Source organism: Lemur catta, chromosome 9, assembly GCF_020740605.2.
Source record: "Lemur catta isolate mLemCat1 chromosome 9, mLemCat1.pri, whole genome shotgun sequence".
In the NCBI taxonomy this organism is placed as follows: domain Eukaryota; kingdom Metazoa; phylum Chordata; class Mammalia; order Primates; family Lemuridae; genus Lemur; species Lemur catta.
In genome coordinates this window covers 1518010-1657068 of record NC_059136.1, presented here as the reverse complement: position 1 = coordinate 1657068, position 139059 = coordinate 1518010, and the positions used below count along the sequence as shown (strand labels likewise).

Sequence of the window (139059 nt, the reverse complement as noted above, 5' to 3'; positions counted from 1 at the left end):
TTAAAAAAGTGACTGCACTAACTCAAACACATATTACGGGGAAAACACTTGAGGACTCAAAGTATTTTCACGGAGAGTCAAGGTCAGTTGTTCTCAGACTCTAAGAATTCTGAGTACAGTAAATAAAAAAAAAAAAAATGTCGGAGTGACCAAAATAAGGTTCATGGTCAATTTTGCAATATAAGAATAGTTTTAAAAGTTACAACGACCTTCATTATTTCCATGACATGCCCTTTTAACAACAAAGGAAGGATACAGTCTCAGAATTTAAAAGGTCCATGAAAGTACCATTAGTAACTCACGTTTCATGTCCTCTTTTCCCCTTTTGCTCAGATTGGGGAAATCTCTGTTGCAGGCAGGCTCTGGTCCTCGGCCAGCGTCCTGGAACCACTGATCTAGGTGACAATTAAGGCCAACGCCCTGTTCCCCAGGACATTATGTAATATCTAAAGGCTTCCAAATTGTGCCAGAAGCTGAAACTTCTAAGCACGGCTGTAACTTTCAGCACCTCATTGTTGCAGCTCACAAATCCCACTTCACCCCGTGTGCCGTGGAGGCCTGAAGGCTTCGTGTCTGCAGAAGAATCCACGCGTTTCCCCAGGTCGGGGCGCGCTGCCAATGCAGTAACAGTAAGGCCCGTTTACAGCGACAGAAGTCACGCCTGGTTGAATCCAACCCCCCACCACACACACACACACACACACACACACACACACACACGACCCCACTGCCACGCCCAGGGACAGAGAACTTCCCTCCCAGGGGACAAGTCACCAAGCATAACCCCAGTCATTTCTGTGGTCAGTTTCAAGCTCCGGGCTGAGCGGACTGTCCCGGAGCCAAGTATGACATCGTCCCTCTCGGGCGGGGGAGGGGAGACTCGAGGTTGCGGCTCACAGGCGAGATTAGAGCGTGGAGGGCAGGGAGAGGCCGCGTGATTCAAAGTGTGCAGAGCCCAGATTTCTGTCCCAACATGTTCTGTCCCAAAAAACACTGCCACAGGCCCGTTCCTCTGGGCCCCGCCGGAGTTGAGGGTTTCAGTGACAGCTGCTGAAAAGCGTACTGTTCCGTGAGCACTGGGTCACTGAGTCCTCCTCCAGCACTGGGCGCAGGGCCACACCTGTGTCGCTGGCGCCTGGCCCAGCCTAGGCTTCTGGGAGCTGCGGCTGACACGGCTCAGGTGTGCCCAGACTGGCAGCGGACGGGGACTCGGGCGTATTCAGGTGGACCCGTGTGACGGGAAAGAGGGCACTAGGCTGAGAACGGGCTTTCCCGGGGGAGGTGACTAAAGGCAGGGCTGTTTGGGGAAGGCTGGTGAGCCTGCCCTCAGCTGCTGCGAGCTCATCTCCAGGGACGGGGACACGGGCACCTAGGATAGGAAATATCTGGGGATGGTTTGGGGAGAGGGCAGGGAGGTCCAGAGACTTCGCCTCTCACAATCGCCCTTTTGTCCTGTGACCTGTGATTCCTCCTTGTGCTCGGAGACAGGACCCCAGACTGTGTCTCTGAGCCCCGTGCCAACTTTGTGCCTGTGTGTAAAGCTGGAGCATGAAAGTCATTATTCTTTTCACTTGGTCCTCACAGGATTCCTTTCAGAGCTGGAAACCACAGTCCGAGAGAAGCCGGGGTCACTGGCGACCACTGCACCGGGCCCACACTGCAGCTGCCCCACTGGTGGCAAAGCCAGCTTCCAGCTGTGCCCGGCGTCCCCAGCCCATGCAGTGTGCTTACAGCTCGTGCCACAGCTGGCACCACCAGCAAGGGGACACTGGCAGTTCATCCCAGTGTCTGTGGAAACCAGCAGTGGTCACGCGTTGCGGGGACTCTTCCTGTCTGCTCACTACTCCACGGAAACGGGAATTTCAGCGCTGGTGGCAGTTGTTCAGAACGAGGGCAGTTGTGGAAAGAAGTTGCTAAATAATTAAGTAGATGTAATACCTGTGTTTTAAATAATCTCTTTAATTTTGATAAGATAATCATAATCTTTTATTTTCAGATAGCATCAACAATCAAATGCCAAAAAAAATGTAAGGAAACTATTCACAGGGTAGGTGCAATTGGAAATTCAACTCAAGGGCCGAATGCCAGTTTGCTGTTGACCCCTGAGTTCCCCTGCTGGCCCTGGCATAGCTCCCCCTCTTCCTCCCTGAGGCTCCAGCTTCTCCCCTTCACGCTAGGCACCCGGGCAGCAAAGCAGGGCACGGAGCTGCAGAGGGCACGGCCCCCAAAGCCCTGCCCAGGCACCTGTTACAACCGAAACCTGGTTATGGAGAGTCGGAGTCCCTTTTGTATTGTGACAATTATGGGACTAGATCCAGGACTCCCTCCCGCAGTCAACCCTCACGCTGGCTTCCAGGACTCCCCAGGGAATACGGTTCTAAGTCTGTTTGTGGGAAAACACTCCCTTCTCAGGGCCACACATCATTTCCAGACTCCTCCTGGACTCAGTTCCACCCTGAGGCGAGGGACAAGAATCGTCACCAGGGTGGCACCCAGTTCTACAGCTCACGGGCCAGAGCCCACACTTGGCCATGGCCCTGAAGAACCTAGACCAGCTGAGGGAGAGTCTGGTCCATCTGCGGCCTTGGAGTCCACCAAATCCTGGGAGGGTCTCCAAAGGACCAGGCGCGTCCAGGCAGCCCTGTTCTGCAGCACAGACCGAGGCTGCTAGTCTTCGGGCTCCAGGAGGAATCTAGGCTCAAGGGGTCACCGCGTGTTTAGAGGGATGGGAAAGACACTTCACGTACAGAGGCCAGCGGACGCAAAAGCAGAGACAAGAGCAACAGCACGTGGGCAGGGCTGCGCTCCGTGACGCTGGGACAGAGGCTGGGGCCGGGGTGATGGGAGATGACTCCCAGCCTGATAGGGACCAGTCCAGTGGCCTGCTGTCTGTACTCGATAAACGTGCTGGAACTTTCCGTGAAGTTTCAGTCTGGGGTCTAGATTTGCTACACGAAAGGCACGACCAATGGGAAGAGGTGACGAAAGCATCATGCCTAAATTGGCCCGGAGACCCAGGCTGCTGCTAGGGATGCACTAGGCCCTCCAGCTGAGGGCCAGGGAGGCCTAGGCTAGGATGATGGCAGCACAGCGTGGGGGACAAACAGACGCCAAAGCCACGAGAAAGGAGCATTTGAAAGAACTTGGTAACTAACCACAGGGAACCTAGACAAAGGGAAAAGTTAATGAAATATTAACTGGTGGGGCTCTTCATTTCGAGAAGCTTGACATGACTCACATATGCTACATTTGTTCACGCAGAAATGTTTATTCAGGGCCTACTGTGTGTCAGGCAACTGTACCAGTGACCGAAGATGAGACAGTGACGCTGCCACCAGCTGATGATCATAGTTGGGAAAAGGGACAAACAAACAGAGAATGACAACAACTTGGTAAGTGAGCACTAACATGGAAACGCACAGGCGCTACAGGGACCCGGGCCGAGGAGTGGGCAGTGTGAAGAGGAGGAGAGGTGGGAGCACTCGTGCGGGGGGAGCACCCATGCGGGGGGAGCATTCATGCATGGGGAGCACCCACGCTGGGGGAGTACCCATGCTGGGGGAGCACCCATGCAGGGGGGAGCACCCACGGGGGGGTAGTACCCGAGCAGGGGAGAGACAGCCTGTGCAACAGCTCAGCGGTGGAAAGAGAGGTCGGCACTGGCAGGATTCCGAAAGTGCCGCTTGGGTGGAGGGTCCTTTGCAAGGAAGCCCTGGGAGACCAGACCTGCCAGAAAGGCCTCAACAAGGGGTCTGGCTTTTATCCCGAAGTTCACGAGAGAACATGGATGTGTTGCAAGTGGGTGGATAACAAAGACATTCGAGCTTTAGAAACCCAAGTGGACGTTGCTTGACAAAGCAGAGGTGGATCCTCCTCAAGCGCCCTTTAGGCTCCCAGGACCACGCAGCGGGGGAAAGCCACCTGTCCGCGGCATCAGTGCCACCTGCATAGTTACGAGGGGGCTGTGGGCGTCCAGGGCCCGCTGCAAATGGCGAGGGGGGCTCAGACCAAAGGTTTACACGAGGCTCAGGAGGAAACCCACAGGAATCACCACCGGTGAGTTGAAACTAGCAGAGCTGGGGGGCATTTCACCGCAGTGAGCAGAGGGGCTCCGTCCTGAAGATTCCTGCGCGGTAGCCAAGGGGCCAAGAATGCCGGGCCCTGTCAGACCTTGCGGCTCATCCGCATCTCCCCACCGCCAGCCCCGGGGCCCTGGGCCAGTGCCCTCCCTTCAGCATCCCCCTCTGCACCAGGACAACTTCTCACACCGCACAGGGCTGCTTTAAGGAATGAGACACACAACGTAAAGGCCCCAGCTGACATAGGTGAGAGCCCAAAAAATGCCAGCTATTATTTTTCTTTCCTTAAACAAACACTTACTGAGCAGCCCAGTCACCTGCCAGGGTGACAGAGATGAAGGCACCGCTGACGCCGTGGCGGCTCCCGGCGGTCAGCCAGCCAGACGCGCTCGCGGCCAGAGGCTTCCGCAGCGCCTCGCCTCCGTCCTGGGTCGTCCCCGGCGAGGGCCGGCGGCCAGGCCCCGGACCCCCGGCGAGCACGTGGTCCCACCACCTCACCCCGCGCTGCTGATGCCAGGCCAGGCCAGGGGCCCGAACGAAGGGGCAAAAGCTGTTCTGCTGCTTACAGAGCAGCCCCGCCCGGGAACAGCCTTAGCCTCTGCATCGACACCCCCTCAGAATTAAAGAGCAGAAAAGAAAAGGATCCCTGGGCCTTGGAATAAAGCCCACTCTCTAAGGCACCTGCAAGCGCTAACTAAAATCTACCCTCCAGCTGCACAGAAAATAAATTCAATGAAATTCCCAATTAATATAAGTGGTCACTTGGCACTGGGCGTAGGAAAGAAGGGTTCCCACGTCGACACCCTGCTCCCCCGTCACCGGGATAGACCGACCTGACCTGATCAAATCTAGGGACCACGAAGGCCTCAAATAGCCAAAGACCTAGACTAGAGGATCCTTGGGAACATAACTGTGGAGCTTACCCTGGTCTCTTAGATTCCCTTTGCCCTCCCATCACGTGAGCTATGTGCCAAGTTCATCTCCACACGCCCAGCACCGAGGGGTGGGTTCAGCACCCTCATCTGCACGGTCCGTCTTAAGAAATGTCTGTTGGACACTGTGGAAAAATCCAGGGTGAGGCTCCTGGTGTCCTGACATCCCCAGGAGACTCCAACTAACGTCCTGTTCTCTGTGTGGCGTTTGTGAACATTCTCTTCCCAGCCACAAAAAAAAAAAAAAAAAAGTAATGTAGGAAGAACAATTTAGGTTAGGCAATTATTATGAAGTCCTTCAAACAATCTCAGCGAACTCCCAACAGACACCACAGAATTCACTTCTGAAGCTATTTTTAAGATGGTAGAAAAATCTAAAGTCTCTCAGCCCTGAAGCTTGACAACCCATGGAAGTGCTCGTGGACACATTCTCGTGCAAAAAGATCAAATAGGCTCATTTTTTTTTTAATATTTAAAACTTTTTCCTTGTAGCATTTAAAGTGAATAACTTTCTTATGTCCAAGAAGGGATCGACACCCATGATGCCGAAACCATTTGTCAGACCCAGAGAAGATGCTCAGGGGTGTCACGGCAATGCCTCCTTGCTTCTCCTCAGTCTTCCAAACCATGAGCGCTTGGTGTGCTCATGTACTCCCAAGTTTGTGTTTTCTCCGGAGTTACATAAATGCATCACAAAAAAATGGTGTACCTGGAAAATGTCTCCATGGGAAGACAAAGAGCATCTCAAATTGACTTTTTTTCTCCTTTTCTTTTCTTGAGACAGGATCTTATTCTGTTGCCCGGGCTAGAGTGCACTGGCATCATCACAGCTCACCGCAGCCTCAAACTCCCAGGCTTAAAGCAATCCTCCTCCCTCAGCCTCTTGTGTAGCTGGGACTGCAGGTGCATGCCACCACACCTGGCTAATTTTTCTGTTTTTTTTGAAGAGATGGGGTCTTGCTATGTTGCTCAGGCTCGTCTCTAACTCCTGGCCTCAGGCAATCCTCCCACCTCAGCCTCCCAAAGTGCTAGGATTACAGGCTGAGCCACCACACCTGACTTTGAAATTGATTTTATTGAGGAAGACAAAGGACAGGGTTTCTATGATTGTCTCTAGCAGCAATTCTGTGACTTTGAGTCACTCCTCTTAAATAAAGTAACACAGAGAACGTGCCTGTTACGTCCCAGACACCTAGTAAATGTTTGCTAAATCAAAACTTTTACTATCAGCCTTGCTAGACCTGGCACTGTTCTAGTCCCAACTAATGACATAGTGTCATTATCAGCAACTTGACCCTAGGTGACAATGGGCTAATGCGCTCATCTGTTATTAACGTGGATCTGTCAGGTGTTCTGTGGCTGCCAGGAAGAAGCAAAAGGTCCTAGTGAAGTCAGGAATTGCCAGCGTTCCTGGAACCTTGGTGAGCAAGACGCTTCGCTCGAGCTCCAGGAGAGAGGGATGAGGGGACTGGAACACCTGAGCCACGTGTAAGGAGGCCTCTTTAAAATCACTTCCCAACTCTTCTGCTGATGGTTGCACCTTAGTTATGTGGATAATCTAGGTGGAAAAATTCCCATTTTGTCTTGAATTATGAGAGTCATTATCGCTGAGCCAAATTAAATATAACAAACCATCTTGGCCAGGCGAGGTGGCTCAGGCCTGTAATCCTAGCAGTTTGGGAGGCCGAGGCAGAGGATCACCTGAGGCTGGGAGTTCGAGACCAGCCTGGGCAACATAGGGAGACCTCCATCTCTCTAAAAAATATATATACATTAGCCAGGCATGGTGGCATGCACCTGTAGTCCTAGCTACACGGGAGGCTGAGGCGGGAGGATCGCTTGAGCCCAGGGGTTCCAGGTTCCAGCGAGCTGTGATGGCACCACTGCACTCCAGCCTCAGTGACAAAGTGAGACCCTGTCTCTTAAAACAAACAAACAAAAAAGTCAGTACATGAAGTCATTTTTAAATTATGCTAACAAATCTTAATTGGCATTCAAATCTTACCCAAAGTTTGACATGTCTGAGTGATGTGGTTTTAAAATTTTAAGACATCCACTGTGTTAGAGTATCTGGATAGGTTTGAAACCACACAGAACACTTCTTAGAGGAAGACTGAGAAGACAGGGCTGTGCTCGTGATTTGGGACGTCCTCGAGGATGCCACAACGCACTTGCTGTGTCAGATTACTGGATGGGTAAAGGCAACATTATTAGGAGAGAATGACTTTAATATAAAGATTTTTCAGATCATACTTTTGATGACTTTATGAAGTAGATAGGACTAGTCTCATAAAGCTCAACACAAGGCCTTGCACCTCATGGGAATTCATTCTAAATATTTGATTTAATTTTTACAACAGGAAAACAGAGGCACAAATATTTAGAAGACAGGCACAGTGAGTAATACCTGCCTACTTCATGAGATTGCTCCAAGGACACAGTTACATAATACACCGAAAAGCACGTTATAAACTAAAAAGATCTGAATAAACTTAATAAATGCCTAGGTTCCCACAGTAAAGACTAAAGCTATGATTCAGTCATGGCCACCACATTCATCTCCTAAGAGTACTTCTCAGAGGCTGCTGTGACAGATACCACCTGGCCCGCTCAAAGAGCAGGTTCTCCTCGGGTAGGTCTGGGCCTGGGCCAGGGCACAGGCTCTGTGTCCACCAAGCCCTGGTGACAGCAAGGCTGGGGCCACCCTGGGGGGGGCTCTGTGTCCACCAAGTCCTGGTGACAGCAAGGCTGGGGCCACCCTGGGGGGGGCTCTGTGTCCACCAAGCCCTGGTGACAGCAAGGCTGGGGCCACCCTGGGGGGGGCTCTGTGTCCACCAAGTCCTGGTGACAGCAAGGCTGGGGCCACCCTGGGGTGGGGCTCTGTGTCCACCAAGTCCTGGTGACGGCAAGGCTGGGACCACCCTCGGGGGGATTAAATGCTAAAAGATCATCCCAATTGTTGGTGCACGGCCAATCTCACGGGGTATATTTCCTGAGTGTATCACAGGCTTTGGTTAACCTTAGTGAGTTTCGGAATAAGTCTGTATACATTTGGTTGTGAATACTACTTTACAAACTCAATAGCAAAGTGCTCTTTCTTGGCAGCCAAAGAGCTAAAGCGCTGAGTGTTAATTAGCTTCTCTGCTATTTCCAGTTTTCAGGACAAGAGTCAACAACGCGTAAAAACAGAGGAAGCTATTTTGTGCAGAGCATCCCCACACGGTGGTGGGAGGTGGGAAAGCACTCTGTGCTTGCAAACACACCCAGACACACACACACTCCTCCAAAAGAAAAGCCCGGATTCTCAGAGATTCCAAATTCACAGGAGACCAACTTGTCTTCTGTAATCTGAAGAAAAAGTCTCACAACATCCGGAAGAAAACACCTGAGCTAACGAGCAACTTGCAGAAGTGCCGCCGCCTCCTGGCGCAGGAGCACCCCGGACACAGACCTGGGAGGGAACAGAAAAACCGGCAGACCCCGCGGGGCAGTGTTTTCCAATGTCATCAGAATCACTTGACAAAACACAGACTGTCACTCCCCCAGGAGTTCCTGACAGAACCGGCCTAAGGTGGCCCCAGACGGTGGTGCACGCGCCGGGCTTCGGGCAGCAGAGCTTGGACAGCCACCTGTTGAGGAGGGGTCCTGCCTCGCTCCTCGCGGCTGCACCCCAGCATCTAGCGCACTGTCTGGTACACACAGGTGGCCCCCAATAACCATTTGCCAAATGAATGACCATTATAACCTTCGTTTCCAAGAACAATTTTACTACTTGATTATGCACATGTCCTGCCAAGTATCCCATACACACATTCATTTCAAAAAACAAACAATTGCACACATGCCAGGCACTGGAGCCCCTTAATCTTAAGGGACTTGCAGTTAAATTAAGTTGACCCCAATCGCAGACACTAGTATCACACTTTTTCCTTATTGCTATCTGGACAGGTAGATCTCAAAGGCTTCTGCCACTGAAGTGGAAGACAACTCACCTATCCAAGGGACCCCAGAGAAAAGTCCTGCTTACTCAAAATGGATCAATTCATTTCACACATATTCCAAAAACAACACACAAAAAAATGAAATCAAGATGAGAATTTCCCTGGAGAGAACACAAATATCTGTGTTTACATCAAAACCCGGAGATCTCTGGTGTGCTCTCCTTAAAGGCTCTTGCAGTTGCTGGAAAGCAGGGGGAAGCCCAGGGAGCAGCCCCAGGTGAAAATGCTACTAAATCTTCAAGGATTTCTTCTCCAAATCCTTCCACGCTCACTGAGCAAGGCTCGGAAAGGGCTTTGGCAGCCGTTTTTCAAATCCTCTGCCTGATCTGCATGTTACCATAGTCACATTCATTCGGAAAAACAGGTGTTTCAGTTAAAATTAGCTGTTTCAAACTGCCAAATATTTTAGATCCCTATTCCAGCTTTTAAAAAAAAAAAGTGTTTGTAAAATAACCAATTGGATAGATTTAACTGATGCTTCCAGAATTATAAAGATGAGGATGGGGGTGGGGGAGAACAAAAAGAAAATACACACACACATACACACACACACACACACACGTAATTTTTGCATTTCCTAACATTTCTTAACATCAACCAGAATGAATATTAAAGGCTAAAGATAGAGCTGTGCTTTTTTTCTGGTTAAGTCAAGTCTTATGTTTGAAAGCCTTGTTTTTGTCCCATTTTCTGGGTTGGCTGTCATAAATAATGTCTTTTGTTCAGAGAACTTGGCCATAATTATTTCCTCTTCTCATGACCATTCAAAGGAAGAAGGTTTTCAGCATGTCCCGGTCAGGATGGTGTGTAGTACGCTGTGTAAGGAACTTGCCCCCAGAAGCCAGCAGAACCCAAGTACTGATGTCTTGAATTCACTCTGTTGCCATTTAATTTAAATTTTTTTTTTAAAAAAATCAGGCCACTCTGATTTTATTCCTGGAACCAGTATCTCTACTGACCTTATTAAACCCTATTATGAAATAGGTCTGAGATGCTGCTTTTTTAAAATCATGGTCTATTTAAAAAACAAGTTTAGCAACCTGGAACACTGGAATAAAGTTAAAATGTCAGAGGCCTGTGCTCACATCCCTTCCTAGCCCAGAGATGCAGACACACTAACACTGTGCCCCTCACTCTGGCTTTCTGAACCCTCCTGGGGAAAAAGTACAAGCAGAATTCATTTCCAGACACCTGCTGGGAAAAAACCCTGAACCTTTATCTCATAAACAGAGCGGGGAAGAAGAGGTTAAAATACCATTTTTCTTAAAGTTTGAAACTTTTATCAACTTCAGAGGATAGAGATTTTGCTTATTACATGACAAAACCTTTAATACACAGAAACATTGAGAGCAACTATCATTTGGCTAACAAGTTTCAAAATTAATCTGGTGACTAGTTTACTTCATCTAAATAGATAGGGAAAGTGATTTTTTTTTTGGCTTGAATTATCCCTTAAATTGCTTGTGCAAGAAATGAGTCCAGGGAAAAATTGGCAATTCTTTTTTTCTTAATCAAATACCAAATTTACAGATTTCTCTCCCTTATTTTGCTTTGTGTTTGTTCCTTTTTGTTTGCTCTTCCTGATTTGCATCGGCTAAATGAACCACGTATGTGAACTGTCAGTGCTTGTGTAAATCCAGTAAAAATAAAAATTTCTACATGCATGCAGAGTTGTCGCTGACACACGAGTTAGGACCCCACCCCCAGTTCTTCCTGAACCTACCCAGACTTTACAAAAGGGCAGGGGGAGAGGAATAAACATTCTCAAGGTCATTTTCCTCTTCTAAAGACTTAAAAAACTTAAACTTACCAGGACCTAAGACAGAAAAAAACTGTTCCCTTGACTGTTTCCTAAAAAATATATGTACCTACCACTTTAAGACCTTTTCAAACTTCAAATTCAGGGCAGTCAAACAGTCCTCATCTCACCCCATACGGGCTTTAAGACATTTTACACATTGAATTTCATGTTCCTGTAATAAATACAGCCATTCAAGCAAGTAAAACAGTCAGTATGACTTTCTTCTCTCTCTAATGTGTTGCAGTGAAAAATTCTTTCTTTTCAGATTTGTGGGAACTACAGAGGTTTAAGCATAACAAATCCCAAGAAAAATGTAAACTGAACAAATTTAAAGCATGTATGCGCTTTTACCCATGTGGCCCTCCCAGGCTTCAAGCACTGTAAATAAATCTGTTGTGCTTTTAGTGGGAAAAGGTTCAAAATTTAACCAGGTTCAGCAAAACTATACATCCCACCACCACCACTAGACAAAAAAAAATTCCTTAAAATGTCTGCAGAAATGACAAACTACCTTACTGTAACTCCAAATATCAATCAACACAGCATTCTGCTAACATACCATCAACCACAGCACATCTGAGATCAAGGTCACAAAACTAGGCGCTTTGCCTGCAATTATGCTGTGGCTCTAGAAAGTTCTTAACACTTTCCAGGACACCTCTTTCTCTATTAAACAGTCTAGGACACTCTGTGTTTCCTAAAACCATGAGGATCTCGTCTGAATAGCCCTGCCTACATAGAGGATGCTAAGTACTCTTGATACGCAGTACTCTTACAGCTCCGAACCTAGACAGTTCAGCTAGGGAGGCTGGCACACCACACGGTGTTCGGAAGTGCTTTAGCCTGAAAATGACAGGCAGTATACAAACCTGACTTCACTCGGCCTGAACTCCTCCTGTTCACTACGAAGGAAAGATGAGCCACGACTAAGGAAGCTAAATTACTGTCCAGGAGAAATCAGAGGTGAGACAAACCACCCCCCCTACAGCTCGTCCCAAGCCCTGTGCATAATCCAATGACATCTGTGTCACCTGCCTTTAAAAACAGAATGTTACACACAGTCCTCTTTTCTTGCAATACTAGGCTGCTCAAAGGAGTAATTCTTGAGGGAAAAGCAGGAAGGGCTGGGAATTGGGGACCCACTTCCCTCCTACTGAAGGGTCTTTCCATAGACTCCTTCCATACATGCAGCATGCAAAATCACAATTATTGACAAAACAATTGCAAAAGCCATCTGAGAAACATAACATTTTAATAGATGAAATAAATACTCCAGTACATGCAAGGTAAAAACTTGACGTTGGGGGAAAAAAAAATCACTCTATAGTGTAAATTAAAAAATAAAACACACGCTCACAGTAGCTTTCCCCCCATTTGCAAATCACATGGCAAATTCATACTCTTTCCACACCAAGTATACTCCTAATTCAACACAGTTGCTTAAAAAAAAATAACGACATACAAAAAAGGTAGCTACATCCACGTCTAAGGAGTGAAAACTGAGGTAACCTTTCTTTTAATTAAAAGAAGACAGAAACAAAACCAAGAAAGAAATGAACCCATGACCTCCTTCCTGCCTCATGGATAATAAAATTTAGTTGAGAAATTCGGGAAGATGGGCTTGGGTGGGGGCGGGAGCAACACCACAGCCAGCAGATCATACACCTTCCCCCTCCCAGTCCCCGCTGCGGGGCTCGGGCCTTCGGGCTTGTCACCTGTGTGCACAGCCCTGCCTGGGGCTGGCGGCCACTCGGGCCTTCGGGCGTGTCACCTGTGCGCACAGCCCTGCCTGGGGCTGGCGGCCACCCGGGCCTTCGGGCGTGTCACCTGTGCGCACAGCCCTGCCTGGGGCTGGCGGCCACCCGGGCCTTCGGGCGTGTCACCTGTGCGCACAGCCCCGCCCCCCGGGCTTCCTCTCGAGCGCTGAGCGGGGCGCAGGCGTGGGCTTCACCTGTGAGCTCTTTGGTATAAACGCAGAGGGGCAGCAGAACCTTCCCTTGGCCTGGGGGGAAGAGGGGGACGGGGCGCTAATTCACAGAATTGGAATTCACTGGCGGTAAAGTCCGGGGCGAAGACCTCTCCCGTAAAGCCTGAGATAACAGGGTGCAGCCCTCGGACACGGCGCAGGCCGAGCTCCGCAGCCGCTCCCTGTGGTCCGACGTCCTGGCGCCCCCGTCGGGGTGCTGCGCCAGGTCCCTGAGGCACTGGGTCAGGAGCACGCAGGCCGACACCACGCTCATGGCGCCGCCCAGGATGGCCGTCTGCGCCGCCTTGCCCTCGGCGCTCACGGCCGCCGCGCGGCCCAGGAACTGCGGCTCGGTGGCGAAGCCGACCAGCGCGCCCACCGCCTGCACCAGCGGCCCGCTGAAGAGCGCGCAGCGGCTGCGGGCCAGCTCGCTGGGCGCCGCCTTCACCTCGCGCACGCAGGCCAGCAGCGCCGACGCGCTCGTGCTCATGCACTTGACGCCCAGCTTGAACTGCTCGCGCGAGAAGCGGTCGCGCGACCGGTCGCTGGCCAGGGCGCACGCGTCCGTCAGGAACTTGAGGTTGCGCGACAGGCCCTGCGACACCTCCAGCAGCAGCTGTGGCGTCAGGTCGGCCAGCGGCGTGGCGCGCAGCACGGCGCAGCCCTGTTCCACCTCGTGCCGGCAGCGTGTCACGCGGGTAGCGGTCCACGAGGCCCGGCTGCGCGGGCTGCGCCCCCGGCGTGGCCACGGCCGCCAGGTAGGCCGCGTGGGCCGAGCACTCGGTCAGCGACACCACCAGGTCGCCCAGTTCCGCCAGGCTGTCCCCCGCCTCCCCGAAGCGGCCCATGTTGAGCTGGCTCTGCACGTCGTGGGTGAGGATGGAGAGCCCCTTGGTGCGCGCGATGATGGTGTCCCGGCACTGCTCGAAGGACTCGGCGCCCGCGCCGGCGGCGGCGGCGCCCTCGAAGAGCACGGGCCGCGCCTCGCTCGACAGCAGCAGCAGGTCGGCCACCAGCTGCATCTTGGCCTTGCAGTGGTCGCACACGGACACCAGCCTCTTCCGCGGCTGCGAGCCGGCCCCGCCGACGGCGCTTGCGGGAGCCGGAGAAGCCGCCTCGCCAGTGGGCTTCCCCGCGCTGCCGCTAGCCATCGCGCCCGGGGGGCACTGGCATGCCGCTGGGGAGCCCGCTACCACCACCGCCGTCCCGGCGGCCGTCGCGACAGTGCTGGCCCGGGCCGCGGTGCCTTCCCCGCACCATCATGCCATCCACCGCCGCGGGCAGAGGGCGCTGGGCTGCGGCGCGGCGTCGGCCCGCGAGCCACGGGGCGCGGGAGGCTCCTCGGGACGCGGGGAGCGGCTTCGGCGTCGGGCCTGCCGGAAGCATGAACCGGGGCAGGGCGAACTCACGGTCCTCGCTCCTCGTCGCCGCGCTGCCAGGAAAGTCCCTTGCGCTGGGCCGCCGCCGCCTTTCTGGGCATGACCCGGCGCGGCCGCCGGAGCGGAGGGCGGGGCGGGCGGCTGGGAGTTGTCCTTCCTTCCTTCCTTCCTTTCTTTGAAACCGAAATCCCTTCCTCGGGAGCCGCGCGGCGGCCGCCCCGGCCGGCTGTCCTGCAGGAGCCGCTCGAGGCCACCTCCGTCCCGTGCGCACGTGGGCTTCAGGCGGCGCGACCCCGCGACGGCGGCCCGGGCTGGCTCTGCGGGACGCGCGGCCGCCCCGCGCGCATCTCCCGCCTGCCGCTCTCGGGACGCGGCGCCGGCGGCAGGGCCGAGGGTGTGGCCGGCGCTGTCGCGGCCGCGCAGTCGGAGTCGGGCGGGAGGCTGCTCTGATTGCGCACAGCGGCCGCCCCGCTAGCGCTGTCGCCCGCCCACCGCGCCCGGGCGTGCCCGGCACCGCGCGGCCCGTTCCCGCCTCTCGGGCTCACGGCGCGCAGCACGGGCCCGCGGCCGCATGCCCTCCCGGAACGCGCGCCCGGCGGCCGGCCGCTGGCTGTCGGCGCGAGTCCGTCCCCGTCGCCTCTGCGTCGCGGGCTCGCAGCGGCTGAGCTCCCCCGGGGCCCCGGGCCCCGCGCATCGGACCCGCACGCCTCCGGCGCACTCAGAAGGTCCCCGCGACGCCGCGGCGGCCGGCTCTGGCCGCGGCCCCTGCCATTTGCAGCAGCACCAACTTCCGAGCGCGCGGGAGGACCGAGGGGAGGGCGGGGGCGGCAGGCCCGGGAAAGCGCCGCTTCCTCCGCGCGGCGCCGCTCGGCTTCCCTCTTCCCGTCCGCGCCGCGCCCGGCTCGCCGCCGCCGCCCGGAGCCTATAGAAGCCTTTTGTGTGGCGTCACCGCCTCTCGTTTAAATCCCGCTTCCTCCTCTCGCCCTTCCCCCGCCCCCTGCGCCGCTCCCGGATGCTTGCGCGGTGCGCTGCTCCTCCCCCGGGAAGCCGGGGCTGCGCGGGCGCCGCCTCCCCGCCGCCGCGGGCCGAGCCGGGGCACTGGGCCGGGCACCCGCCCGGGCCGGGGGCTCCGCGCGCACCGAGAGGACCCGGGCGCAGCCCGCGCTGGCCTTACGTAAGCTCCCGGCCGGCCCGGGGGACTCTCCGCCTCCTCCCCGCGAGAGAGCAAATCCGAAGGGTGACCCGCCCTCCGGGCCAAAGGGAGAAGGACACTCGGTGCCATCCCCCGGTAACTTGCTGGGGGCCTGTTCTCGGGTCGCAGGACTTGGACCGGTCTTCCAAGCGCTTCCCCTGCCCTTTGTTGTGCCTGGTCCTCTCCACCGCGGGTTGCTGAGGGCGGCCGGCGACACGGAGACAGGAAAGGAGTCCTGGACGCGGGTCCGGGGGGCCAGGTGCGCGCCGCTCCCTCCCTTAAAGCGTGCCTTATGCGGTTAGCGCGGGCCTGACCAGGTCCCGGGTCACAATTCCCCCGCTAGTGGGGAGCTGTGACTTGCAAGTTCTCTCCCGAGTACCCCGCTTTCCCCTCTCGAAATCCGGCGCTGTGCGCTGGCTGCGTGACTCGTAAAGGGTCGCTGTTAGAATTGCTATGGGCTTTGACCAGCACCGTTTGCCCCCAGTCACTTCTACTTCTTCGTTTTCATACGGAGTAACAGCGACCACGGTTGAGTAAGAGAGACGGCGGCCTTTGGAGCAAGCATCACCATTCCACCGGGAAACTGCCGGGCGGGAAGACAGCAGGTGGCTGGGCGAGGACCACCCCCTCCGCCACCACCAGCTTGTCCTTCAGGAAGTGGTCGGTTGGACACCCGGGCTTCCTCCCAGCATCTGCCAGGCCTCCCAGTCTTCAAACAGGCCTCCAGGTAGGTGCCCAGCCCCACCAAGCTGGTGGCTCAGCCACGTGTTCGTCCCCCTGTCCATTCCTAGGACCCCAGGTCACCTTTTCCCAGCCAGTTATAATTGTTACTTATAACTGAGATGAATTGCAATTTATTGTCCAAACTCAGACAGTTCTGAGAGTGAACTGTGACACATGCTGTTAATACATTAACCAGGAACGTCACCCTACTTACAGCAGAAAGTGTTCTTAGATATCTTCTGGAATCTAGATGAACCCACTTATAATATTTTGCAGACAGAGGTCAATAAAACTGACAACTTTGGAAACAGGCAGTGATTCTGTAGGGCTAATCCCCTTTATCCTACAAGGGAAAATAGTCGGGTAATCAGGCTCCTTCCATGGTAACCTAGGAATTGCATCCTGGTCTTTCTGAGCTCCAAAAACTTACTACGAGGGAGAAGTCAAACCTTTCCTCTACGCCCAGTTTATTCAGGAAACAGCTCTGGGATCGGGATTTCTATCCAAAGCCATGTGGTGCCCCTGGAGTCGTATTTTCCTTTCTTGTGTATATGCGGTTTGTTTTGTTACTGTTGCTGGAACCCACCCCGACAGTGAGCTGTGCCACACACAGACTGTCGCACTCTCTGCAGTGAGGTTTCGTTTGGCTTTAAAGATTGGTAGGATTTGCTACTACTGCTGTGGACTCAAAAAAAAAAAAAAGAAAGAAGAAAAATTGGTAGGATTGTTTTCTTGGCCTTCTCTGCTTCGTTTTTCGGAGAGGGCAGCTCCTCCTAAACTGACCCTTCCAGATACTACCTCCGACTTCCTTTAGATTCATCTTGACTTTCTGCTGTTGTTCATTCACTCCACAAACGCTGTGCACCTGGGTGTGCTGGATGCCAAAGTTCCATAGTACCCTGAGGCCTCCACTCTAGAACATCACAGTCCAGGGAGGGCAACAGATTCATAAACAAGGAATCCCAGTTTCAGCTTTGGTATGGTGAAGAAATCACAGTGGAGACAGTGCAGCCTACCAAACATGTTAGCTGCAGGTGGGCAGGGTCCCGTGATTTGTCCTCTGCTGTGAAATGTGTGTCACTGCCAGGCCAGCTGTGAAAAGCCAATCTGTAGTTCTCTTACCCTGCTGTAACTACGGCAGGAGACTGCAGTTTGGGGAGCCCGTAAGCCGAGGTGACTGTGGAGTGATTCTCTTGACCTGTGTTGGGTATGTAACAAGCACAAAATAAACTTCTGTTGTGTCAGACCATTGGGATTTGAGCGTTATTTGCTGCTGTAGCATATTTTAGTCTAATTTGATTAATAGAGGAGGGCATGTTTGTGTCTCACCCTAGAGTCACTGGAGTAAGGGTTTTTTATTTTTTATTTATTTTTATTTTTTTTAGAAAACTGCACCTATTACCTGTTCGGACCCTCTTTTAAAATTAAAATAAATGTGAACCAAAGTCTTGCACAAGGTATTTGCTGTGGTCTAACCCCCCAAATTCATATGCTGAAACTTAGTTGCCAGCGTGGCGGTATTAAGAGGCGGGGCCTTTAAGAGGTGGTTAAATCGTGACAGTGGAGCTTTCATGGATGGGATTAGTGACCTTATGAAAGAGGTGTGAGGGGATGGTTCACCTCTTCCTTTGGTCCTTGGGTCATGTGAGGATGCAGCAACAGGGTGTCACCTACAAGAAATGGACCGTCGGCAGACACAGATCTTGGACACCTTGATCTTGGACTTCCCAGCCTCCAGAACTGTAAGCAATAGATTTCTATTAGTTTATAAATTACCCTGTTTACAGTATTTTGTTATAGCGCATGAACGGACTGAGACAATATTTTTTATTAAAATGGATGTTGCGTGAGAGAAGAATGCTGAAAACGTGTGGACTGAGGACGGGCTGGGGGAAGGTAAACGGAGCGGACGGGAGGGAGCTGGGGCTGTGCAGACTGTGGCCTGGCCCCCCGCAGAGGGCATCCTCGGTGCTGGCCCAAGCCCGTGCAGAGCAGGCATTTGATAAGTGAGTGGGCAAGATGCAGAGAGAACTGAGTGAGGATTTGGGCAGGCAAAGGTGGAACCGACGGAGCTGGGGCAGGTAGGATTGGGGAAACATCCTCTCCCTTTTCTGCCTGTTTTAGAAGGTGCAGAGAAAAGTATGGGCACTCTGCTTTGTTTTTGTTTTTTCAATTGTAAAATATGAAATGTACCATCTTAACCACTTTTAAGTATACAGCTCAGTGGTATTAAGTATATTGCTGTGCAACCATCACCACTGTCTAGCTTTAGAAATTTGTCATCTTCCCAACCGAAACTCTGTCCCTGTTAACAACAGCTCCCCATCCAACCCCTCCCCCAGCCCTGGCAACCACCCTTCTCCTCTCTCTGTGGGTCTGACTGCTGCAGGGACCTCGTGCAAATGGAATCATACGGTATTTGTCCTTTTGTATCTGGTTTATTTCACTGAGCATAATGTCTTTTTGTATCTGGTTTGTTTCACTGAGCATAATGTCTTTACGGTTGTAGTGTGTCAGAATTTCCTTTTTTTTTTTTAAAAATAGACGGGGTCTCATTCTGCCACCCAGGCTGGAGTGCAATAGAGTTTCCTTACTTTTTAAGGCTGAATGATATTCCATTGTAAGCACTCTGATTTTTTATTTTTTTGAGATGGGGGTCTCGCTCTTGCTCAGGCTGGTCTTGAACTCGTGACCTCAAGTGATCCTCCCACCTTGGCCTCCCAGAGTGCTGGGATTACAGGCATGAGCCACCGCGCCCGGCCCTTCTCTGGGTTTTGATGCCAACTTTTATGCTGCACCCCTGACTGGGCCAACACCAAGCTGTGTTTTGTGTGCAGTGCCCCCTGGTGGTCGATAGGGGCGTTCTTTGGCCTAATGTACCTTCCCTGTGGAGCAATGTCCCGCTGTTTTGTTTTTCTGTGCACACAAATTCGGTGAGCATTAGTGTGTTTGTGCATCTCTCCCATTTAAAACACAACTGATATATATGTCGAGAAAAACAGAAAATATAGAGACAAGGTTAAAATAATTTGAAATCTCACTGCTTAGGGATAGCCATTATATACATATTTACAGCTATTTTCCTATATATAAATATACATATCTATATAACTTTAATATCATTTTTATCCCTTAATAATATAAAGCGAACATCTTTAGTAGCAACAAATACACATCTATGATATCATATGTAATGACTGCATCGTTTTCCATTGTGTGAGTGGACTGTATCTTGCAGTCTGTAGATGTAGGTTTTACAGTCTGCTGTTTTTTTAATACGTTATTTTATTACTTTTCCTTCCAAAACCAATATACAACAGGATACAGTCTGCTATTTTTGAAACACTTGTGTGGTTCCTGTCTTCCCTCTTACGGAGAGTGTTAGGTAGGATTGTCACGGGGGTAAATGAAGAAACACATGCAAAGTGTTTGGAAGAGTCCCTGCCGCATCCCCCGTGCTCAGTGTTACTGTCACTTCTGTTGCTTTCATTGTCTATTTCCTCAGAGTCAGCAGGTGGAAGCGGAATTGCTAATCAGATTGTGCACAGTTTGGGAGGTTTTGATATATTTCACCTAATTTTCATGCAGAAAAACTCTACCTCCCGGAAGTGAATGAGAAGGCCTATTTCTTCAGCCTTGCCAAGGATGTACTCCCTTTATTTTTATCCAAGACCAACTGATAGGTAAACAATGAACCTTGTTTGAATGTGCATTTTTTTGATACCTAGCGAGATTCTGGCCTTTTTTTGTGTGTCATAGATGAATTGGCCATTAATATTTATTCTATTTATGTTTATTCATTTATATTCATTCTATATTTGTACTTGTTTATAGCCAGTCCCATTTTTCACTGAGGTGTTCATCTTTTTCTTTCTGATTTGTAAGCTATTTTTGTATATACCATGTTGCAGTTTTTCTCCCAATTTATTGCCTTTTAGCTTTTTTTCACGGTGTTTGGGAAACACAAGTTTTGATTGTTATGTTTAACTCTATGAGTCCTGCTCTCCTGTTCACAGATGAGGGTGGTGATGATCAGGACCGGACACCTGCCCAGGCTGGGCCAATCACATTCTCTACTGAAAATGTGAAACTGTAATCAAAAGGCAACCAGCCAGTTAGTTGCAACAAAACGTTAACAACTAAAGCAAGTGATTCATGTCTTTCTATGTAATTAAAAATTTTAGAGACTGTAAATTTAGGGGCACATAAAACCTAGAAAGTATGCAGTGCCTGTTCTTGCATTAGACTAAAAAGCAGCAAAAGTCAAAATTGGTAAATAGTCAGTGCCTCCCCCATTCCTACCTCAGCTCCACTCCCAGACCCCCCCTCCCCTACCTTCCCACGGTTTAGTCATTAAAGGGTTCAGGTTTGGCGTAACAGGGACTCCCCTTCAGGTCACAGGCCTCAGTTCTGATTAATTGGTAATTGTGCTATTCCAGCTTTTCAACATCTTGAGTATCACCCCTGCCTGATTCCGAACAGTGCCAGAAAGTCTTGCTTTACTGTCCTCTGTTGTGGAATGATGCATGCCAGCAGCCTGGGTTAGGACACTAATTAGATCTGAGATTCAATGTTACCATACACAGTCGCTGAACCACTTAGAGGTGGGGTTGGTAGTAACCTCAGGGCAGAGAGAGGCTAGTGGCTTCATTTAGGCCGTGAGCACACAGTCTCTTTCACTTCTTTCTTCTCTTCCCCAGCCCTACACTGCACTGCCTCAGCCCGGTTCAGACTCTTTTCCCATCTCACTGCTCCTGGCTCCAGACTCTTTTCAATCCATTTTCCACGTGGCTCCCAGTCTCACTATCCCGAGTGCCTCACTGATGAGCCCAGATGGTGCCAGGACGGAAGAAAGGCACCAGGGGAGACTGGACCTTGTCATCCAGTACACCTGGGCTCACATTCGTGCCTGGCTGCCGCACTAGCCATGTGGCCTCAGACCAGTTATGTAATTCCAAAACGAGGGTTTCCTCTTACTTAAAATAGGGATATTATCGTCCCTTCAGGCCCTGGTCTCCCATAATCTGCTTGAAGTTTACTGTGTACTTATCTCCTCTGCTAGTCCAAAAGCAGGAATTCTGGTATATTAATCTTTCTGTCAGTGCCTCACCTCCTTCTTGATTAACAGTAGGTCCTTGGTAAATAAATTCCTCCAGAGTGAAGTCCCAAATACCAAAATAAGTGTCAAATATCAAAATGTTGAAACTGCAATCGATCCAGATGTTTTCACATCAGCGGAGCATATGCTAAACTGATTTCCTGCTTAGATGAAAGTCAGTAGCCCTGGGACTTTTTACACAATCCCAGCAATTTCTGTAAAACTCTCAATGACTTTTATAATCTATAACTAGTTACTGTGGCCAAGAATCCCAGCACTTTTGCCCCTTAACTTGGAAGCTGGCAAATGAGTTACCAGGGTGACCCCTCCCAACAGAGCACATGATCAGCCACAGCTGTGCATGTTTTTTAGTATGACTGCACCAGGCTAGGGCTCCAAGCCACTGGGTGGAGCAGTGTGCTCCGGGGAGAAAGCTTATGACATTTCCCTTGTGATTTCAGGGGTGGGGGGGAAACCTTTATGAGCTGTTTCTGTTCAAGGTCAATAGGAAATGGCATAGCATAGGGTGTTTACATAGAGATGCATGAATGTGTGGACTATCAACTACCACGGGGGGGAGACAATTTAAACTGCATTCCTCCTAAGAGCGAGGAAGGCAGACATTGCTGGCTAGTTGCTTACTCAACCTCCACTTTTTTTTTTCCCCTTGATAACAGAATCCCAGTTTTACTTGAGGTGACGATGTACACAGCTAGGAGACAAGTTCTCAGCCTCCCCTGGAGGGCTAGGCTTCAGCCAATGACATGTAAATAGAAGCGTTGTGTGCAACGTTCACGTAGGCTGCTTGAAAGACGTTGACTCCATTTGGAAGGTGTGCTCTGTTTGGCCGGCCGCCTTCCTCCTTCCTCTGGTGGAATGTCATCTCAATGGCTGGAGCCCCAGCAGCCATCCTGGAACGTCCGGTGACCCTGGAAGCCACAGGCCAGTACAGGGAGCAGGACAAGAAAGGGGCTGGGTACCAGGTGGCCGAGGAGCCGCCGTGTCTGCTCCTGTAATCAACGGCGGGAAGGAATCGCCGCCCAGCCATTCGCAACCCGTGGGATCTTGAACAAAACCAGCGCGATTCGTCCTCGTGAAGGATCATCGGAGCCTCCAGTGTTGGCTGGAGTCAAACACTGAAGCTATTTTTAAAAAATGAACGACAGTGACTTAAAAATTTCGGAGTTTTGGCGACGACGGCGATACTGAAGGTTGGCTGAAGCGAATCCGAGCCCGACCCGTCCCGGACTTGCGGAAACGCCGCCGTCCGCAGAGGCGGGCGCGGGCGCGGGCGCGGGGCCAGTGGGCGTCGCCGGGGCCGGGGCCGCGCCGCCCCCCGCTTCGGGGCAGTTCGCAGGCGAGAAGCAGGTCTCGCGGGAGCGGCTGGCGGTCCCCGCAGGGCCCGGGGGAGCTCGGGACCCGGCCTGTGCGTTCCGGAGACGGAAACTGGGACGGACCCAGCCCGGGCGGACCGCGGGGCGGGGCCAAGGTAGCGGGGCGGGGCTCTCAGAGTTGGGGGGGGGCTAGGGAAATGAGACGGGGCGGGGCCACGAAGTCAGCGTCCGCGGGGCGGGGCCGGCGTGGCGGGGACCCGGCGAAGATGGCGGCCTCCGTGTGGGCGCGCGCGGCCCTGCTGCTGCTCTGCGCCTCCGACCTGCTGCCGCCGCCGCCGCCGCGCGGGGCCTGCGCGGCCGAGGGCCCGGCCGGGACGCCTGGCGAGGCTGTCCCCCCGCCCCGGAAGAAGAAGAAGGACATTCGCGACTACAATGACGCGGACATGGCGCGGCTTCTGGAACAGTGGGAGGTCGGTGCGCGCCCCGGCTCTGCTCTGTCCCCGACCCTGCTCCCGCTGACCTGCCCGTCCCGTCTCGGCCCTCTGACCCCTAACCTCGCTGCTCCGCCAAGTCCCTACTGACCCTCTCACGCCCCGCCGGCCCTCCGAGTCCCCCTGACCCCTCACGCCCCGCCGACCCTCCGTGTCCCCCCGACCCCTCACGCCCCGCCGACCCTCCGTGTCCCCCCGACCCCTCACGCCCCGCCGACCCTCTCCCCAGCCCTCTCGTCCCAGTGTCCTCTTCCACCTGCCACCGCCCCGCGGGCCACTCCTGTCACGGGCAGCACCTCCGCCCCGCTGTCCCCCAGGGCCCGGGTCGCCGAGCCCTGCGGGCGGGGAGACCTCCCCTGCTCCCCCGAGGAGCGTTTCCTCCTCCCCCCTTTGTCTGGGGTGGTGGCCGGGTGAGCGGGTTGCAGGACGGGTCTTTCCTGAGGTTAGCTCAGCTGTGACGGTTCTCTTGGCTTCGAAGTCAGTGGGATTTCAGACTCCCATTTTGGTGTATGTCCCTGCTGGGAATTTTGTAGTTTTGTGGATGGATTTATTTTATGGGGGGGGGGGGATAAGTGGCTAAGATGGAACTTACACTTTTCTGGTTTGTGACTTGGATGCTGTAGAGTGTGCAATTTCAGGGAGTGTGTAATCAGCTTTTAAGGGAAAGTTCAGTGGACCAAAACCACGTTGCTGCCCTTTTCCCTCCCCAAGGTGGTTATACTGTCCTGGCTGATTTGAACAGTGGTGTAACCTTGGGCAGGTCATGTCTCCTTTCTGGGCTTGTTTCCTTATCTGCAAAAGGAGGAGGTTTCACTGGATGAGACCTAAGATTCCTTACAACACTGATGTTTTGTTATTTTGTAATTATCTCTCTGTGTGTTGTGGGGAGGGGCTAAAGACCTCAAAGCATGAGTTTAAAATACCCCCTGATGCATTTGACTAGAAGAAAGCAGGCTTGTGTTTTCATGTGTTTTATCAGCAGCTGGTGGAAAGATTGGGGAAGATTTGCGTGTGAAGAGGGAACTTGCCTATCCGTTTTCCATCTCCCTTGCAATCTCGCTGTCTGTTTTTGGTCTGCCAGAGTGAGAACATCATCTTATGAGAAATCCTACCCTGTAAATACTTAGACCCTGAGCTGGGTGAAGAGGGTGTTGCAGAGATGAACAAGAACTCCATTAGGAACAGCAGATAATTAAAATAACCCTAATACGTAGCTGGGCATGGTGGCACGCACGCACCTGTAGTCCCAGCTCCGGAGGCTGAGGCAGGGGGATCACTTGAGCCCAGGAGTTTGAGGTTGCAGTGAGCTGTGATGACACCACTGCACTCTACCAGGACAGTGGATTGAGCCTTTGTCTCAAAAACCATAATACAAAGTAGAAATTGCTGGGTGCTGTGAAAATCTCAAGGGCTTCAGGAGGGAAGTGGCACTTCAGATGGGCCAAGGAAAATGCGGGAGAAAGGCACCTCACACGTGAGCTGAGGATGAGGCGTGGGAACTGGGCGGGAGAGCGGGAAGAGCGCGGAGGTTAACAGCCCAGGTGCCGGAGTTACAGTGCCTGGGTTCAAACCACTGAAACTTGTGGATTTGGACTAGCAAAGAACTCTGTGCCTTAGTTTCTTCATCTGCGAAACAGAAGTGTTAGTACCCACCTCAGAGTAGTTACAAGGATGAACTGAGAACATGGAAAGAACCCAGACTAGTACAGCTCAGTAGTCATTAGCTATGCTGAATAATTTGGGTTAGCTGGAACAGACTGTCTGAAGCAAAGTAGTGAGAAGTGAGGGTGGAAAGGTTGGTGGGAGCCAGGCCTTAAATGCTGCGGGGTCCGTACTTCATTTAGGACATATGTCGGCCTGATGAGTATGAAAGTTTTGTTGCCCGAATATTCCGTACTGGAATGTTTATAACCTTGTCTCACAACATGCCCACTTGTTTGAGTGCCATGCCACGGGAAGACCTGATTTTTATGGCTGAAATCGTAGCACAGATGGGATTTTTTGCTCTTCCTGTTTTCATTCCGCAGCTGTTAAGCATCCCTGGGTTACTGCATTACCTTCATGGCAGAGAATCTGAAGGCCTGGAAAACACATTATCTCATTTAATCCATTTACCCCATCGAAGAGGGAGGTACTTATCCCTGTTTTCTAAATGACATTAAGGCACAGAGAGGTTAAATAACTTGCTCCAGGCCACACAGCAAGCCAGCTGAGTTTCAAAATTCTGTCACTTGACTTTAGAGCCTGGTCTTTGAATTGTTTTATTGCAGTGCCCTGCACATGGTGAACAGAAGCACAAATGAAAGATGAGGAAGACCTGGTTTAAGCTAGAAGCTGCAGGATTGGAATGGAAGGGAGAAATGTGAGAGATTTTATGCTCTTAACAGGACTTGGTAGTTGTTTGATTGTGTGAACAGGAGGGTTACAGCATATGTAGTAAAAGGACAGAGCTTGAACCCAGCCAGTTGTTTGGCACTCCGTTCACATCCCAGTTTGCGGGGTGCCACGCAGACTAAATGAGCTGATGCTGGGGACAGTGCACAGATGTGAGCACCCCTCCCCCGTGGCAGTGATTCCTTGTGGGACAGCATCTCCATCTCTGTGGGTGCTTTTCTGTAGCGAGCAGTTCTTCCTCCCCCAGGGGCAATCCCTAAATCCATACGCCCATCCTTCCAGATCCTTCCCGGGTAGCGTGAGGATCGGAGCTTCAATGGCAGGCTGTACCTCACATGTGTGGAAAGAAGGTAGGAACTTTCTCATTGTGTTAGAACTAATGCTGAGTCCCAGTTGGTGCAGAAAAACAACCAAAGGTGGTTATTTCATTTTACGTTATGCTAACCAGGTGTGATGGAAGGGGCAGATGGGGGAATTTGGAGCCAGAAATGTGGGTTTGCACTTCATTGCTATCTTTTCTAGCATGTGAGTAAATTGAGTAAATTATCGTATTTACCCTCTCTGGGTCTCATCTTCCTCGTATTATTAATTGAAGATCGGATAGGATTGTTCTGAAGGATGAAGATAATGTCTAAAAAGTGTCTTTGAGGTAGTGGCCACTCAGTAGGTGGTAGTTAGCATCAAGGACAACGGGAGGAAGAAAAGGATTTGCAGAAAGGGGGGCTCAGCTTTGCAGCTGTTGACCTTGACAGACAGCTCTGCGGAAGTTAAGCCAGTTGAAAATGGAAGACTGGCCCAGAGGTCAGGCTGGGCCGGGTCAGGGCAGGGCCTGGCTTGGAGGCCCAGGTCCCGGCCCTGCCTGGGGGTAAGAATTGCATTGTTTTCAGCACAGAGAAAATGATAAGAACAGATTAGATTACTCAGCAATGCAGTGGGACCAAGAGTAGAACCGAATAGTTACCTACATCTAGGGCACTATTTTTTTCATATTTTAATTAACACATAATAATTGTATGTATTTATGGGGTACAGAGTGGTATTTTGATACATAAGTATACACAAGGTGTAATGATGAATTTAGAATAATTAGCATATTTGTCACCTCAAACATTTATCATTTCTTTGTGTTGAGGACATTCAAAATTCTGTTGTAGCTGTTTGAAAATATATGATAAATTATTGTTAGCTATAGTCACCCTACAGAGCGCTAGGACTTATTCCTCCTACCTAGCTGTAATTTTGTATCTGTTAACCATTCTCTCCTGTCCCTCTCTCCTCCCCAGCCCCCAGTAACCACAGCTGTATTCTCTACTTCTGTGAGCACGACTTTTTTGGGTCCCACATATGGGTGAGAACATGTGGCATTTGTCGTTCTGTGCCTGGCTTATTTCACTTAACATCCTACAGGCTCATTAGGGTGCTGTTTTTCAGTTGTGTTTTCTATAACTGAAACACACACAAAGACCTATAAGATGGAAATTAAAGTTTCTTGGAACAGTTTTTACCCATACTGTATGCACTAGACTTATGATTATTTAATTATATTTTCATTAAAAAAGAAATGCTGCTTGTGACTTGCTGAGTTAATTTCATGATCATTAGTGAAATCAGTTTGAAAAACAAAGGATATTGAACCAATGAGAAGTCTTGGAGTGTTTTAACGAGACTGTAACAGATGTTACGGAGAAGCAGGACAGAATGAAAACAGAAACTGCCTGTGAATTTGGCAACTAGGAGCTCCTTGGTGACTCTGAGAGTGTAATTTCCGTGGGGTGACTGAGGCCAGACTGCAGGGGCCTAATGAGCGAGCAGTGTGACAGCAGCGTGTACAGCACTGAGCCCTGCTGGCCTTTAAGTCACTAAGTCCCCAGACAAATCTCAGGAGAGGGGTACCATTAGCTTACCTTCCCATTGTAGGCAAGGAAAGCTATTTTCCGAGGTGCTGCGTGACTTACCCAGGGCCACACAGTGGCGGAGCCGGGAGCTGAACCCCAATCCCTCTGACAGCACAGCCCGCCTTCCTGTCTGCAGGTCCCTGCCAGCGGCTCTTCCAAAGCAAAATGAGGAAGAAACAGGTCAGTTGGGAGGGTGGCAGAGTTGAGAAAGTTGGTGTGTGATGTGTGGTCACACTCCAGGAGCCTCCGAGATCTTCGCTCTGCCTCTTGCTCTGTGGATGAGCAGACAGGCTCGAGGAGTGTCACAGCTGGTGCGTGACCCGGCGCCGGTCCCAGGGCTTACATCGGTGTGGCTCCTCTTCCAGCGCTGCTGTGGAATTCTTCTGTTCTCACTTCTTACTAAAAATATTTTTGTGCAGTACATTGTTACTGGTGTCCTGAGCTTTGGCCCGTCAGAGGTTTGTCAAGAGGACGAAGGAAGTGTGACGTGGCGGCTTTTTGTTTCATTTGAAGTTGGGTTTTTGTTAACAGCTTTGTTGAGATACAATTTGCGTGCCATGTGCGGTTCACACGTTCAGAGTATAATCTCAGTGGTTTCTCGCGTGTTCAGTGAGTTGTGCAGCCACCATCTCAATCAATTTTAGCATGTTTTTATCACACCAAAACGAAACCCTCCATCGGCCCTCCTGCTTTTTCTCCCAACCCCCCGGCAGCCCGAATGACTAACACGTACTTTCTGTCTCAACAGATGTGTTTATTCTGGACATTTCCTAAACAGAGAATTGTAGAACGTGTGTCTTTCGTGTCTGGCGTCAAGCATGTGTTCAGGGCTCCTCCGTGTTGTAGCATCAGTGCTTCATGTCTCTCTGTTGCTCAAGTTAGGCTTTTCTCCAAGGAACCTGGTTCCGTGATTCTTTTAAATATTTTTTATCTGTCTGTCCGTCTGTATTCTCTTTACTGGTTGGTATTCTGCTGTTAGTAATTTATTCATTTGTTTATATTAGTATGGATTCCATGGCTCTTATTTTATTTGGGGGATTATAAGTCATTACTACTATTTATTTTGATGTTCAGATTATTCCAGATTCAGCCCAAGAGAGCTGCTTGAAGTTGGCTTCTCTGTCATTTTGACATATTACATGATTCCTTTTTTCTTTTTCTTTTCAAAGACAGGATCTCGCTCTGTCACCCAGGCTGAGTGCAGTGGTGTCAACATAGCTCGTTGTAGCCTTGAACCCTGGGCTTAAGCCATCCTCCTGCCTCAGCCTCCAGAGTAGCTGGGACTTATGGCACACGCCACCACACCCAGCTAATTTTATTTTTTAAATTTTTTTGAGAAAACTGAGTCTCTCTATGTTACCCAGGCTGGTCTTGAACTCCCGGCCTCAAGTGATCCTCCTGCCTCCCAAAGTGCTGGGTTTACAAGGGTGAGCCACCATACCCAGCCTGTCCACGATTCTTTGAGCACTTTCTCACTTTGTGATGCAAGAAGATATTCTGGGCTCATCGTCTATAGTCCTTGCTCTAATTAGCCTTTTTTCCCAGAAACCCAGTTTCTTTTAAATATTTTCTCTCTCTACCTGTCTATTAATCTATTAAAAACCATAAGTTTTGTCCTGATGCCTACAATTTCGGCCTAATACCACAGGGTACATTCTTCCCCCTTTCATATTTGTAACTTTCTTCTCAAAAGTGAGGAACCTGGCTCTCATCCTCAAAATATTGACTCCTTGGCTCAAGCCTCGCCGTCACAGAAGATAGCGTCAGGATCGCTAGCTCATACCGCTGCAGAAAGCAGACCTGCTAACTGGAGTGGGATGTGTTTGTACAGTGCCTGTTATTTAGGTGGATGGATACGTATCAAATGCACTTTTTTTTGGTCCTCCTAGTGAATCACTGAAGCAGACTTTAAGTGTACAGTGCAGTGACTTTTGACAAATGGATACATCTGTGTAATCCACGTCCCTGTCAAAATGCACACTATTTCCAGCACCCCAGAAAAGTTCTCGTGTCCTTTCTCAGCCAGTCCCTCCTCCTAACCCCCCATAGGCAGCCACTGTTCCAGCTTCTGTCTCCCTAGACTAGTTATGCCTATTCTTAGCTTTAAATAAATGAGATTGTATATCTGATTTCGTGGCTGACTTCTGTCACTCAATATTTTTGAGACTTGTTGCGTGTATCAGTGTTTGTTCTTCTGCGTTGCTGTGAAGCGTTCCATCGTGTGACCTTACCACAGTGTGGCCAATTTTACAATCCCCATAGTGAGCAGATTCTTGGAGAGTGAAAAAGCTCTAGAAACCCATCCCGCGGTGGCGCCTGTGTTTGGTGACCTGGAGTGAGGGGTGGTAGCACTGCCTGCAACTTAGGCTTTGCTTGAAAGTCAAGTAGAGGAGGAAAACCCTGAGTTTTCCTTTCTCCGTTACAACTTAGGTCGTGTACCTGCACCTGACACCGTACGCAGACGTTTTCACCTGTGGCGGTTGAGAAGCAAGTTTCTGATGACAAGTTTGATGCTTTCCCCCCACCCTGACAGAAAGACGACGACATAGAAGAAGGAGACCTTCCAGAGCACAAGAGACCCCCTGCACCAGTCGACTTCTCAAAGATAGACCCGGGCAAGCCTGAAAGCATACTGAAAATGACCAAAAAGGGGAAGACGCTCATGATGTTTGTCACTGTGTCAGGAAGCCCCACCGAGAAGGAGACAGAGGAGGTCACGAGCCTCTGGCAGGGCAGTCTGTTCAACGCGAACTACGACGTCCAGAGGTAACGCTGCCCCTCGGCTCTGGCCGCGGCAGGCCTCCTCCCTGGCAGTGCCTGCCTGGGCCTGGGCCTGGGCCTTCCCAGCCGTAGCTGCTTTTAATTGGTTTATTTAACTTTTTCCCTTTAGAGAAGAGCATTCATTATTGGTCAAAGCCAGTAAGTTTGTTTGTTTTTATTATCTGATTTGCTCCTGAAGTTTTATTTATCTTTATATCTTTAGCTTTTATTTCATGAATAAAAGGTTGTCTAGCATAGCCTTTTGGAGGGACAAATTAGTGACAGTTTGCTTCCTTTAGAAGTTTCTGCTCAGTGGAGAATGCTTGTGTATATAGCTGTGTTCACACGTAAAGTCTGGACCATACTCTCAACAGATAACTTGTTTAATGCCATCTGTCAGGAGCCCGGTTTTCACGGCTCAGTATGGTTCTGAGACACAATGTTAAGGCTAGCAGATTGCTTTCATTAGCTTAACACATTAACTGCCATGTGAGTTGTATTTAACTCACACCAGTTTTGAATCTGGGGCCTCGTGAAGCAAAATATGGGCAAAACCCTGCAGTTGGCTCATGAAAATGTCATTTGTTAATGTTCTGATTGTTACAATTAATATTGATAATTTAATTCTAAAAATGTGGATTAAATGAATAGTTGTTTTCCAAGTTTTTATTCTATTTTGTAATAAAACACTGTGGCCCCAAGGAAAAATTTTTCCTTGTAGTGTGGCAATCACTGTGTTAAATAGGCACTTAAAGAGGACAAATAAAGGTCTTGGTGGTTTGGAAGTACCACTCAGTGGAATGGTGGGAATGTTATAAATGGGAGGGTGACAATGTGGTGTAGTCCCTCAGGAACAGAGGAGTCGGGCCCACTGGCCACCTAGCGGTCCACCCCGACCCCAGTCTCTTCCTCTTTGCTCCTTGGCATCTGTCGAGTGTGGGCGAGCTGGGCTGCTTGCTGTTAACCTCTGGGGTTAGGATTTTTCTGTGCAGTAGCCAAGTGTCTTCTTAAGCTCTTCAAGGGCCTCTTATCATGACCCACTCTAAGGCAGTGGTTTTCAGCCTTTATCAGCATGAGTCTTGCTGCATAAAACTTTAACTGGACACTTTAGAATATAAAACGGATACGAATGGAAGCCGCCTTCTCGCCTCCCCGGCAGCGGCCCTTGTGCTATCTCTGCAGTTTCCTGAAGAGCTTTTCTCAATGTTCTCTTTTAACATGAGCGTCCATTTATACCACAGAGGAGCAGCCAGCATCTGTGTATGTTGATCTGAGCTGGGTGTTTAATAGTTCGGTGAGTTACTGTTTTCACACATTTGATATCAGTAGCTACTAGGCCTTGGAGAATGCAGCGTTTTGTTCTGTATTCATGTAGAATGTGAGATGAACTGTTTTTCTCGGTGAGCCACAGAATGGCTCTGACCCGTGAGCCCCTCCTAGCGTGTGCTAACTGTGACCGCATCTCTGTCCAGGTTCATCGTGGGATCAGACCGCGCCATCTTCATGCTGCGTGACGGGAGCTACGCCTGGGAGATCAAGGACTTTTTGGTCAGTCAAGACAGGTGTGCAGATGTCACTCTGGAGGGACAGGTGTACCCTGGCAAAGGAGGAGGAAGCAAAGAGAAAAATAAAACAAAGCAAGACAAGGGCAAAAAGAAGAAGGAAGGAGATCCGAGACCCCGGGCTTCCAAGGAAGACAATCGAGCCGGGAGCAGGAGGGAGGAGCTGTGAGGGGCAGCGAGGTGCTCTGCAGAGGGACACACGGAGCCTCTTGCCGGGCTCGGGCGGGGGTGGGCACAGGAAACCACACACCGGATGACATTCTGATTTCTTCTAGAAATGGTCTGTCTCGTTGTCAGTACGAGAATTACTATTTAAAAGCCTTCAAATAAGAAGACAGATTTTCTGATTAGTAGTGTCGGGCACTGACATGTTTACTATGGAAACGCCTTACAGGGGCTTCTCCCATTGAAACTTGGCGAGTCGTTGACTACTGAGGGTCCACGCCCCTCCTCCACGCTCTGAGCGGGGGCCTGCTGTGTGTGTGCTTTTTGCTGTCTGTTAACTAAGAGGATAGCAGATTCTAATCAGACAAGTTTTTAAAACTGTTCATTGAATGAGACTCTTCTGCCACAAACATCATTTTCATTGCTGTGGAGGTAGGACGTGCTATGGTGGCGCTGCAGTGAGCTCTGACACCACATATATATATATCTCTCTCTCCAGGAAGCCAGGGTGTGTGAACCCAGAGTCTCTGCAGGCAGGGCAGAGCAGAAGATAGTATCGCTTGCAAATCCTGAGTAGTTAACTTCGAACTTCTTTGACCTGAATCGCACTTACCAGTTGAAGAGAACTTTTCGTGTGCCTGTCAGGTTTTATGTGGTCAGTAAAACCTGTTTTGTTTCCTTATTTGGGAAAGAGCAATGCTGGTGTCGAGGGTTCGTGGGTTCCACTTAATGTGACAGTTTTAGCATGCATGGAGAATCAGCTGTGTCCCTGCAGGGTGTGGCAGAAGACTTGATAACCTCATTTATTTCTAAGCATTTTTCTTTGATAAAGTGCCTAAATTTGTGGTGTTTTGTATGGTACTAACATGATGTGCTACTATTAATGTCTGATTTTGCTGTTCATGTGTTGGAGCCGAATGAGGGAACATTTATATACAGGTATCATTTTTAAGAACTAAAATTCTTTGGAAAAAACTCAATTGTGATTTTAAGAAATTAAAAACAGCACATGCACAGGGCTAGAAAATGTCAGTGTTAAAGAACGGTGCAAAGGGAAGAGTACAGCCCTCCCCTGCTGCCAGTACCTCGTCCCAGTGGAAGCTGCGTTAATAGTTTGATCTCCTCCCCCCCCCCCCCCAAAAAAAAGTACATTTGCTGGTTTACAGTGATGTGTGTTTTGGCTTCGTAGCATCTGTTCCCCGCACTACAGTAGCCACTCACATTTCCTCCAACAAACCGCACCCCCTGCACTCTCAGCGCTGTGGGTGGGACATGTGCCCTGCAGTCCCCAGCCTCCGGGCCACACCCACGTCAGGGACCAAGCCTGTGTGACTAGGCCTCAGCAGACCTAGTCCTAGCGTGAGTTTGCTGGAGCCGGAAGGTGTGTCTCGTTCCCGTGCGCGGGGTGATGTGGAGAGGAGGAGAGCTGGGACGAGAGCTGCTGTTTGAGAGGAGCCAGCACAGCCGCGAGCGCACCTGGTGGAGCCCTGGCTCAGGCTGGTCTCAAACTCCTGACCTCGAGTGATCCTCCTGCCCTGCTGGGTTGGTGGAATCGTATCTCCTTGGGGTGACCAGAGGCCTTCCCTGAGGACTGGGCGAGGGAAATAGAGGCCAGGAAACAGTCCTTGCCTGCGCCCTGTGGCTGGACGTGCAGAGGGAGGGGCTGCGGGGGGTGGGGAGGCTGGAGAAGTGAGGGCGTCGTGGGGCCTTGCGGAGCTCTGGAATACCCTGGTGGACGTCAAGCTGCAGTGGGGTGGGTGTGACGACAGTCCCGTTTGCACGGGCTGCACAGGAGACGTGACCGGAAGGGGCACCAGTGGGTGTGGCACGTGAGCCGGGAGAGTTCCAGTAGCCGAGGCCGTAACGGATGGTGGCGTGGTCGATTAGCAGGGTAGCCATGAGGTTTGAACCGCTGTTGACCAGCATAGCCTCTGCGGATGGACACATGGGTTCATAGCTTTTTTGCTAGTATATTCAATGCTGCGGTGAACATTTTTGTACTAAATATTTTGGTCAGCTTTTGTGTATATCTGAAAGGTAAATTCCTAGCAGTGGAATTGTTAGAACAAACAATTTAACATTGGTGTATGTTGCCAGGTTGCTTTCCCATGTGGTTTTGCCATCTTACTCTTGTCAGCAGTAGATCTGTCCTTCCCAGCACTGGGCCTCACACCTGCCGATTTGATAGATTTAAAAACCCATATCTTCCCCAGCGTGTGGCTCATTCCTGTAATCATAGCACTTTGAGAGGCTGAGGCAGGAGGATTGCTTGAGTTCAGGTGTTTGAGACCCTGGGCAATATAGCAAGACCCTGTCTCTACAAAAAATTAAAAAATTAGCTGGGCGTGGTGCTGTGTACCTGTAGTATCAGCTACTCAGGAGGCTGAGGCAGGAGGATCGCTTGAGCCCAGGAGTTTGAGGTTGCTGTGAGCTGTGATGATGCCACTGCACTCTAGCCCAGGCAACACAGCAGGACCCTGTCTCAAAAAATAATAAAAAAATAAAAACTATGTCTTGGTCGGCTCCCCTGAAGCCACACCCTGGAGAGGCCACGCCCAGAGTCCACATAGATGGATGCAGAGATGCCCAGGGAGCCCCGCCTGTCCCAGCCTGTCCCAGCCCCGCTGCGGAGTCTCCCAGCCCGGGCACGGATGCGGGCAAGTGAGGGGTTTGAACGTTTCCAGCCTCAGCCTTGCAGCCATCACAGCTGACACCGAGGGGAGCCGGGTTCAGCTGTCCCCAAAGCCTTGCCCTGTCTGCAGACTCATAAGCAGAAGAAACGTGTTTTTAATGAATTTGTCTTCATCTTTTTCATGTCTGTTTTAATGTCTGGTGATCTAATAAATTTGGGTGATGTCTTTTGACTATCAGCTGTGAAACTTGAAAACTGCATTAGAGACACAATCCTTCCGCCTTCCTTCATGCTCAGGCTGTCTGGGTTTTGGTGGTTAGGCTGTAGTTTTTGTACTTCTGGTGGTTTCCTTTAATGATGTTAAACCTCTTTCTTTTTTAATTAAACCAACTGAGTGTGCGTTAACCACTGGACAAGGCAGAGGAATTCACGGACTTTGTCCTGTGTCCCTGATCTTGTTTAACGGTGTGATCTGTACACGGACGAGATGTACAACGTCTGCTCCTGTGACCATGACGGCACCCTCATGCTTGGATGGCAGCCTGCAGGGCGCGACCTTTCCGGGCCTTGCTTCTTCCCTCCGCACCTGTGTTGTGTGTGTGAATTTGTGTTTATTGGGGTGTGGGACATGGAGTGAGAAATGTCGCTGGGACGTGGCACGCCTGCTCGCGGCGTGGCCACTCGCCTTGCTGAGTGCTCCCTGTCCCCTGCCCCATTGCAGGGGGCGCAGGGCGCCCCATTGTCCCCTCGGAAGTGACTGCTCCTCCTGTCAAATTGCATAGGGACTCCTCCTCATTCTTAAGTTTCAATAAGTTTGTTAGGAAACGTCCTAGTGTTGATTTTTTTTCTGAATCTTTTTTTTTAACCTCCCGAGAACACAGTGTATCATTTCTAATGTCAGATTCAGCTCCCCCCGGGCCATTATTTTGGAAAACTTTATCTTCTATTTTTAACTTATTTTAGTTTTGTGTTGGTGTTTGGGGCACCAGTGTTTTTCTTAGCTCTGAAATGACTTTAATTTTTAAATTTAATTTATTTTTTGAGACAGTCTCTGTCACCCGGGCTGGAGTGCAGTGGCATCATCATAGCTCACAGCAACCTCAAACTCCTGGGCTCGAGTGATCCTCCTGCCTCAGCCTGCTGAGTAGCTGAGACTACAGGTGCACAGCACCACGCCCAGCTAATTTTTAAATTTTTTGTAGAGATCAGGTTCTCATCCTTTCCTCTGACCAGTCTTGAACTCATGGCCTCAAGCGATCCTCCCACCTCAGCCTCCCAAAGTGCTGGGATTATAGGTGTGAGAGTCACTGCCCAGCCTTATCTTTTATTACAAAATGTCATTCAGTTTTTTTATCTCATCTTTGAGCTGTTTTTATTAAAATCCAAGTTTTTATTAAGTTCTATAACTCAAGAAGTCCAAATGGAGACTCTCCGCCTTGGATTAGATGTTTTTACCCAGGACTGAATGTTTGTATTCCTATGCTATAGTCTTTCGTTGTTGCTGCTCTCTAACTTCAAAATGTTTGGATAGATGCCACATCTTTGTTCTTTTCTCTCTTCCTCGTGCTCAGTAGACGCAGCTTTTCCAGACCCTGGTCGGCACGGTTATTTTAGGTGAATTCTCCCTGACCCCTTTCCTGCCTTATCCCAGCGATGTTTGCTTCCCCGGGAGCTGCAATTCCAGGGCTGAGTGTTCCCGGAAGGGAAGAGGGGCTCAGGCTAGGGCCTCGCTGGGCAGGGAGGCTCTCCCTCCTCTCCCTCCTGTGGTTTTGCTGAGCGTCCTAGACCAGTTCTCCCGCCGGTGGGGCAGGGAGCAGTAAGTGCTTTTCCCCGGAAGTGACTGTCAGGGAGTCCCTGTATTAGCCAGGGGCCTTGGGTCCTTGGCTCCGCTCCGGGAGGGAATGGCTGGGATGTGCTTTGCTCCACTTGCCCTCCAGTAACCATTTTTTCTCAAAACTGCTGCGGAAGAAGGCAAGGCTGTGCGAACTGTGGCTTTGGGCCCGGGTGCAGGTGGGAGGCACTTGTCACAGGCACACAATTTAAGGAGCTCTCAAAAACTCAGTAGGCAAAATAGGTAATATTTTAATGCAACATTTTAAAAATTAAAGAATAAAGAAGCCCTGTGATGAATATTCTACATAAAGACAGGCCCTGCTGGTGAAGGGTCTAAGAAAGACTGGCTCTGAGTCTCTGACGACCTGGGTGTTGATTATTCAGGTTGTCAGTGGATTCTAAGAGCTCTGGATCCTTATAATAAACCTTTCACTAGGGCTGGTTTGAAGAGGTGTCTACAGTCGGTCTGCATAAAACTGCCGTCGGTCTGACCTGCGCATAGGACGGCGGCTCCCGCCTCTCACTGCCTGGAAACCGTGGCCGACTGGGGAAGGTGCTTTGGCCAGAACCTCCTCCAAAGGATACCCTAGGGGAGTGGTCCCAGCCTTTCGGCACCAGGGACTGGTTTCATGGAAGGCAATTTTCCCATGGATTGGGGGGGGGGGTGGGTTCAGAATGATTCAGCCACATTACACACGTTCTGCAGTCAAACCTCTCTGCTAATGACAATCTGTACTTAAAGCCGCTCCCCAGCGCTAGCATCACCACCTCAGCTCCACCGCAGATCATCAGGCATTGGATTCTCACAAGGAGCCACAACCTAGACCCCTCCATGTGCAGTTCACAGCAGGGTTCATGCTCCTGGGAGACTCTAGTGCTGCTGCTGACGTGACAGGAGGCGGAGCTCAGGCTGTGATGCAAGCGATAGGGAGTGGCTGTGAACACACATGAAGCTCCGCTGCTCACCCGCCACTCACCTGCTCTGCGGCCAGTTCCGAACAGGCCACAGACCGGTACTGGCCCAAGCATTGAGAACTGCAGCCCTAAAGGGCTTATACTTGGCTGGGCGCCTGTAGGCCCAGCACTCTGGGAGGCCAAGGTGGGAGGATTGCTTGAAAGCAGGAGTTCAAGCCCAGCCTGAGCAAGAGCGAGACTCCATCTCTGTTTATTTTAAAATATGAAAAATAAAATAAAAGAGATTATTGTCTTCTCCTAAAGGAGTTGATTTAAAAGTGAAGGGTGCATCCACTAGGGGGCAGCAGAGACCGCGGTGCCTCACCCGACCTCAGGTGAGACTCCAGCTATTACTTTACTTACCAGATTGCTGAACCTGTGCTTGCAATCCTGTGAAAATCTGCATGCACCTCTCCCAATTTCTCTTTGAAACCTAAAGGATTATGTCACTGTGTGCACTGTTCTAACAAATATCCTTTTCCTCATCCTCACAGCAACCCTACATGATAGATACGATGTTATCATCCCCAGTTTACACAAGGAAACTGAGCCACAGGGAAGTTCAGTATGTTTCCCAGGGTCACAAGGAAGAGACAAAGCCAGGCTTTGGCCTCCGGTGGTCGGGCTCCAGCCTCTGCACTTGGCTCCGTGATCTGCTGGGAGGAGGCCGGCTGCGGCTCCCCCACCTTCTCTGCTGGTGGGAGCACTGGGAGCACTCCCCAGCCTTGTTCTGACCCAGCAAGCTCGGGAATCGTGCCGGCCATGGGACACGGGTGAACAGGGCGGGCAAGGGCCCGGCCCTCTAGGTATGGAGAGAGCCAGTACTCAAAGGTACACAATATATTTTACCATTTATTGTGCCAGCCGTGTGCAGGTCTTTACATGCTCACCTACCTGTGCACATGTCACCTGCCCTGTGCAGGTCTTTACATGCTCACCTACCTGTGCACATGTCCCCTGCCCTGTGCAGGTCTTTACATGCTCACCTACCTGTGCACATGTCCCCTGCCCTGTGCAGGTCTTTACATGCTCACCTACCTGTGCACATGTCACCTGCCGTGTGCAGGTCTTTACATGCTCACCTACCTGTGCACATGTCCCCTGCCGTGTGCAGGTCTTTACATGCTCACCTACCTGTGCACATGTCCCCTGCCGTGTGCAGGTCTTTACATGCTCACCTACCTGTGCACATGTCCCCTGCCCTGTGCAGGTCTTTACATGCTCACCTACCTGTGCACATGTCCCCTGCCCTGTGCAGGTCTTTACATGCTCACCTACCTGTGCACATGTCCCCTGCCCTGTGCAGGTCTTTACATGCTCACCTACCTGTGCACATGTCCCCTGCCCTGTGCAGGTCTTTACATGCTCACCTACCTGTGCACATGTCCCCTGCCCTGTGCAGGTCTTTACATGCTCACCTACCTGTGCACATGTCCCCTGCCGTGTGCAGGTCTTTACATGCTCACCTACCTGTGCACATGTCCCCTGCCGTGTGCAGGTCTTTACATGCTCACCTACCTGTGCACATGTCCCCTGCCCTGTGCAGGTCTTTACATGCTCACCTACCTGTGCACATGTCCCCTGCCGTGTGCAGGTCTTTACATGCTCACCTACCTGTGCACATGTCCCCTGCCCTGTGCAGGTCTTTACATGCTCACCTACCTGTGCACATGTCCCCTGCCCTGTGCAGGTCTTTACATGCTCACCTACCTGTGCACACGTCCCCTGCCCTGTGCAGGTCTTTACATGCTCACCTACCTGTGCACACGTCACCTGCCCTGTGCAGGTCTTTACATGCTCACCTACCTGTGCACATGTCACCTGCCCTGTGCAGGTCTTTACATGCTTTATTTCATTTACTGTCTGTAACTCCACTAGTTTGGTATTAGTTGGTATTTACCGTGAGGCTCGTTCTAGCACATTCCGGGATTTGGCCTGCCCAGCTCTGCATGTTAGTAGCTGTATCATTTGGGCAAATGGCTTAAGGACCTGTCCTAAGCCTACAGGTGCTAATAAAAGAGGTGTAAGGATTAGATGAGCCTGACCATGAAAACCACTTAACACAGCATTCAGTGCGTGTTGACTGTTACCATTTGTGTGTGTGTTGTGCTTCAGATGAGTAAACAGAGGCTGACGGGGTTGGCTCCCTGCCCTGGGTCACAGCGAGGAGGACACAGAATGGCATCCCGGCCCGGGCTGACTTCCTCTGGGGCAAGTGCTCCTTCAGCTGCGGCACCCCCCGGTGAGTGCCAGAGTGCAGCAGGCTGGCTTCCCTCCAGCAGGACCGTGTGCGATTCCCGGCACCTTGTGCTCTACTCGCAGATGCCCGCGTGGCTGAGGGCCCCACTCGTAGGCGAGACGGCTCGCCCTGAAAGGGGCAGACCAGGGGCGGGCTGCCAGAGTCCAGGATGGGATTGCAGGCTGGCTGTGCAGTTTGCCGGGACAAGGGGGTTTCTGGTGGGCAGATTTCAGGAGGTCCCACCCAAGTGTCACAAGCCAGAAAGAGTCCTTTCCACTTGGTCCAGCATGTTGGAAAATCTGAGCTTGCAGCTGGGGCCACTTGGTAACTTCTCCATAGTTCTTATTGAATCCACTCAAACCTGGATTTTCTGTCACACTCTGGATCTGGGAAGCCCAACTTGCAGGAGTTTTAAATATTAGAGCACAGTTCCCTGGCAAACCTAGAGCAATATTTTTTTTTTCTCCAGAGAAGTCTGCTGAAGTTTCCGCAGTGAAGTTTCAGAGCCAGTGAATTGGGGGCCTGGAGTTGGGCAGCTCTCAAGCAAGGAGGGCTGCATTGGTGGAATGTCAGGCATGCCTGGGGACATCTGGTGTGCTTTGCATCTCTGGCCCAGGCCAGCCTGCATTCTTCCTGGGAGCTAGGGCTTCAGCCAGGGCCTGGAAACACTGGGGCCTCTTTGATCCATGCCTCCGCCTCAGCCCCCAGCTGCCTGACTTCCAGTGCCGTACTTAATGCCTCTGGGCCTCACCTCTTCTGTAAACAGGGGTGACAAGTCCTGCCAGGCCTGGCATTTACATGCCAGGGTCTGGAAGGAACAGGACAAGAGGGACCCTTATTCCAACACAAAGGAGGTCCCTGTCTCCTCTAGGAAAGAAACTTCCTTACAAATTCCCTGGGATCTTTGCCTCTCTGTTAGAACTCCTTGGGGGTTCCTACTTCTAATTTTAAATCAATGTATGTCCTGACTGTATTTCCTCTATGGGCCTGGCGTGGAACAGGCCGGCATGTCCCAAAGGAGTTTAACCATGGAGTCTGCCACTTGAAGCCGGTTTCTTTGGGCTTTTGAGACGTAGAACCAGGAGGGAGGGGCACGGGCTCTGGGGCAAAGAGAAGAGGGAGCGAGTCAAATAGAAACGGGACCCAACGCATAATGGCCACAGCGTGCAGAGCTAAGAAGCCTGTGACAGGGATGTTCCCAGGGAGGCCAAGGAAGCTGCCTGGAGCAAGTGGCCACTGAGCCGGGATTGGAACAGCACGGACGGGCGCAGAGGGAGGCTGGCCTGGAGGCTGCGGCAGCGGGCAGCAAGAGGGGTGGGAGCTTGGCGTGTGCATGCGTGCATGTGTGTGCGTGTGTGTGTGTGTGTGTGTGTGTGCACGTGTGTCAATGCACCTAACATGGGGAATGCTGGGCCAGTGGAGCTCCCAGGTCTTTTCATCTGTGACATTCTGTGACTTCAGAAACCCACAGAGCCTCTGTAACTGACTCTGCAAATGAGTAGTTTATTATTACAAACCCTTTATAAATATTATTTTGATGAGGTATAACAGTTTGTCACATGGGACCATAATTTATTTAGTCATTCCCGTGTGGGTGACGTTTGGGGTTTTTGAGCCTGTCGAATGATTGTAAATAATGCCACAACAAGCATCTTTATACCTAAGCTTGATGTCATTAGGCTAAATTTCCAGATATGTAATTAGTAGGTCAAAGAAAATGACTATTTTTAAGGCTCTTGATTTGTAATGCTAAATATTTTCTAAAATGGCTATTTCTAATTTTCCAAAACATTTCGTCATGGAAATATTCTAAGTGTACACAGAAAAAATACAGTGAGTGGTATAAAGGACTCCCATTCCTTATCACTCAGCCTTAATAATCATCAACATTTCAGTAATCATTTTTCATCTTTACTTTGGGAAGGGGGACATACCTCAATTTATTTAACCAATTTCTGATTGTTGCCTGTGTTGTTAAAACACAGTTTTCATTATCATAAAGTGCCACAGTGAATATCCTTGTGCAGTTCTTTACCTCTTTCTTTAGGATAAATTCTTAAACAGAATTTAGGAGCCAAAGTCTGAATACATTTTGCAATCATTTTTTATGTAATACTAAATGCTTTATAGAAACTTTGTACCAGATTATTCTTCTAGCATCATTGTCTGAGAGTGTCCATTTCTTCTTGTCCTTCATCGTCCTTATGAAATGGCATTTAAGGAGCATTAGTGTTGGGACCATTTGCAAATTGTGTGCATAGAGTTTAGGGACCCAACGAGGAGTAGTGCTATGGTACCGGGCTTGCAAAAGTGGGGAGCAGTTACCACCCACAGGCCCGGCAACACCAGGGAGAGAGTTACAGGGAGGCCCTTGGCTGGGCACGGTGGCTCACGCCTGTAATCGCAGCACTTTGGGAGGCCAAGGTGGGAGGATTGCTCGAGTCCAGATGTTCAAGACCAGCCTGGGCAACATAGTGAGACCCCATCTCTACAAAAAAACATTAAAAAAAGAAATTAACTGGGTGTGGTGGCACGTACCTGTAGTCCCAGCTACTTGGGAGGCTGAGGCAGGAGGATCCCTTGAGCCCAGAATTTGGAGGTTTGGAGGCTGCAGTGACCTATGATTCTGCCACTGCACTCTAGCCTGGGTGACAGAGCAAGACCCTGTCTAAAAGAAAATTAAAAAAGCAGAAGAGTTTGACCAAATCTCTGTCTTCCTTGGAGAGACAGAGCCAACCCAGGGTGACAGCACGATGGGAGGTGGTGGCATTAACTCCCCAGCCCAGCACTCTCCTTCCTCCTCCATCTCTCGAAGGTGCCCCAGGGGGCCAAGCCCAACAGGGAGCAGAGGGCCAGGGACCTGCTACTGGACTCACGTCATCCCTGGGGGCACCGAGCGGGGGGGGAGGGTGTAGGACCAATCTAGGGGCAAACAGAAGATGACCAGACATGCAAAACACCGAATTTTTAAATCTGGGATATATATTTTAAACTCATTTCCTCAGTTTATTTGCTTTCAATATTATTTAGAATTTTAATACTTTTATGTAGTCATAACAACCAATTTTGATGATTTTTATTTTTGGTGGTTTGTTTAGGAAAGCATTGTCCATCCCAACATTGTGTCGTTATTCAAACAAGTATTGAATGTTTTCCCTCTACAATGTGATAATCCATTTAAAAGACACAAATACGCAGAATTGCATTTTAGCAGCTTGATCCTTCCCAAGGGAGTGTGTGTCCTTGCCCTCCTCCCCCTGCTCTGCGTGGTTGGTCGGGTGGGTTGGGTGCCCACATGTGGGGCACAAACTGGGGGGACTTGTGTTTCCCCAGCGCTGCCTGCAGCCCTTGCTGCCCCCCGCCTTGTGCCTTGTGCCCCGCGCGCTGGCTGGGACCAGCCCATGAAAACCGACTGTCAGGTAGACAGAAGTTTGCGGCCGCTGTCAAACCACTGCGGCTGCACACCGGCCGTGGGGTGCAGTTTGTAGCGTGGGCAGGAAGGGGCGTACACATCGGGCTCCCCGCCCTCCTTCCCACCAGCCGACCAGCACACCGCGGCTCGTGCCCCTTCTCCGTGAGCATGTGCAGGAGAGAGCAGGCCTGGCTGTTCTCGTCCCTGCTCCTCCCTGGCCTCCCCGCCCCACGGCTGCGGTCGCCCGGCTCCTGCGTGCGGCTCCACAGGGCACGGAGGGAAGGATTGCAGGAAAAGGGATTAAAAGGTCGTCAGTAATTTGTGTCATTATAAACAGAGGGTCTGTGCACACCCTCTGTTACGGCAGGTGCCCAGATGCTGGCTCTCTGGCATGGGATATGTTTTGGGATTATTCAAGACTCCACCTCACCTGCTTTGATCTGGGCAGCACGGTTTGAGCCGAATACTGGTGAGGCCCTTCCTCCTTCGACCCGGCCTTTGCGGTGCCCTCTAGCCTCCTGCCGCAATCCCTGGGCGGGCAGTTGTTTGCGCCGGGCCCCTTCAGACCAGCTCACGCTGGGGCTGTGCCAACCTCTGCAACGTGGGCTTGGCCCGCGGGAAGCCTGGCACGTCCTTGCCCAGCCGGAAGCAGGAAGCGCGTCTACCCGGAGGCCGCCCCATCCTCCCGGCACCGCGGCAGCTCCGGCCGGCACCTTCGGGCACCCCCGGACTGCAGGCACCTCTGCCTCTACCTCCCCACCTGGCCGGCGTGGAAGACAGGCTCTCAGAGACCCTCAGCCCCAGCGCCAGCCGCAGCCGGACGGCGCAGCGAGCGTCACCAGAGAAGCAAGTGTCAGGCTCTTCTTTCTGCAGGTACCCCGGCCTCCCCGGGGGGTCCTCGCAAAGCCCCTCACCTGGCTTGGGGGGAGGCTGCCCTTGGGAGGGGGAAGCCCACCGCGCAGCCTCCCGTTCTGAATCTCCGCCAGGGCGTCTCCCCGTCAGTGCGCCCGTGGTCTGAGGTGGGTGATGGGCCCAGCATAAGGACAGTCACCTCTGACCAAGCCCTTCCGTCCAGCAGCTCCTCCCCAGGATGGGGGGGGTCACTGTCATCCACTGTCCTTGACAAATCCTGTTCCTTATACTGACACACTGAGGTCCTTGGAAAGCACAGTCCTGCTTAGGACGGAAGGAGAGACTGCAGTCACAAGACCCCCGTGGGTGCTTCCTTCTGCCAAGGCAGCCACCTGGGGAGGAGAGCTCTTTGCCTAGCAGAGCACCCGGTGAGTTTGTGGATAGGAAAAGAAATGCCCGGGGCCGTTCCTGTTGTTAATTAGCGGGAGAGAGCAGCGATGCTACGCACGCACGGTTAAGGGGCGTAAGGCGATGAGGGGAGGAGAGCTCTGGGTTCCAGGACCCTAGGAACGCACTTAAGGGGTGTGTGTCGGGTACCGGAGGGCAGAGGAAATTTCGGGCAATGATGACTAATAGAATGATGACTAATGTTCTATTTTATGTTGTTGTTATGTAATGTTCCCAAAGCTTCAGCAAAATTCTGCTACAGATCACTTCCCTGTGTTTGTGTAATTTGGGGAAATCAAGAAGGAAAGAGGCCATCTACAACAGTCACTTTTATGTGTCAGCCGGAGTCGGCCACCAGGTGCCCAGACATTGGGTCAAACGTCATTCCTTCCGGGTGCGACCGCGAGGGAGTTTCTGCTGAGATCAACTTGGGGTCGGCAGGCTGAGCGGGCAGATCGCCCTCCGCAGTGCGGTGGGCCTCGTCCCGTCCGCCGAAGGCTCCAACAGAACCAAAGGGCGAAATAAGAGAGAACTCCTTCTGCCTCGCGACCGTTGAGCCGCGACATTGGGCTTTTTGGGGTTTTGGCTTTTCCCTCCCGTCTTTAGACCAAAACATCGGCTCTTCCTGGGTCTCCAGCTGGACAACTGCAGATCCTGGGACGTGTCGGTCCCCATGACTGCGTGAGCCCATCCTCTTAATACGTCGTGTGTGTGAGCACACGTGTGTGTGTCCTGTGGGTTCCGTTGCCCTGGAGAACAACGACTAGTCACGGTTCTCATGGGGTCACTGTGGGTGGAGAAAAAGAGAACAGCTCTCTCAGTGGATGAAGGGGGTCAGCACTGGCAGCAGGCAGCGCGTGGGAGAAACACAAGGCGTGGGCTTGTGCGTGTGTGCGTGTACGTGCACGTGTACATGTGTGCACACGTGTGTGTTGGCAGTGGGTGGGGCTTGCTGGGTGTCCCCTAATGGATCGTAAGCAGGTTCGGTGAAACCTCGAGAGAGGAAGGTGGCCCCCCAAAGCCAGCAGCACTCGAGCCAGTGTTTGCGGTGGTGCGCCCGGGTGGTGTGCCCGGGCTGCAAAGGATTTAATTTTTTTTTTTTTTTTTGAGACAGGGTCTCGCTCTGCCACCCAGGCTGGAGAGCAGTGGCGTCATCGTAGCTCACAGCAACCTCACACTCCTGGGCTCAAGCGATCCTCCTGCCTCAGCCTCCCCAGTAGCTGGGACTACAGTGTGCGCCAAGATGCCCGGCTAATTTTTCTATTTTTTGTGGAGACGGAGTCTCTTTCTTGCTCAGGCTGGTCTTGAACTGCTGAGCTCAAGTGATCCTCCTGCCTCCGCCTCCCGGAGTGGGAGGATTACAGGTGTGAGCCACCTCACCTGGACCTAATTGTGTTTTCTTAATTGAATCTGAGAGTCTTTGATTTCTGACAAGGAAACCTATGTTGGTTACATGCTGTTACTACGGTAACGTCTCGACTCCCCTCTAGCCACGTGCCCCGCGGTCGTTTTCATGTTTTCTCGTCCTAGGTAACCTTCGTGGACGGTGCTTTGTTTTCATCTCCTGCAGTGGTTTGGAAAGGAGACGTCTCAGTTGAAATGCTATTAACTATCACGTTAGTTTTTGTTTTCATTCTTAAACCTGTAATTATAGGTCTGCCAACGTCTAGAGCAACACGAGACATTTTGCTCCCACAGGAAGGTGAGGCCTCTGACACGGCCTCCATCGGCCCGTGCGCCCTCGTGCCCTTGTGCCCGCACTCTCGTGCCTGCGTGCCCGTGCGCCCTCGTGCCCGCACCCTCGTGCCCGCGCCCTCGTGCCTGAGCTCACGTGCGGCACATCCCGGGCTGCAGACCCTGCTTTCCTTCGTGGGTAGCATCAGCTGTTTTGGCTTTGCACCCAATTCTGTGTTTATAGTTATAAAACCTATTTCAATATCTTTGGGATGTCAGGGTTTGCTGCCAGCTCTGCCAGCTTTTTGTTTGTTTGTGTGTTTGTGTGTTTGCTTTGCCTTTCCTATTCTTGAATTCTCAGTTTTGTTTCTGCTGTGTGAGTCAGGCAATAAATACCCTGCGGTAATTGCCTTCAGGAAGGGCACCCAGGTGTGCCCTCTCTAAGCACTTGTATATCCGAGTTAGTGGCGTTTGCTCTCTCAGCTGAGCAACACCTAAGCCTCAACCTCTCTGTCGCCGACGTGTTCCTGGTCCGCAGGAGTTCCGTGAGTGGGGACAGGGACGGGGGTGGGGGCAGGAGGGAGCTGCTGGACACCTTCAGTTCTTGGTCCAGAGCTGTGTGTGTTGCCTTCGTCTTGCCTGGGCAGCCCTTGTATCAGATTCACCCTGAACGCGCTTCCTAGGCCCCTACTGGGCTCGTAAAGCCACACTTCCCAGACTCTGCTGTGCAGACAACTGCCCCGGGGCTCTTCTTACAATTGGGGGTCTGGCTCAGCCGATCTGGGGGGACTGCAAGTCTGTTGTTAGGCGGCTGCCGGGCCACGCTGCTGTTGACGCTGCTGCCCTGGGTCCGGAGACCGAGCCAGGAGCAGCAGAGCCGCGAGCGCCTGAGTGCCGGTGACCTGTCTGGTGCTCTGCTTGTTTTCCCTGAGAGACGGCAGGGCCTGGAACAGGGGGCTCCTGCCTCCCCACCCCCGTCCTCTCCCCTTCTCTCCATGCCCCTGGACACAGGGCCCCTGCCAGGTGCCTGTGCACTTGCTCCCTCTCCCCCGCCCTCCATTCCCTGCCACTGGGGAGGAAAGCTGGCCCCTCGCCCAGCCCGCAGGTCGCAGGTCGGGCAGCTGGGTGGGGTCGGAGGGCAGCAGATCCTGGGTTCCGTCAGGGAGGCAGGGGGAGGAGACAGGGTCGGCTTCACGCCTTCATTCAAGGTCCTGTGCACACGGCACACACAGCCCCGGGCTGTGGGGACGTCAGATGGCCTCTGCAGGAGGCTACGTCTGGGCGAGGGCGAGTGACTCGCAGCAGGTGCATGTTATCAAGGCCCTGGGGCCCGGGCGGGGGGCGAGGGGAGGAAGGAGGAAGGAGCCCTAGGGCCAGGCCCTGGCAGAGGGTCTGTGTCGGTCTGTGTCGAGCTGCGCCGTGGAGGGCGAGTAGGCGTGAGCCGGGAGGAGCAGGGGAGGGGATGCCAGGTGGAGGGAGGAGGTCACAGGCCATGCTATGGGGACCTGAGGTTCTTGAGCAGGGGGACGGGTAAGGGTTCTGTGTGCCTGGGCCCAGCTGGGGGGTGGCGGGAGGGGTGCGTGACAAGGCTGGGGTTGCAGGCGTGGGACACCTCAGGAACTGCCTCTGCCCAGCCGACACTGTCCCGTGGATATGGGGACAAAATTCCCTTCCTGCTTCCAGCTTCTTGCCGTTGCACTTCAGGCAGCTGTTCTTAGCTCTGCCTTTCCTGACCTCTCCAGGGCACCCCGAGATCTCTCTGAACGGACGCCCATGTCTCCTTCCCTCCAGCCCGTGCGTGGGAAGCCCCGGCCCTCCCCACGGCGCCTGCTCGGCCTCTGCCAGGAACGTTCTTCCGCCTTCTTCACTTAGCTCCCTCCGACTCGCTCTGTGAAACCTTTGGCCTCCCTTTCTGGCCTCTGCCCCTCCTGGGCCGGTCAGGCGGAGCGTACGGTCCTGCCTCCCTGCAGACGGGGACGGGCAGGCTCACCTGGTCACCAGTGCTCTGCGTGGTGACGACCTGTGGGACAGAGCCTGGCTCCCCCACCCCCACCCTCTGCTGCGGCGTCTGCTCCGCGTCCCGCTGGGCACGGGGTCCCATTGCCGGCCAGCACCCCGTTCCCAGGCCCCAGCCGCCCTCCTGCCACACCCGCTGAACCAGGGGCTGTGCACCTGTTCAAGCAGTGACCCCCATGGTGGAGTCCAGTGGTCCCTAAGACCTGCCCTTCGTCCCGTGCCCCTTCCCACCTCCCTCTCAGGATGGCTGCCGGGTTTGCGCCCTGCCGTCCTCAGGCCCACGGCCCGTCACTGCCCCTCGGCCCAGCCTGCGCCTCTTAGGAGAAGGTCCTTCCCTCTGTCTCTGATGCCCAGGCTGACGCTGGTCCCTCTCTGCTCGCTGACCTGCCCTGGCGCCTCACTCGGGGGACAACACCTCCTCCCGCGCCCGACCTGGGCACCCCACTCCTGGGGCAGGCTCTGCCGGTTCCCCGTGGGCTCGTTCTACCTTCCTCTTTGGGCACGGCGCCTGGCCCAGAGCAGGGACACTGCCGTCGCCATCCCCTCCTCCTGGCGGTTCCGTGAACGGGGGGGCCGCGCACTCCCCACCGCACGGCTGGCGTGATGTCCAGGCCTGGTTTGGAGACGGGTTTGTTCCCTGGCAGCGAGATACCCCATCTGGCTCCAGCCTCTGAGTGGACTGAACACGGGCGCACACACGTGAGGGGCGGAGATTGTTTGAAAGCCCAGTGTGAGCCCTGGTAGCCTTCCAGGGACCCTCGGGAGAAGACCTTCCTGTGGCGACAGAGATGTGTTATCTCTGCCACGGCGGTACCCTTTGAACACTTGAAATCTAACCGGTGCAACCGAGACACTGAGTTCTTAGTTGTATTTAATTTAAATTAATTTAAACGTAGGTAGCCACGTGTGGCCAGTGGCGACCTTCCGGGAAGCACAGCTCTAGACCCCTCCCAGGTCCCCTGCTCCAACTTGTGCCACTCGGTCTCTCCAATGCTGACCCTTCCCAGGTCACCAGCTCTACCCTGTGCTGCTTGGTTTCTCGTCTCCAGACCCCTCCCAGGTCCCCTGCTCCTGCTCCAACCTGAGCCCCTTGGTGTCTCCTCTAGACCCCTCCCAGGTCACCTGGGCCCCTCGGTGTCTTCTCCGGACCCTGAGCCTCTCCCTTTGCTGCTCCGTGGTCACCTCTGCTTGTGTCTGCCCCTGCTGCCGGCCAGCATTGTGGAGACCTATGTCTCCATCTTGGGCCCAGGCTCTCCTGGAACATGTGTCTGTCCTCTGGCCAAACAGTGCCTTTGAGGGAGAGGCCGTCCTGCCTCTGCCTGGCTTCCCCTTGGGGTGTCAGTTCCTACAGACGCTTAGGGACGTGCAGAATGTAGCATGTTCTGGATTGTCACGTGAATGTCATGTTTTCTTTCTGTGAACACTGTCACCTATTGGCATGGGTGCCCTTGGAGCGAGGGCTAGGAGGGACTTGGACAAGGGAATGGTTCTTGGGGACAGGCCATGGGCGTAAGAGAGGCAGATTCGGAGCGTGATTTCGGCAACCTTATTTTCCTTAGGTAACTGATTTGAGATGAAGCCCCCTTTAATAGGAAACAAAGCAGACGAGACAATGACATCCTTTGTCTGTTTACTATGGTGCAGTGAGATTTTCCAAACCAGAGCTGGTGTGTTCAGCTCCAGGTACACTCCTTCCAAGAAGTGCAAAGGACACCCCCAAACGCAACATTCAAGATAATTCTTCATTTCTCTGACAGTGACTTCTTGAAGTGCATATATAATAAATAAATAGAAAATATATCTTTGTTCATGGTGACGCCTAGGAGAATGCTGACATACAAAACACACGATACATCGAACTCCCGAAAAAGGACCAGCTATTTCGGCAACAGTAAAAAGACTAGCATTTCGGAGGAATGTTGTTTTCCTTAAAGGCTTAACTCACATTAGCTCATACAAAGAACAACAAGAACCATTTTCTAAGCAATAAGAAAATCTGTGCTACCAAGAAAAATGCCTGGACGCTGGCTCTTGGTGAGTAGTTTAGGAAAGAAAGTTTCATGTGCACATCCTGCTAAAACACGCACAACTCTGAGAACCTTTAAATATCTCTCTCTCTCTCTCTCTCTATATATATATATATATATTTTTTTTTTTTTTAAATAAACTGAGCCAAAGACGTTCAACATTCTTGGCGCCCTGGAAGTGATCACATCCTAAATGGTTCACAGCGTGAGACCCTTGCACTGAAAGAGTTTGAAAACTCGACAAAACTGTAGACAAGAAGGACATGAGGTCATTTTAACTCCTCCCGCCGTCGCCGTCAGGCTAGTCTCCCTGGACGAGGTCCTTCCTGCCATCTCGGCCTTTGGAGCAGCCATACCTTAACAGGCAGAGTCCCACTGTCACCTCCCGGTGGCTGGAGGACCGGTTAGGCGGGAGAGAGCTCTCGGGCAGTTGGTTCCACCGGGGGACTTGAGCCTCAGGTGCAGCCGGGCAGGAAAGGGGACAAATGTCCAGCCACAGGCAGGGTTTCCCTCTCCCAGGAGCCTTGGGCTCTCTGGAGCAGCCCAGGAGAGAGCAGGGTGTGAGCCGTAGCAGACGGGGCCAGGGCTGGGCCCAACAGCTGTCCCCACCCCGACATCAGCCAGGCTCTCCAGAAACATTTCGGCGTGCCTGACCCCGTCTGCCGGCCCGCAGAGCTGCAGGGCCAGGGAGCACCGGCGGGATGATGGCGACTGCAGGTGCTGAGTGCAGGCCGGCAGGCGCTGTGGACAGGGCAAGGCCTGGCACCCGGCACCCAGGGAGGGCGGGCCGGTGTGCGCGGAGGAGGAGACAGCAGTGGCGGTTATCACTCTGTTCTGATCATTTTCTTCCCCTCAAGGCGACTCGTCCCCATTTCTGGAAGCCACCGCAGGAGTGCCGGGTGCGGCTGCCGGGCAGTGTGGTTTGGCAGCACGTGCTGTGCTGGGGCTCCCAGGGCCCTGCCCTGGCCGTGTGGTTCTCCCCACCTCGGGTCCCCTGTCCCCACATGTACAGCGAAGGCTTTGCACTAGGTCTTTCCCAGGGCCCTGTCCAGCTCTGACATCGCAAGCTCGGTGGGTGGGGGCACATCCCGGGGCTCCCGGAGGCTGCCCATTCGGCTCCCTGGGCGAGTGCGGATGAGGCCCCAGGGCGGGAGCTCACCCCTGGGGACTTGGCTCCACCCTCCCGGAGTCACAGGCGGGGCTGGCTGGGGACTGAGTCCCTCAGTGCCGTGGGCATGACCGGCCAAGCCCGTTCCTCCCCCCTGCCAGGAGGGCAGTGAGCCCGGGCAGAGGGTGGCCCTGTGGTCGGTAGCTTAGGCAGGCGGCGGCGGGGAGGGCTCAACCCTGAGCCATTCCGGAGGCTGCCTCGTCCGTCCCCATCAAAGCCCCCCACCCTTCATTCCCTCACCGCTGCCGCCTCCTGCGAGAAGCCTTCCTGGCCACCGAGCCCTGGGCTCCTCCCTCTGGACGGGCACTGGGCTGTCCTGTGCCTGCCTGGGGCTGGGTGCCGGCGTCGGCGTGCAGGGCCCTCACTGCCCGCCCGGCGGACCGCAAGCCTTAGCCCGGGCCGTCCTCACGGCTCCAGCCCGCGCGCCCTGGTGGGGGTCAGCAGCAGGGAACGTTCTCACCTACTGCTGGGTCCAGGTACGGCGGGAAAGGCCACAGACTTCTGGAATCTCAGAACTGCGAGGGCCTTCGACAGTCCCCTAGTCCCAGTGCCAGCCTCCCGCCTGGTCTCAGGTGGGGCACGGCCCGAGGCAGGGCTTGCCTCCTTCCCTTGGCAGGGGTCTGTTTGGCGAGCTGTCCCGCGCGGGTTGGCTCCTCCTCACAGGAATCAAAGTCACCCCAAGGCCAGGGCTCCTTCTCCTGCATCTACCGCCCTCGCGTGTCTGCAGGGACCATGGGGACCTGTGAGTGGCCAGCCCTCCAGGCCACGTCCTAGCGGGCCAGGGGCCTTTGTAGCCAGCAGGACACAGGTCTCCTTTCGTGGTCCCCACAGCCCCTGCGGAAGAGGCACAGGTGGGAGAAGCACCCAAGAGGCTGCAGGAGAGGGAAGGCTCCCTGCAGGGGCCAACGCCGCCCGGGGGCTGCAGGTAGACACTTGAGTGGGGGCAGGTGGCAGCACCAGGGGCTCCGATGTCCGTCCCTTGCCCATCGGGGCTGACACGTGGCCTCCCCAGGCAGCCGCAGGACAGGGCCGGGGGAACCAGCCATCCTGCCCCGGGCCGCTGCCAAAGTCACCGTCACAGTCCACCATGGGGCCCCGGGTGGCAGCTGTCCTCACAGTTTCTTCTTCCTCACCACAGGGATGGGCACGACCTGAAAGATTTTGGCCTTGTGGTCCCCGGTGTCCAGAGTAACCCAGATGGGCCGGAAGCTGCCTTTGTAGCCAACGAAAGCCATTTTCTCTGGAAAGCAACGATAGCTCACGTGAGCAAAACCCCTCTGAGAATGGCCGCCGTACCCCCACCATGCTCCCCCGCCCCCACCAGGCACCCCGTAGCCACACACACTGTGCCCCTCTGGGCAGGGCACGGTGCCCGGCTGACAGTCTCTGACATTTGTGCATACGGAGCGTGCAGGGTCACGCCTGAGCCCCGTGGCAGGGTGTGGCTCCGCTCTGCGCAGAACAGCCACACACAGCAGGAGATGGGGTGGGCCGGGAGGCAGGACACCCCCAGGAACCCGCTTGCCTCTGAGCAGACACTACTGTCACTAGCGAGTCCCTGCCCCTCTCTGAAGCCTGGTGTTCCCATCTGCCTAACGATGGCACTGCTCTGCAAGGCCTCTTCCCCAGCTCTGTCACTCTGTGGCTTTGGAAGGGGCTTCTGAGAAGTGAAGGAATCTGCCCAGGGCCGCGGGGTAACCGGTGCGGCTCAGATTAAAACTCTGGACCTGGAACCCCGTGCGGCGCCCTCCGCCTCGCAGAGCTCGAGCGCCCCAGGGCCGTGGGAACCCGTGTCTAGATTCAGGAACAGCCCGGCCTGGCAGGCAGCACACATTTGTCACCACTGGGCAAGTGCCACTTGACTTAGGTCACCTTACATAGATCAGCTTTTGGCAACAGGGTCTTAATTTAAAAGACAGAGGCCCCGGAATAATTGCAGGGCTGGAAAAGATGTTTCTCTTTCCCCGGTGTCCTCCTTCGGCTGGTTTGAAGGGCCGTCGCCGTTTCTAACTTTGCTCCAGTTGCTGCCTGGGACAGACATCCCATAGTTTTCCGTAGTCAGGATGGGAAGTAACTAAGAAGCCTGGCTTTGCATGGGGAAGACTAGGCTCCAAATCCTGACCGTAAGCAAGTGGCTTAACTGCCTAATTCTCGGCATCCTCATCCAACATGGAAGTAACAGCACCTGCCACACCAGTGGTTCCTGAACGGTGGGACAGTCACACAGTGTCAGCCAGGGGGACACGACAGCAGCCAGTGACCCCTACCATCTGCGGAGCTGCTCTCTCGCCCTCGACACCTCCCCCAGGACTCTCCGAATCTAGCCTGTGAGGACAGCAGGCGTCACACTGATGTTTCTGTCCCGGCGGGCTCCTCCAGCACAGCCAGCAAGTCTGTGTGGGCTTGACCTCAGACGTGCTACGTGACCTTGGACAAGCCAGGGGACTGTCTGGGCCTTCACTCCCCACCCCCACCTAGCTCAGAGGAGCCAGTCGGAGCTCTGCGAGCTGCAGGGGCTGCACAGGGTGGACGCCAGCTGGGGTGCTGAGGAGGATGTGGGGCCCCTGCAGTGGGGGTGGCAAGACCCGGGCAGGGGGTAGACAGAGCCCCTCCTCTGATGATGCTTGGTTGGGTAAAGAGCCCGCTTGCTGAGCAGATGAGTGAACAACTCTAGCAATTTTCTTTCAGTGCCTGGTTGCAAATTACAATGAAGTCACTGCAGTGCGGGCGGTAAATAGGTGGCATGTGGCCCATCCGTTCCTGTAGACCTCAGCCGTGCTGAGGGTTCTGAGCCGGACCCAGCCTGGTGGGACACGGTGCACGGACTGAGCAAGGGACCGGACCCAGCCTGGTGGGACACGGTGCACGGACCGAGCAAGGGACCGGACCCAGCCTGGGGGGGACACAGTGCTACGGACCGAGCAAGGGACCGGACCCAGCCTGGTGGGACACGGTGCACGGACCGAGCAAGGGACCGGACCCAGCCTGGTGGGACACGGTGCTACGGACCGAGCAAGGGACCGGACCCAGCCTGGTGGGACACGGTGCTACGGACCTAGCAAGGGACCGCAGCCTCCGTGCCCGGCCTGTGCCTTCCTCAGCTTGGGGGCAGTTTAAACACAGTCCACGCTCTTACCTTTCAACTTGACACCCTTGTCTGCCCCGAGCTTTTCCAGCACTCTGGTCCACGGGCCTCTGGAGATGTATCTTCCCTTCGACACCACGAGGACTATGGAGCTGAGCGAGAAGGGACAGATTAGACGGCCGGAGTGAGCGAGTGGACAGCGCCAGGGGCCTGGCCAGGGATCCGAGAAGGGGCAGTCTGTCCTGGGGCCGAGATGACGGGCTCTTTCCACGCGGTGACGCGCATCCTGAGCACCTGCCTGCGCCTCTGGCCAGAGCCGGTGCCTGGGGCCTTCTCCAAGCCTGGACTCTGCCGGCTGCTTGTACACGTCTGTCCCCAGGCAGGACAGGAACACGGTGACAGGGAAGCCCACCCACAGGAGGAGGGCAGCGAGGGAAAGACGGCGGGAGCATCTGTCAAACCACAGAGCCGCCCAGGAGCCGCCGATGGCACTAGCGCCTCGGGGACCAGCAGCCCTGGCGTCACCTGGGATCTCCTGTGAACCACAGCCCCGACCCGCAGCAGTCTCTCCACATCGGAATCTGCGTTGGACGAGCTCTCCCGGGGACTGTGCAGGCTAAGGGCCCGCAGCCCCGCGCCAGCCTCCCTGAGCGGTGGGAACGGCCGGGTTTGAGATCTTTCCGGGGAGAGCACCGTGTGGCTACCACGGGCTTAGGGCGACCTCTTGCACTCGCGTCACCTCCTCCCCAGGTCAGGCAGGGCAGGGTTACGGCCTCCATTTTGCAAATGGGGAGACTGAGGCAAGTAGTTACAAAGGCCTAGGGGGACCTGCCAAGGGGACTTTCCCAGTGAAAGTCCAGCTTGGGAACAAGGAGCATCTGCTCCCCACCTTGGGTGACGTGTGTGTGCAGTCTCACGTCTGGGAACACAGCCTCGCGGCGGCAGGCGCAGCGGGCTGGCCAGACGGCAGGACGTGAGCCCCCACTCGGGAATGGAAACGGGGCCGAGGCTCGGCGGGGCCTCCAGCTCGCGTCTCTGAGGAGCTCCCGTAATCACAGACCACAGTCCAGACATGGAAAAACTGTGCGGGGTTCTGGGGCCCGTTGTTCCCTCTGGTTGTGTCCCGCTGGGAGCTGCAGAAAAGCTCTAAAAGGGCAAAGGGCCTGCGCAGGATCAGGACGGAGGGGAGGGGAGAGGAGGCTGTGGCGGGAGGCCCGAAGGGTCAGTGCGGTGAGACCCGCCAAGGCGAGAGGCCTCATGGCAGACCCATCCTCGCCTTGGCTTCAGCCTCTGTTCCCGGGGATGTTTCCCCCTCATTCCGTTCCAGAAGGAAGCTGACGGCCCCTTGGCGGAGCTCAGCCTTCCTGCCGGGTGGACTCAAGCATGGGTCACACCCTTAGTTGGGATCTGGGTGAGCCCATGGCAGCGGTGCAGGGAGACAGGCTCCTTGTGCCACCACAGCCTGCTGACGCTGCCCAGAAGCCGGCCTGCCCCACCAGGCGCCCCTCTCTCCCTGGTATGCGATCCTCATGGCCTCCGGGCCCCTGTGCCAGCCGGCACGGGGTCTCCCATAGGGGGACAGGGCAGAGGCAGCCCCAGGAAGCCATCCTGATGTTTTCGGTGTGAGCAGCTGCCCTCTCCTTTCCCTGGGGCCAGGGGTGGCCTGTGGGGGCTGGGAAGGGTGGGACAGGACCTGCCTTGCCCACTCCCTGCTGCTTTCCAGGGTGGGGTCTGGTGGTGCTGGTTCCTGGCTGGTACCCAGCGCAGCCCACCCTCCCCGTGTGGGCTCCCCGGGGAGGGCATCGGCTGAAAGGGGCCTCCCAGGCTGTTCCGAACAGGGCCGCCCAGTTCTAGGCCCTTAGTCTGAGCTTCTGCATCCCGTTTCATTTCCAGAAAAAGTCCCCGGCCAAAAAAGGTGTGACAACTACTGATCACTAGATGATAAACGCATTTTTTCCAAATTAGTAAATCTCGTCCTTCTGTATGAATCTGCACAGGAAAGCGGAATGCCACAGAAGCATCGGGCGGAGCTGGAGGAGTGGCCGCAGTTAAGCAAAAACCTGCAGGCACCTGCAGACCCTCCCTGAGCGTTCTCAGACCCATCTGCGGTGATGGCCTCAGGGACAGGGGGGGCTGAGCCTGTTGTGCCACCGGCCACTTCTGGGGACAGAGGCATGGACTCACTTGTCGGGTATGGCTGCCACATAGTTGAAGAGCTGCCATGGAATGCCCTGCAGAATGGCGTTCCGGAAGCTGGTGTGGCTCAGCACGTGTCCCTGGTGCCCGTCGATCACCACCACCTGGATGCCATCTTCCGCGCCGGCGTACTTCCGCCCATCCACCTGCAGAGCCACGGCAACCCGGTGAGGCGGGGGCCCAAGGGTCTCCACCCGGGCAGGCAGCTCCCATGCAGATGCAGATGGGCTGCTCACAGCATCAACCCCTGCGTGCCTTGGAGCCCCCAGTAGTGCCTGGAGTCGTCCCCAAGAGACACACCCACCTGGACCCTGTTTGGAAACAGGGTCTTGGCGGACATAATTAAGTATTTCAAGGCAAAATCATCTGGGGTTTGGGGGTAGGCCTGGATCCGGAGGGAGACGGGGGATCAGGGTCTCCCTCGGAGGTTCCAGCGGGACCCGGCCCCGCCAGCGCCTGGACTTCAGGCCCCGAACTGGGAGAGAAAGACCCTCCTTGTTTTAACCAGAGCCGTCCAGCGTGTGGTGACGTGTTGCCTCCACCTCCCCACAGGCCTCCCTGTGGGCAGCAGGACCCCGTGGGCCGGGGACACCTACCTCCATGTGGGCCACGTCGCTCCGCAGGTGGAAGAAGTGCTGCCGGGAGCTCTCCAGCTTCACCTCCAGGAAGCGGTCCTTGGTCTTCTGGGAGGGAACGAACCCCGGGCGGGGGTCAGGCCTGGCCGTTCCCCTGGCGCCCACCCCCCACCCCACATAGGAGGGGCTCGCGGAGCAGAGCAGCCTCATGGGGTCTGGGCCCGACAGCGGCTGCCACTCACCAGCTGAGCACCAGAGAGCTTCCGGGGCATCGGCACGTCCACCACGGCCCTCTCGGCGAACTTGGGGTAGGCCGTGGCGGCGCAGTCGCTGACGCCCGCGTTCTTGGGGATGAGCGCCTTGATCTTGATCCTCTCGCAGCCCTTCACGGAGCAGAAGGCAAACTTCTCCCTCTCGTTCTGAGCCTTCAGCTTCAGGAACAGCAGCCTGCGCGTGGGGGCATGGGGGGGGCCTCAGCCTGGCATCCACCCCCTCCTCCCGCCACCCACCGCGCCGTGCGCCCGTCCTCCGCTGCGCGGTCAGACCCGCAGGCCTCGAGGACGGAGCCATGTCCACCAGAGGGCTATGTGTGCTTGGAGAAATTTAAAAAGTGCATTGGAAGAAAGCGCATGATGACAGCAATTGCTACACGCCAGGCCAGGCACACACCGTGAATCGACTTTTTATCTCTGAACCTTCGAACAGCCCTGTCCAGGCCACACTACTGTCACCCTTACTTCCCAGTGGGGAACCCCTGCTCAGAGACGTGCAGTGACACACCCAGGGCCACGCAGCCGGGCAGTGACAGAGCTGGGCCCCCGTCATTGTGCCCGGCGAGGACATGCTCTCCGCCTTCCTAACTCGATTACGAGGAAACCAAGGCAGTGACTCGGGACTCGCCGTCCCCGTTCCTCTGGCTCAGGAAAGTGCTGTCAGGCTGGGCCCCATGTCAGCACAGGATGAGGCCCTGTGGCCTAACTAGCACAGCCCCTCTCCACAGACACGCCCCAAGCCCCATCGGACCCCACCACACAGCCGGGCACACTTGGGACCACAGAGGGGCCACCGATTGGCTACCCAGTAACCGAGACGATTCTCGCTCTCGCCAGGCCCAGGGGGTCCTGTCCACTCCCGGCTGGTGCGTGGTGGGAAGGCCACGTGGTGGGCCGGCTCAGCCATGCCGTGCCACATGCCTGCCGAGGGACTGGGGGCGGATGGCAGCGCAGCAAGGAGCTGACACGCAAGGCTGAGCGTGTGTGTGCACACATGGGGATGTGAGAAAGAGAAGGGACAGGTGGGCCACCTCCACCCGGGGCCTTGGCTGTGCTCAGCGCCGGAGCCCAGGGGCCCGGCTGGGGTTGTGCGACTTGAAGACGCCTTGGCATCCCCGCAGTAGCACGGCCACCTCGAGGGGCTTCCTGTTTGAAGCCACCCCCATCAAGAACTTTGTGTTTCTTGCATCATGTGATCCCTGCACGACGCAGAAGCTGCTAGAGGGTCCCTCGCCCAGGGCTGAGAGCGGAGTGCACCCCACCTGCATTCCCTGCACCCCGCAGAGCAGCAGGGTCAGCAGCTGGTGTGGCCCTGGCCACGTCTGCCCCGGAGGCTCCAACAGGGTCAAACCACCCTGGCACCGGCGTGCAGAAGTGGGACTGGTCCTGGGGCCTCCGCACAAGACTGAGCAGTATTGGGGCTTCCTTGTTGCCATAGGCAGCCGATTACCTGAACCGGGGGACCTAAAACACCATCTCGCCCACACTCCTTGTTTTACAGGTCGCAGCTGCCCTCCCCAGCTCTGACCTACGTCTGGGATGTGCCGCCGTCGGCTGCCCTGTGCCCTCCCCAGCTCTGACCTTCGTCTGGGATGTGCCGCCATCGGCTGCCCTGTGCCCTCCCCAGCTCTGACCTACACCTGGGATGTGCCGCCGTCGGCTGCCCTGTGCTGTCCCCAGCTCTGACCTACGCCTGGGATGTGCCGCCGTCGGCTGCCCTGTGCCGTCCCCAGCTCTGACCTTCGTCTGGGATGTGCCACCGTCGGCTGCCCTGTGCCGTCCCGGGAGGGATGAGAGGAGCACAGCCGCCTGCCGGCCTCTCTCAGACCCTGGCTGCGACCGGGTCATGTTTCGGGGCTGTGCACCCCCACACCACACGGACTCGTAACTGAATAATCCCTGCTTAGGGGCGGCTGGTAAGCTCAGCCCCTGGACCTGGAAACGCTGAGAGGTGGTTCAGAGCTGTGTATTTCACACCCTACCTACCTATTTTTATTTTACCCTAATGACAAGCTGGTTGTCAAGTGTCCCAGCCAGTAGTAGATAGGACGGTAGCCACTGTGGAGGTGTTCTCCATCCGAGAAAAGGAATAATGACAAATTGTTAAGGCAGAAAGACTAAAAGCAGCCTGCGGGTTCAACGAGCCTGGGTGTGGGGGCTCCTCCGTAGGAAACAGCGCCCACAGCCCGGCTGTCAGCAGGCAGCACTGCACGGGAGCGTGACCCCCCAACCGAGGGCACGGGGACTGTTGAGCTGCCAACAGAAAGGCCGACTTACGCGGCAAAACCTGCTTAAGGTGATAAGGGGACAAATCCTGGATTTTAAACCTTTTGATCAAAGTGGTTCAACTCGTTTAGTGGCAGTTTCCACTTGAAAAATTCACATCTTTTGAACATCCTATTTCCCATGATCCTAAAGGAAGAGAAAATCTGTGTGGACAGTGTCTCGGGGACTCACCTGACTCTCATTTGACCCCGGCCCGGCCCCTTGTCCACCTTGTCCTGGGGCAGCAGGGGCAGATCTGACGGGCAGGCCGGACGTGTGGCTCAGCCCCGGAGAGAGAGGGCCCCCTGGCCGGCCTGCCTCTGCCCGGCGCTGCCTGGGGCCAGGGAGGTAACCCTGGGCCGTGTGGGGAAGCCGCGTTCTCCCACGGCGCCATCGGCAGCGGGCCCAAACCCAGCAGGGCCGGCTGTGAGCTGCGGTCGCCAGCGAGCCGCTCTTACCTCCCCTAAGGCAGAGATAAAAGCCTCCGGCCCAGCCGGGTGTCCTGAGGATTTGGGATGCCGTACCACGCTGTCTGGATTCCAAGATCACTGCCTTCACCTTTTTAGTGAAATAGGTATATTCCCTAAAGCCCACGTGCATGTAATAGGGTGTTTTAGTCCCAAAGCTTAACAGCGTTAAAATGTCATTGGAGCACACGGCCGGGAAGTGCCTAGGAAAGTGCCGCGTTAACCGGCACCGGCTACGTGGCTGTCCTCGGGGTCCCTGAGGCCAAGTGCCATCCTGCAGCCGCGGGGCGCCCACTCACCCCGAGTCCTCGTCCCAGTAGTAGTGGCTCCTGCCGGGGGGGCCGTGCCCCAGTTTCTCCATCTGCAGGGTCCTCGCGAAGGTGCCCGTCTTGGACGTCTGCTTCAGCAGGCGATTGTGCACGTCCGCAAGGATGGAGAAGGTGGTGCCTCGCGGGTAGCACAGCCCCACTCGGATCCAGTCGCCCCTGGAGCAGGGCGGAGTCAGGTCAGAGGCGAGGACACCCGGGCCACGGGGCCTTCCGCGCCCGAGAGAGACGGAAGGGCCCCCACCAGACAGCACCCCACTTTTGCATGGGGAGTGTGGGAAGGACCCTGCTGTGATGCTGAGTGCACAGGGCGAGGAGAGGGACAGAAGGTGGCTCCCGGTGACAGGAGCACCCAGACGGGTCCCAGCGCCCGCACTGGCGGGGAAAGGACATCCTTCCGCTGGGCCGTAAAGGGCACAGGGTCTGCAGGACCTCGGTGGGCCCCCTGCGTCCACTGCAATCGGAGGGCCCGTTTCATCCCTTTGGGTCTCACTTTCCGTGTCTGATACACGTCTTTCTCACAGGGGTACCAGGGCAGGTGAGCAACGTGCACAGAAAACACTCGCACGTGAACATGCGGAGCCCTGTCTGGGAGCCCTCGGCCCAGGCACTGCACCTCGCAGAGCCTCCTCGCTCTGTACAGTGGCGACAGTAGCACCCGGGGGTTTTGCCATCTGGTGAGCACCTGGCACTGCCAGGTCGGGGTGGAATGCCCGCCGCACGTCAGCCATGCCATCCTCACTGCACGCCCGCGGGCAGCACCTCCCTGTCCCAAAGACGGAGCAAGGGAGGCCCCCGGAGGGCAGGTGCCCCGCCCAAGGCCACCCAGGCCCACAGTAGGGGCTCAGCCTGATTCTTGACACCTGGGTGGTGTCAACTCTCCAGGTACCCCCTGCGAGGTCACCTGGCCGTAGGTTCTGTGCGCGGCAAGTCCGGGACTTTGAGCTCAGCCAGAACAGCCGTCCCCGGTCCCGCCGGGCCTGGCCGGGCCCCACTCACTTGTTGAAGTTGATGAGCCAGATGGCGAGTTCCGCGGGCGCTGTGTGGTCCCAGTGGATGGTGTAGCCCTTCTGCAGGGTGACGACGGGCTGGTACTGCTGGTAGTGGGTGCTCCGGGTCAGGGCCCCCTCCAGGTACAGGGGGTGGCCGGGGGAGTCGTTCTTGATGATCTTCATTCGCAGGTTACTGGTCTTGTAGGCTTGGATGTACATCTTTGAAAGCCCAAAAAAGGAAACGCACAGTGAGGCTACCACAGGGGACCATGCTAAGCGCGTCTGGTCAACGTCTGACCACAGGTCACACTCGCGAAGGCGCCCACTCCTGGCAGCCCCGTCAGGAGGCTTGCGTGAACGAAAGGCCACATGAGGGGACGTCCCCTGCTGGGGACACAGCCCGAGCCGCTGTGCCATGCAACCAGGGCCACCTCTGCATCCCACAAGTGCGCTGTGGAGGGGCTACCGGTGGAAAATTGGGGGGAGTTTGCTTCGTAGCAAGATGGCAAATTTGGGCAAAGGAGGGGGCAGGGCGAGAGAGGGAGAGAGGACGTTCACGACTCCACCGCGAAGGTGACTCGCCCTGACCGACCAGCAGAGGCTCTGGACGCGTTGGAGAGTGCGCCTGGGCGTGCTGCCCACCTGTCCCCCTAGTTCTCAGCGTCTGGTCCCCGAGGCCAGTCCATGTGGGGTCAGTGACACTAGAAGAATAAATGGTGTCTCATTTCACACAAAACACTGAGAGCAAAACTGTCAGCATTGAGTTCCGGGAACCAAAGTGCCTGGACGCACCAGCCCCGCCTCCGTGTAAAACGCTGTGTCCGTGTGTGGCACACACTGCGTTCACACGACGATGTCCTGTTGCTGTGGCCAGGATGGGCCACTGCCGTGTGCAGTGACACTGTGCTTTGGAAGGAGGGCCGTGCCATCCTGTCTAGTGTTACCACCCAGGAGACCTTAGGAAAACCTTCACCTCTGCCCATCTGATGGGGCTGCCCTGAGTGTTGAAGGGTAACAGGTGTGTGGAAGCATTTTGTAAGCTGCAGTGAAGGAAGGAGATTATTGAAAATAACCAGTTGCAGTTACCATAGCCTAGCTCCAACCTCAGCGTTTTCTACAGAGGACAAGCACTGTGTCAGAGAGAAAGGGCGGAAGGGCCCTGAAGGCTGCTCTTGGGACTCTGGTCCTCACACAGTGACGCCATGTGATGCTGAGTGCGTGGCCACGGGGCTGAGGGTCTGGGCGTCCTGCAGTTATGGAGGACAAGCCCCTGCCTGCCAGCTCCCTTCTGACTCCACGTGCCTCCTTGTCTTGCCCAGCCCACCAGGCCCCCATCTGGGCCCTCGCCTGTCCACACGCGGCAGGAGCCCCGTCATCCCACAGGCCTTCCTGTCCCGGGGCCCTTGAGCGAGGCTGAGAAAGTCCCACCCTCTGGGACAGAGGCGCCTCCTTATAGGTGCGTCCCAGTCTCCACTGGGCGTTCAGCACTGTCCGCGCTCCCTCCCCGAGCCCCGTGTCAACACTCTTCGCTCTACGACAGCTCTGAGACTTTGTCACCGTCTGCAGGCTGCCCGCTCCGGCCCACTCCCCACATTCTCCACACATGACCTCACCTCCTACCGCAGCGAGAGCTGCCCTCGGCTTCCTGCCCCTGCCCTGCCCTCCCTGACCAGAGTCCTCCTTCCTGAGTGCCAGCTCCTGCCCCCACTCCAGCACCCCGTGCCCATGGCCTTTCCTCCCCAGCCTGACGCCAGCTCCCTCTGACACCTCTCCTCCACGCCAAAGCCACCATTTGGCTATTTCCCAACACCCTGATTCCTGACGTCCACGGTGGTGATGACAGTGCCTGCCTTGCAGGACAGCCGTGAAGCAACTTCTTCATTCACACCTGCGCCCTCCCCCACCCGGGACAGCCTGGCCCCCGTGCTGCCCTCCGAATCCAGCAAGGCTTCCTTTCCCGAGCCTCCTGACCCTACTCACGTATTCATCACCACCCATCTGAGTACGGCAGTGACAACAATGTAACGAATGCCAACAGTGACAACAATGTAACGAACACTGGCAGTGACAACAGTGTAACAAATGCCAGCAGTGACAACAATGTAACAAATGCCAGCAGTGATAACAATGTAACAAACGCCAGCAGTGACAACAGTGTAACAGTGGCAACGTTTTCAGTTCTGCTCCAGGCCGGGCCCCGTCCGGACCTGCGCTGTCCCACACGGCAGCCACCGAGCTCTCGACTTGTGGCTTAAGATCTGAACTTTAAATTTCATTCTCACTAAATTTAAATTTCAAAACCAAAGCAGTGTAAAATATTTCTTCCTGTCTCAATTACCCTGATTTGATCATCACACATTGTGTACTTGTATCAAAATGCCACATGTACCCCAAAAGTGTATACAACTATGATAGATCAATAAACATATAAAAATAATTTTTTCCCATTAAACACAACTGTATTGCTTTGGTAGGACTACATTTCACTTTGTTTAAAAGTGAGTGAGCTATAAGTATAAAATATACGGTGAATTTTGAAGACTTAGAACTGAAAAAACTGTGAAATGTTTCCTTAATGATTTTTATATTGATTACAATGGTTATATTGATTACAACAGTATTTTGAGTATACTTTGTTAAATGAAATATTAATAAAAATTTCTCCAGTTTCTTTTTACTAGAAGAATTTAAGATTTTTCTACTGGAAAATAGATTTAAGATGACTGTGTGGCTTGTGTTCTATTTATGCTTGATAGGGCCAGTGAAGGATTTTACATACTATCCGAAGCCGTCCCCAAAATGTCTCTAAGAAGATTCAACTATTACCCCTATTTTACGGGTGAGAAAACTGAGGCTGCGAGTGTGTGAGTAGTTTGCCCAAGGTCACATGGTAACTGCTGGAGCCTGACCTGAACCTGAGCATGTGACCCAGAGGGTTTCTTTCCTGAGCATTCTGCCTTCCAAGTGCTCTGACTTTGACTTTGTAAAAGTCCTGTTGGATGAAGGGGAAAAATAAAGAAGAAGAAAAAAGAATTGTGTGTCTCTTTCTGGCCTGGCACAGACCTAATATACAGTAGGCGCTCAATAAATGCTTGCTATGTGAGTGAGCGAGTGACCGGCCCCCAGAAGGGGTCCCCACCTGTGCGTAGCGCCCGCTGCAGATGGCACCCCTCCAGTCCGGGACGTTGATGCAGTCCGGGTGCCGGACCAGCCAGTTGTCATCCTTGGTGAGGTAGGAGCCGGGGTACTCGGACACGGAGCCGTCGACGTCGTGGAACACGGACGTCTTATCCCCATCCATGTCCAGCTGGTTGAACCAGGGCCCAGGCTCTCCGAAGAACACTCTGGAAGTAATCTGGACAGAGCCCGGGAGAGTCAGGCTGGGCCCCAGGTGAAGGGAAACTGCAGCCGTCGCCAGGCCGGGGCGAGGTTTCCGATTTCTGCTGACATTACAAGCCAGCCAAGCAAAGGTGCCCGGGTGCGGTGGAGACCCCATGCTGACCTCGCAGGCCGGCAGTGCCACGGGCACAGGCTCAGCAGGCCCGACTCCCAGACCCGTGCACAGCCCGGGCCCCTGTCCCCCTGTCCCCCAGGGGCGGTTGCCGCGGGGAGAGGGGACTGCGGAGATACGGGGCTTCCCAGGCACGAGTGGGGGACTCAGGAGTGTGGGTGTGAGTGCGTGAGAGAGAGAGGTGTGCATGTGTGAGAAGGTACACACACACACACACACACACACACACACACGTGGGGGCAGACGCAGGGAGAGAAAATGCAAGCGCGCGTGTGTGTGTGTGTGTGTGTGTGTGTGTGTGTGTGAGTGTGTGTGTGTGTGTGTGTGTGTTTCAGGAAGCCAGTCTGCAGCGGGGGCCCCTGCAGATCTCTGTGGCCAACCTCTTTCAGGCCCTCGGTGGCCGGAGTAAGGAAATTAAGTAATTAGAATTTCACGTCTTCCCCTCAGTCTGCCAGGAACCAGGAGGGGGAGGGCCTGGGAAGCCGCAGCCCAGAGACAAGGCCGGGGGTCCTGATCCCCTCACCCCAGCTGCCCACTCTGCCCACGTGTGTATGCTCCACTCTCGGGGGGAGGTGAAACAGGGCATCTTCGGCACAGACTTCCCTTGGAAACGGCTGGGTTTGTTTGAGCCAGCTCCGTGGCCTGGTCACGGGACTCCGCGTATCAGAGCTAAGACCTGGCTTCGGGCCGGGGGAGGGCGAGCGGGCGTTTGCCCGGTCCCGACCTGCGGGCAACCTGCACTTGTACTTTTCCAGCCGGGAGTCGGGGCGAGCCGGGACGGCCAGCCCATGTGGAGGTGGCTTCCCAGCCCCCGTGGTGGGGGCAGAAGCTCCGGCTTGGCCCGGGGACCAGTGAGTCACCCCCGAGTCTGGGTCTGCCCGGAGCCTGCCCTGGCGCCGCACTCACCGGGACGTCCTCAAAGGCGAGGCCGGTGACGTTGTTGTGGGGGCAGCTCTGCCAGGCGTTGTTCAGGCGGAAGGCCAGGGCGCTGGTGTGCCGGCCCTCCAGGGCGGCGAACTTCCGGAAAGTGCAGTTCTGGACGTTGACCGGGCCGTCATAGAACTGGATTCCTCTGATCGGAAAATTCCTGCGGGGGAAGGAGGTAAGGTGTCAGTCTGAACCGAGTTGCTTGCCCCTCCTGAGCTGGGTGGTGTCAGAGACTCCCTGGGTACAGCCGTTCCCGGTCCCCTCCCTCGAGCAACTCCCCCGACCCGGGTCATTATTGGGTCATTAGTTAGTTCCCGGGGAAGGCAGGCGTGGGCACAGTGAGTGTCGGCGAACGACTGCACGGACGGATGGAGGAACATCTATCTAGCTGCTGGTTTGGCGTTTGGGGGATGGTCTTCTATTCCAACATTTCCCCCAATTTCTCCATCACATGAAGAGTCATTGGGTAAATTCTGTGAATCCTACTGCAGAGTTGGCAATATCGTGTCCCTCGGGAGGTAGAGCTGTTAGTCACCGTCGCCCTAGACTAGTTGCTATGGCAATTTAATCAGATGAAGACCCAGACGGTCTCTCCTGTGAGTAAGCCCGGCGGGGTGCTGGGCGTCGTAAGCAGGAGGGAAGGACACAGGATGGAAGATGATGAAAATGCGGTAAAAATAATCGCAGTGCAACTTGTGTAGCATCCCCAGGAGAGAGGGCAGGCCCGCCGGGCAGGCAAGGCCGTGCACGGGCAGGGAGCCCCACAAAGGCCCTGGCACCCAGAGGGCAGGAGCAAGGGCTGGGAGGAGGCCACGGGCCTGGAGACGGGGGTTGAGACACGGGACGAGAACTGGCGAGTGGGAAATTCCTTGGCCTAGCGGGGAGTCGGCTGCTCAGACGCTTCCCCCGTTGGCCTGGGACTGCTGGGCCGGCCGTGGGGGGCCAGGGCCTCCGGGGGCCCTTCCTGGCCTGGCCCCACATTCAGGCCTGCTCGTCTCCCGGCCCGGCACTGAGCTCACACTGGCGTCTCTACCCCTGGGTCAGGCCCGCTCCCTTCCACAGCAAACACGAAGAAGGAAGGGAAGAACGAGGAAAAAGAAACCAGAAAAGGGATCTGTCCTCGGGGGGGGGGGGGAGGCCACACTCCAGCTGTCCCTGACCTTACACCCTGGGCTCCTCTCCGGTCCAGTGTGGTTCCCCGAGGAAGCCCCCAGTCACACCAGTCTTGGTGACATGCCTTCAGTGGCCACCAAAGACACCTTGCATGTCCATATTTTTGTATTTATAACTGATTAGCATCATGGCCAGGAAACCTGATTCTCGTGGGGTCCCGTGCGTTTTTCCACTGAGGGCATTTAGGGAAGCCCGTCCTCACTAGCTCTGTGTAAGCCGCAGGCTCACTCCACCTGCGGACCCCAGTTCCGTCAACGGTTAGGACCGCGCAGTCCTGGCGTCCTGCCTGCAAAGGCAGTTTGAGGGACTTGCCTGGGTCTGGCAGAGCTTCCACAAACAAGGTCACCTCTGGAAGCCGCAGAACATTCTGGCCCAGGGACGCTGTGACCGTCTGCAAGGAAACCCTGAATATGCAGAGCCAGAGTCACTCCCACAAAGGACAGACGGACGGCTCCGCCAGCTACGTTAGACAGAAGCCAGGGCTCCTGACGTGCCGAGGGACGGCGGCTCTGCCTTTGCAAACCTCCTCAGAGCACACCCACTCGGGGCGGCAGTTTTAGGTGTGCATATATTTTGTGTCCTGCCTCTAGTGGCAGGAATTATATTTTCCCAGAGAAAGAGAGGACAGCTCAGGGGGGCAAGAAGGGCCGATCTCATTACTCGGGGCACAGGGACAGCTGTGCTCCTTGTGGGCTCAGGGCCCTGCTCCGCTCGAGTTCACGCCCGAGCAGAAACTCCTGCAGAAGGGAGAGCCTTGTACACCCCTGCCCCGGGCCGTGGCTGTCCGAGACGTCGCTGAGCCCATTTGCCCTGTCAGTTCGTCAGCTCTCCGAGTCACCCACTGCCCTCTGCAGCGCCCGGTGTCATCCAGGCTGTCAGAGCCGCTCCGGCAGCGGGGCCGGGGCTCCTCGCGACAGCCCTGCTGACCTGCAGCTGAGCACGTCTGACTGTTGGAAAGACCCTCCCGCATCAAGCCAATCCCAACCCACAGGGCACACGCTGGGCAAGTCTCGTGTCTCCTGCACATGGCAGCCCTGAGCCTGTGTGACCCCTTCCCCGTGTTGTCCTCCCAGCAGTGATCCCCCCTCCCGGTTGAAGGTCCTAGTCTGCATGTGACGTGGCTTTGGGTTCTGTCCCTCCGGTTATTCTGCTGAGTGTGCCTGATGTTCCCTCCCACCGCAGAGGCGGGTGAAACACCCCCGGGAGTGTGCCGCCCCGGGACAGTGGGGTCACGGTCCCCGACCCTGGACACCAGACGACCAGTAACACAGCCCATGCCCACATGGTGCATGTGACGGCTGTGCCACCCTTGGGCTCGATTCAACATTATTTTTGGACGTCCGTCCCCATTCCAGATCTCACTCCTCCATTGTCAGTCTCGGTGGCTGGTAGGGGACGAGTAACTCGTCGTTGGCAGGTAGGAGCTGCCCACTAGCTTCTCCCCCTCCATCGCTGTCGCCCGGGTTAAGCCGCACAGAACAAGGGGCTGCCGTGGCCGCAAACCTACTGGCCTATCGGGAGGGTCCTTCCGCTGTGGTCCAGGCCGCCCGGGCCCCAGATCCTGTTGTCCATCATTTCTGTCCCCACGTTGCCGCTCTCGCCCACAAACAAGCTGTTCTTTATCTCCTGCTTGGAGCCGTCATCATACGGGAAGGTCCCACCACTGCCGAGAGACCAGGGTTGAGGTGAGGTGCCCAGAGATGCGCTCCCACCCGGGCCCGGGCACGACGGTCGCTCTTACCTGGCCAGAGTCAGGCCGATGCCATTGTCAGCAAACCTGGGGACAAGAGCAGACAGTCAGCACGAGCCCGGCCTCCACATCCGGTGGGGTTGTGGGGGGACAACCCTTTCTTGCCCCCGGTGTTGAGCTGTGGACGCTGCGGGGACAGCGGGTTTTGCACGGGCGGAGCTTTGCCCAGGGGCTGGTGACCCCCGCATGGTGCACAGTGAGGGGATGTTCTGGGTCCCCTCCCACGCAGCCTCTGACCCCAGAGAGAACATGGTGACCCCGTGGCTCCCAGCGTTTGGTGGCACTTTGCATGAGCAGCACGCAGACCGTGCCATGCGCCTCCCGCCCAGACCCCTCCTCTTCGAGTCCAGGGCTAGTGGGGGCTGGGTCAGGACAGGCTGGAGCAGCCCCCACCCTCAGCCAGCGCTGGGCGGGCGGGCTGTGCGGACGCAGCTCCGCTTCCCTTCCCTGTCCCCACTGCCATTCCAGCTGGGCAAGAGGCCCAGACAGCCGATGCCCGGTTTCCTGGGAGTCAGGCAGATGCTGGCCCTGAGGACAGCAGGAGCCACTGGCCGTGGCCCCGGGGCCACCGCGCCAGCTCCCTCTGGCCTCTGCCCGTTGTAAGCGTCAGGGTGGGAGCGCTCGGGGACGGCCTGGCTGTGAGTGACGGGAGCACAGTCTGAGCCACCGCAGGCCCCACGGCCAGACGGGGCGGCCGCCTTCGTTTCCCTCGCCATGGGGGCAGGTAGAACTAGCCGGTCTCCTGGCTGGCCACGCTCACCTGCACACCCCGCGGCTCCTCTCCCCACCCACCTCTCTGCTTCCGGCACCTTCCGAGGCGCCACGTCACCCCCAGCCCCCACGTTTCCCTCCCGTGAGCTGCACCAGGCTGGTCCCCATGTCCCGCGTGCTCTCTCGGTCCCAGTGTCCTCGTCTGCCCCCGCTCGCTCTGTCAGGACATGGCGCTTTCCCTTTCCGGAAGCCCGTCCAGCTCGGGTCACCGTTCCGGGCCCTCACGCAGGGCCTCACGCTCTCCAGGTTTTCCCAGAACCCCTTCGTGGCCTTTCATGTCACTGCTGTCCCCCAGTGCCCTGACCGCGGGCCCCATCCTCCTCCGTGTCCCTGGGAACCTCACGGGAATCACAGCTCCCGCCGCCGGTCCGCAGGTGGCTCTAAGATCAGTCACTTTCCCACCTGCCCGTCCACAGTCCGGGCATTTCCACTCCTGCTGCACACGCACCTCACCCTGCCACGTCAGAGACGCCAGGGCCACCTCCCTCCACGCCTGCTCGCTGTTCCCAAGGTGTTCCCGCCGAGCTCCCACGACCCGGAATTCCCTCCCCTCCGGGCCGCAGCGGCGGGGTCTGAGCTGGCTTTCCCGCCGGCCCGCCTGCGGCCGGGGTCACTGGAGTGACCTTTCTGAAACGGCCTCGCGGGCGAAGGCCAGAGTGCTCCAGGGGCCCCTGCCTGCACCACCCCCGTCCACTCGCGGGGCCGCCTGGTGCCAGCGGGTTCTGGGCCATCTCAGGTGAGTCTGGCAGAGATTAAAAGCTACACCCCCATTGGCGGGGGGCGGGGGGGGCGTCACCATGTTTCTTGCTGCCCCGAATCTGGCCTTTACTGTCTCTGCAGAGACCTCAACTCTAAATGTTTAACAAACCAGAACCAAGAAATTCTCTGGACTCAGAGCAACGGCAGAGAGTTCAGCGCTGACGCCATCTCTGCCACCCAGGGCTTCCAGCCACCACCTGCACCGTATCCCCCGAGTGTCCCCAGATGAGCAGCCGGGCGGCTTATCGCACCAACGGGCCTCTCCTATCCTGGGAGCCCTGCCCTCCCGGCAGCCGCATCTGCCCCCGGCCTGCGACCTCCGTCCTCCAGAGCTAAGCGGGACAGCCTCGTCCCCTCCCTGCCCCTCAGAAATCCAGAATCGTCCCTCCTTCCCGCCTGCTCCTCCGGGCGCGAGAGACTGCCTGTTCTGGGCACAGGGGAGATCCCTCTCCACAGTGAGGGTCCCCGCACCCCCGTCCGCCCTGAGCCAGGCCCCCCAGATCTCTGCTGTCCTCTCCCCATCGCTGCCCGGCCTCTGGTCCCCCTCGCACACTTTTCACTCCCCCTTTCCCCTTAATTTCCCCTTTAATTAGTCACAATAAAATGGAGGAAATAAATACATTTATTTCCTGCATAGAATTTCTGATTCCCCATTTTTAATACAAAAGGCAGACAGGAGAACATTTCACAACATTCCCTTAAAACAAATTCCAGCTGAGCCGCCTGTCCCTGCTGGCCTTTGTTGAGAAGGTGGCCAGCTGGTGGCTCCACCGGGGACCTCAGACCAGAACTCGGTGTCCCTGCCTTTTCCACGGGGGCCTTGGAGTCCAGCGAACCGGGGCTTCAAGCCCCAGCGCAAACACTCAGCTGGGGAAACTCACTACGCTGAACCGCGGTTCACATCTCTAAGATGGAGACAATAATTCACATCTTGGAGACACAAGGAAAGAAAGAGATATGACCAAGGCACCGCCACACAGTGGGTGCCCAGAATACTCCGGCTTCCTTTGTCTTCCCTCCCTTAGCTGACAGTCCGTGTGACCTTGCCAGAGCCGAGCCCAGTCATGATCCACAGCCCCTGGCACTGTGGGCAGAAGCCAATCCGCTGTTTTAGGTTTTGTTTTTTGATTTTTTTTTTTTTTTTTGGCCTCCACCTGCTGTCGTCCTGCGCCCCCGCCTGGCTGGGGGACAAGAAGGCCACACGTCAGCGTGTCTCCCTTCCTCTGCCTGCGGGGGTGGGGAGAGCGCCCTGTCCCCGCGTGCCAAGGCCGACCCCACTCACCGGCAGCTGTCCAGCCACACGTCCCCGCCGCGCAGCCAGGCGCCGTGGTCCTGGTTCTTGTAGGCCGTGAAGTGCCTGATGATGGCCGGCTCGCGGGGCTTCAGCGGGTCGGCGTCCCGGTGGGGGCTGTATCTGCGGTAGGGGGAGGGCGCGGGTGGGGGCGGGGCACTGGCTGTGCCCACTCCCTCGCGGGCTCTCTGAGCCTCTGTCTACTCCTGGAAGGTCCCCAGAAGGCACCGACGACACGAACCGAGTCCCAGCGCCTGGGCTCTGGAAGGGACTTTCTGAGCTCATCTCGGAAGCAAGACGGCTTCCCCCAGGGCCAGCCCCCGCGGGCTGCAGACACGCCGCGTCTGTCGCCCATCGCACCACGGAAGAGCCTGCCCCGGAGTGGGGTTAAGGCCCAGAGGCAAGTTTAAACAGCCGGCCCCAAACCAGCAGGCAGGTGTCCAGGGGGCCCAGACGGAGGGCTGGAGGGTCCCCGGCAGTCCCCTGGAGCCCGTGCCTGTTCTCGGCACGTCCCGGCGCAGGACGGGGTGGGGAGAGGGTGCTCACTGATGTCAGGTCCAGCAAGCGGTTCCGTGGTCGCCGTCGTGCTACTAGTCTACCCGCCGCTGCTGGGGACCAGGCCCTTGGGCCCTTGCAGGGTCCTGGTCTCGCCAACTACCTTTGAGAAGCAGCCCCAGCCCCGCCGAGCTCTGGACGTATCTATAAGCACAACCTGCTATTCTTGCCCATTAAACTGACGGGGAAGTTTCTCTCCTTTCCTCTTTACCTTTCACCCGGGTCCAGCCTGCCGTGGCCCGCGCCACCTGGCCACTCGCCGGGAGCCGGCTTTGCTGGGGGATGTCGGCAAAATTCCTCCAGGAGTTGCCATCTCCCTTCGGCTACTGGGGCCTGAACCCCAACCCCGACGCCCACCTCAGGACCCCGGCACCCAGCTCGAGGCCCGGCACCCAGACAGTGCTCAGCAGACGCTCGGTGAGTGAATGAATGAATGAATGAATGAGTGGCTGGTGAGAGGGAGAGAGGGGCTGGACCACGAGGTGCTGTGGCCTGTGTCCCCGAGAGCTGAGTACCTGGCGGAGATGACAGAGAGGAAGGGCCGCTTGTCCTTGGCGGAGGCCGCGGTGGTTTTGACCCCGTTGTCTATGATCATGCCAGCCTGGGGGGAGACCAGCAGGGACACATTAGCTCCCCCGTGGGCCACGGTGTCTGCTCACACCCAGCCGCACTGCATGCTCCTGAATGCCCGGAGACCAGCTCTGCGCTCGGGCTGCATTAACAGAGGTAGAGGGTTTATAGTGAGGGAGGTGAGAAACCTGCCTTACCCCGCCTTGCTCGGAGCAAGTTGGGAATATTTGACCTCTTTGAGGTGCAGATGAGGAAACTGAGGCCTAGAGAGGTGAAGGACATTGTTCAAGGCCACACGGCAAATTCCACACCAGAACTGACACTGCTTTAGGCGGTTACTAGCCCGGGCTCCCAATCAAGAACATTCTTGGGGAGTCTGTCTGCAATGACCGAAAAGCAACGCTGAACCCAAGTCTCATCTTTGCCTCGGGCGGGTCAGTGGCCTCACTCAGCACCTGCCTGGCTCGAGGAGGGAACCTGGCTTTCCTGCCGGGCTCCAGGTGCCCACTCTGCCCACCACGGCCGGGGGAGTCAAGGCTTCCTGGCACTGCCCAGAGAGGCCACCGTTTAGGCTTCAGACGGCAGGTAGATCCCGGCTCTGCTCTCACGAGCTGTGACTTTGGGCCAGTCCCTTCACCTCTCTAGCCTCAGACGTGTCATCTGCAAAATGGGCTGACAGCAGCTGTTTCGCAGGGCAGCTGTGGGGACTGAGGAAGACCCCTGGGGTGACGACCGCGGGGGCAGGACCCTCACGCTGCGGTGGGAGTCAAGCTCATCCTGGCGTGAACACCGAGGACGGGCCTGCCCTGCACGGGGAACCCAGCCAGCCAAGCTGCGGGTTCCTCTGTCCCTTCCCTCCCTGCCTTCCCCAGGGCCCCTCGCCTGTGCCGAGCCCTCGGCCCCTCCTTGGTGGCACCTCCCCCGCATTCCTTCCCTGTCCAGCCTCGCCAGGCCTTCCCGGCACCGCGTGGCCCCCGCTCACGGAAGGCTTCTCGAGGGCAGGGGGTGTCCCAGCCAGAGCCAACACACGCTCCACCCCGTCCCTGCCCTCGGTGGCAACGCGGCCTCTGCAGCTCCGCACGGAGACAGCTCCCCGAGGTCCTTCCGCCTCAGAAATGCCCCGTCTGAGGTGCTGTCCTAACCCCCCTCTGCCAAGGCTGCTCTGCACACATCTGCCCACCGCCCAGGAAACTGTCCTCTCCCCGGTTTCTGGGACATGACGCTGCCCAGCTCTCTCCTCTCTGCTCGTTCCTCCTCCCTGGGCCCGTGCCCAGCCCTCTCCTGTGTGAGCACAGATCTGTTCCCAGACGGCGCCTCTTCCTCCTGGTCTTCTCCCCAGCTGAGCTTTTCCCGATGATTTTTGGACCCAGGATGTAGCCATTCCCCTGTACAAGCCTCAGTTTCCCTGTTCGGACCATTAGAAACAGGGCTAGACCACCCGCTCGGCGTTCGGGGGTCCGTCTGTACGTGGCCCTGACGTGGTCGGACCCTGCTGCCCCCGGAGCAGCATCTCTGGCCTCAGCCTCACTCCAAGCCCTGTCCCCAGTCCTGGCCGCTGTCCTTGCCAGGCTTGGGATCAGTGGTCTTGGTCCCCCCCATTTTCCCAGCACTGGGCTCGGCGCCTGGGGAATGCCGGCGAGTGATGAAGGGAGTCGGGAATCTCCTGTCTCCCACCTCCGTGCTCAGCTCTGTGTCCGCGGGGCAGCAGGGAGCGGCCGCCAGAGCCCCCCAACCTGGCTTCAGGGCCACACCCTGCTTTCTTCCAGCGCAGGGGTCTGGCCTCGCTTGTCACAGTGGACACGACGCCCAGCCCCGCCAAGCGAGCCGCACACCGGGTTCAGGTGCTCAGCTCAGGGTTGCCCAGACCAGCCCCTGCCGGCAGCCTGAGTGAAGGCAGCTCTCGCTGCTTTGTCCCAGCCAGATGCCGAGGGGACACCACCGTGGGACGTCCTTGCCAAGAGGGGCCGGTGGCCCGGGAGGCCCCTGCTGCTCTGTCTTCCTCGAGACCCGCGGTAGGAAGTCAGCCGTTCCGCTGCGGCCAGAGCTGTCCCGCTCACACCGCCCGCAGGCCTGGGAAGGGGACCGAGAGGCCGCAGGGAGACCACCCGGCAGGACTTACCCGGTAGTTGGAATGTGCTCGGTTGTTGTGGAACTTGCCCAGCGGGCTGTGCTCGGAGTAGCCCGGGGAGTACATCCCCGCGGACGGGCCCGTCGGCACGTGGTGAAAAATGAACCAAAATCCGGTTTCCTGCGGGGGGAGGAGGAGGGGAGACCGCGGAACTCAGCCCAGCAAACGCCCGGTCAGGCGGCCGCGCTCCCGCACCGGGGCTGGTCTGCATCTGTCCCCAGAGGGGCCCCCACCGCCCGCCCCCTCCAAACACAGCTCGGGGGACCCAGTTCTCAAAGGGAAGCAGTGAAAAGTCTGAGACCAGTGTCATCTGTGGGGTCCCCCCTGCCTGTTAAAGCCCGACCCAGGGTCCTGCCCTACCAGACCCGGCCCCTAACTGCTGGTGGCAGAGCCACTGCCGGGTTAGACCCCTCCCCCGGGCACACGATGCAGGACGTCATGGATGTTCCCCGCTTTCCCCTTCATTCCGCAGATGCGGAAGCTGAGACCAGAGACTGCACCTGTCCAGCTGGGATCCCGCGGGGGCCAGGCTGTGTAGACACGGTGCTGGGCTCCTGTCCTGCCCCCAGGCCCCAGCCGCGTGTGCCTCTGGGCACGTGAGCCATCCCTGCCTCAGTTTCCTCCCCCATCAGATGAGGGCAATAATAGTGCCCATGCCATGGAGTTGATACAAGGATCAAATTATGTCCATTCACCACACGGACGTGCCAGGCACCAAACCGAGCTGGAGTAATTTCATCCTAATACTGAGTTATTGTACATCGAGTGCTCAGCAGTCATTAGCTATGGCCCCCGCACTATGCAGTGACAGAACTGTCGTTAAAGCCAGGGCCCCCCAGCCTGTTGTCCTCCTGTTCACTGCAGCTCAGGCCGGCTGCGTGGACGTCCGGACGTGGGCTCAGAACATGCGTTTCCAGAACAGCCTCAGCTGCCTCCCCGCCCCAGCGCCCACCGCCGCTCCCCGCCGGAGCAGGGGCCTCTGCTCACCTCGGACCCTGCCGCCGCGCAGTTGATGAGGTTGTTGTTGGGATTGGCCATCCAGAAGGTGGACACGGCGCTGCGGGGGCACAGACGGGAGAAGTCACCGGCTTGTCCGTCTGGAACCCAGCTTGCCATTAGAGTGTGGTGATCCCTTAAGCACTTAAAACGTTGAGGAATTGAGGGGGTGCGGGTCTTTAAGGTGGGGGCGGCGTGTGGGTGAGGTCTGAGGTCGGCTCTCAAATAAATGGAAGCCCCGGGAGGGGCCTTGGAGTCCGAAGTGGGCTGCACAGGGAGCTCTCTGCCTGTCTCCCTGTCTCCCTGTCTCTGTCTCTGTCTCTGTCTCTGTCTCCCTGTCTGTCTCTGTCTCTGTCTCCGTGTGTCTCTGTCTCCCTGTCTCCCTGTCTCTGTCTCCCTGTCTGTCTCCGTGTGTCTCTGTCTCTGTCTCTCTGTCTCTGTCTCCCCGTCTCTCTGTCTCTGTCTCTGTCTCCCTGTCTCTGTCTCCCTGTCTCCCTGTCTCTGTCTCCCTGTCTGTCTCCATGTGTCTCTGTCTCCCTGTCTCTCTGTCTCTGTCTCCCTGTCTCTCTGTCTCTGTCTCTGTCTCCCTGTCTCTGTCTCCCTGTCTCTCTGTGTGTCTCTGTCTCCCTGTCTCTCTGTCTGTCTCTGTCTCTCTGTCTGTCTCTATCTCTGTCTCCGTGTGTCTCTGTCTCCCTGTCTCTCTGTCTCTGTCTCCCTGTCTCTCTGTCTCTGTCTCTGTCTCCCTGTCTCTCTGTCTCCCTGTCTCCGTCTCTGTCTGTCTGTCTCCCTGTCTCTCTGTCTCTGTCTCCCTGTCTCTCTGTCTCCCTGTCTCCGTCTCTGTCTGTCTGTCTCCCTGTCTCTCTGTCTCTGTCTCTGTCTCCCTGTCTCTGTCTCTCTCGTGTCTAGGACAGGGCTGGCGTGGTTGGGCCTCCATGTACACACTGCAGGCACCGAGGTGGCAGCTGCTTCCTCTCATCAACACACCGTGTGGCATCAGGGGAGCCCCGGGGGTCAGGGCAGTGGTCCTCTTTGGGCAAGAATGGTGCACAGGAGGGAAACTGAGGAAGCAGAAAGGAGAAGACACACTCCTGCCTTCTCTCCAGGAAGCCGTGGCTGCAGGCGGTCAAGGGCCGGGGGGCCCAAGCTGCCCGGAGCCGTGAGGTGCGAGGTCAGGCGCTGGGCCTAGAGGCCGAGTGAGCGTGTGCTCACGCGTGTCCTCCCACCCCGGCCCAGGCCCCGGGCGACACGGGCGCGGAGGGTAGGGGCACTCACTTGCAGTCCTGCCTGGGCTTGGGGATGTAGCCCGGGTAGGAGTCCTCCGTGATCATCTTGCACATCTTGCTGTCTCGGTCGGAGGGCAGGAGGGTTCCGGACTTGACAAGGAGGCCCAGACAGTGGTCAAAGGTGTTGCGCTCCTCCGGCCCGTCCTCCGTGAAGAAGCAGTGGCCCAGGGAGTTATAGCCCACGACGTCCTTGATCTACAGGGGCGAGATAGGACGTGTCACCCAGCATCCAACTATGCGCGTGTTCAGGCATTCATTCAACAAACACTAAACAGTGCGTGCAGCACAGGCTCCCGGGAGGAGCACTGGGGTTTGGAGATGGCAGTGACACAGCCTGTCCCCTCTCAGGCACACCCCGCCCTCTCGCAGCCCCTGGGCTGAGAGCCAGAGAGGGCTGCAAACTCCAGCTCCTCAGTTTCCTTCTCGGACTCACAGAGCCAGTGGGGGGAGTGGAACGCACATTCGAATAGGTGTTGGGAGACCAGGGCTGCGGTCTCAGCGGCCCTCCCACCACCCACTGCCCACCGCCCACGAGGATCCCGGATGAGTCTCCTTTCTGCAATAAGTTTCCCACCACAGAACGAAGGACTTGAACTCCTTGACCCCCGAGAGCCCCTCCGGGTCCGGCTCCCTGAACCCACCCATCTCAGAGTTCAAAGGGCCTAAAGGGCCCCTGGCCTGAGCCCCTCCTCGATGTCCGCGGTTCACAGCGGCCCTGCCGGGCCCCCCGGGGAGCAGGTGCTGACCGGCTGCCAAGGGTCCCGCCCCAGCAGGCTGTGGTGAGAAACACCCCCACCCTCCACCCTCCCGCCCACCCGGGCGCTGACTGACAATGGCGTCCCCCAGCCAGGGAGCCCCCGCTTCCCACGATGTCAGTCCCACCTGCCGCCACGCCCCGCACGGGAACCTGCTCTCCACCCAGCAACGGCTCCTCCGTGTGCTGCCCTGCGCAGTGCCGTGTGCAGCAGCGTCCCCTGCCCCACCCACCAGGTGCCCGTAGCTCCCCTCAGTCGTGACAACAAAACTGTCTCCCGACGTTCACTGACAACTATTCCATTGGCGGTGGGGGGAGGGAGACACAACCAGCTCTGGCCGAGAAGCAGGGACGTGGGGTGAGCACCCCAATTCCCCACACGCCCTCACGTGACAGCTGCCTACCCCCACCTCCCAGGCAGCCACCCTTCGGAAGCGTCCCCAGACCCGGCCCTTCATGTCCCAGCACTGGCTTGGCCTCTTAAATCTTACATCATCCTCTAGTGCATTTTTTTTTTAAAGAGGAGAAAAATGAGACTCAGAGAAGCTGAGTGATTTGCCCGAGTCACACAAGCCTCGTGTGCAAAGCTACGGCTGGAACTTGGTCTTCCCGCCGTCCACTCGCTTCCTAAGGGAGGAGCCGCGCACACAGGCCAGCTCTCTGTCCTTGGCACCAGGCGTCCCCCCTCCGTCCACAGCAACAGGCCAGGGCATGACCTTGACTCTCAACTCACCCCTTCAACAAGCCCTTCGGTCAACCCAAGGTCACCAGTGGGGCTGCTTCCCTGTCTCCCTGTGAGCCACGAAATCTGCTATAAATAGCCCGGACAGACGGGCACGGGCGAGGAGGCAGGAAACGGGCTGCTCCGGCTGGCAGGGACGTCTGAGCTTGAGTCCAACTCCTTCCTCTACAGAGGCGGGTGTGGGTGACCCAGGGCACCCAGCGACCTCGCGGTGGAGCCCTGCCCAGACCCTGCCCTTCTGCCCCCAGCCCTTCTACATCCCAGGTGCCCACCTGCCCTCGGCCTGGTCACCCTCCAGGGAGCCGTCTCTGGATGCCAGGGAACAATGAGTCAGGTACGTCTGCACTTGAACAGACGCCTGGGAAAAGCAAGCCCTGCGAGTTCCTCGAGATGTGCCAGGACAGAAAAGCCTCGCTGAACAGAAGGAAAACAGCTACTATTCACTGGGTGTCGAACCCTTCACACGTTAGCTCATTTGAACCCCGTTGCAGGTATCATTCCATAAACACACTGCGACTCACACAGCCACCTGTCACGTCTCCTGCAAGGACAGCGCTGGGACCGATCCCACCCGCCTGACCCCACGCCTGTGCGCCCATCAACACTCCACAGCGCCGGAAGGAAAACCCTCCCCGTGGGCGCGTTTCTTCCCTCTCCCTGGGGTGGGTGGGGGCGGCAGAGGGAACAGAACACGCGGTTCCAGTCTTCGCTCCGCCACAGACTCGCCCTGTCACTTGCTGCATGTCCCTGAGCCATAGGGTGGCATCTAACGTTCCTTCCAGCTCTGACGTCCCGGCATTGCTCCTACTCGGGATTTCCTGGAATGAAATATGTACATTGTGACCTTGCTTGAGATGACAGATGTCAGGCAGGTGGACACAGACAGACAGCAGCCGCAAGCATGAGCATGTGACAGGTGACACCCAGTCCTGAGAGCTGCTTTAGGTCTCCAGCTGTCGTCAGGTGTGGTCTGGGCATGAGACTGTGAAGGAGAAAATCCGTGGGCTCCCCGGTGACCCAGAGACGGTCGTCAGGGACTGCTTCGATTACAGCAACCACTTGTTTAGCCCACGGTCTGAGCCGGGACATTCTGAGAGTGAAGGGGCTGCTGCTGGTAGTTCAGCCGGGACAGTCGCTCTAACACGGATCCGCTCTGCGCAGATCCACCAGCACACAGCAAGGAAACTAACCCGCTGTTTGCCATAAACACACACGGACGGACAGGAACCTCACTTGCTGCTGCCATCCAAGGTGGGTGTGACACCACTCACACCAGCGAGAGACTCGTCATGTTAGAAAGAAGACTGTCATTTTCGAGCTTCCGCCATTAGTTTAAAAACGTTTTTGAACTGCGGGAGAGAAGGCTGCCTGGGAGTGGGGCAGCGGGCAGCTGCTTTGCAGAGTGTCTTAATGAGTTTTGAATATGCAAATAGAGGCTGGGGAAGGGATGGGACAGCCCAGCAACTCTGCCTGATAAGGGAAGGAATGAGATGTAAGGGGCAGGGGGGGGAGGGGGAGGGGGAGGAGGAGGAAGAGGCAGGAACTCAACTCCCAGGTTGGGGGCTGGGCCCGGGGACAGCGTTTGGACTGTAGTAGGGCAGGGGGCCCTGTGACTTCGCTCTTACTGTTGGCTTCCGTGCTGGGCTGTGATGTCCCCCCCCCACACCCCATCCCTCCCGTCCCTCCCCCACTCTGCCAGTGACAGTCCTGAGCCCGGGAAGCTCTGGGGTCCCACCTCTGTGCTCGGGCGCCAGGGAGAGACGGCAGCAGCCCGTGAGTTGAGACCTGAGGGAGGCTGGGAATGCCCGAGTCTGGGAAGGGCTTGAGCAGGACAAACAAGCCGCTCCCGCCGTCCCCGGCTCTGCGGCTGGAGCGAGGGCGCCGGATCTGCGCCGTGCGCACACGGGCTCTGCATGGAGCAGAGTGCCACAGAGCGGCTGTGCCTAAGGCTGCCGCATGGGCGCGGGCTGTGGTCACGCGGATGGCACCCCCTGCAGCGGCGCTGGGCACACCTGCGAGGCCACACGTGGCAGCCTGTTGGGGACATCCCGGTGTCAAGCCTCTGGTTGCCACGGGAGGCACTTAGGTCAAAGATGACATATTTCCAGCAGCACACAAGGTGGGAAAGGAGGACAGGATGTGTTCATTCCCCCTCAGCACACACACGTCTTCCTCTGCCTTAAAGAAGGAGGGAGGACGAAACACGCAGAACCGTACTGGACTTTTTCTACCTTCCGCAAAAACACCAGAGTGGAGGAACATGAGGTGATTCCCCCGTGTCCCGCCTTGGGGTTCAGGAGCCACATTCTGACCCAGGTGAAGGAAGGGAAGGAGCGAAGGTGGCGGGTGGGCTGAAGGGAGCCGTGCTCTGGGCCCGCGGCACATCGGAGCCGCTGCGGCTGCAGGCAGGGAGGACCCCTGAGCCAGGGGCTGCCGGACCCTGTGGGGTCGGCTGGGGTCAGGCCTTCAGGCGCTCTCAGCGCTGCACAAGCAGCAGCCCCGGTTTCTGCGGAGCCAGCGTCTGCCTGTCGGGGCCGGCCACCTGCAGGTCAGGGCTGGAGCCAGGGAACAGGCTTCCATGACGCTACTGCGTGGCCTCTGCGTTCCGATGGGAATCTCAGAACCAAGCCTTTGTCTGCCTCTGGCTCCCTTTCGTCTTGTCAGCTAAAAGCAGCTTTCCAAACACAGCCAGCCACGGCGAATCCTTCAAGCCAGGCAAAGGAAGCAAATACCAGTGGGGAATCCAGCTCCAGAGGCCGCATCTGAACGTGGCGCTCGCTGCCCCAGTGGTAGAGCTTCCAGGGTGGCCTGCCAGCCCGTGAACCCAGGACCCGCCCAGCGGTACGGCTTTCCGGGAAGGGCGCCGGACGCTCCCGTCTCCCTGCTGTCTGCGTGGCTGGCGGGTCGGGGGCCTGCGCTTCGTCTAGATCCCGAGCCCTGGCCTCCCGAGGCCACACAGGGCTGCAGACCCAAACCCCAACCCACCAGCTTGGCCATCGGGCTCGGCCCTGAGCGGAATGAGGTCAGAGCCCTGTGTGGCCCCCAGGACAAGCCCGCAGCGGCTCCCTGGCCGCTTGGGGTCTGGCCGCTCACATCCCTGGGAGCCAGCGGGGAGGGCGGCCTCGGCACGCAGGGCGCGAGGGCTTCTGCTTCCTCGCAGCCGCCCAGGGCTCTGGCTCCAAGAGTCTCCCCCACCGTGGGCGCTGCTGCAGCCCGCGGGCCCCTCCCCACCTGCTGCCTTCCCTCCTGCCCGACCATCTCGGGCCCCTGCCCGGCTCCCTGACTCCGGCTCCTGGCTGAGGGCCGTGCTGGCTTCCCGGCCTCGCGCCAGCCTGCAGCCTGCCAGACTCTGCTCTCAGGACTGCCCTGCTGGGGGCCCCGAGGGCCCGAAGCCTCCATCTTGGTCCCCAGCAGGCCACGCCTGCCTCTCCCTGCACAAGCCCCTCCTGAGCCAAGACCTGGGCTCGCAGCTCTGGGCAGGTTTGCGATTGCAAAGACAGCCAAAAACATTGCACCTCACACACGTTTGGAGAGGTGGTCAGAACTCCCACACAAGCCCGCAGGCCGGGGCCGCGGCCTCCCCGGGCACTCGCATCTCACTGATCTTCACAACAGCCCTGTGTGCTGTTATGTTCCCACTTGACTGAGGAGGAAACTGAGGTTCAGAGAGGTTGAGCAACTTGCCCAGGATCCCACAGCTCACAACCTGGGGGTCACGCCCTTGAACTGCCCTAGGCTGGGCTGCAAAGCCCGTGCTCTGTCCCCACACTCAGTGGGGGGCTATACATCAGATCAAGTCAGACGAGAGACAACAGGCGCTCCTTCCCGGCAGAAGAGCACATGGCACAGACTCGAGAGTGGCTTCGCCGTGGCACACTGACAGCCTCTGCGTCCTCCCGTCCCCACACGCGGCCGGGCGCGGCACATCCTGCCTGGTTTACAGTAGAGGCCACAAACCCCAGTGCCCCCGGGGGCCAGCGGGCAGTGACAGGCGTGGCACTGGCCAGGGGATTTACGGTGACGTGGTGGGCGTGGTGGCCCAGTGCATGCTGGAGAGACACACGGGGTCCGCGTGGGCAGCTGTGACGGTTCCGAGCCTCTGCCGCAGCACGGGCAGGCGGGGCCGGGGCTGCCAACCCTCCCTGCTGTCCAAGAGAGGCCAGGGATCCAGACTTTTATGTGGAATCTGTTAATTTTTAAATGATGGAAACTAATTCAAATGTTTCTTTAAACACCATTTAAGCCAAACACAACACATGTAGTTGCTGGTCTCAGCTCGCAGGGTGGCATTTTGCAACATCTGGTTTCAAAGTTTATAGAGGCTATAAGTGTAGTTCATTTAAAGAAAGTTCAGCCTAGTGTGAAATTATCAATTTAGCATAAAAATCATCAGAGTTTCTCTAAACACTGTGCAAGCCAAACACCACACATCTGGTTGCTGGACCCGGCCAGCAGGGTGCCGTTCTGTGACATCCCATTGTGCAGTTTGTAGAGGACGTAAGCTCAGTCCCTTTGGAGGAGGATGGATCAGGGCAAGATTCGTCTGAGGACATCAGGACAGACTCTGACGGGTGCCAGTTGCCACGACCGGCACTTCTCCCCCCAGCACCGGCTCTGGAGCAGCCTCGGGTGGCCGAAGACAAGGCCCGGTGCTGCCACTGCCTCCCGTCTGCTGGGCAGTGCCACAGCCCAGGGTCCTCACAGGACCCCCGTCTGCAGCTGGCAGTGCTGTCACGCTGTGTGGCCACAGACCCCACGTCACCCCAGGGGGCTCAGCAGGAGCTGGACTCCCAGCAGCCACAGCAAACCCCGAACCGATCCGTGTCCCCTTCTGCAGCCTGGGGCCTTTGGCAAGGACACCCCCACTCTCCTCTCCCTGTTTGGCGGTGACCTCCTCTCGGCCTCTGTCTTTCTAAAGTCTGAGCTAAGGATGGTTCGACCCCGGCGGTCCTGGACTAAGCGTCTCGGTCCGAACCCCTCTCCCATGCCAACCCCCCCAGCCCGGCCCCAGCCCCACGGGGGAGGGGTGCTCACCAACAGCCCGTTGGAGCCGTGGACGGTGACACAGCGCGAGTAGGTGTGGTGGATGGCGAGGTCCCGGACGTAGGTGGGCGGGTCGTAGCCCCCCCTGCCATCCACGTCGCCGGCCAGGTGGAAGTGAATCGGGTACTGCCCCAGCAGCTGCTGCCCCATGTGCTTCAGCTCCACGCCCTCCAGGTGCGCTGCCCTGAACCCCAGGGCAAACTGGGGGGGAGGTGAGCATCAGGGGGAGCCCGTGAGATGCTTCCCGGTCCCCCCGGCTGGTGCCCACCTCCCGAGAATGCAGGGTGTGGTCCTCAGAGCGTCCCGTCAGTCCCCACCCAGGGACTCCGTAATGAAAGACATTCTCCGCATACGGGCTGGGCGCGAGGGGACACAGGCAAGGTGCTACTAGCGGCAGAGGACGTTGCCAGGCAACGGGCTGCTTGGCGCAGAGATGCTCAGGGGGCTGTGACAGCTGGGGCTCACTCCCACCCTCCTTTCCTGCCTCCCCGGCCATGGAGTGACATGAGGAAGGAGCTTGGGGACAACCTGGGGGAGGGGTGCTGGGAGCACTGGGGACTCCCAATTGCAGTGGGCCAGGGACACCCAGAGCCTGTGCCATCCCCCCATCTGAGACCTGCTCGTGGTAGAGGGAAAGAGGACGCTGACTCCAGAACCTTCCAGAGCCCTCTGGTGGTGTGAGAGCACGGAGGCCACACGCTCCCTTCACAGCCACTCCTGTCGGGCCCCAGAGAACCGCCTGACCCTGGGAACCCTGCCCGCAGGCTGGCCCCACGGAACCCCCGGGGGCGGAGGGCCTCCACCGGGCAGGCCCCTACCTTGATGTGGCCTCCGAAGGTATCGAAGTCGAAGAAGCTGCAGAGGTGCTTGCTGTAGGGGTAGCACCTGTCCTCCATCTCGCCCATGACCACGATGTTCCGGCTCAGGAGCCCGACCTCGGCCCGCATGTCCACGCCGTCCACCTCCTCCCCCATGTGCAGGTACAGCGGCTTCCCTGGGCAGAAAGGGGGCAGTGGGAACAAGCGGCATCGTGTGCCCCCCGTGCTCTGCCTGCCGGGTGCTCCCAGGCACCACTCACTCATCACCAAGCCCTGCCCGCACGGCGGTCCCCGCGACCCCGTCCCGCTGTAGAGAAGAATGACGCCCAGTAAGGGATTGGCGTGTTTCTGGAGGTGGAGCCGGGATTCACAGCTCGAGTGCGTGAGTCTTGGCAGAAACGGCGACTGCCCCCAGCACGTGTGCCCTGCTCTGCTGCCCGTCCTCCTGCCCCTCCACCTACCCCTCCTCCTGCCCCTCCTCCTGCCCCTCCTCCTCCCCCTCCTCCTCCCCCTCCTCCTACCCCTCCACCTACCCCTCCGTGCTCTCCCACCACCTGCCCCTCGTCCTGCCCCTCCACCTACCCCTCCTCCTACCCCTCCACCTGCCCCTCCACCTGCCCCTCGTCCTACCCCTCCTCCTACCCCTCCTCCTCCCCCCTCCTCCTCCCCCTCCTCCTACCCCTCCGCCTGCCCCTCCACCTACCCCTCCTCCTGCCCCTCCTCCTGCCCCTCCACCTACCCCTCTGTGCTCTCCCACCACCTGCCTCCCCACAGAGCTCTTCTCCAAACACAGTCCCCCTCCATCTGTGCAGAAAACTCGTCTTAAGAAAGGTGCAGGGTGACATGGGGTCAAACTTCAGAACTGTCTTTGATTTACAGCCCCAAATTCTGCCTCCATCCACAACAATCCTAAATTCTTTTCCAGAATAAAGAGATCTTAGCCGGGCTCTAAATTTGGCTCGTTGCAGAGACTGCTGCCCTGGCCCGCAGATGCTCTCTCTGCCATTTGGGGATGCGATTACAGGGTGCGACAATCTGCCACGTGGACCCGCAGCCCGGCCCACACCACCCACGCCACTCGGCTTTCACCGTGACCTCGACTTCAGCGACTGGGCCCTTGGTCATCCCCCAAATACCGCTGGTGTCCCCATGTGAAGGCCACAGTTATGATGAGCCCCGAGCAACCGCCCACCCCAGTGACCCTGCCCTGCTCTCCGAACCGCGGGAAGCGCTGCCCCCCGCCTGCCCCCCAGCCGGCACGCCCAGCAAGCCGTGGTGCGTCCAGGGTGTCTGCTGCTGGGATTCTGCAGACTCAGGGAGGCCGTGGTTTCTTTGAAGCATCTTATTCCGATGTGAAATTGGTGGGTGGCAAATCTGAGACAGTATCTCCTTTGGACTTGGCATTGGCCTGCTGGCGCTGCAGTAACAAGTTGCCACAAACTTAGTGGCTTTAAAACACCACAGGTTTATTCTCTCATGGTCCCAGAGGTCAGAAGTCTGAAATGAGCCTTTCAGGGCTAGAATCAAGGTGCGGGCAGGGCTGGTTCCTCGTGGAGGCCCCAGAGGAGATCCTGCTCCTCACTCTTTCGGACCCAGCAGCCGCCCCTGTGCCTGGGCCCATGAGCCCTTCCTCCCTCCGTAAGGCACAGCACTGCAGCCCCCGCTCCAGCCATCACACCCTTCTCCTCTGACCCCGACCTTCCCACTTCTCTCTTAAGAGGACCCCACGATCATACTCGGCCCACCTAGATAAACCAGGGTAATCTCCCACCTCCACAGCCTTGATTTACCCCCTCTGCAATGTCCCCCTGGTCGGGTAAGGCACCATTTGCAGGTACTGAGGATCAAGATGTGGACATAGCTGTGGGCCACTACTCAGCCTGCCACAAAGTCCTTCTTTAACAAGTCTCAGGCTTTAAAAAAATAATTTCACAAAGAGTTCAGTGAGTGAGATACACTATTCTTTCCTACCACATCCGATGCCAAAGGTCTGTGCCCGGCCACGTGGGCCAGGAGTGAGCACAGCCAGGCCCTGGTGTCACTGGGGCTCTGACATCGGCCAGAGGGGAGGCTGAGACAGGTTAGCTCTGCAGAATGCTGGAGCCCCTTCCTCGAGAGCAGCCCCGTGGCTCCTGCTGGGGGTCACAGGGCCATGTCTTTACAGCTGGACAGTCAGAGCGGGGTTCCCTCTGGCCACCCACGGGGAAGCCTCGTCTCCTGCCCACGGGCTCTGTGGCCTTCCCACGCACGCCAGGTACTCGGCCCGCCCAGGTGTGCGGGGCAGAACCTTCCCCACCAGGGCTCTGCACTGGCTTCCGTGCGGCCGCCAGCCCAGGGGCCGGGCGGCAGGCAGAGCCCCCCGCGCTCTGCGGGCTGATGGGTCCAGAGGAGGGTTTGCTGAAGGACATGTTGACAATTGATAATAGTCCCATCTAATTAAGTGCCGCCACTTAAGCCAGCTACTTAACTGCCCCTTTGAGGGGAGGGAAGGTCAGAGGGTGCTCGGGGTTTGCCGGTGTCTGCGGCCAGGTGGGAGGAGAGCAGGGGGCCCACCGGTGACACGGGGCTGTTTCTTTTCACCCCCGACTCTGGCCCTGTGACTGAGTGAGCGCTGTGAGTCTGAGCTTTCCCACGAAAGCCACTTTAGCAGAATGCTCCCATTGTGTCACTCGGGGCCATGCCCTATGAAAGCGCGGGACCCACCTTCCCGAGCCCCTCCACTCTCCTGGCACCCTCGACCCTGACTCCAAGGGCTGAGCTTGTCACCTTATCTCCAAGTCTGCACAGTGTCCTTTCAACAGCCACGAGGTCACGCTGCTCTGTCTCTCCAAGACGGCTGCAGAGGCTGCCGTGAGCAGCGACGAGGTTCTAGAGTCACGTCTGCCCCGTGAGACTCCCCTAATGGGCAGGCTCTGCTCCTGCGCTCCCCGGTGGCCACCGCAGCATCCGAGGCTCTTGCCACCCGAGCATCCTTCCTTCCCTCTCCCTCCAGAGGGCCAGTCCTGCATCCCGGTCTGCGGGCTGCCCCGCCTGCGTGGTGCACACGCGTCCCACCTCCCGCGTGGTGCATACGCGTCCCACCTCCCGTGTGGTACACACGCGTCCCACCTCCCACGTGGTGCACACACACTCCACCTCCTGTACGTGCAACTCTGTCTGGACACATCTTCCCTCCTGTCTGTCCCTCGTCAGGGAAAGATATCGGGGATCGACATAAAAACCAAAGAACTTTCAGCAGCCTCTGCCGCACTGCCTCTCCCGGTCTCCCAGACCAGCCCCGTCCAAGGTGCCCCCTGCAGGTAAAGGCCAGTAAACCTTAGGATTCTCAGGACCCTGCTCTCCCAGGCCCTGTCTCTAGACCTGCGGGATCTGGAATGTCTTCTTTGCCAGGGGACACCCCAGTGGAAAGCTGTCCTGGCCGTGCCCAGAGAGGCTTTCTCAGCCAAGCAAGGCTCCCTCGGGCAGTTCTTGGAGAGCAGGGGAAGAACCAACTGCCAGTGCCCCAGCGTGGCTCAGAGCTGCCCGGGGAGGGGCGCTGGCAGGCACAGCACAGAGCAAGCGTCCCAGGGACGACCCCCAGAGGGTGTCCTGTAGAGGGAACGAGGGAATGGTTGCACAGAAGGCAACAGGCCCGGTCCCGCCGGCCGGCCCGGCAAAGGGGTTTCCCTGGCAGCTCTGAGGACCTCCGCTCCCCGCCCCCCAGTCTGAGGGGTCGATGGAGCAAAGCCCCGCCCCTGGTGGGCTCATCTCCTGGCACTGTCACAGCCCTGTGGCCCCCACCAGCCACACTGCCACCTACGCTTTGCCACGTCACCTCGCAGAGCTTTCCTCTGTGCAGCTCCCTCTGCCTGGGTCCCCCTTCCCCCCTTGTCCAAGGAGCAAATCGCTTTGTCCTGACCCAGCTGCAGCGTCTCCTGGGTGAGCCCCCCCACCACGCTGAGCACCGGCCCCCCTCCCGGCGTTCCGGCAGCACTCGGCTCATTCCCACGCAGTGCGGACACGAGCAGGGCCGGGAAACCAGGTTGGCTTATCTGTCCTGCCCCTCCCTGAGTGTTATCGAGGGAAGCTGGGCCCGACTCCCCTGCACCCCACCCTGCCTGCGGATGCTCCCACCCGGCCTCCACCCTCCCTGCCTGCGGGAAGCCCAGCCAGGGAGAGGCAGGCGTGGCCAGGACAGATTTGTCCCAAATAATCCAGAAGGGCCAGGAGCACGCGGGGTCAGGGGGAGGAGGGCCGGGAATCGGAGGGGCTCTGCCCCACACAGGGCCCCGAACACTGACCTCTCCTAGTTTCCCCTGCAGGCCCCAGCCCCACAGCCCAGCGACCTCTCTCCAGGGCGGGCCGGGTCTAGGCACCCGGGGTCAGGGACCGTCACATGGGAAGAGCCGGCCCGTGCGCTGACAGCTCGGACCTGGTGGAGGGGAGACGGGTCCCGAACTTGTCAGACCATGGGGTGTGCAAACACTCCCAGAGGGACGCGGCTGGGGGGTCCCAGGACACGTCTAAACCACAGAGCCCCCAGGCCCCCTGCAGTCACCCTCAGGTGGAGACGCCGGGAGTGGGGCCCTGCACTGGGGAAGGACATGGTGGCCATGGGGCCGGACGGCCCTGAGCCCGACTCCCCAGACGTGGACTAGCCTGGTCCACACGGCACCGCCGGCCGGCGCTATTGTGAGGACGGCAATCGCTGCTCTGTGCGGCCCAGGGTGGCAGCCACCAAACACCTGGAACCTGGCTGCTGTCATTGAGGGGTGACATTACTAATTGTATTTAATTGTAATTAAATTCGAATAGCCACTTGTGGCTGGCGGCCACCCTGCTGGACAGCGTGAGTCCAGACGTGTCATTTCCACGGGCCTCGGTTTCCTCCGCTGTGCCATGATGCAGACAGCGGCCCCGCCGTGCCGGGGTGTCGTGAAGAGTGAGGGAGGTGGTCTCTGCCGAGGACCCAGCACACGGGGGCCCAGTCCCTGCGGGTCCGAGTGAGCAGAGGTGTGCGCAGAAGTGGGGTGTCTGCAGGCGAGCGGGGAGCGGCACCGCACACGGGCACAACGTCACCGAGGGCCTCGAACGCCACGCTGGGGGTGTCGGGACTCACACTGTGGTTGGCAAAATTTTGAGATATGTTTTTTAGATGATTCATGCATTTTCATTACTCTGTTTCCTGTCAGAAAGCCCTCGAAAGGCAAACCGTCCTGTCTGCTGGAATTCGGCCGTGAGGAGGGAGACTCAGGGCAGGCTGTGTCTGTCCCCACCGCTGGCCTGGGGGCCACGGGGAGACGGAAGCAGGCGGAGTCCTCGCGCCCCGTCCGGGGTGGACAGCCGGGGGGGGGCTCCGCATGAATGGGGGAAATGCGAGCCCCTCCAGGACAAACGTGCACATGTGTGCGTGACACACACACACACACACGTGTGCACACACACACACACACGCGGGCACCCCTACCTGGGGCTTTTCTGACGCCGCTCACAGCGGGGTGGGGGTGGGCGTGCGCCCGGAGAGCAGAGCTGAGCAGACGGCCACTGTCACGGCCACTGTCACGGCCACGCTGAGCCTGCGAACTTGGAGGAGTGGAGGTCGGCCGGGGTGTGGGTGGGGAGTGAGGGCACAGCACAGCTAAAGCGAGGGAGGCTGGGCCTCGAGGGGACTCCGGCGTCTTCTCCGCTCACCCTCCCTCCCGTGCGCTCAGGGCCGGGGCAGCCCCGTCCTCTCGTCTGCGCAGCCACGGGGGCCTCACGGAGCAGCCGGCCCCGCCGGCCAAACGCTGCCCGCTCAGCACCCAAACCCGCGGCAGGAGAGCCGGGCGAGCTCCGACACACCCGGGCCACCCCTGGCCCCGCAGCTGCCCTGCCGGGACCTGCTCAAAATGAGGGCTCCCTCAGGCCTGGGGGGCCCAGCCCTCGGGGGGTGCGGACGGCGCTGGTCTGAAGAGACCCGGAGCCTCTCCTGGGGTGCCCTCCCCCTCCACACAGGCCGGGCTCAGGGTCCGGCTTCTCGCCTCCCAGACAGCCCCACACGCCGCCCCAGGCCTGCGGACTGTCACAGGGGGCAGTGACGCAGCTGAGTGCCACTCCCACCACGAGTCCAGAGGGACCGCCGACATCCCAGGGGCTTGTCCACAATGTGCTGTCCTGGGAGACACAGAGTCGCCCAGGGGTGACCCAGGGGTCTGAAGTCATCAGGCACTCGCCTCCCTGGCTGCTTCCCACAAACACGGTACGGGACGTCCTTCCTCGCCAGGGACGTGCCACAGGCTTCTGCCCTTCAGCACCCGCCCTGCGCACTCAGAGCAGAGCCCCAGACCGCACCGGCCTCCGCCGCCCGCCAGCCCAGGCAGCTCTCGGGGTCTCCGCTCGGATCCCCTGCGGCTGGGAGGCTCCCTGCTCCCCACGTCACGGTCCTCTCTGCAGGACTTCTCCCTCCTAGCCAGCTTGACAGTCCTCTCTGCAGTCCTCTCTCCCTCCTCGCTGGCCCCGACTCACTCACTCGGTCCCCCAGGAAGGCTCCACGCCGGCTCTAACTCTGCCAAGTCCCCCCTCTATGCCCCCAACGCCTCCACGTTCCACCATCACAGCAGGTGTCTCAGGCAGGGTCCCAGCTGCAGTGACCCTGTGGTGGACGTCTGTTCCCGCTGGGCATGGCGGGTGCCCTGAGGGCAGGGAGCATGTCTGTCTCGCTCACCCGGTGACAGGCAGCCGGGCACACAGGCCCACACACACACTCCGCCGGCTTGTTGAACAGACGATGACATGCTCCTGCCATGCCCCATTTGTGCCTCGTGGAGGAAGGGCGGGGCGAGGATGCCTGCCCTGCCCGGGGTGCAGGGAGGGTGCGGCGCGCACATTCACGGAACTGGCATCCATGCCCGCGGCACCGAGTCGTGCAGAGAGATGGCTGCCGGCCACGGAAGACCTCAGGCGCCAGTTCGTCACAGTGGCAACGGTCTGCTTCCCGCCCTTGCGGCACCCTCTCCCCGCACGTCCCGGAAGGGCGGGGCTGAGCACCCACAGGACACACAGAGCGCGACCACCGGCCCGCGGCCCCGCCCTCTCTTCCCTTCCCGTCTTTAAGTTCAGTTGCTGAATTATTGCACCCGATACGAACAGTAACTGCAGCTGACATGTGTGGAGCACTTACTGTGTGCCAGGCACTATTTTCAGTACCTCACACCTACAAATCCCTTAATCTTCACAACAACCCCATGAAGTAGTTATGATCTTTATCAACATTTCACAGATGAGGAAACTGAGGCAGAAAGAGGTTAAGTAACTGTCTAAGGTCACACAGCCGACAACTGCGGTTCTTGTCATTTGAATCCCACATCCCTGGTCCCGGAGCCTGTGCTCTTCACGCTTTTTCTGCCTCTACCAAAACCCCAAAATGCTTCTTCTAAATGTCATCACGGAATGTGACCCATGACGGCACGTCCCCATCACGTTGGGCGTCCGACTGCGGACAGCCACGCCCAGAGCCTCTTCGCATGAATCGTGTCCAGGGCTGCCCCTCACGGTGCCAAGCAGTGTCCTCTGTGTGACTGAGGGGACTGAGATGATCAGTTCCCCTTTTCCTGGTCACACATCCCAGTTTTTTTCTTTGGGGAATGACCCTTTCTCCACTTACTGCCGTCTTAGAACTGTCAGCGCAGGTCCTTGCATTTCCAGGCCGAAGGATGAGCACACGGGCCGCTCCCCCCCATCAGACGCTCTCTCCCTGGGAGGTGACTTTTGAGCACCATGTCCCAGGGCCTGAGCGTGGTGCTTAAAGGCAGTGACGCCCTAAGGATGCTGCCCATTAGCTCCCGGGATCCCCGAAGCTGCCCTATTCTTGTCCTTCGCAGCCTGTTTGCTCAGCTTCAACTTTAGCTCGCGAAGCTGAATAGCCTCTCAGTAAATTCCTCTTTTGCTTAAGATAGTTGAGTTCTGTTGCTTACAACCAGAGAACCCCAATGGATACATAACTCCCCCTGCTAAGAATAATTGACCAGAGTTACATTTGAGGTCTTTTTACCTCTAACAATCTATGATTCCAGTAACCCCACGTAATATAAATTACAAGGCTTCTAAGTCAGGATTTAGGAGAAGAAACGAAAACCCAAAAGCTATAAGGAGACAAAGTTTTGCAGGAGACTGAACTATTCCCTAACAAACATTCACTCTCCCCCGCCAACCTTGGTGGGAGAAACCAGCTTCACCGTGTGATCTGCTTTCGCCAGTGGAAAGTGGGTGCGAGTGCCTGCCAGTTCTCAGCCTAGGCCTTGAGAGTCCTGGTCCCACTCACCCTTCGAGGAGCTTCCAACCTTCCCCATGAGAAGAACACGTCCTGGGAAGAAGGAAGCCTATGGAGCTGACCTGAACTGACTCCCACTCTGGAGCCGGGATCATGCTAGAGAACCTGAACCCTGCAGATGCACGAGTAGCCAATAAATTCTTGCCATGAAATTTCCTGGTTCTTTTGTTACTCAGCATCAGTACTGCCATAGCTGACTGATACAGCTTTGCTGTGATTTTAGCTTACGTCAAGCCTAACAATTTTCAGATTCAGCCAGCCTGGGGAGGGGTTCGTGAAAGTCCTACCTGCGACTTTGACCTGGTTGGGGGCACAGGCTTTGCAGGGAAGCACCTGGAACTCTTCCGCCTGGTACATGGAGAAATCGGTGCTGGCCATGACCAGGGTGTCTCCGGGCCTCCACGACTGCACATTGTCCTCCAGATTCAGGACGGTGCTGTTCACGTTGGTGTCGATAGTGACCGTGAGCTTGGGCCTCACTGCGACAAAACAGGAAGGGCGAGATGCAGCCTCTGCCCTCGGCAAACTGTCGGCTGTCCGGTTCCTCCCTTCCCCTCCCGAAATAAGGAAGTGCAGGTTTGCCTATCCAGAACCCACATCACTGGCTCATTCCCTCCCGGCCTTGGTTCAGGTTTTTGAAGTCAACAAAAACCCTACCAGAAAAGGAGCCATTCATTAGCTCTGGGCAGAGGAATTTCCCACTCACTTCTTAGCTGTGGTTAAATGCGGCTGTCTCGCCACACCCACCTCGCTAAGATATAAAACAAATACAGTTTTTCTCAACTATTATTTACGGTGGCCGCAAACCTCTCCCCCTAAGCATCCCCATCGCTAGTGACGGCCTTCTGCAGGTGGCCAAACCCCATTGCCGGTCCCTTCTGATGACAGCCCCGGCAACCGGGCTCAGAATAACCGCAGCCAGCAGGGCAAGGAGCTGCGTGTCCCTGCTGGGCTCAGCTCTGTCCCTCTGCACCCCGCCCCTCCCCGTCCCGAGACGCCCACGGGCAGGGTGGGGCCCCTGTCTCCTGCCAGCTCCGAGGACCCTCCCGCTGCTCTGGGTCACAAGTGCCCTCCTCCAGGAGCCCCGTGTCCCCGAGATACCAGGAGCAGAGCCGGGGCTGCAGTTTCTGTCCCCAGCAAGGGGCTGCTCACCAGGCTTCCCGCAGAGGAACCGCACACGGTAGCTCTGGCAGGCTCGGCCACGGTCGTAGCAAGCGAACCTGTAATCCTGGCCTTTCTTGTAGACGACCTCGGTGCTGAGGCTAATTCCATCCACTGTCATGGCCTGGGAATGGCACGGAAATGACAGAGCAAAGTCATTTTTTTTTTTTTTTTTTTTTTTTACAAAGAAGGAAGGTGGTGATTACTGTTCTAAACATACAGTCATAAGTCTAAAACTGTCCCTGCTGCAAAACTGTCTGCGATAGCCTCAGATTGTCATCCCAACGATTGCCCCGTCAGTTCGGTTATAAGAAAGACGGCGCGAAGTCCGGAATGGATAAACGCCTTGCCTGGGGCCCTCAGCACTCAGTATCCAAGCTAGCGATTTATCGCTTATCGCTGGTGCATGCTCTGCGGGGCGTCCACAGCAAGACGAGCTCCCTGGGATCCGAGCGGCTGCTTCTCACAGCGGCTGCCGTTCATGAGGGCTCACCGCGTCAGCCTCAAGGCGCCTGGACACGGCTGCACATCACGTGGGGAGTTTGCATTTATTTACTTACTTTTTATTTATTTAGAGACAGAGTCTCACTTTGTTGCCCAGGCTAGAGTCAGTGCTGTGGCGTCAGCCTAGCTCACAGCAACCTCCAACTCCTGGGCTCAAGCGATCCTCCTGCCTCAGCCTCCCGAGTAGCTGGGACTACAGGTGCACAGCACCACACCTGGCTAATTTTTCTATTTTTAGTAGAGATGGGGGGGTCTCACTCTTGCTCAGGCTGGTCTCAAACTCCTGAGCTCAAGCGATCCTCCTGCCTCTGCCTCCCAGAGTGCCAGGATGACAAGCATGAGCCACTGAGCCGGGCTGGAGTTTTTAAACAACACTCGCGCCTAGGCTCCATCCTCGGAGGCTCAGATTTGACTGGGTCTGGGCTGCAGCCTGCGCTTCTGGACTTTTATAAGCTGCCCAGGTGATTCTAATGGACAGTAAAGTTTGAGCACTGTTTTCGGAGTCACGGAGCTGACTGTTTATGCAAACTGTCTCATTCTGTCTGCACGGCAAATCTAGGAGTCCGCCGTCAGTTTTACAGACAAGAAAACAGGCCCTCCCCAAGGTCGAGTCACTTGCCCGGGGTCACGAAGCCAGTAAGTGGCAGAGCCAAACATTGCACCCAGACTTGTCCCCCCTGACTCCTGCCCTGAGGTGCTCAGAGCCTAACGGCCTCTGCCCAGATGTCTCTGTGGCACCGTGGGCTCCGGGAGGGCAAGGAGCAGGGATTTGCCCCCGTCCCCAGCTTCCAGCCCCGAGCCTGGCACCGGGGCAGGGGGTCAGTGGGTGAGGGCTGACTGGAGGCAGCTGCGAGGCCAGTGGAGAACTTAGGGAGTGAGATCCCAGCAGGGCACGGCCCCTGCCAGCTGGGGCTCGCCCCAGAGCCGGGCGTGTCTGCATTCAGACGGTGCCTGTTGTCCAGACATGCGATTCAGACCAAGGGCTGCAGCCGCTGTCGTCTTCGGCACGGAGACCAGAGGGACCAGGACGGGGTAATGAGGAAGGAAAATATAGCCAATCACAAAAAAAAAAGAGGAGCCTTTTAGGAAACATTGTTTTGAACCCAGCAGAGCTGTTGTCTTTGGCTTGGAAGGAGGGCCGTGCAGATGCGAGCTCAGCCGCGGTGGAGTCCAGCCCTTTCCTGCAAGCCGTGTACTCGCCCGCCATCCGCCCGTCTCCACGGCAGCCAGAGAGAGACGGTGCAGACTCGCTCTCAGATGAGGCTGACGCCGACGCCCAGAGAGGCTCAGGTGCAAGTTCAAGGTCACCTGAATGTCGAGCCCAGCGCCTGGGCCTCCTGATGTTTCCCTGGAGTTGACAGAATGGTCTTCAGCGGGAGGCTCCGTGTGCTGGGAACGGAGCGTGGAAACGCCATCGGACGCGGCCGGACACTTTCCTGGGTACAAAGTCCAGCAGTGTGTGCAGGGAACATCCATCCACTCAGCTCTGCTTTTTCCTTTTTCTGACCTGAACAATGGCCTCAGTTCCGGGTAAGAAGAGTAAAAAGGGTCCACCGCTGTCCAGTGAAACAGAGTCTCACTCTAAGTTCACGACTTTATCGTTATTCACAATAACAATCATAAAATAATGAACAATATTATAACTAATGATAAAATAATGCTAAATAATAAGGTTTATGGGCACTCACTTTGGTTTGGGGACTTCATGTATTGTTGTATTAAATCTATAAAACAATCCCACGAGGGAGCAATTATTTTCCCCATTTGTGCACGTGAGGAAACTGAGGCAGTAAGTTAAATGACCTGACAGGTCACGACCAGGACTGCGGGTGGGGCCAGGGCACTGGCTCCTAGGGCCCTGCAGGGTCTGCACCCGGCCGGGCGCTGCCTCTGTGATGCCTGGGCCCCTCGCCCGCTGCCGTGCCAGTGCGCCCAGGGCAGCTCTGATCTCTCGGGCAGACTCAGAGCTTTCTGGCTTTTCGTTTTCTTGTTCTTGTTTTTTGCAGAATCACAAAACATTAGATCTTGGAAAAAGTTTCCTGGACGTCAACTGTACCAATTGCTATTTCCTCTTCCTTCCCAACCGGACTCCTGCAATCCTGCCCCAGTCACAAATGTCCTTGATGTCCCTTGGGCAGTGCAGGGCAGGGGTCCTGGGACCCGCCCTGCGCAGGACACGGGGCCAGGCCCGGGGCTGGTGCGGCCACACAGAGGAGCCCACGGGAGGTGCAGGCGGAGGTGCCACAGCAAACTGTGACTGCCCACAGTGGCACCGGTGGGCTCGTGGGAGTCCTGCTTCTCTTCCCTCGCTCCCCTGGGTTAACCAGGGCGCTTAGCTCCTGGCCCGTGTGTTGGGCGCCTTCCGGAAAGGCTGGGATCCTGCTTCTCTCGCCTCTCGTGAGCGCAGACGAGGCCGCTTTGCAGCTCTGGCCGTGGGAACAACCAGGAGCGTGTTGGCATCAGCCCTGTCACCTGCCTGAACACAGAGATGCTCCAGCTGGGTCGGGGCTGCAGACTGGAGCCTGGGGGCAGGGCGTAGGGGCCAGGCTGGCGTCTCAGGTGGCAGCGTCTGCTCCTCTCTCTGGAGACGAGGGCTGGACTCACCGCGGGGCACATGACCCCCCACCTCTGAGATGACTCCTCGCTGGGCCTTGGTTTTGCCAAGGAAAAGCCAAGGTCCTGTTCTGGCATCAGGAGTTTTGAACTCACAAGGCGCTTTGGTGCTCAGCAAGACATCGTCAGAGGACACTTTCCCTGTGGGGAGTCTGGCGTAAGCGTCCAGACAAGGGCGTCACACTGTCCTTGGGCCTTTTACTCTCTGGACCTCATGTGGTTGAGAACTGGAACTCAGGGGATTCATTACCAAGGGTGCTTCTTTTGTTGGAAGGAAACCGGGCCCTGCCATACGGCAGCAGGCTGGTGGCTGCAGAGTTTGGGGCTGGGTCTTGGCTCACGGGGTCCTCGGTCTGGGCTTAACTGTGCTTTGGGACAGTCACGGCAGGGCCTGTCCGTGCTGGAAGCAAATACAGTAAGTGCAAGAGCAGGGACGCCTGAGGCCAGCCGACAACCTGGCACGGGGAGGTGGTCTTCCAACCAGCAGTGGTCTGCAGCCAGGCCCTGGCAGCGCAGACAGCAGCGGGATTTGCAAACCGTGGAAGCGTTACTCGAGGATTTCCAGAGGCACTTGGAGAGGGGAGGTTGGTAAAGAACTACACTTCCTGCGGTCAAGTGAACTAGAGGGATAAGAGCATGGCTGTTTCAGAATTAAAGCTGGAGCGCTCAGGGTTGCAGGAGAAAATTAAAATTAAATCTGGGAAGGACGTGCCTTGGCGGGGGTCCGCGCTTTTTGAGTCTGTTGGACCCAGGGAAAGTCTGCAACTTGCCACCTAATCTGGGAAAATCCCTCTCAGTAACACTGGAGCCCCCAGAAGGGGAGCGGCGGGGCCGAGGATGAGAACGTTTTCCTCGACCTTCGACCTTCGCCAAGTGCGGGACAGAGTTCCCTTTGGACAAGCGGCGCCCCCCGCAGTGCACGGTGGAGGGTGGAGCCCAAGGGAGGCCCCTGGGGAGGAGGCACAGGCAGGTGACCTGGGACCCGCGGCTCCACCGTCTGGGAGAGAGTGCCGTGCAAATCCGGCCACTGTTTGTACTGGCTGAAGGAGGATAAAACGGGCAGGGATGGCCTTTCTCGAATGACTTCAAATTCTACATCGAGCATTTAAGTGTCCCAAGCCTTGTTTAAGAACAGGGCTGGGTGTGCGGAAATGAGCCCTGTTACTGTGCCCAGGTCCCCTCCCTCCTGCTGTCCGCAGAGCCCGGCACCCCACCAGCTGAGCTGGGGAGCGCTGCAGCCCGTGTCCTGCCCCAGCACACCCCTGGTGAAGCCAACAAGAAAGCCGAGGCGTCTCCACATAGAATCAATGGCGAGGAAGCTCCAAGCGCACCCTGTCCAGCCTGGGAATGCCGGCCTCGCCTGCGCTCAGCGGGGCACTGGGCCGTGGGCGGGCTCTGTGTCAGGCCTGGCCTGAGTCCCGGACCCCAGCTGCGTCCCGTGCACGCTGGGCCCTGAGGAAGCCAGCTGGGGCGCCAGGCTCTGCAGAACCCCCCCGGCCCTGCGGTGTGCGCTCTGCCGTGGCTGGAGACGCAGGGCGGCAGGCTGAGAAGGGACTCGGGATCCAGGAGACGGTTTGAGTCCCCACTTTCGGCAGAAAATAAGCCCCCACCTCAGTCTCTATCGTGACAATGACACTCGGCCTCGCCTATCTTGTAGGAGGGCCGCGGGATCACGCCACCCACGTGACAAGACCCCTGCGGTCGACTCTTCCTCAGGGTACAGCCCTCTGTCTGCCGAGTGCTGAGTTCCGTACCTGTATGTCAATGGGGCGATTGCAGATCTTCCCCGGGTGAGCGGCCCAGAGGTCTGAAATTTTCTCCCCGCCTTTAGCCTGGGGCACTTTGTCGTGGTCGAACCACTCCGTCCACTCCACGTCTAGAGAGAAGCAAAGAGCAGGGTCAGACAGGAGGTCGTCCGTGACGGCAGGTCACACTGGGCGGTCACAGCCGGTGTGGTCCCCAGGCACAACAGGAACTGAGTGTCACCCACCCGCGCTTGCCCTGGGCTGAGGCGTCGGGGGCCCTAAACAGTCTTCCTGTTCTCCTACCTCCCATCTTTTAATTAAAAACACCTCTTACTGAGTTTCTTATTTTACACAAGCAGTACGTATTCTTTGTTATTGCAAAAGCAAAGGAACGAAAAGGAGAGAAATAAAACCCCTCCGTAAACCCGTTATCCAAGGACTGCCTCTAGCACCGCAGCTCTCTGCAGCCCCACGGGTGGGGCTGTTGGGAGGTCGGGCCCTGTCCCTGCCTGTGTTTCCCGCTCGGTGCTCTTGCCTGGCACGGGAAAGATACTCCGTGAACCAAATCCAACACCACGACTCCCAGTGAGGTGGAATTCCAGCTTCAACCGGGGCTGCTGGTTAATGTGGCTTGACTAATTAAAGACAGCTTGCGGCTGCAAAGTTTTAGTTGATTCTGCAGCAGTTAACTGGTTCCATTGGTGCACGAGGAAAATCCTCGTTCTGCAAGGACTGATTCCTGGCCTTTTGTCCCACTGCTGGGTGTCCCTAAGTTGTCCCACGTCCTCACCTTGAACCCACTCGCTGGACGAAGAGACGTTGAAATGTTCGCCGTGCTCCGTCCGGAAGAGTTTGGACACGCGGGCGGCGGCAGAGCCTCGGTGGCCTGTGGGAGAGACGGGACACTGCAGCAGCCGGGCAGACCCCCGGACGCAAAGGCCGCGATGCCAAGGCAGGCGAAGCCCTGCACACGTGGGCCTTGAGCCGTTTCTTTTTAAACACCCAATTTAAGTTGAAAAAATATCGGGCCATTCTTTTCACTTTGGAGGCAGCAGATTATTGTCCATTTTTTTTTTTTTTTTTTTTTTTGAGACAGAGTCTCACTTTGTTGCCCGGGCTAGAGTGAGTGCCGTGGCATCAGCCTAGCTCACAGCAACCTCAGACTCCTGGGCTTAAGCAATCCTACTGCCTCAGCCTCCCGAGTAGCTGGGACTACAGGCATGAGCCACCATGCCCAGCTAATTTTTTTTGTATATATATTTTTAGTTGGCCAGACAATTTCTTTCTATTTTTGGTAGAGATGGGGTCTCACTCTTGCTCAGGCTGGTCTCGAACTCCTGACCTCAAGCGATCCACCCGCCTCGGCCTCCCAGAGCTAGGATTACAGGCGTGAGCCACCGCGCCCGGCCTATTGTCCATTTTTTAAATTTCCGTTTGGAAAGTTTAGCTGGGGCATTGCAACAAAGCGGTTTTGGAGCCTCGTCATTTCCCACGATCCGAATTCCTCCCTGGGACTGGAACCAGCAGCGCCTCCCGCAACCCTCGCTGGGCCGGGGAGGCTGCCTGCGTGGTGAAGGCCCAGCTACAGTGGCACTAGCTCCAAATACTGCCCCTGCCAACTCTGCCCCCATTCTTATCTTCTTTTCCTCCTTCCTTCCTTCCTTTCTTTCTCTCTCTCTCTTTCTTTCATTTTTGAGACAGAGTCTCGCTCTGTCGCCCGGGCTATGGTGCCTCGTCAGCCTAGCTCACTGCAGCCTTAAAACCCTGGGCTCAAGTGATCCTCCTGCCTCAGCCTCCCGAGTAGCTGGGACTATAGGCATGCACCATGCTTGGCTAATTTTTATATTTTTAGTAGAGACGGGGTCTCTGTGTTGCTGAGACTGGTCTCCAGCTCCTGACCTCAAATGATCCTCCTGCCTCGGCCTCCCAGAGTGCTGGGGTTACAGGCATGAGCCACTGCACCCAGTCATGTTCTTATCTTTTCTATGCCACTTGTATGTTTTAGATTAAGTTAATGAAGACTTCTTTGAAAATGTAAATACTGTGGTGAGTGATTGGCCTTCGACCAGCATAGACCTTTGCCACTGTCGCGTGACACGGCCAGGGAAGCAGCGGGCCGCTGGTGCGGGGGGACGGGGGCTGCGCTCTGAGGGGAGGGGCCACCCGGGGACCCCGCGCCCCTGGGCCAGAGGGAAGCAGGCCACTTCCAGCCGTTTATTACCGTGGTATTCAATGTGGTCCTCAACCGAGGAAGAGGGATTCCCTTTCACAGTCAGAAAACTCCAAGGGTGTCTGAAAAAGACACAAAAGTCAAGTTCTCCGCAGGGCTGAGCCTCTGCTGGGGCAGAGCTGAAACACGTCGAGTGGACAAGCAGCCGTCCCTGCGTCCAGGGGACATTCGTTCACTCGCCAGCGTCCCCGCCCCAGGAGAAGAGCCACCTGCGCAAGCTCTGCCGGCCGGGTGTGGTCCCCCTGCGCTCTGCGACTCGCCCTGGCAGCAGCTGAGTGTGAATCGCAGATACGCAAACAGGCCCAGCGGCCTCCGTGCCACCTGCCAAGCTCAATTATGACCCGCAGCAAGTGCTCGGGTGCCCTAGGAAAACAAGGGACCCGTGTTCCAAGAGAGAAAGGCCACTCCCCTCGCTGCCCGGCTCCCCTAGTGTCGAGCTCGAGGAAAACTCCAGAGGCTAATGGAACCGCCTCCCCTTGCCGTCTGCCTTGGGCCGTGGGAAGGGGAGAAATCTCTCTTCCCCTTAATGGGGAGGGAACAACAAGGTTTAAGATTCTGAGAAACGGGACACCCCTCTCCTGCGTTGACGTGTGCACCGCCACGGAGCCGGGACGGTTTTACCCGTGTTTGCCCGTGATGCCTAAGGCGGTGCTGAGGTTCAGGACACGCGGGCCCAGAACTTGGCACCCTGGCACATTTTAGGCTGAAGGAATTTGAGAAACCGCAGGACGGATTCCCCGACCTTCCCCTGAAGCAGGTGGCTAGACCCTCGCGGGAGGTGCCTGCGTACCCCCAGGGAAGCAGCACCCTTGTCCCCGCAGACAGAGGGACCGGAGAGGGATCTGGCGGAACAGGCCTCGCTGGGTGTCTGCCAGTTGACACACTCAGGTCGTGCGTCCCGCCCCCGTCACACGGGTCCAGGGCTCCCCACCTGTCACCAGACCTGGTGCGAAGACGCACAGGCCAGCTGCTCCTTTGGGTCCCCGTTTCCTCATCAGGGCTGCGTCACGTGAAACCTACGGCAGTGAACGCTGTCCTGTGCTTCCCCTTGCTAATCAGCCGTGTGTGACAGGGCCCCAGCGAGGGAGGGTGGGAGGTGACGTGTCTCCCTCCCCTGCAGCAGCCTCTCTCACCAGGGTCATCCTAGGTTTCGGTGTGGAGTGGCTCTTACCACTTTGATCTCCTGCCTTGGGAAGCGAGTCCTCACCGAGTGGGGTTTGCCAGGCCTCCTGCGCCCTCCGCAGCCTGGCTCTGCCCCTCACCCTCTCACACCTGGGCTCCCCCTTCCTCAGGGAGGCTCTTGCCCTGAGCCCCCGCACCTGCCGGTCCCTGTGGCGAAGCTGCGTTGCCACGTCCTCCCCGGTAAGTGCACCGACCCCCACGCTCTGCGCCCTCGTGCCGTCAGCAGTGCCCGCTGGTGTCACCTCCCCGCGGGAGCCCGGACCCGGCCTAGCCCGGCGCCTCCTGCCAACACGTGTGCAGCAAGCGTGTCCCGAACACACGCCCGAGCGAGAGGCTGCGTCTCGGCTCTCCCACAGATTTTAGGTGTTGTAAGGTCATCACTCGAAGCGTGTCTCTGTGCAGGTGAGCGGGGAGGGGTGGTTCCCGCCACGGGTCTCCTCTGCCCGCGTGGACGGCCCTGACCACAGGGCCACCTTTCCAGCGGCTCTTGTTTATGAGGACGAAATAGTCGCTCACACGCGTCGGGCGCTTACTCTGCGCTAGACAGGACGGCAAACACTTTGCTCACGCGATTGCCTTTCATCCGCCCAGCGGTCCCGTGAGGCGGCTCCTGGACATCCCGTCTGGCAGACTCAGGAGCCGAGCAGAGAGGACGAGCCACCTGCCTGCAGTCCCACCGCGCGGAGAGGCGGCCCAGACCCAGACTCAGGCCACCGGACGCAGATCGTGGCCCTGAGCCGTCACCTTCTTTGGATGAGGCCCCAAGTAGCCAGTCCCTTGAGGTCCTCTCTCTCATGCTAAATTAACAAACTGGCCTCTGGGTTTGTAGAACAGTGAAATGGAAGTGCACTGTGCACGCACTAACAAAGGAGCCTTCGATGCCAAGGTGCTGTCATCTTTGGCTACTTATGCTTCCTGCTTGAGTTTCCCTTCCAGAAGGAGCAGGCCCGGGCTGTCGGGGAACAGGCCCCGGAACCTGGAGCTGCCCTCCCCGGCCCAGGCAATCCCTGCCCAGCCAGCAGGATTGCTTGGCTAAAGGCCTCAACCTGCCCCCGACCTTGTCTCTGATCTGGAGAGCTGAAGGGAGGGGTGTCACGACCCCCAAACAGCCATGGGGCAGCCAGCCCCGACTTTCCACTGGGCTGAGGTTTGATTCAGCACAATAAAAGCCACGGTTGCCAGGGGTGAACAGCGTCCTCTTGCTGCCAAGGTGTGTGCACGCCCATGCCAGGCGTGACGCTACAATCCAAGGCAACAAAACACACACCAGAACATATCAAAGGGCCCCTTTTTCTTGGGCGTTTGCCTGGGCAGAGACACTTTGCATAATCTCTAAAATAGCTGTCTGTCAGTCCCCGAGGCGTGACACGACCCCTTTGCCAAGGACAGGGAAGAGGAACGTGAGCGGCACGTCTGGGCCACGGCTGTCACACACAGCAGATGCTCACTTGACACTTTGAGTGGCTACTGAATGAACGAGCTCACATAAGCAGAGAGCTGTCATGTTCTGTGAACGGACTACCCTTGTAAGAAAAACCAGGCTCCCTTTAAGAATAATCCTCAAATACGTCCAGTGCAGATGGACAAAGAGCTTGTATCCCTCTAGGTTGTCACTTAGGTTGGCATGGCTGCGGGGAGGGAAGGAACAGGTAAAATCTGGGTGGGACAGGGCTGCTCCAGCGCTGCAGGGGGAGGGGGAGGTGATGGGCCATACCTGAATCCAAGGTGGAGGAAATGTTTGCTGCCCAGTTTGGTCATCGCCTTCCGGGCCGTGTCATCCAGGTTCCGAGAACCTTCGTCGTTCACTGCAACAGAAAGGATCCTGCCGTCGGGCACGGCGTTCAAATACTGGACCAGACGTTCGCTCTCTTTCTTGGACCGGTAGGTGTCGAACCTAAAACAGGCAGAGAAGGGATTTGAATAGTTTTAACAGCAGCAAAAAAAGGAGATACCTAAGTACGTGTCCGTGTTACGACGACTGACACACCATCCAAAGATCCCAAGGGCTGTGACTTCTAAAGAAATAAGCCTCTGTTAAAAAGAGCAAATACCTTTAATTACTTTGCAAAGCCCCGTACAGTGATATCCACGAAGAAGGGATTTGGCCGAACCATAGCAATCATTCACTGGATAAAATGCCAAAGAAATCACTGCAGCAGCGGATACCTCATGTTCCAGCATGTTGGGTGGGTCACACACTTGGGGTCTAGGACTTCTGACCCCCCTTTGTCCTGGAGCCGCGGCTCATGCTTCTTGCAAGAGTTTGACTCCAGGAGGCAGTTCCAGTATCTAGAGCATCAGGAATTTCTCTCATCTAGACTGAAACACCAATTCTAAAATTTTTGAAAAGGACATGGAGATTATCCCAAATCACTTCTCCTATGCCCAGAACCACCTACTTATAATAATGCCTCTTAGAATCATTAAAACGTCATCTTTGATTTACAGAGTGGCAGGGACATAACCCTTGCCTACAGTAAATGTTGCATTCCTACTTTTTTTCCTGTTTACTTTTTTAAAACTTATTTTACTTTACTGTGTGAGAACATTTACTCTAGGGGATGTACCCTCTTCACAAGTATTCAAGTGCACAACGTAGTGTTGCTGTACAACGTCACATAGCAGATCCCTTCTCACCACAAGAACTGACAGTCTCAAAGTCGACAGTGGCAGCTCACCTTCACACACACAAAATACAAATTTCAAAAAAAAAAAGTCTATAACCAATGGTGAGAAGAATTTACAAAGGGAAAACACAATTTTGTAATCTCCCCTAAGTATAAAGATTTTGTGCAATTACAGTGGGAATTGCAAAAGAATGTGTCTTGGAACTTAAGCAAAATAGTTCTACGACAGATCCAGAGAAATGAGCCAGAGTGAACAGCCAACAGGTTTCGGAAACAAAAACAACGGTGGCACGAGAGGTAGCTGAGAGGTGTCCTGAGCCCTCAAACTTGCTTTCAGCTGTTGCACAACCTGGTGCAGCCCCACCAACCCGCGTCCTCCACCGCCCGGCCCAGGACTGTGGCTGCCAGCCTGGCGCTACCCAGCGAGGACGACCTGTCACCTGGACGCCCCGCCCACCTGGACGACCTGCCCACCTGGTGGAGGCAACACAGCACGAAGTGTCCGGGCACATGTGGGTCTCGATCCCCTCTGACACTTACCAACATTGTGACCCTGACAAATTTAGCCCCACTGAGCCTCAGCGCGATGCGATAGCAGCAGGACCTGCCTTGCGGAACTTTTATGGAGATTCAAGCATAACACGTGTGGCAGGAAAAGTGACCAACAGGGATTCCCACTGAGTCCGGCGCTTGTGTCACCGCTGCTAGTAGTCACCTGAGGGTCAGGTGTGGCTGTCCACGAGAGCAGCAAGGATTCCAGCTCCTGCCCTGCCCTGGCCGGGACTCAGCTGGTTCCTGCTGCCTCTACAGCAACACTCACGGCCCGTGCCCTGTTCCTGGGGAGTCCCGCGGCCCCTCCCCCGGCAGCCCCTCCCCCGGCAGCCCCAGGACAGCTGCGTGTCTGTCTGCCCCAGTGCTGTCCTTCCCTCTGAGCACCCCGGACCACCTGAAGGGCCAGGAGAGCCCCCGGGGCCTGGAGGGGCAGGTCTCGCCTCTGCAGAACCCAGAACAGGGACGAGGGTGACAGGGAGCGAGTGGGAGCCCTGCCTCCCCTGCCTCCCAGACGGCTCCCAAGTTCACTCCCAAGTTCACGTGTTCCTACCACGGTTGCGTCTACCCGAGTCCTCATCGCCGGGGTGGAAACGTCTGGGCTGTTTCTTTCCTAGACCACAGCAGCTTCCCAACCACCTCTGCTGTCTTCACTTTGGTCTTCCACAATCAATCCCTTCTCTACACAGCAGCCGGAATGTTCTTTTAACACGCTCGCTGACTGCCACATAAGAAAAAAAATTTCCCCGGGGCCACGGTGTTTTATTAAAACAAAACAATCCTTTCTAATGTGTTATTTTTTATTGTTTTCTGTGCATGACTTATATGCAATGCAATCCATGTTTTTAGAATTAAATTGTCAATATTAATTGTAACAACAGGAGCATCAGGTAAGATTTTCACGAACCAGCTGCAGGGTTTTGCTTCACGAGGCCCCGGGCTCAAAAGCAGCCCGAGTTAAATACAACTCACGTGGCAGTCAGCGTGCTAGGTCAGATCGTGCCCTTCTTAAAGCTCTTCAGTGGCTGTGCGTCTCGCTTGGGACAGAACCCACCTCCTCGACATGGCCTTTGAGGCCCCTGCCCATGACGCCCACGTCCCTGCCTGCAGCGCCCCCATAGCTCTCAGGACTCCACCTCACTGGTGGCCTTTCCATCCTTTGACAACTTTGTGCCCTTTACCCCTCTGCCCTTTGCCCTCGCTGCTGTCTTGAACACTCCGTGACTCATCCTCCCTGGCAGCGCTTGGTGCAAACGCTGCTTCCCGACGCCGGCCTCCCTGACCACCCCTCGCACAGGGGTCTTCCCCAGTCGCCGTCCCTGTCTTTTACCAGCTGTTACCAAGGTCACGTCCTGAAACCGTGCTGCATGCGTGTGCGCGTTTGCTCCTGTGCGTTCCACATCACTAGGCGAACGCCCGGGAAGGACAGGACCCCTCGAGGGCGGGGTTCCCAGCCGCTCCGCCCACGGACACCTGCAGCGGCACCCAGCCGGGGCTGGCGCGGTCAGCGTGCGCCGAGGGGACGAGTGTGTGCTCAGGCGGATGCGAGCCTTACCGGTCAGAATGGATGACTGTGCCTGACTTGGGGTCGATGACATGAACAATGACTCCACGGTGGCCCCAGCTCCTCTCGAAGAAGTAGCCTCCTTCCTGCATGCCGCCCGGGTGCAGGGTCTTGCTCAGAAATGTCCAGGAGAGCTTTTTCTGCCCGTGCAGCTCCAGGGTCCCTCCCCGGCCGACGCCGATGTACTTCAGGCCAAAGTAGGGATCCGGCTGAACACCCTCGTCCGCCCTGCGGGAGAGAACAGCGTCCAGTGCCGGCCACCACGCCTCCTCGTTGGATGCTGAGGCACAGGGGCCCTAGGAGTCACTCACTGTGCCCTGAGTCCCACCGCGGCCACCACTGAGCCAGTCACACCTTGGTGGTCGCCCATGGTCAGTAAAAATCGCACGAGCAGCCCGATCTCCACGCCAGACCAAAATGAGGCCCGGAGGGGCGAGTGGATGTTCCCATTCGTTTACATGTTGGCATCTCTTCTCTTCAGTTCTAGGTGGTTACACTTTGGTCCACGTCAGGTGTGGGGGCCCCTGGGCAGGCACCGCACCCCCCTGTGCTCTCGGCTACCACCTCTTGGGGCTGTCGACTGCTTAAGGGGGGCACAGAGCCAGAGGGGGCTGCCATGGGGTTTCCTGTGTCCCGTCCACCGCAGCCTGTGAGACAGGCACTCGCAGACCCTGTCTGCAGGGTCATGATCGCAAAGCAGCTGAAAGGCTGGCAGGGACTTCTGTGCCACAGGATGGCACCCAGGCCACAATGAATAAAAGCCTCATGGGCGTCTCCAGCACCCCCCAAATCACCACCTCTGTCCCGTTCTGGTCCCCCTGGCAGGACAGAGCGATGGCTCCCACCTGACGCTAAAGCCGGGCCTCTTGCCTCCCTCTCCGCTTTGGACACGTCCCCCTCCTGCCAGGTGCGAGCGCGGGTCCCCGGGAGTGGCCCACCCACCTGCCGTACAGAACAATGCTGAAATTGCCCTGGAACGGGCAGAGGGCACTGCCCACGTGCAGCTCTCCGCCCTCGTCAATCAGGATGTGCCGGGTTCGCAAAACGATCGGCTCAGCGTGGTCCTTGATGACGAGCTTGCCTGGGGAGGGACGGTGCGGTTGGGGACAAGTGTCACGATGCAGCTGCCGCAGAGCTTGAGGCAGACTCCCCCGCCCCCATCCCCCCCAGCAGGCAAAACGCACGCCTTCCAAACACGCGTGTGCTTGCTGTGCCCACGAGTACAGGCGTCCCCTGGTAACCATGGGGACTGGCTTTGGCGCCTTCCTCGGACACCAGACTTTGAGGACACGCAGGTCCCTGACGTAAGACGGTGTCGTGTCTGCATGTTTGCACGTGACCCACATGCACCCTCCTGTTTATGTGAAATCATCTCTAGGTTATTTATAACACCTAACACAATGTAACTGCCACGTAAATAGCTGTTACATTGTATTTTTTAGGAAATAATGACAAGAAAAAGTCTGTATGTGTTCAGCACAGATGGAAATCTTTTTCCAAATATTTTTCATCCGCAGTTGGTTGAGTCCACAGATGAAGAGCCCACGGATACGGGGCTGGTGATTCCTCCTCTCCCTGCCCTGCCCTGCTCTGCGGGGGTGGGTAACGCCCACCTGGTCAGCGGCCGCCACTGCGTGTGCCGCACCTGACGGCCGAGGCCCCAAAGGTGAGCTCGGCACGGCTGCTCACCTCTCGGCACCGGGGGGGAGTGTCCTCCATAAATGCTCCTTTCACCGAGACTGGACCCCGACAAGCCACCACTGAGGCCTCAGAGCTGACGGTTGTCCCAGACAACCAGGTACCCTGACACGAACCCAAAGCACGCGGCATTTGCTCCGTCCATGGAAGTCGCGGCCGCTGCCCCCGTGAGCTCGCTCTGGGGCCGTGGCGGGAAGAGGACGCAGCGGGGGGGCCGACTCACCTCCCTCGGTGACGTGGATGGAGTGGACCGTGGCAGAGGACGTGAGCAGCAGTGTCCTGCCCCGGCCAATGCGCACATGGTGGTCCCGGTCGTGGCCGGGGCTCCAGGGCTGCAGCTCAGGGCTCTGGTCGGGGCACCCGGTGGCCGCTGCCAAGGGCAAAGAGATGTCACTGCTCCCACCCACCAGCCTCCTCGAGGAACAGTTGCTACAGAGCACACGGGGGCCCCCATGTGCCTCCCCCAGTTAGAACTAAGACTTCAGAGACCCGGGAGACCCCGGAGGCAGGACCTGGGCCGGGCCCACGCCTTTCACTAGCTCATCCTGTGTCTGCGAACACGTCACGCCCCTCGTCTGGGTTCCGTGTCCCCATTTATAACACAAAGCATGGACTAGATGGCTCCTCGGGACATGCTAAGACCTGAAGCTACGATTCGCCCTGACGACGGGGACGCCGAGACACCCTGCCCGCTAGAAAGCAGCGCTGGAGGAGTTAACAAAACTCTACCCCTTTCTGCATGAGAATTAGACTTTTGGTTAATTTTCTAGCCCAGTTCCCCTGGAAACCGGAGGAGGATGGCATTATATAAACTATGTTTCCTAGCAACAGTGCCTGTAACAGAAGTGACCCTGGCTGGAAAGTGGCACCTGAGCTGAGCAGGACACAGCGACAGGTGGGGAGACGCCCCGTGGGCTGCCCCGTGTGTGACTCCTGCAGTGGGACATTTTCGGGACCCTGAAAGCCGTGTCTCTGCAGCTGCCGTCAGAGATCCCAGGACAGAGCAGGTCCCACGCTGGCCCAGCGGCAGCCTCGTGTCCTCCCACCGAGCTGCCACCCAGGGACCAAGGACAACAGCTCCCGGGTGGCCGTGTGCAAGGCCGCCAGGACCGCGCCGTGGATCGGAAAAGCCTGATGCTGCCCTGGTGGCATCTGGGTCTCCCGCCCTGTACTTCCTGAGTGACCCTGACGGCCGGTGGGCGTTCGTCACCCAGGGAGGCTAAATGTTTGGCTGAACCTGAAAGCCCCACGGTGGGTGTGGCAGAGGAGTCTCCACTTTCACACCCTCACGGGGTCTACCCAGCAGGTGCCACGGTGAGGGCAGGGCGGGGGGGCTGCCACTGTCACAGAGCAGCTCCACGCAGAGCAGGGAAACGTCCCGAGGGAGAGGGGTGCGGAGGCGCTGGACTAACAAGGTGGCAGTGACTGGCCCGGAGGCCGGGCCCCAGCGCCCCGCTCCTCTGCGACTGGAAGGAAACGGCAGAGTCCAGAAGGCCCCAGGCAGGGCCAGGCAGTGGGCAGGTGACGTGGCAGGTGACGTGGGCAGGGCCAGGCGGTGGGCAGGTGACGTGGCAGGTGACGTGGCAGGTGACGTGTGGGCAAGCCCGCGGCGGGGCCAGGCTCAGGTGGTGAAGACGCTGGCGTAGGAGTGGGAGGAGGCGGAGGCAGGTCCCCAGCTCGGGCCTGGAGGGGAGCCCAGGAGAGGTCGTGTCTCCAGGAAGGGGGTGGGACAAGCCACATCCACAGCACAGGACGGGCCCCGGGAGGGCTCTGGGCTCAGTGTAATTACCCATAATTACCACGTGTCAGTTCTGCAAGTTGCTTGACTTGTATTCAGTTATCTCTGGAGTAAGAGCGTCTGTCCCGTGTTTATATATCTCCAGAACTGGAAGGAACTTGACCCTTTACTCTCAAGAGCGCTAGATACGACCCCCAAGCCCACGATGAGTCGTCCTCTCTGCCCATCTGAAGGCAGCGACTGGCCCTTCTCTGCAAGGCGCAGCACGTATGCAGTGGCGCTCAGTGCATGTTTGCTGAGTCTCACCCGCATCCTCCCCGCCCAGCCCCGCAACTGCCCTCTTCCTGCTCCATGTGCCCGGCCGCCGACCCCGACTCAGCTTAGGATCGCGTCCATCAAGGAAGGAACTTCACGGTTTGGGGGCTCAGCAAAGCGGCTCTCCAGCCGCTGTGAGTGCCCGGAGCTCCCGCGGTGGCGGCGTGATGACAACAGCGTGGCAGGCCTGTGAGCGGGCTCCCTGCCTCGGTGCAAGAGCAGAGCTGCCAGCGAAGGGCGGGGGGGGGGGGGGCTCTGCTTTGGGGCTGAGCAGTCAGGGTGGCCGTGAGGGCCCCGAGCCACCCCTGGGTCTGTCCCCAGACGGGTTGAGTGCTTGGCTGCCTTCTGCCTGGCCCCGGACAAGAGTGTCAGTGTCCAAGGAGGGGACTCCGGGCCATGTGGAGAACACATGCGTCAGCTGGGGGCCAGTGGCCCAGGCAAGGAGCCATGAGCGTGCTGGGAAGGCGCTGTCCCAGCTCCGCCTTGGGTCTCACGGCCACGTCCCCACTCCAGTGTACACGTTCGCGCCAGGCTTGGCACCGGGACTTGGTGTGGTCAGTCGGACCCTACAGACGCTCCTGCCGTCGGGAACACGAGTCCCAGCTCTCCAGAAGCTCTGACAGCCCAGCAGTCGCAAGACTGGCCTTGCGGGGACACTCCCTTGTCGGAGCCGGACGTTCTGCTCGCGGCGAAGGCCGGTGTCGTGGGTCTTCACTTGCAGGAATCAGCGAGTGGCTGACGAGGGCCTGTGCTTGCCGAGATGTCACCATAGCAACCACCCTGGCTTTCCCGGGAGGGAACGCAGGTGACCTACTTGGAGCCTGGACGCCGGGCTGGCTACCGTGTCCCTCTGAGGTCAGAGACCACAGACCAGCCCCTTTCCGCATGGTTGACATGCTAACCGCAAGAGGGACAGGACGTGGGAGGGGACGGTCAAGGGAAGCACCTGAGCACACCTCCCCCAGGTGGGTCACCCTGGAAGATAAGCCCCGACCCAGCTCCTGGCACACAGCCCTGCCCCCTGTGTTCACTAACTGAATAAATGACAGAAGGATGAATGAATGAATTCAGGCAATACTGCCGGTCACTGCATGGCTCGCTGTGTCCTCTAAGGACAGGACTTTAGCAAGGACTGGCCAGGGCCCCCCCAGGCCCCCGAGCCCACTCCCATGCCTCCTCCTGGCTCCCCAGAGGGCCGTGCGGTGCTCACCTGTGGGTGCGGCCCCCGGGAGGCGGGCCAGGGTCAGCCAGCTGAGGGTCAGCAGGGCCGTGAAGGGGAAGTGCGGCCTCTCGGCAGCTCCCATGCCGGCAGGGCTCCCCTGAAACAGAGGCACAGCGATCAGACACGCAGCCGACGAGCAGGCAGGGCGGGCGCGGAGACAGTGTTGTGGGCACACGGAGGCAGGGACGGGAACACACCAGCCATCCCCGTGCACGGTCCCCACTGGCGGCTTCCTCAGCTGCCGCCGCTCAGGGCTGGGCAGATCGGGTGGCAAACCTCGCCATCGTCCCGCCTATCCTGCAGCTCAGGGACCCGCGAAGGCTGCGATTGCACCCTTGCAGCTCGAGCTCCCCCCACCTCCAGAATGAAGCTTTTTTCTTAAGTTAAGAAACAGAGAAGAACCAAAATCCCCACCGAACGCGAGCTGGGAGTGAGATGCCCCTGGCTGGCTGTGTGATCTCCGCCGATGTGCTCAACCTCTCTGGATCTCAGTGTTCTAATCTTCGTTAAATGAAGTGAGGGTGTGGAGTGGCTGATTTCTAACCTATGCATTTTCAGTCTATGCTTCCTGAACCAGTTTTTGGTAATAATATTAAAAACCTAAATATAGACGCCTGCGTGTTATAAACCCTTTTCATATCACCTGTCCAAGAGGAAGGTGGGGCAAAGATAGCTAATTGCCCCCTAATGTCCACTTTCTCCTTATTCCTCGTAACAGAACCCCTGATTTTTATCTGGGTGCACAGCCACCTAGAATGAAGACTAGTTCCTTGGTCTCCCTTGTGTTAGTTGTGGCCTTGGAATTAAGTTCTGGCCAATGTAGCAGAAGTAGAGAGTGTGCACTCCAAGGAATGTCCTTAAGGGAAGGGCAGATTTTCTTCCTCCTTCCTTCCTCCTACTGGCAGAATGCAGATGTGATGGCCGGATCCTCAGCAGCTATCTCGGGCCATCAGTGGGAGCCAAATGGGTCAAGGATGATAAAGCGAGTAGAAGAACCCAGGCCCCGACCCTGTGTGGAACCCAAATAGCTCTAGATGATGGACTTATTTTTATATGAGAGAGAATTAAACCTTTATTTTGTTAAACTTCTATTCTGTTAAAGCCACTATTGTTTTTCCCTTTTATTCATATAGAAAGTGAGTATGGGAATCTATCTAGATAAACCTCACGGCAGGAACGTTTTTTAAAGAGATGTGAGATTTCCCGTTCAGAATGTAATGCCACCTGAGAGATGTCTTTGTGCCCTAGTCCCCTGTGGCACACAGAGCGAGACGGGCTCTGGGAGGGGCCGGCTCCAGCCGCTCCACCATTTCCCCCAATTCCTCCCTGAACACGACTGTAGCTGTGCCCAGAGACAAAGGGACACTCTCCCACGTGCAGAAAGGGCCCAAATCCATCCCGCCCGACACAGGCTCCTCCTTCAACTCAACTCCGCTGCCAATCTGATCACCCCTGACCTTCCAGTCCAGAGCGAAGCCCTTTGTGTGAGCTCAGTGATTTGGGGCAGGCACAAGGGGCTGAAACGGGCACGCCGGGCCCTCTGCCTGGCCCCTCCCATGCAGGTGTGCTGGGGAGGCCGGGGGAGGGAGGACACAACACCCTCAGAATCGAGGACAGTAGTGTCCTCTTTACAGGGACCCTGCCTGACCTGGCCTGATCCGTGGGGAACAACGGGGCCCTTTCTAGTGGCTGCAGCCAGACTGAAGTCACACATCGCAGCACCTGGGAACGGAGCCTCTCCCACGGGCCCCGAGGGAGCAGGGCCCGATCTCATGCTCTCTGCAATAGAAAGAAGGGGACCCAGGGACAGGGAGTTTTTGGGGTCCTCAGGGGAAAACCAGAGCCTGCTCTCAACCTCAATGAGTTTGGGAAACCCAAGGTAGCTTGCTGTCTCTGCCAAGGAGCCCCAAATCATTGTGGAAGGAAACCTGGACTCTCGGGTCACAGCTGGCACCTTCCCTCGGTGGAGGAGTGTGACAGACAGCAAGGCTGGGGGGGCAGGCGCGGGGGGTGGGCTCCAGGGGGGGCTCCCCTGCTGCCCTGAGTTGCCAGGGGGCCCCGTCAAGCCGTGGGCAGGCCTCTGACTGCCCAGGGACAGAGTGGGAAGGTGACAGGGACACTGACGGTCCGACATCTTCCAATTATAACATAGGTCATTTCAAAGACAAAAAAACATGGCTTCTGGATGGATGTTGAAACGAGGACGGCTGGACCACTGCTCACATCCCTTCTTCCTAACGTTGGCGAGACCTCCGCGGCGTCTCAGAGCCAGCCGGCGGAGCCAGGGGACAGAGGAGCCACCCGGCCCGCAGACGCCAGCCCCACACTGCTCTCCCGCCCGGAGCGGCTTCCAGGGCCTGAACACGCCTGAATTCGCCCCAGGAAACATTCTGCCGCGGCGAACCCTGAAGGTTTCCAAAGTTCGCTTGGGAATTCTTCACCAGGGCAGGACGGCTTTCTCCACTGGCCACGAAACACCTCTGGCAACAAGGATTGGGATTTGGTTTCTCCGCTGGCAACATAGTCTCAAAGCCGTTCCCAGTTGCTGGAGGCCTCAGAGGAGCACATGTTGGTGGATGATTCTAGAAGCCCCACAGGAAGCTGTGGCTGGAGACTGGCTGGCCACTGCCCTTGCTGGGTTACAGGGCTGCCTGCAGATCGGGTCACGATGGCCTGAGCTGGGCTGTCCCTTAAAGGGCATGGTGACCGCCTTCAGCAGAGCCTGTGAGTGAAAGAAACGCAGACAGCCCTCCCTGCGGGCCAGCACTGTGGACACTCCGCAAGTCCTCACAGTGACAAGCCACGGTTTTCCAGCAGCCCAGCGGTCCCCAAGTCCGGCTGCCGCTTGGTGCTTGTGGTTGCCAGGCCTTGTGGGCCGAGGAGACACCGGAGCAGCTGAGGTGTCACTTGCTGGCATCTCTGCTTCTCCTCGCTGCCATCGCTGCCGGGTGCCCGGGCCCTGCTCCCGCGTCAGGCGCCCCCGCCCAGCCACACCGCAGTCCGGGCCTGTCACCTGCAGAGGAGAAGAGACGAGGGAGAGGAGCACAGTGTTAGGGAAGCTTCCAGAGAGGCCCCGGAGCAACGGCACCTGTAAGAGCACACCCCGCGGCAGCCCGGCCTCCTGGGCACGAGCACTCGGGCTGCCCAGGGGGGGCGGGGATCCCCTGAAGACGACGGAGAGGGAGGCAGGAGAGCTGTCAGGCGGGGGAGGGATGACACGTGGAGGGACAGCCACCGCCCTCCCTGTCCAGCCCGCACAGCGGCTCGTCAGCCCGGCCACGGGACGGCAGTGGCCCAGGCACGGGCCGCGGAGTCTCCAGCCCCAGCCGCACAGCTCACAGGGAAAACCGCCAGCCACCCGGACTCCGCTCTCTTTACTCTGTAAACCGAATGACGCGCCCTACACTCCAGGGTCATCGTGAGCATCGAGACACACACTGTCTGGCCGGCGATCAGTGCTCTGTCGGGGGCTGCTGGTCTCGGGACTCGAGGGCTGGGAGGAGAACGGGGAGCTGGGATCCGAAGACCTGGGTTTGAGTTCCAACTCTGACTCTCGGCTGTGTGACCTTAGGCAGGTCATTCAACCTCTCTGGGCCTTAGTTGTCTCACTGTTGAGTGGGAACAGTAACACTAGTCACAACCAGGAGCCACTGCTGTGAGGGCAGCCGAGATGTGCTGGCTCAGAACCTGCCAGCGCGTACAGCACACCCCGGTCTCTGCACCGGGTCCTGTGGGTCACAGGGGACTCGGATGTGACCCTGCCCTCGAGTGTCTTCCTGGCGAGCGGGGAGAGGCTAGTGCACAGGGAGCTACACTCCCACACGGCAGGGGACTGTCCTCAGCAACGGCAGGTGAGAAGACGGCATTGTTGACCAGATGTTTAGGCATTCACTGCCTCACTTAGCAGAGCTCACTAGAAATACTGGATTTGAGCCGAATAAATCCGGACACTTCCCTTAGGATGACACATGCGTACATAGGTCACTTTTTCTCCTGCTGAGAGGTGGAGGTGGACACAGGGCAGCCCGAGCACCTTCTGGACCCCGGGAAACACCCGAGGACCCCACGCCCGGGGCCCTCCTGCCAGCCCCGTCTCGGGGGGGCTGCCGCCAGCACAGTCTCCCTGGGCGGAACGTGTGGGCTGCGTCAGGGACCCTGGGACAGGCGCCCCGGTGCCCTCCTCAGAGGGAAGCACCTGGAAGACCTTTTGCTTCTGCAACAGGAGCGCCCAGGGCGCCAGAAACAGGCTTCTCCAGCACGAGCTCCTTTGCCTTTTGAAGACACACCTGCCCGGACCCCCGTCAGTGCGGCAAAGCCCCCCAAACCCAGAGACACTCCAAAACCTGCTCTCTTTTCCAGAAACTGTGTTTCTAATTCCTAAAGATGAAACAACTTGTGATTTAATCTCAGGCTCCCAGCATGCAGGAGCTGAGAATGAGATGCCGACTCCAGCCGGACGTGCTACCAGCGCTGGGGGAACCTGTGAAAACGCAGACTCCGACAGGGCAGGGCTGGCAGGGCCCGGCTCTGCATTCGCTCCCCGCCGAGGCCGACGCTGCCCGTGGGGGGACCACGCCTTGAGCAGCAAGGGTCTAGTCCCACTGCACCCTCCCGCTTTGCAGATACGCACGCCGAGGCCCACGGAATCGAAGAGAGCTTCCCGCATGGGTCAGGAGCGAGTGAACCAGTGTGTGAGGGGGAACGCTGTGCGAGCCCCAGTACAGGCCACGCACCCTCTCCGGCACCCTGCTGGCCTGGGAGGAGGGTGGGAGCGGCTGGGCGGGGGCCCTCCCTCCCGCCTGTCTCAGTCGAGGCAGCTGCAAGTCACAGTGTGGGCATCAGCACCTGCCTCAGGACCTTTGCATGTGCAGAGTCCTAAATTCTCTCCCCCAAACACCTCCTTTGATGCGGGAAATTCCCATATCCAGGAGCCACCTGCTCCGCCAAGGAGGGAGGTTCCGTGTGGTGACAGAATCCACGCTGTGGCCTGCCCCATGCCCGGCACGTCAGAGGGGGCCTGTCAGATCCGCCAGGTCCAAACCCCTCACCACACCCCAGATCAGGCCGGCGGATGCAAAGCCCTTGCCGGTGGCGGCTGGGAGAAGGCGGCTGTGACCCTGTCCTCCCGCCAACTCACTGGACCCACACGTCCTGACGGCCCATGGGGGCCCTGCGTTGGTGCGCGGGGGAAGGAAGTGAGACCCCTGCCCTCGGGGCTCCCCAGTCCCACCGCCCTCCGTGACAGGCCCCGAAACCTAAACAGCGAGCGTGACTCCCCCGCCCCGCAAACCGGGGGGTTCCTAATGAAGACTCAACTCCAGACTTCTCACTTGAGATTAAACACAGGAGTAAATAATTTATCCACAAAAATAAATCTAACTTGCCTTTCTGCTTAGAGCCATGCTGTCCAGGACAGTAGCCACATGCGGCTATGCAAAGCCAAATTTAGTTAAAACTAGATAAAATTAGAAATTCAGTTCCTCAGTCACACCAGGGGGGACATTTCGAATGCTCCACAGCTGTGTGTGGCTGGTGGGCTTCATGGATCTGGAACATTCCCATCACTGTAGAAGCTTCCACACTTCTATGGCTGAGAGCCTCAATGCTTAAAGAGTGGTCTGGAAGATCCAAACTGAGCCACAAATCCGCACAGAGCGGCGGTTCTGGGGGGCAGGGGGTGGGTGCCCCAGGCCTAGACCTGCGGGATCGGAGAGCTTGGGGTGGGGCCGGATGTGTTTTAACGAGGCCTCCGGGCGACGCTGCCATGCGCTTCAGTCTGAGAACCAGGACTTCAGAGTGTTAATCAAATTCAAGAGTCACTTGTCAACCATCAGCTAAGCGTCAGCCTCGGAAACATCCGGCAGTTCGCGGGCTGAGTGCTGAGCGCTCAGGCTTTGTCGTGAGACAGATCCAAATCTAGGATGCAGAGTTGCCGCATAAGCCGCATGTGAACGTGGGCCCTCGCTTAACGGCCTAAGCCTCAGTCTCCTGCCCTGTAAAATGGGGGAACAGTAGGTCTGTCGGACGGGGTGAGATGACACAGGCGACGTGTTGCACAGGGACTGGCCCAGAGTCACCCTCCATCCAGGTCTGCGGCCCGCGCAGGGACTGGCACGGCGACTGCCAGCCTGACTCACTGAGTGGGACCTCAGGGAGCCTCTGTCACCAATACAGTGACACCACTGTGTCGGCAGTCGAGAGGAGCGTCTAAGCGAGATGATGTCTTGAAAGCCCCAGAGGACTCTATGCAGGACGCTCACCCTGGGGGACAGTTTATTTATGGACGGGGGCAACACACAAGCGCGACCGGTGGGAGCCCTGTGCTGGGCTTTGGGCAAGGCCCTGCCTGGGTTACGTGGAGCCGGCAGAGGCGCCAGGCCAGAGCTCCGGGCTGGAGCGGTGGGCTTCCTCCTCGCAGGGAACACACGGGGGTGCAGGGAGGTTCCTTCCACCTCGGGGGCAGGGGCCGGAGGGGGTCTCCTCTGCCCGGCAGCTGGGCTCGCGGCGTTGCTCCGGGGGCTTTGCTTGTCTCACGCTCAGGCAAAGCACAGCCCCCAAAACGGGAGAGGAGAGAGAGACGACCTCACTGACCCCCCCCAGTGTTAAGTTCCCACCCTTCTGGGGGATTCCGTAGATGGAGACACAACACCTGCCAGCAAGGGGGCTGTTAGGAAGCTGGCGAGAAAGGGGGACAGGAAACAGCCCTCGGGGAGCAGAGCCACCCTTGGTCCCGGACTGTTGCAGGAACGTCCCCCGGCCCCCACAGGACCTGCTCACGTTCCGCCATTTCCTTCCTCAACCTAAATGTTCTTTCCCTCCACGGTCCCGGCTGCCACTCTCAGCCTTTTGAAATTCATCATTTAAGACTCAACTTCTGGCCCCCAGCGGCGCCTCCGCTGCCCCTCTGTGACGGCACCAGGCTCACCTCCAGCGACAGGGCGAGTCTGCGCTCGGTCACCCGTCCCCAGCCAGGTGGCCTGGCTCCCGTGGCACCAGGGAGGCCAACAGAGCTTCACCCAGAGCACGAGGGTCCCGGCAACACGCACCACGAGGGCGCTGGGCCACCCTCCACCCTAAACCTCGCCCGGCCTCTCCTGCCCCAGCCTGGGTCTGCCTGGCACACGGCGGCTCCTTCCGCGACGGGTTCCTCTCCCCAGAGGCTCGTGTCCTGCCCTGGATCTGGCCTCTGTCCGGCCTCCCAGTCCACGACATGGTCTATAAATAAGTGGGCCTCATCTGGAAAGAGTTTTCCTACCGGCTCAACCCTGGCTCTTCAGCCTCTTAATAAATCATTGGCCACAAGTAGGTGTTTTGGGACAGCAGCTGCCACCCGACTTCCAAGACAAGTTGACCTGGGTCCCCGGGCATCGTCCGCAGAAGGCGGAGCAGCCCTGCTGGCGGGAGCTCCGCGGGGCAGGGAAGGCCCAGGGGGCTGGGGGTGCCCAGGGGGCGGCCCGGCCGTGGCCTTTCACTCCTGGCTCCCTGGGACCCGCCGCTGAGGGGTCACACGATGCCGAGAGCAGCCAGATCACAGGGTTCGGAGACCTCAAAGGCAAGGGAGCCCCTCCTGGGACTCTCTGCTGGGCTGCCCATCTCCCAGCTGGTTGTGTGCACTTGGCTGGCACCGCGGCGATCGTGGCAATAAACACTTCATCAATTGTGTTTTTAACTGAAAATACCGGCACCAGCAGCCGGCTGGCATTTCCTCTGGCCTGAAGTGGCCCCATGCGTGCCCACTTGTTCCTGCGTCTAAGGAAGTATTTCTGCCAAACGCCCCCGCCCCCTCCCCACCACTGCCCACCAGGGTCGAGACCCAGGTCACCGCTCACCAGGTGCCCCTCGAGGCCCCTCCAAGCCATTCTCCCCGCTGAGGGTCCTGCCCAGTGCGGGCAGGGGGCACAGTCCCAGAAAGAGCTGCACTTGGGGAGGCTGCGACTGGTGCTGAGTGGGTGAGGGTGCACGGGGCACGCAGCCCGGTGGAGGTGCGCGTGCGGGTGAGCTCGTGAAGTCTGCAGAGCAAAGGCCAGGGGTCTGGACTTCACCCCGAAAGCCTGCAGGGGGGCCAGCGGACAGGAGGGCCCAGGAGCTTCATCATGAGCCCCCAGGGACAGGGAGGAGGGCAGGAGGGAGCGGATGGGATGTCCCCACGGGAGTTTGATTAATTCAGCCCATGATTGCCATTGGTGCCCCCTGCAGGGTGTTCCAGGCCCTGGGACACAGCGGGGGACCAGGAACAGCCCTGCGCTGGACCAGGCTGGAGCCCACAGTCCAGGTGGGGAGGGGGGTGAGGAGGAGGAACAGGGCAAATAAGCAAGAAAAGCCCCCTGTGCCCGTCTGGGTGCACCAAGAGCTACGGAGAGACAAAGCGCGAGGGGGGGTGGGGGTGAAGGGTGCACCCGTCTCAGTTCAAAGTCTTGTTCTCAGAGAGGCGTCTCCCTTCTGGCAAAGGTCCTCTCTGGCATCCCGGTCGCTGTCTTCACTCCACCCGTTTGCGACCACATGCGTTTGCTCGCTGTCCCCGAGCCCCATGAGGGGATGCGGCCGTTGGTAATGCTGCCCAGAGTGTGGTCCAGGGACCAGCAGCCCAGCAGCACTGGCAGCACCTGAGAGCTGGTCACACCCAGGGGTTGGGACGGGGCCGCGGACCGGCCACCCCCAGTGACTGGCGTGCACAGCGCAGTCAGCGAACCTCCACTTCTAAGGGATTCCGCTCTGCTGGGGTCACCTGACCTGCTGTCCCCCCCCTCGCCGGGAGAGGAGCCAGAGCCGTCCTCCTTCCCTCCCCCCGCAGCGTTAACGTCAGCCAGGAGGTGCCAAGCGCGTGACAGAAGAGGCCATGCACGGTCCCCCGAGAGCAGGGCCCAGGGGCTTATGCGGGAGCCCAAGACGGCGTGTGGCCCACGAGGGAGCCCCGGGCTCGGGCACAGCGAGAGGCCACTTTGCCGGCACCTGCTGTGCCTGGCGCTGGGCTGCAATGTCACGGGGCCGGGCTGGCAGCAGTTCAGAGAGCGTCCCCCCCCACATCCCCGCTCCTGCTCCCGGGCTCACACAAACCCAGGAAGGGCCGTGTTTGCACAGCGGAGACTCCTCCACCCTCCCCCTGCCTGGCCACGCTGGACTGTGGCTCAAGTTCGGGCCGGAGTCCCCCTTTGATCCGAGAGGCTTGTCTTTTCCTGGGTTATTTATTTGTAGAAGCCACTCCGGTTTCCTGCTACTTCAAACACGCCTACAGGAAGCTGCTGGCAGGTGGGTTCTAACGCACAGGCCCGTTTTACTGCCCCGGGTGCCGCTGGCGCCTGCGCTGGGACCGGTCACCTGGAGCCCCGCACGCAGGTGCGCTTCAGGCCCTGAGCTCGGGAACAGAAGCCCAGGCTCTTTGGAGGAACACGGCTCGGACAGGGCGAAGTGGGAGGAGTGGCTGGAAACAGGGAGTCCTGAGCTCTAGTCCTGGGAGGCCTCAGTTTCCCTCTGTAAACTGAGACCTGGGGAAAGGTGTGTGTTAGCGCTTCCTCAGGGCACGAGGGCTGTGACAGAGGGAAGGAAGGACGATGACGCCGCTTGCGCACACCTCCCAGCCCTGAGCCCTGGGACCCCTGACTCACCACTAGGGGACCCCAGGGCTCCACACAATCTCGGCCCTTGCCAACCGGACACTGCTACAGAAAGTTCCGGACATACAGCCGAGCTGAGAGAATTTCACAGCAAACGCTCACAAACCCACCACCCAGATCCCACCGGTGCCATTTTTCCACAAATGCTCAGTCACAGAACTATCCGTCCCTTCCTCTGCCCACCCGGAAATCAGTCCTCGTGTTCAGATACGTTCCAAAGCGAAATGACGACGCCAGGACATTTTCGCTCAAACACTTGAGCGCTTCAGCACGTTAACCAGAGCTCAACAGGCATTTGATTTTATCTACTGAGGTAAAATTTGCATGTAGTGTGACGTGCAAACCCGAAGTGCACACTTGCTGAGCTTTGACAGATGCCCGTGTCTGCCCAGCCCACGCCCCCAGGAAGGTGTAGGACATTATCATCACCCCAGAAAGTTCCCTGGTGCCCTTCCCGGGAAAACCCCCCCAGGGGGCAACCGCGCTTCTGACTGGGAAATATCGGAAACGCCCCGCAGATGAGTTACGCCTGTTCTCGAATCCCGCACGAGAGGATGAACCGGTGCCTGGTCTCTGGTGCGCGGCCTCCTTCCCTCAGCGGGTCTCTAAGGCCCCCCGTGCCGTGTGCACCGGCAGTTCACTTCTGATCGTCGCTAAGGAGTCTCCAACTTACGAACACGCTCCACCACGAATTGTCTTAACACTACCACTCTGGGGATCCCCAAACAAAGTAGAGTTTGGGAGTAAAAAAAGCCGAATTACCAAAACACAGCCAGACAAAGCTGTGTTTGCCCCTGCCCCTCCCAAGCCCAGCGAGATGCTTCGGAGGCAGATGCTTGGTCCAAGCCCTCAGCCCAGGTGCGGGCGCCAATGCCAACAGGACCTCCCCGGGAACAGTGCGGCAAAGCACAGGTAGCGGCCGGCAGGTGGCCGGCACGCAGCAGGTGCTCCGTAAATGTCACTGTACGTTGGCCGGGGGGACCTTTGGCTTTCAAGACGTGAGTTTGCCCCTGCACTGGCCAGGCTGGCTCTGCGAGTCTGGGAAATTCCTGTAGGTTCTTTTTAAAATGGGAGTGGCTTCATAACGTTTTATGACATTATCTTGTGGGTTTGTGTTTCCTCTTCCTGTTTTCCCCTTTCTCTCCCCACCCCCTCCCTTGAACTGCAGCACCTAAGGCTGCTCGTATCTTCTTCCCCACGAGGGTTTGAGAGAATTCGGAGGTGACATGTGCGCAGTGTTGGGACGGCACCTGGCATGCAGTGCGTGCCCTGGTCCCCGTCCACGGCCAGCTGGGCTCTGCGAGAGGCAGAGCAGACAGGACTCATCTTTGCTGAAAACAGACGTGGGAGCTCAGGGAGCAGCCGGGCTCCCTGCCTGCAGATGCCATGAAAGCGGCATTCCAGGGGAGCAGCTGCAAAGCCCCCGGAGCGTCTCCCGGGCCCTCAGCCTGGTCCCCGGGGGCCGCGGCCCACGCTGGGTTCACAGCCAGGAGCCCCAGCAGTGAGCAGAGCCCCCGCCTGGGCTCCGGCCGTTGGCTGAGCTGAGCGGTGGCCGGGATGCTGGCCGGGGCCCAGCCCAAGCTGGCTGCGTTGCCTCAGATCTTCAGCTGGAAAAAATTATTCCTCACTTTTCACCATAAAATGGGAGAGAGTGGGCCCGGCTGAGAGGAGGCAGCGCCGTCAGCCCAGGGCAGGTCTCGCTGGCTCACCGAGGGCCTGCGGACGCCCGGGGGAGGTGCCTGGCTGGGACCCGAACCCAGCTCTCTCCGACTCCTCCCGTCCCTGCCTCTGACCGTCAGTTTGCTTCTGGGCATTAAATCCAGCGGTTGTGCATCTCAGTGCAAGAGAACCTTAAAACATCGATCCCATGACTTGCCCGAGGTCCCCCAGCAGAGATCCAGCCAGATCCCAACTCAGCCCAACACACGCGTGTCATGCGTTACACGGAACAATACAAAATTGCTCACATTCAACTGTTTGATCTGCAAAAATGCCAGTTCCATATGGTTCAACCTGTGTGTTTATTCAGCCCTTCTAATGTACACACCATTGTCCTGGAGTCTGGGAGTGGGCGGAGGGGCCCAGCGGTGAGGAAACAGCGTCTGTCCTCAGACCCGATTCCTGGAGCCCACACTCTCCTCTCTGCTCCGACGTCTCTCCCAGGTGGTCCTGCCGCTCACTGTGAGCTCCTCGCCACTCGCATCGCGTCGATTCCCTTCTCAGGGCTCTGGGGACGTGAGGACTCCGCATTCTGAGACTTCCCACCCCTCTGCCTTGAGCCACGTTCTCGGCCCTGTTCGACCCGCTGTGATCCACCCTTTCGCACAACGGGCCTCCTGGGGTCCTTTTGTTCGACAGGATTCCGGACTCCGGGGCCAAACGCACCGGGCCGGGGGCACAAGTGACCGAAGCTAGGCTGACCATCTTTCTCCTGGTTCCAGTCTCTTCTTGTGGCCTGGCTTCATTCCTGCCTTTGATGCTAACAGACATCCTCTGTGTCCCTATAATAAATCCAACCCTCTTGCTTTTTATTTTCCTTTGGCTAAACGTAGCTCAGCTTGGTTTCTATTCCTTGTAGCAAAGTCCTAGTTCTTCAGCCCACACAGGAATGATCGGATGTTTCTCCCCCAGAGTCTTAAATGGGCATCAGAACTTTCAGACACAACAAGCACGTTTTTCCGCGTGGATTTCTGCCCTGCACTCGATGCTGCTGTTTGGGGACAGTCCCTTCTCTGGCGGCCAGGACTTTGTCAGAGCAGAAGGAGTGATTCCCCTGCCCCACTCTGCATCCCAGGACTGTGAAGGACTCATGACAATGACACTTAAGGACATGGGCCACAGGGGCATTCTGCCCTCGCTATTCAGGCACCTATGAGGGGCTGCTCTCAACTCAGTCCATGTTGGAACAGAGACAAGCGGAACATCAAATAAACCCCTTCTGGACACTTAGCACCACACAGCTTGTCTCCCCTCCCTCAAGCTTGCAGCTGAGACGGGCCCCACCCTGCCGGCTGCTCTCCGGGGTCCTGGCATGAATGGGGAGAATGGAGGGGGGAGACCACCCCTCAAGTGTGCTGTGACGTGAGAGCAGGGTGCAAACCCTTCCCTGGATGGGGACAAAATGTTTAAAAAAACACGTCTCGGTATAAAAGTCCATGCCGGAAGAAATGTCAGCAGCCAAGTCAGACATTCCTCGTGCCATAGAAACAATGCTGCTGTCTTCACTATGAAACTGATATTGCTGCTACTAGTTGTTCACGGCACCTCTCCAAGTAGGAAAAAAAAAAAAATTGGAAGTAGCCACCGATTCCCAAAAGATCCAGATCCTGGTTTGACACACGCTCCGACGGCCTTCCGTGTGCCAGGCACTGGGCCATCTACTTGCTGCCTGGTCTGATTCCACCACGTCCCGGAGGTTAAGCGATTTGTCCCCACTCACAGAATCAGCAAGTGACACATCGGTTCTAGGGGCCAAACGATCAACTTTCAAGCCACTGAGCTTCCTCTGGCCACTCTGCTGGTCAAGGAACGAACATTCCATCAAGGGACAGGAGAGCCCCCGACAAGCGTCCCCTCCTGTCAGGCTCATGGACTCAGCCCGCTCATGTGACGTTCCACCCAGGGTCCACCTCCCGGTCACGACCCCTCTGCACCTGACGCTCCTTCCTCCCAACCCGCCACCTACGCTGGCGCCAGAACAGCCTTTCCCAAGGGCAGCGCTGGCGTTTTACAGCCGTGCAAGACTGCGACGCCCGTGAGGTCTCTCAGGAGTGGCCCCTGGATGCCTGCCCGGCCCCACCTCTTGCCACCCTCCGTCCCCCACCGCTCCTCTCGCTACACTACGGCCACTGCTGACCACAGCAGATGCCGCCCCCCCAACGGGCCACGAGGCTCACAGTCGGCACCTTTGCGTGTTGCTGCCTCTGCCTGGCGGGCTCTTCTCGGTCGGGCAGCCCCGCCGGCAGGACCCCCGCTGCCCACCGGCCTCCGATGGGCTCCCAGGAGAGCACCGCTGTCGTCCTCATTTTGAAACTGCCCTTTATAGAATGAATAAAGGGCCACAGGCGGGAACTGCGGTGCGGGAAACACGTCTGTCACCGGCCACTGTCCCCTAGGAGCTCTCCTGCACCCACTCACACTCGGGAGTCTCGCGGCTGATGGGCACAAGGGTTCCCAGCGTCCTCACTGCTGCCATGGGCAACATCACCCTCCCGAAACCTGAGGCCGGTTTCTGAGGAACCTTCCGGGCCTGCATCCCGGTGCAACGGCCGACCCGCCCAGACCCGCCCAGACCCGCAGCCGACACCGAGGAACTGACTCAGCTGCCTTGTGACCCCCACCCAAGAACCGACTCAGCAAAGGTGATTTCTGCAGCCCTGTGGTTCCACCCGAACTCGCCAATCAGCAGACCCAACTGCCTGGCCCTCTGCCTGCCAAACTCTTTAAAAACCCTTTCTCCCAAATTCTTCAGGGGGGCAGTTTGGAGACCTTCCTCCTGTCTCCCCCCAGAGCATCTCAGCTCTCTCTGCTGCTGCAGCGTCCCAGCTTCCTCTCGAGCAGCGGGCAGTGAACCGGGCAGGGTGTAAGTCTCCCGTCTCTGCCTAACACGTGTCTGCTGCCAGTGTTATCACACAGTCTCCCTGCACGGATTTCCCGTGCTCCAACACGCACCGCCGGGGGGCAAGGAACCTCATCTCCTCCCCTCTCCGTCTCGGGCCCAGGGCCTGGCACAGAACAGGGACTCAGTACTTGCTTGTTCGTCTGAATCACAAAACCAGTGCTCAACAGATCAATGAGCAGTGACTCATGTGAACTCTAAAAAGAACCTCACCTAGAGAGGGTGCAGCTCGCCAGCCAATCCCTGGCCACGCCGCCATCTCCTGCCCCCGTCTGTTCCCCGGCCCTGCTGTGCGGGGGCCGTGCACCAGGGGCCGTCTCGTGGTCCCCTCGCTGCCCTCCCGCCTGGACAGCACGACAGCCCCCCCTCCCCAGCCCGTCGGGCCGACTGCACCTCCCCGAGACGCACCCACCATGCTCTGGTCTTGCTCAGCAGCCCTGGTGCCCCTACGCTCTTGACGGCCCCTCAGAGGTGGCCTGTGCCTGACGCGTCCTGGCCGTGCCAACCCCAGCACGTGCCCGACACCGTGGGCCACACGCCGCTCAGGGCGTCTGCGAGCGTTTCTGCCTCTCTGCCTTTGCTTGCTCAGTGCCCGGCCTGGAATCCCTTCCCCTCGTTCAGGCGTTTTGCTCTCTCTGGCGTGTTTCAATCCGCCTGGCTTCTGAGAGCCTCCCTCGTAGGATGCACGCGGCGGCTTGACCGGCTCGCCCTGGGGCACGTGTGCTCACGCTCTGCTGCTCGCCCCACTCAAGCACACGTGACCTTCACAGTGAGAGCAGCTCCCCCCCCCGCCCCGTCCCTCCTGAGCCCCTGTCTGCCGCACGCATCCCCCGCACGAATGACCGGGGCTGGGCCCAGGGAGGTCAATGACACAAGAGTTCTCAGGTCACCGGCAGAGATGGTGACTGGTCCTGCCACTCGTGAAGGCTGAGCCAGTGGCGGTGGCCGGGGTGACTCGGGGATTTGTGGCTGGGGTGGCGGGTGGGCGCCTCGCCAAGATAACGGCAAGAGGAATTCCCAGGATTCCCAGCGGCTGGAGGTCCCCACCGAGCGTGCGATGCCATCAGCCGGCCAAGTGCGGAGGTGCCCTGGGCAGGCGCAGAGGAGGGTCCCGAGATCAGGAAAGAGGTGTGGGCTGCGGGCATAGTTGACAGAGGTCCCTGAAACCATGGTGTGTGCGCCTGTGTGAACGCATCAGGGGACACTGGCGTGAGGAGGCTGCAGTCTGGGGGCACGACAGGATTTAGCGGGGGGACCCTGCACATCCACTCGGCCCCTCTTAGGGGGCTGCACCCTGCACCCCAGAGCTGGTACTGCTTTCAGAAGCCAGGACCTGCCTCTGGGGTGCAGCTTCCTGCGTCTCTCCATCCACCTGGGAGCCCCTGTCCCTCTGGGCAGGCCGCGCCCCTGGACCCAGCAAAGCTGTCAGAGCATTTGCAGCTGAAGTGCCTGCCTGGCGCACGGGGGTGGCAGCCCAGCTGGCAGAACCCAGCCGCCAGCCAGGCCTGACACCTGGGGGTCAGGTGCTCACCGGCCCGCCACCAGCAGCTGCCCACACAGCCCCACCGCCACGGCCCCACCTTGCGCTCTCTGAGGGGTCTCCCTCCCTAGGAACGCCAAGAGGTGGTCGCCTTCCTTCCCTACCGATGCCTGTTGGAAGAACAACCCCAACAGAGACTTCCAGTAAAGGGGTGAAGTGAACTGAACTTCCTCCCTCTCCCCAGCAGGGCCAGCCACGGCGAGAGCCCACGCCAGAGAGGAAAGGCCCCGTGGGCCTGGCCGTGGCCGGCTGAGGCTCTGCCCCCCCCACCCGCTGGTCCCAACAGGCCTGCACAAGTGTTGCAAGGAGCCGAGTGGCTGTCAGGGGTGGGCCGGGGCCTCGACTCACCCGGGACCACCCCTGGGAGCCCCCAGCTCACACTGCTGTCCTGGTGGTGTTTTCATGCTCCTGGGCCCGAGGGTCATGCCTTGCTGGTTCCCAAAAGCTGTATGAGAACCACCTGGGGACCCTGAAATACACGAACCCCTAAGCCTTTTCCCAGAGATCTAGATTCTGGACATTCTGGGATGGGACCAGGACACGGCCATTTTAAAATGTTTGGGGGCTGCTGGTGCACAGTGGGAAACACCGGCTGTGACCCCTGAGTCCCTCTGCTGGAACGGGAGTGACCGTGAGGCCTGACGTCGGCTGCAGCGCTGCTGACCCAGGATTGGGACCCCACACGGAGGCTCGTTTCAGCTGCCTGAGATCTGTCGGATCTCGAGCTTGTCACCCAAATTCTTCCCCCCAAGTGGCATCGGGACCTTGGGCGGGGCAGGCCTTCCTCACTCCCATGCACGTCTGAGAGGAGGGACGAGCGCTCTCCAAGCTGCCACACTCACCAAGCGGTAACTTTGCCCCGTGCCCTGCCAGAGCCCAGCTCCCGGGCAGCACGTTGCCGCCCCGGAGAGACGACAAGCTTGCACACGTCCCGTCTGAATGGCAGCTTCGTCGCCCAGACGGCCAAGCACAGGGACAGTGGCCCGAGGCCTCTGCCCGGAACCCCAGCTCTGCTGAGTCTCCACGCAGAGGTGAGCACAGGCGGGTGCGAATCTGAGCCCTCAGCTCTGCTGCAGGGGTGTAAAACGGTGCGGCTCCTCAGGAAAACAGCCTGGCAGCTCCTCACTGTCGGTCAGTCACCACGGGACCCAGCGGGTCCACGCTCAGGTAGGCGCCCAAAGGAAGTGAAAACGTGTCTGCACGGAAACTTGCGTGTGAAAGTTCACGGCGACACTGTTCATCACGGGCAGGGAGTGGAAGCCACCCACATGTCCTTCAGCTGACCGGGGGTAAACAAGCACCGCACCTCCATCCGCACGGCGGAACACCCGGCCACAGAGCGGAAGGCGGGCAGCAGGCCCACTCCGCCCACAGCGGGTACGTTCCAAGACTCCCAGAGGATGCCGGAAACCTCAGAGAGCGCCTGACCCCCTATACTGTTGAGCCCTGGACAACACGGGGTGAGGGGTGCCAGGCCCTGACTCCCACTCAGTCGAAAACCCACCTACAGCTCCTGAGTCCCCCATGCTTAACTCCGAATAGCCTACGGCTAGCCAGAAGCCTTACCCATGGCATCAACAGTCGATAACGCATATTTCGTATGTTCTACGCACTGCATACTGTGTCCTCGCAATAAAATAAACCAGAGAAAGGAAAATGTTCGTAAGGAAACCATAAGGAAGAGAAGACACGTTCACTGTTCACTAAGGGGAAGTGGATCATCATAAACACCTTCACCTCCTCGGCTCCAGGTGTTGCCCGGGGGCGGCGGCGGCAGATGGGGGGTGGGAGAGGGAGGGGCAGGAGGAGGGGCTCCCTGCAGGTTGTACTGAAAACACCTGCACAAGGTGAACCCGCAAAGTTGAGACCCAGCCGTGTAGTTCAAGGTTATACGATGATTTTCCCTACACATACACACCTCTGATAATGTTTAATTTATAAATTGAGCACAGTAAAGGTAAAAAAAATAGATAAACAATAATAACCAAAAATAAAACAGAGCAATTATAACCATACGCCAGCGTCACTACTCCCGCACTCTGGGGCGACTTGAACACAAGCACTCGGGGCCCCGACAGTCCTTCCTGTCACCCGACGGCTCCTGAGTGGCCGGGGGGTGGGGGCAGACGCAGCACGGACACGCTGGACAAAGGGGGAGTCACGCTCGGGTGGACGGAGTGGACGGCACGAGATTTCACCATGCTAGTCAGAGCAGTGCGCAGTTTAAAACTTATGAGTTGTTTATTTCTGGAATTTTCCACGTAACAGTTTTGTATCATGGTTGTTGACTGATGGTGACTGGAATTGCAGAAAGGTGAAGCTGCAGATCGGGGGGGGGGGGCACGGTACCGACCACGCTAAGGGAAAGCAGCCCGACGCAGCAAGCCGCGTATTCACAATTCTCGGACCCGACGTCTCCGCGGAGACATGGTTGTTAGGGGCTGGGGGCGGAGAGAACGGAGAGTGGGTGCTAATGGGTAGGGCACCTGCTGACGTTTTAAAAATAGACAGTGGTATCACAAACGTGAAACAATGCTCAACACACTAACCATCAGGGAAATGGAAATCGAAACTGCAGTGAGATACCAGCATACAAAACAGGTGCCGGCGTGGATGCAGAGAGAAGGGACACGTACACGCTGTGGGAGGGACTGCAAGTTCGCACGGCCTCTGTGGAGCAGCATGGAGACTCCTCAAAGAAACACATGTGACCTACCGTTTGACCCAGCAGTCCCACCGCTGGGCTCCACCCAAAGGTAACGGAGTCATTTCATCCCAAAGACCCTGCACTCAAATGCCTGTCACAGCACAGTTCACAACTGCAGAGACGGGGGGTCCACCCAAGTGCCCACAATCCATGAGTGCATAAAGAAAACGCGGATTATATACACCATGGACTATTACTCAGCCATAAAAAGGAATAAAATAATGTCATTTGTAGCAACATGGAGAGAACTGGAGAACATTACCCTAAGTGAAGTAGCTCAGGAAGGAAAAACCAAACATCATAGATTCTCACTGACAAGTGGGAGCTAAACAGTGGTACACACGGGCGCGAAGCCATAGGAAGGTCGTGGAAACCGGGGAAGGGGGAGGCTGGGAGGGGGCAAGGGGTAAAAACTTACCTATTGGGTACAACAAACACTATTCTGGTGACAGACACACCCAAAGCCCTGACTTAAGCATTATACAAGGTATCCATGTAACAAAATATTTAATTAATATTTTAAAATAAAAAAAGGCAAAAAATGGTACACCTAAAAAAAATATAAAAATAGTGGTGGAAACAATGGCTGCACAACTCTGTGAATACACTAAAAACTCCTTAATCATACATTTTAAAGGAATGAATTTTATGTCAATTATATCTCAACGAAGGTGTCAGAAAAGCAAACCCAGGCGCTGTCACCTGTGTCCCGTGTGCCCTTGAACCAGGCGCTGAGCCCCCGTGAGCCTCGGCGGGCTCCTCGGTGAGGGGGTCATGGGAGGGCGCGAGGGCGGAGCCAGCGCACGAGATACCCTGGCAACCATGGTCGCTGTCAGTCCCGATCGCCACGAGGAGCCAGGCCCCCGCCTGCGCGGCTCACCGCAGAGCCGTCACCCTCCACACAGCACAGCGGGCAAGTGACGTTGCCTGTTTACAGGGGAGACTGACACCCAGAGAGGTGTCACAGTCCTACTCCTGGGAAGCAGCTGAATCGAGGTCTAAATCGTGATTTGTCTCACTCCAAAGTCTATCGTTCATTCATTCATTCATTCACCAAGTGCTAACAGGCCGCCTACCACATGCCGCCCCCGGCGGGCACTGGGGCTCAGCGTCCCACACAACAGCCACGGCCCTGCCTGTGTTCTCGGCGTTTGCAGTCTACGGGGCCGGCCAACGTTCTCGGAGCGGTCCTCCAAACGATGCACAATTGCAAGCGATGTCATACGTCACGCCAAGTGCATGTGCAAGATGCCTCGAGAGAGCATAACAAGAGAAGTAGATTTCTGCCGGGAAGGGGCAGGCGGGGGCAGCCTGTCTCAGGCATTTGGAGACCTGTAGGATAGATGTGACTGGCCCAGGTGGACAGAGGGGAAGGGTGCCTTGGTTGGTTGAGTGACTGTAGGTGAAGAAACCAAGGCACGTCCCCTTCCGGCCCGTGTGCGTGAGCTTGCGGGGGTGGGGAGGCAGGCAGCTCCGCACCAGAAGCCTCTGGGAAAGGGTCAGGCAGACACTGCTCTGCGGCTGCCCCTCCTGGCTGTCTCTCCTTCCCTCTGCCCCTGGCCTGGCCCAGAGCAACACAGTCTGTATGGGATTCACACTGGTGTGGCTGGGTCAGGGAAGAACCGGTCCCTCGCCCTGGAGGGCAGGTTTCAGGGTGGGGGTGGGTGCAGCAGAGGGTGTGCCCGCCCAGGACAGGGTCACGCGGGGGCGTAGCAGGGCAGGTGGAATGGGGTGTGTCGCAGGACTCTCCCAGATCTGGATGGTGCAGACAGGAGGGGCAGGCCTGGAATGTCTGCTGGCTTGGCGAGGGGTCAGGTGTGTCGCTGCACGAGACTCCGGGGCTCAGCCCGCCCCCATTCTCTCCCGGCTAATCCAGCCCCGCCTGGCGACTTGACCCAGCTCACCAACAGGACTTTCCACCTCGGCGTGGCCTGCCCACCCCGTCCCAGGTCGTGGCCAGAGTCACCATGGAAACATTACTGGCTGGAATGCATGCTGCCCTGGACAGCACTTCGCCAAAATCAGTTCCTGTAACTGTCACACTCAAACACCTGCCTTCCCTGGGCGACGGCCAAGGGGAAGGGGACAGAACGAAGGGAGGTGACCACCGGCACCTCCCCCACACACTGAACTGGGTACCACGGACCGTGTCTTAGTGCCACGGTCATACACATCCTCAGCATCCGTACCGTGTGAGCACGGCATTTGCCCAGCACAGTTCCTCACTGTACTCCTCTTCAAATACTAGCTGTATCCCCAGGGAAGAACTGTCAAAGCACTGGTTACACATAAAAAAGCTAGGTTTATCCATATGTGAGTTTAGAATCATTTCACAAGTCGTGTTTGGGACGCTGTGGGCCAGCTGACCTGGAGCTTCTTCTGACACTTAAGGAATGAGTGAGCACTGGGCGTGCCGGGCCTGACTCGCTCCCCGGGCACCGGGTGGCCCGGCCTGCTCTCCCCACACTGGGCCACCCGCCCGGCTGCCCTTGCTCCCTGTCTGGGCACGGCTGCGTCATTCCACGCCATCCTCTGTCACCAGGCACAGGGGTGGGGGACACAGGAAGCGGGGGTCCGCCCCACGTGGACGCGGGAGCAGCTGGTCGGGTCCGACTGGTTAAAGCGCCTCAGTGCACTGAGTGCACATTCCTCCCCGGGCTGCCACGGCGTGAGTCATCCCGGGTGGCTTTCAGGGACACACTCCTCCACAGAGGCAGCGGCCACCCAAAACGCCGGGGAGGAAGGAGCCGGGTAAAGCAGTCACCTGGCTAAATTTGGAAGAGGGGCTGCAGCTGTTCCCACCCCCTCCAGCCCCTTCATCCTGGCATTTGACTTTTTTTTAACGGCCTTGGCTCCCAGCCTGAGCACTGCCAGCTCTTCCCCCGGGGGGCCACCAAGGCAGGGGCGCAGGCGGCTGGGGGCGCAGGCAGAGGCCCTGAGGCAGCTGCAGCTCTTCCCAGGCAGGGCAGGGCGTGGCAGGGCTGGGGTCACATGAGCAGGAGCTTCTCGCCCCCTGACCAGCTGCTCTCGGGGCTGTGGTGGGTGCCAGGGAGGCTGGCTCAGGGCTGTGTGGGCCCCCAGAGTGGCTGGGTGGCAGTCTCGGCGCCAGGCCCTCCGGGGAGGTGAGCGTCCGAGGCTGGCTTCCCCGACAGCAGGCCCCGTGGAGAGTTAAGGATCTGGGACTGGGCTGAAGCCGCCAAGCAAGGCACACGCTCCCCGGGCTCTGTCACTAGTTCACCAGGGAGGCTCTGGGCAAGGCCTGGTTCCCCCGCCTCAGTTTCCCCTTCTGTAAAACAAGGGGAGATCTCATACTTGCCCCGGTGCCATGCCACCATGAGCCTAGCTCTTTTCCAGAGTGAGGGGCAGCCTCTCTCCTGCCCCCAGGCCGGGCTGCTGGGGCAGGTGTCCCCAGGGAAGAGCCCCTCTGTGACCGTCACTCCTGTGTGCTGCAGCCACTCCCCACCCCCGCAGCCGGGACTGTCACGCCATAGCTTCGCTGTCCCTGGGCAGCGGCAGCCTGTGAGCCAGAGTGGGAGCCCCGCGAGGCTGGGTCCTCCCGGCTGACACACTCAGAGCAGCAGCCCCAGCCTCCGCCAGGCGCTCGGCAAACGTCGGCGGGACGGATATGCGGACGCAGGGTGAGAGAACCGGCTCTGCAGTCAGACTAGCTCTACGCCGAGCTTTGGGACCTTGACCAGCCGGGTACCCAACATTACTGACCCTCAAACGGTCACCTGGACGGTGGGTAGCTGTGGTGCCCGCCCCCCACAAGGCTACCGTGAAGACTGACGAGCTGTGGCCCTGAAGGCACTTCCAACGTGTCTGGCGCACACTAGGTTCCCTGCTGTCCCTGGCAGGGCCGTCCCCCTGGGCGTCCCAGGTCACCTCTCACCGGCAATGTCGCTTGTCTGCCGCTCCCACTCCCGGTGGGTGGCACCCGCCCACCCAGTCCTCTACACAGAGGGGGCCCCCGGCTCACGGCGTCCTTCCCACCTCCCTCTGCAGGTCCTGCAAATCCATCCAGTCCGTGTTCCCACGGCCCTGACCCTGTCCCCCCACAGGATGGGCCCAGCGATGTCTTCCCGCCCCAGGCTCTGCCCACACCCTCCCTTTGTCCCCTCCTGGCTGCCGTCACCTGGCTGTCCCCTCTCTGGGTATCGGCCCCTCAGGGACACAGAGCGACCCTCATGCTCAGTAAACATCCACGAACACAGGAGACCGGAGTGAAGGCCCCGCGGGTGGGGAGCGGAGCAGCAGGGGGGCGGGGGGCCACGCGGCTGAGAAGCTGCTCCGTGCACAATTCAATAATCGACCGTGCTTTTGTTTAAAAGAGAATAAGGTGAAAGATGACAAGGAAATACACGTGTAAAGCGTGTGCAGAGGGTCCCCAACTGTCTCTTTTCCAAGAGTGTGTTCAGAAGTTTCTTGCTGGGATCTGGCACTGCACCTTCCCATAGAAACCAACCCAGCACGAGTCTCGGATCAACAGCTATCGGTTCCCTCCTAGCGTAGAGCACGCCAGGCACCTCGCAAGGCGCTTTCTGCCCGTCTTTGCACGTAGTCCCTGCCCGGAAGGAACGAGCACCCCCGATTTACAGCCCAGGGAGCAGAGGTGCAGGGGGTTTGTCTCGAGGTCCCATGGCCGGTGAGGGGCAGGGCTGGGAGCTGGACCCGGGTCTGTCCGACCCCAGAGCTCCTGCTGCCCCGTCAGTTCCCAGCAGGACAGCCGGCTGCTCGAGGGCCAGCCCCAGCCTCCCCGGCCTGTCACTGGCCAACGCGTCCTGGTCGGGGGCTCTGGTGGCCACCAAGGACCTCGGAGGGGGAAGCCAGGGGTGAAGACGGGAAGGAAGCAGCAAGAGCCCCTTCGCGGACACACCTGGTGGGCTGAACCCGCAGGAGACAAGGCCCGGGGCAACCAGAAACGCCTGAGAGAGAATCGGGGTCCAGATTCCGGAAGTCACACCCATCCCCCAGCCCACCTCTGCGCCCCCATGGGGGGACGAGAGCCGAGCGCAGCCCTGTCCTCTGGGGCGCACGGGGCAGGGTCATGCTGTGCCTTCCGGCCGCTGGACCTGGGGCTCCTGCTCCCACATCCTGCCCCGCCACTGCCACCAGAGCCCTTTGCTAGGTGGCCGGGGACTCTGCCTGCCGCGTGCAGGGGCCACACACTGGCCTGCAGATGTGTGTAGTTCTGCCTGATCGTGTTTTTAATTTTTTTCAATTGGGCAATTTCACACAAATATCTGGATTTCCAGCCTTGCGGGCAAATCTGGAGATCCGGCAACCTGGGCCCAAACCACCACCTGGCAGTGACCAGCGGCGCAAGTCGCAGCCGCCCCCGCAGGACGAGAGGAGAGGGGAGGGGACGCTCAAGTTGTCCCTGGCCACGGCCCCAGGTTCTGGGAGAGCAGCCTGGATGTTTCCAGAAGCTGTGTCCTCCTCCACTGTGGCTGGAGAGGACAGAGAACTGCTTTGTGGGCCCCCGGAGTCGCGGCGTGGCAGCCACACGCTGGGGGCCGGGCAGCGCCGAGCCCGGCTGCTTCTCCACTCCAGGAAGCTGGTGTTTCCTACGCAACATGAGACTCCTCCGGCTTCCTGGCTGGGCCCCCTGGCTGGGCTTTCTCTCGGGCGCTGTGGCCCCCACGCCCGAGGTCGGCCTGTCCAGGGCACCTGGGCAAACACCGGGCCCTGCTGGGCCTCCCACCCTGGCCTGGCGGCGCCCGGCAATCACGGCGGCATGGCCCGTGCAGCCCCCGGGGCTCAGGCCTGTTTGCTTCCTCCGCGGTGCGGTGGGAGCCAGGCCCCCTGACAGCAGCAGCCTGTCTCAGAACCACCGGGCAGAGTTTTTCATTCCGACTTCAAGGAGCTTCCACAAAACCCAAACAAACATTTGAGAACAGCTGCCTGGCCGCGGGGCTAGAGACTGTGCCAAGGAGAAGGGCTCAGCCAACAGGCCCACAGGGTCCCGGTCGGGAGGAGGGTCCGACAGGCGGGTCCGACAGGTGGGCTGGCCTGCGAGACCCGGCAACCGGCCATGGAGTCGCCCTGCGCGTGGTCCCCCCGCCCTGCGCTGACCACGTGGCCCACAGTGCACGGCCGGCTACGCCTCCACACTGCCTGGAACCCCCCTCTGCCTCGTCCCCAGATCCCACCTGCCCTGCGAGGCCCCTTGAATGCTTCCCCAAGGTTTTCCGGGAGCTGCCCTGGGACCCCTTAGAAGCCGCTCTGAACACCCCTCTCCACTTTCCATCTTTACAGAACTGGGTGCTTATGAGGTTCCCTTCCCTGCTGACCCCGGACCCCCTAGACGGGGGTTCAGAAAGACCCAGCGGCAAGGCCCCTCCCCGCCTTTTCCAGGCGGGTCACCTTGGACCTGTCACTTCCTCACTTTTTACATTCCGGTGTCCTCAGCTGTAGGACGGTGAAGGGTGCCTGCCCGGCAGTCACTGTGAGGGGGAGGGGAGGGGGCATCGCACCTGGCCGGGAGCTAAGGCCAGGGTCTGGACACGCACAGGTCCCGGGCAGGGAGCAGCAGCGCAGAGACCTGGAGGTGCTGTGGCTGGGAGCACACACGGGACGGCTTGGGGGCCGAGTGGGAAACACGTTTGTTGAGATCCGTGGGAGAAGGGGTATCCTACCCACGCCGGGGGAGCAGGAAGCTGGCGCGCCCCGTGCAGGGCACAGAGAAGGGCAGTGAGGAGCCACGGTCCGTGCGGAACGTGTGACGTGAGACCCCCCTCCCCACGCAACCTCCGGCCAAACGCCTGCCGCGCTCCCGGCCGCACTGGGGCAAGTGGACGAAAACCAGACAAACCCACAGGAACAGCCAGAGACGCTGGCAAAAACAGTGCGTTTTAAATCACTGCCTTGATTTCTCTCAGAGGAAGGCATTTTCCTGCCCCCAGAACTCCGCCCCCCCAGCCAATTAGCAGCACCCGTCCCGGAAAAGACGCCTTTTCTTAGAGGGAGAAGCAGAGCTCACAGCGCAGCAAACTCAGGGCCTTTAACTCTGCAGTCTGGGGGACAGAAGCCTGAACCAGAATTGTGAGGCCAGGAAAATCCACCAGCAGCGGAGAGGGTGGAGGAATTTTCCAAGCACTTTTCAGTTTAAAGAGAAAAATAGAGAAAAACTTCATACGAAAAATCACTTCCCTCTCCTCTCTAAACATACCAAGCATGAGCCACTTTTTACGAGCAAGCCCAGTCACACACGGCCTATTTTGATATTTCCCAACCAACAACAGGACTTCACATTTTAAAAGGACACTTAAAAATAAACATGGAGACATTTCCATTTTCACCTAAATTTTATTGTTTTGTTTTGTTTGTTCATAACCCCACGGTTCAAGCCGGGGCGAGGCTCTGCCCTGCCCAGACGGCCCGCGGCAACCTCGGGGCAGGAGGAGCAGCTCGTGGGGGGGAGCGAGTGGTCACAGCAGCACCCTCGGGGCCCCTGGGGAAGGGACGCCCCTAAGAAATCCCTGTGCCCACAAATCCTGGAATCGCAGGTGAACACACAGTGTCTCCACGATGTCTCCAATGTGTAAAGAGTGAAATAATGTTTTCTGTTTCCAGACTCTAGGGACACCCTGCGGATTCAGACCACCGAAAGACAGGCCGGTCGAGTCCACATGCTAAAGACAAACCAGTGCCTCCTGTGAGCCAGAAAACCACAGACTGGCTGCCCCTGGAGGGTGGAGGGTGGCCACGCAGGCCCCCAGCCTGTCACCCAGGCTCAGGACATGACAAATGTCACAGGTGAGCAAATACCGATTGAGTTCCTGCTCTGTCTCGTGCCTGGGTTGGGCACTGGTAGGGCGGGTGTCCCCTCTTCTCTGTGGCTGTTCCTACCTGTTCTCAGGACTCAGTGCTGGGGACACGTTCTCCATGAAGCCCTCTGTGACATCTGCCCCAGCCCCCAACCCTGGGTCCAGTGTTAACACCCCCCATCTACGCCTGCCTGTATCCCGGGTGTCCCACACGTGCTGGGACATGATTTCGTCTTCTCTGTAACCAGGAGCCCAGCAGAGGGACTGGTGTCTGGTAGGACCTCAGGATACGACTGGTGAAGGAAGACATGTTTGTCATTGAGGTGCCGTCCCATCCTCTACTGCAGGAGCCAGCCCAGGACAGAGCCAGCCCCTAGACAGAGGGATAAACACCCGGGTGTAGGGTGTGACGAGGAGGCCAGGGGACATGGAGAAGAACCAGTTCATCCAGCCTGGGCCCGGGGCACACAGGAATCGCTTAATCAGAGCCTTGAAATCCAAGTGGGATTTTACCAGGGACTCGCGGGGGCAAAGGGTGTTCCAGGCAGAGGAAGCAGTCGGAGCAAAGGTGTGGTGAGTGGGGGGACCTAGAGTAGCCCCCGGGCCAGGAGAAAGGGCAGGGGAGGGGGGAGGGGGAGGGGGGGAGGGGGAGGCGGGAGCAGGCCAGGGCCGATGGCCAGGCACACCCAGGGCTGGGCTGAGAAGCCTGCTGCAGGCTTGCCTTCCCTCTTTCTCTGCAGTGAGGACTTAGAATATTTTTCAGTCCAAGAAATATAATCTAAAAATGCAAACAGATCCCTATTTCGAAAAATAACAACACTTGATTAAGCCAACACATGCTCTTTCCATTTAAACCTTTTTTTTTCTTTTTTGAAAGAGAGGAAAAATTTTAAAAACCTAAATAATGGAGAGATATGCTGTCTTCATGAATTGGAAGACTCAATACTGTAAGTACTTGTTTTTTCCAAATTGACAGAGAGAATCTCAATCAAAACCCCATAATGTTTTCCTTAATGGAAACTGACAAGGAGGTTTAAAAGCATGAAATGCTAAGGCCAAGACGGGAAAAGACAATTCTGAAGGACAGAGTGGGAGGCCCTAATC

At 57.5% G+C, this 139059-nt stretch overlaps 4 protein-coding genes across 9 annotated transcripts; 2 read left to right on the top strand and 2 right to left on the bottom strand.

Moving 5' to 3' along the window:
- Nucleotides 1–12046: 12046 nt before the first annotated feature.
- TLNRD1 (talin rod domain containing 1) lies at nt 12047–14452 on the bottom strand. Its single transcript, XM_045561412.1, is given in 2 exon segments — nt 12047–13476; nt 13478–14452. Coding segments are annotated over 2 exon segments (1089 nt in total). The 5' UTR covers nt 13931–14452; the 3' UTR covers nt 12047–12840.
- A 608-nt stretch (nt 14453–15060) lies between these two features.
- On the top strand, nt 15061–32906 carry MESD (mesoderm development LRP chaperone). Of its 3 annotated transcripts, XM_045561414.1 has the most exons (5): nt 15061–15446; nt 15871–16077; nt 29819–30051; nt 31518–31593; nt 32272–32906. In XM_045561414.1, the coding sequence occupies exons 1-5, from the start codon at nt 15171–15173 to the stop codon at nt 32347–32349; spliced, it is 870 nt and encodes a 289-aa protein (XP_045417370.1). In that variant the 5' UTR covers nt 15061–15170; the 3' UTR covers nt 32350–32906. The 3 variants fall into 3 exon arrangements, with proteins under 3 accessions (XP_045417370.1, XP_045417369.1, XP_045417371.1); XM_045561413.1 differs by having other exon boundaries at nt 15072–15446; nt 31518–32454; XM_045561415.1 differs by lacking the exons at nt 15061–15446; nt 15871–16077 and adding an exon at nt 22736–22975 and having other exon boundaries at nt 31518–32454.
- Nucleotides 32907–51869: 18963 nt separating this feature from the next.
- Nucleotides 51870–110228, bottom strand: LOC123645039 (cell migration inducing hyaluronidase 1). The gene is made up of 29 exons (XM_045561538.1): nt 109848–110228; nt 109482–109620; nt 108659–108805; nt 107680–107818; nt 106729–106965; nt 103712–103891; nt 100807–100877; nt 99376–99471; nt 98595–98716; nt 93715–93847; nt 92850–93041; nt 84276–84451; nt 83449–83658; nt 76908–77113; nt 75627–75696; nt 74631–74759; nt 72457–72542; nt 71378–71509; nt 68557–68592; nt 68323–68478; nt 65622–65802; nt 64344–64559; nt 61212–61423; nt 60186–60371; nt 57125–57329; nt 56904–56990; nt 56296–56453; nt 54163–54263; nt 51870–52266 (listed from the first exon to the last, which is right to left on the bottom strand). Exons 1-29 carry the CDS (start codon nt 110226–110228, stop codon nt 52139–52141), a joined length of 4512 nt encoding a protein of 1503 aa, XP_045417494.1. The 3' UTR covers nt 51870–52138.
- LOC123644943 lies at nt 65164–70703 on the top strand. Of its 4 annotated transcripts, none has more exons than XM_045561408.1 (4): nt 65164–65566; nt 65668–65817; nt 67998–70072; nt 70208–70703. In XM_045561408.1, the coding sequence occupies exons 3-4, from the start codon at nt 69504–69506 to the stop codon at nt 70686–70688; spliced, it is 1050 nt and encodes a 349-aa protein (XP_045417364.1). In that variant the 5' UTR covers nt 65164–65566; nt 65668–65817; nt 67998–69503; the 3' UTR covers nt 70689–70703. The 4 variants fall into 4 exon arrangements, with proteins under 4 accessions (XP_045417364.1, XP_045417367.1, XP_045417366.1 ...); XM_045561410.1 differs by having other exon boundaries at nt 65166–65260; XM_045561409.1 differs by having other exon boundaries at nt 65171–65260; nt 65471–65817.
- Nucleotides 110229–139059: the final 28831 nt, after the last annotated feature.

Coding starts and splice junctions, on each gene's coding strand:
- MESD (XM_045561413.1), top strand. CDS start 15,171: ATGCTTGCGCGGTGCGCTGCTCCTCCCCCGGGAAGCCGGGGCTGCGCG. Junction 16,078..29,818: donor GTCTTCAAACAGGCCTCCAG/GTAGGTGCCCAG, acceptor CCACCCTGACAG/AAAGACGACGACATAGAAGA. Junction 30,052..31,517: donor GCGAACTACGACGTCCAGAG/GTAACGCTGCCC, acceptor ATCTCTGTCCAG/GTTCATCGTGGGATCAGACC.
- LOC123644943 (XM_045561408.1), top strand. CDS start 69,504: ATGGCGCTTTCCCTTTCCGGAAGCCCGTCCAGCTCGGGTCACCGTTCC. Junction 70,073..70,207: donor CGGGTTCTGGGCCATCTCAG/GTGAGTCTGGCA, acceptor TTAACAAACCAG/AACCAAGAAATTCTCTGGAC.
- LOC123645039 (XM_045561538.1), bottom strand. CDS start 110,228: ATGGGTAATTACACTGAGCCCAGAGCCCTCCCGGGGCCCGTCCTGTGC. Junction 107,819..108,658: donor CATCCACGTCACCGAGGGAG/GTGAGTCGGCCC, acceptor GTCCCTCCCCAG/GCAAGCTCGTCATCAAGGAC. Junction 57,330..60,185: donor TACTGGGACGAGGACTCGGG/GTGAGTGGGCGC, acceptor CCCCACGCGCAG/GCTGCTGTTCCTGAAGCTGA.